We start from the raw sequence: 135,729 nt of genomic DNA on the forward strand, positions 1-135,729 counted from the left end.
CTGACACAGGGAATGTCGTTCCAGCCCAAACCAGCTCCCACTGGAGCACAAACCCACGAGCTCCCCGTGCACGGTGTCTGCCAGACCCGGCCACGGCCTATTTTAGTCCAGCTCTCTATTTCTGGGCTGGTTTTAAAGGTGACACAAACCCAGCAGCCAAAGCTGGATGATCCCCTTGGTTCCTTTCATCCAGGAGCAGCCTGGGCTGTGGAAAGTGTCCCTGTCCCCAGCAGGGTGCAATGAGATGTCTTTCATGTCCTTTCCAACCCCAGCCACTCTGTGCCTCTAGCACTTTGATTTTCAGTCATGCTATTCAACCCAAATTCTCACTTTCATGGACAAAAACATATCTGTTATTTAAATAAGAATCTTGTCTCGCTCTGCCTTTCACATCTCGTCTCTGAATTCATTTTCTGGGCTGCTATGCAATGTAAAACCTGGTTACACACTGAGTCAGGCGCTTCCCAATGCGTGCGTCGTGTTTGAGGGAGGAAAAAGGGGAAAAAAGGGAAAATTCTTGGTGGGAGGTGCTGGAGTCAGCAGGGCTGTGCCCACACTCATGTTTTAGACCATATTTTACCTGGATATTTTGGCCTTTCGTAGAGCTGTGTGTCTCTGTCAGCCAGTAATAGATTACTGAACATAACAGAAATCTTTATATAGATGTTGGAGCCCTTTGCTGAGCTACAGATGTTTCCTTCCAAGAAACATTTTCCTGACACAGAATCAGAGAAGGCTTTGAGTTGGAAGGGACATTTAAACATCCTCTCATCCAAATCCTGTACTATGCTAAAAGCAAAAGCTACTGGAATTTTGTCCTACAATAAATGTGGAAATACCGTTTGAGGGTTTCTTTGTAGGTAACACCATCCTGTTCTTTCTTTTGTGTTTTTTAATCCTTTTCTGGCTGAAGCCAAATGATGGCCATTCCTGCCCAGGGCAGGGGCTTGCAATGAGTTTTTAGGTCCCTTAAAACCCAGAGCAGTTTCTGTGATTCTGTGACTGTAGAAGTGTTACAGGAGCATCCAGGAAAAGAAAACACATTGAGTAAGAGCTTCCTCATCCTTCTTTCCAGAGCTTTCTTTCCTGTCCACCTCATTTTTCAATTTCCTGTTCCCAATGACTCCTTCAGTCACCTCGTCACCCAGCTGTAAAAGAAAAGATGGAATTAATGCTGAACTGGAGTTGAGTTTCCCAAGTGTTCATCTTTTATTTTTTTATACCCAAAGGCTATTTGACTCCCAGACAGGTTTGGGTTGGAAGGGATATTAAGGATCCTCTCATTCCACCCCCTGCCATGGGCAGGAACACTTTCCCCTATCCCAGCTGCTCCAAATCCCATCCAGGCTGGCCTGGAACCCTGCAGGGATGGACACCCCAGGTGAGGACACAGAGCATCCCTCCTCCTGCCCTTCCTGAGCTGCTCCCACGTGTGTCCGCAGGCACTGAGGAGCCAGAGCCAAGTTTCCCACTGGCTGGGGCTGAGCCTGGCAATAAAAGTGCAGCCAGAGCTCTGAGCTGCTCCCAGGGCTCCCACAAAGCTTTCCTGAGGAGCTCGGGGTGGTTCCTGCTCTCCCATCCCGCTCCTGCTCCGGGTTTAACACAGAATCTCTCGCCTCTGGGTTTTCCTCTGCCCCAGACCTCCCTGAGCCATCTCCTTGGCTGGAGTCAATTTAGCGGAGCTAATGGAGTTTCTTCTCCTCAGCTCAGCGATGATTTCACATCCCTGAGTTCCTTGCTTAATTTGCTGAGAAAATTTCTGATTCTGAAGCCATTTCCAGCATTGCCCTGTTTTTCACAGTGCCAGGACCACGCCAGGGGCTCGCTGGGCTGCACCTGGGTTTCCCCACATCCCTGCTCGGGATGCAGCTCCTGCATCCAGCTGCAGTTCCTGAATCCAACTGCAGTTCCTGCATCCAGCTGCAGCAACTGCATCCTGCTGCAGCTCCCACATCCAGCTTCAGTTCCTGCATCCAGCTGCAGCAACTGCATCCTGCTGCAGCTCCCACATCCAGCTTCAGTTCCCGCATCCAGCTGCACCAGGCTGCGTCCCTGCCCTCCCTTGGACAGGAAAGCAGCAGCTCTCAGGAAAGAGTTAATCCCAGCGAGCCTTTGGGATCCTTTGCTGGGGAGAGGGCTGATCTTTTGTTTGTTTTGAAGCTGCTGGCAGGAAAGCGGGGAGGAGAAAATTACCTAAGTGATAGTGAGGTTGCCATGAACTATATAAAACTGGGAAATCAAAGCGGAGAAACTCCACCTCGCAGTCCTGAGCCACAAGCACAACCCCTGAAGTAGAAACCCACCCCACAAGTGAGTGATCTCAAAGGCTTCTTGAACTCCAACCAAGCTGCATGAGCTCAGAGCTGCTGCGGGAGTGAGGAGCCGGCGCTGGCCCGGCCGGACCCGCTGCTCCGGGGCAGGGAAGGTTTTTGGGCTTCTGGCAATCCCCACAGCCATGAAGTGGAGGTTCCTGTGCATCGCCTGCCTGCTGGAGCTGGCTGGTGAGTACTGACGCCCCAAAGCCCGCTCACAGCAGGGACCGGCCCTGGGGCAGCTCCTGGGAGCAGCAGCCGGGGGGAAGATGCTTCTCCTCCAGGAGTTTGGGATTCTGGGCCACCCAAAAACCTCCCTGCTGCTCTGAGCGGGGCAGCAGTGGGGATGGAGACTCCTGCAAACCCCCAGATAACCCAGGGGATGGGAGAGCAGCAGGCAGGGTGCAGCCACAGAGCAGCAGCTGTGTCCCAGCCCGCGCCGGGCTGAACCAGCCACGCTTTTGTTTTGTGGCTGGAACCAAACGGTCGCTGGAAATCAAATGAGTCGCCATAAATATTAAAATCCCCTATCGCAGCTCTTCAAATATTCATCATATGGAGCAATGAATAGCAGCACCGAGATTTCCTCTAGGTGCTGCTTTTTAAAGGGTTATATTTTAGGGGAATATTATCACTTTTGGTCCCAAACTCAACAGCCATGAGGTAATAAAAAAGGACTGAAAAAGTGAAGCAGCACTCTGTGTGTTGCCTGGTGTGCTGGGACAGGAGCCAGGAGCCTGCGGGTGTCTCCTCAAATGTAATTTTTTCTTACTCACAGAAATGTGAGTGAAGAGAGCTATTGCAGCAATTCGCTGGGTTTTGTTCTCCTGTTTCACAGAGCTCCTTTCATGTTCCCCTGGCTGCCCAGGTAAATTGCTCACCTGAGCTGCTGGCTGAGCCTCCAGTCTGTGTTATTTTTAAAGGAACTGAAAAAAATCCCAATTTTATTTGATAAAAATGACATTCAGGGCTGTGTGGAGTGTGCGGAGGGTGTGAGACAAAGGTGTGAGGCAAACCTCGAGCTTCAAACCTCCAATTCCAAACCTCTAGCTCTTTGTGCAGAACAAAAGTGGTGGAAAAGTGACAAAAAGCTCGGATTTTGGACAGACAAAGCACTGGGCAGCCGGGGCTTTAATGCTGGATGCAAAACGTGCTTGCACAGCCCACGGGCATCCCTCCTGCAGGACATCCCTGCCTGCAAGCTGGAGGGGGAAGGTTGGTTCTTCTCAGTGGAGCTGCTGGGAACAATCATCCTCGGGGCTCTGCTGGTTCCTCAGCTGCGTGGGGAGTCCCAGAGGATCCATCAAACCCTCCAGTTGTGCAACTCCCGTGGAAGTCCCAGCTCTGGCTTGGGGCTGAAGTTGCTGCTGGCAGCGCTGCTGAGGGTGGGAGCTCCTCCTGCTCCCAGGACAGCTCCAGCCAAAGGCACGAGTTCCATAGGAAAAATCCCTTTGTGCCACACTGGGACACGGCAGGAGTCCTGCAGATGTGGGGAGGGGCGACTTTGGGTGAGATGGGAAAGAAAATTGCACTTCCCAGCAGCCATCGTGTTCACACACCTAGGTTTTAAAAAGTAAATGACTTCTTAAAGGTATTCTAATAATGGGGCTTAGGAAGGATCTCAGATTGAATAAAGAAAAGGCAGCAATATAAATGTTAAACTTGCCCCAAGACTCATCCCTGAGCACTTTGCCAGGGCCACAGAAAAGCTCTGTGGTGGCAAAGGTTCAGGAGAGAGGAGGGGAGTTTCCACCACTGGATCCCAATCCTGCACCCACAGCAAACAGAATCCCACTGGGAATCTGCGGGCAGGACCTGCTCTCATGAGCTTGGGGTCTGGGCTGCAGAGCCAGGAGCAGCCTGCTCCAACCCCACGGGAGAAAATCCCCCGGGAAACCCAACTCAAATCCCTGGAAATGCTCCTTGGGGCCTCTGCCTGGTTCTTTGGGGCTCTTGCCGAGTTTCAGGGAAGGGTTTGCAGCCAGCCAGAGTGGGCTGCAGTTCCCAGACCCTCCCAAGCCCCTGGGAGGATGCTGTGAGCAGCTTGTGCTGGAAAGCTGGGGATGGAGAAAGCTGGATCAAGCTGGGGATGGAGAAAGCACATGCAGAGCTGTCCTGTGCCTGTCTCAGAGTGAACATGGAAAAGGCAGGATGGATTGTATTTGTATTTGTACCTAATAAAAACACTTTATTTCTTTCACTTCACCTTTCATCTTTGCTTTTTATATGTTTTTCATTCATCTCTGCCGAACTTGATTTTTAGAAAAATCTCTTCTCTTGCCATTTTCACACATTCTTTCTTTCCTCCACTCCTTTTGCAGCACTTATGAAAGTTCTGAATATCAGGAATGGGAAAAGAGACTTTAAAACTTCCAGCTGCTCGGGTTTAACATCCTTTAGAGGCTGCTGCTCCAGCCAGGAGAAATCTCAGCCCCGGGAAGGCGCTGGGCTGCCCAAGAGGCCCCAGTCCCAAAGAAGGCCAGGGAGCAGCAGCTGGCTTTGGTGGGGCAGCTCGGGGGGCTCCCCCAGCCCCCCGGCCCCGGCCCCACACCCACATCCTGTCTGGGCGAAGGAAAAGGGGGAGGGAAGGGATTTTATCAGATATTTCCAGAGGGAAGAGGGCCTCCACCCGCTTGAATTCCTGCCACATGGCTGAGAGCTGTGGAGCTGGAAAGGCGTGAGTAATGCCGGCTGGAGTCCTTGGAGGGGCTGCTGGGGGAGCCGGGGCTGGCTCCGGCCCCAGGGCTCGGCATCCCCCAGCCCAGAGCTCCGGAGCTGCCCTCCTGCATCCCAGAGCTCCAGAGCTGCCCTCCTGCATCCCAGAGCTCCTCTCCTGCATCCCAGAGCTCCAGAGCTCCCCTCCTGCATCCCAGAGCTGCCCTCCTGCATCCCAGAGCTCCCCTCCTGCATCCCAGAGCTCCTCTCCTGCATCCCAGAGCTCCAGAGCTGCCCTCCTGCATCCCAGAGCTCCCCTCCTGCATCCCAGAGCTCCTCTCCTGCATCCCAGAGCTCCAGAGCTGCCCTCCTGCATCCCAGAGCTCCAGAGCTCCTCTCCTGCATCCCAGAGCTCCCCTCCTGCATCCCAGAGCTCCAGAGCTCCTCTCCTGCATCCCAGAGCTCCTCTCCTGCATCCCAGAGCTCCTCTCCTGCATCCCAGAGCTCCTCTCCTGCATCCCAGAGCTCCCCTCCTGCATCCCAGAGCTCCAGAGCTCCTCTCCTGCATCCCAGAGCTCCTCTCCTGCATCCCAGAGCTCCTCTCCTGCATCCCAGAGCTCCTCTCCTGCATCCCAGAGCTCCTCTCCTGCATCCCAGAGCTCCAGAGCTGCCCTCCTGCATCCCAGAGCTCCAGAGCTCCTCTCCTGCATCCCAGAGCTCCCCTCCTGCATCCCAGAGCTCCAGAGCTCCTCTCCTGCATCCCAGAGCTCCTCTCCTGCATCCCAGAGCTCCTCTCCTGCATCCCAGAGCTCCTCTCCTGCATCCCAGAGCTCCCCTCCTGCATCCCAGAGCTCCAGAGCTCCTCTCCTGCATCCCAGAGCTCCTCTCCTGCATCCCAGAGCTCCTCTCCTGCATCCCAGAGCTCCTCTCCTGCATCCCAGAGCTCCTCTCCTGCATCCCAGAGCTCCAGAGCTGCCCTCCTGCATCCCAGAGCTCCAGAGCTCCTCTCCTGCATCCCAGAGCTCCCCTCCTGCATCCCAGAGCTCCTCTCCTGCATCCCAGAGCTCCTCTCCTGCATCCCAGAGCTCCTCTCCTGCATTCCAGAGCTCCCCTCCTGCATCCCAGAGCTCCAGAGCTGCCCTCCTGCATCCCAGAGCTCCTCTCCTGCATCCCAGAGCTCCAGAGCTCCCCTCCTGCATCCCAGAGCTCCTCTCCTGCATCCCAGAGCTCCGGAGCTGCCCTCCTGCATCCCAGAGCTCCTCTCCTGCATCCCAGAGCTCCAGAGCTCCTCTTCTGCATCCCAGAGCTCCAGAGCTCCCCTCCTGCATCCCAGAGCTCCAGAGCTCCTCTGAGCAGGAGCTGTGCCCGGGCTGAGGCAGGAGACTGAGGCAGGAGCAGCCCAGGAGAGCAGGTCCTGCAGATTCCCAGCGGGATTCCCCTCCCCGGGTCCTGTTTGCTGTGGGTGCAGGATTGGGATCCAGTGGTGGAAACTCCCCTCCTCTCTCCTGAACCTTTGCCACCACAGAGCTTTTCTGTGGCCCTGGCAAAGTGCTCAGGGATGAGTCTTGGGGCAAGTTTAACATCTATATTGTTGTCTTTTCTTTATTCAATCTAAGATCCTTCCTAAGCCCCATTATTAGAATACCTTTAAGAAGTCATTTACTTTTTAAAACCTAGGGGTGTGAACACGATGGCTGCTGGGAAGTGCAATTTTCTTTCCCAATTCTGCATGGTTTTGCTCCTGCACATGCTTGCATTGCCAGGTGAAGATTTCTCCCAGGTTAATAAATAGCTTGGCTTAAACTCTAAACCCTCAATCCTAACAAACTGACAAAGTTTAATAAAGCCATTAAAAATGTATGGTGCAATAAATAACCCTCTTTAGCTGAGCACCACGTGGATTATCCAGCCCACATCTGGATCATTATTTATCTCACGAGCCCAGAGACTTTAAAAAAACCCTCATCCATGTTTTGTGGGAAAGCTGCTGCACATGCTCCAAGAAAGGCAAGGAGAAGAAATCCAAAGTGCCAGCTCCTCTCCCAGATCACACTGAGCAACAGCCAGGCCTCCACTCCAAAATTCAGTGCTGAAAAGGCTTTGATCAGGAGCAGCTCGGGTGCTCTGCAAACATCTGGAGGAGCTCAGAGGTGCTGGGTGAGGCACCTGCGGAGGTCAGGGCCAGGCTTTGTTCTGGTGATGTGAAGTGTCCTGCTGGTGGCCACAGAGCTGAGCTCTGCCTAAACCTGGCTCTGCTAAAGCCTGGCTCTGCTAAATCCTGGCTCTGCTAAATCCTGGTTCTGCTAAAGCCTGGTTCTGCTAAAGCCTGGTTCTGCTAAAGCCTGGTTCTGCTAAATCCTGGTTCTGCTAAAGCCTGGCTCTGCTAAATCCTGGCTCTGCTAAATCCTGGCTCTGCTAAATCCTGGTTCTGCTAAATCCTGGTTCTGCTAAAGCCTGGTTCTGCTAAAGCCTGGCTCTGCCTAAATCCTGGTTCTGCTAAATCCTGGTTCTGCTAAAGCCTGGTTCTGCTAAAGCCTGGCTCTGCCTAAATCCTGGTTCTGCTAAATCCTGGTTTTGCTAAATCCTGTCTCTGTTAAATCCTGGTTCTGCCTAAATCCTGGTTTTGCTAAATCTTGGCTCTCCTAAATCCTGGTTCTGCTAAAGCCTGGTTCTGCTAAAGCCTGGCTCTGCTAAATCCTGGCCCTGCCTAAGGCCTGGCTCTGCCTCTGGGCTGCTCCTTACTCTGGGCACACGGTGCTGCCTCCTGCTTTTCATGTGTTAAAAGTCAGCAGGAAAACTCGGGGACTTAACCAGCTGGAACTGAGTTGTCCTGGAGAAGAGGGAACTTCTCCCCCTGAACTCAAAGCTGTGCCAGAACCCAAATTCCAGTTCCAGACACCTGCACCTCAGCAGGGCCCCCAGAGCAGCTGTAGGATGGGGTGGGATGGGATGGGATGGGATGGGATGGGATATGGGATGGATATGGGATGGATAGGATGGACAGGATGGGATGGATCAGGATGGGCAGCCCCCCAGGACCAGTCTGAGCCCCACATTTCCCCTGCAGCCCAGCTCTGCCCCTGCCACCCACGGCCAAAACCAGCCCCGGTGGCCTCGGGCTTTGCTCTTCCCAAACTCTGCAGCCCTGTGGAGCTGACCCAGCCAAGAGCAGCTCCTGCCAGGCCCATGCCCAGTGCCCGGCGCTGTTTCCCTGGCAGCAGATCCTGCTCAGGACCTGCCAGAGCTGCTCCATCTCTCAGGGTGGTTTGGGAGGATGAAGTAACTTTTCTTGGAGCTGGGGTTCCCCTGGGCAGAGCTACAAATGAAACAACACATTCTGTATGATTTTCTCCTTAGTGCCTGGATAAGAATCTTAAACACCAAGAGCCCTGGGGTAGAGACTGGAGCTGTTTGTTAAAAGTGGGAACAGATCTTAGGGAGAGAGGAGTTAAGGAATGGGGGGAAATGCATTTTCATTGACTCGCACAGCTCATTTCAGAAGGAAAAGCTGGAAGTGTGATCTCTGCAAGGCAGCAGGAAGCAATATATAAACTTTAAGTTTGAACAGCAAACCACTCTCCAAACATTCTGCTTTACCTCCAAAGATGTTTTCGCTCATGAGTCAGGGCTGATCCCGAGCCAGTGGGAATGTTTCTATTTACTTTGAGATTGTGCCTGCAACTGTAAATCCAACTTATCTATCCTGAGGCACACAAGTGATCTCTTCCAAGTCCTGATTCTTTCCTCCCAGGATTATAAACCCAAACTGCTCTGAAATCCAGCTTTGTGCAGAGCTTTGTGCATCCACCAGCGAGCTGAGGACGGGGTGGAGTGAGGGCAGAGCCTGTCCTTCTCCTCTGAGCCCTGCAGCCCCTGCAAGGGCTGCACCAGCCTCTGCTGCTCACCCAGGCAAAAAGTTTCACCCCTGAGCCTCTCCCAGATGTGCCCCCTGCCATTTTGGGACCAGAAGAAGCCAATCTGGGAGAGCAGCTCAAGCTTTCCTGCTTTCCCCCAGGGGCTCAGGGCTGGGCTGGGGGTTCAGCAGCCCCTGAGAGTTCCCTGTTCCCTCAGGCTGCACTGCTGGGAGCACCACGGCCACCCCCAGCCCGGCGGGCACGGCCCTGGCAGCGAGGGACAGCAGCACAGGGACAGCCAGCAGTGCCACCGCTGCCAGCACAGCGCCGGGGGACACCAGCAGCACCAGGCCCACCTCTGGTAACCTCTCCCCCTCTTCCCTCTGTCACTCCTGGAGTTTTCCGGGTCCATAATTAGATTTATTAACTGTATGGGCTCCTTAAGGCGTGGTTTGTGCTCTCGAAAATAGAGGCTGAGTATGGTCAAAAGCTTTAATTCCATCCAAAAAAATGCCCAATCCAGGCAGCTCAGCCCCGTCCTGCTCAAAACAAAGAGCTCAGTAATGTTCATCTCTCCACACATGTGGGAAGAGGCACCTGTGAGAGTCCCTTTGGGAGAGAGGATGAGGGGGAATGGATTTAGGCTGGAGGAGGGAGGTTTACATTAGATATTGGGAATTAGGAATTGTTCCCTGGGAGGGTGGGGGGCCCTGGATCCCCAGCAGTGCCCAAGGCCAGGCTGGACAGGGCTGGGAGCACCTGGGACAGTGGGAGGTGTCCCTGCCATGGCAGGGGTGGCACTGGGTGGGATTTTTAAGGTCCCTTCAACCCAAACCAGTGTGGGATTCCATGATGGGAGGCCCAGCTCAGGCTCTGGAGGGCTCTGAAGGGATGGGAGGATGCAGGGAGCCTTTCCCTGCTGCTCTTTGGGGTCAGAGCCTCCTTGGGGCCAAGGAGGAGCTGGTGGCAATGCCAGGGGCGGGGTGGCAATGGCACCTTTGCCCTGGTGGCCCGGAAATGAGCCCGCTGTGCCCCCGACTGTGCAATTAGTGCAATTAGGCAGCAGAACCAGGGCTAACGAGGGTTCCTCAGAGAGCCAATGGCTCCTGCTGCTGGCTGACAGGGCAATGCCCACGCTGAGTTTTCGGGGTTCAGCCTCTCTGTGCCCTTCTCTCTGCGTAGCTGGAGGTGCCGCCAGCCCGACGTCGCCGCGGCTCCTGGGGCAGCTGAGGACGAGCCCCCAGCCCAGCCCGGCCCCCACAGCGCTGCCGGGCCCCTCCCTGGGGCCGCCAGGGAGCTCAGGGGTCCCCGGGAGCCTGAGCCCCCCGACACAGCCCCAGGACGGGGCGGACACCCCCGCTCCCCCCAGCCCTGCGGCCACCCCGGAGCGCCCCACTGTGCCAGCCACCACCGCCCCGCGGGCCACCAGCGCCCAGGTGAGGAGGGGTGCCAGGGGAGGCTGGGCAGCCCCCGGCCCAGCAGGGCACTGACACCCCCGTGTGCTCTCCCTGCCAGCCGCCCGTCCCTGCCATCGACTGCCACCGGCGCCCCGGGCAGGAGGGGGACAGCGGGACCCTCTGCCTGCAGCTCAACGAGTCCAGCACCTGCGTGAGTGTCCTTGAGGAGTGTCCCTGAGTGTCCCCGAGTGTCCCCGTATGTCCCTGCATGTCCCTGAGTGTCCCTGAGTGTCCCTGAGTGTCCCTGAGCATCCCTGCATGTCCCTGAGCATCCCTGCATGTCCCTGAGTGTCCCTGAGTGTCCTCGAGTGTCCCCGTATGTCCCTGCATGTCCCTGAGTGTCCCTGAGTGTCCCTGAGCATCCCTGCATGTCCCTGAGTGTCCCCATATGTCCCTGCATGTCCCTGAGTGTCCCCGAGTGTCCCTGCATGTCCCTGAGTGTCCCCGAGTGTCCCTGAGCATCCCTGCGCATCCCTGCATGTTCCTGATTGTCCCTGCATGTCCCTGAGCATCCCTGCATGTTTCTGAGCGTCCCTGAGTGTCCCTGCATGTCCCTGAGTGTCCCCGAGTGTCCCCGGGGGCTCCTTGGGGTGGGGGGCTCCCAGCAGTTCCCCCTGGGGTTGCTGCAGGAGGGGACAGTGCCAGGAGGATCCCAAAGGGATGAAACCCAAAAGGGTGGATCCCAAAGGGATGGATCCCAAAGGGATGGATCCCAAAGAGATAGATCCCAAAGGAGTTGATCCCGAAGGGATGGATCCCAAAGGGGTGGTTCCCAAAGGGATGGATCCTAACACAATGGATCCCAAAGTTGTGGATCCCAAAGGGATGGATCTCCAAGGGATGGATCCCAAAGAGATGGATCCCAAATGAGTAGATCCCAAAGGATTGGATCACAAAGGGATGGATCCCTAAGGGATGGATCCCAAAGAGATCCCAGCAGTTCCAGGGGAAGTGAGACCTCCTGGCTGCACACATCCTCCTTTTGCCTTTTTCCTCTGGTCAGTTCAGCTTCCAAAGCATCTCCCACCGTGTCCAACAGGAAGCTGCCTTTGTTCTTCTTCTTCCTCTCCCCTGTTAGAAACAAAAGTGCCTTTTTTTTGTCTTGCCAAGTGGCCTAGGAAAGAAAACAGGGCATTGCAAGGAGCTGCTCAGCGTCCCCAGCATCTCCTGAGGGAATCCCAGGCTCTCTGTCACCAGCCTTGGCCTTGTGCACCACGAATGGGGCGTTTGTAGCAGCAGAGGGGGTTCTGCTGGGGAGGGAGCAAGAAACCTCTCTGACCTCCCACTGGAGGCACAGCCTGCCCCAAGGGTGGATGCTGCTGGGTCTTGTGAGCCAGCAATGCCCCGGGTGCGAGATCTATGTAAAATATACGATTTAATGTTGTCGTTGTGCCGTGCTGCTGCACACAAGTGATTAAACTCATTTAGGCTGGCTCCTGCTCACAGGGAGCAGCGACCCAGAGGGAAACCCCTGCTGGTGCCCGTGGTTCCCTCTCAGCTGCCATGCAGTGGGCTCTGCCCCGGCTGGGCACGGGTTGGGTGTGTGAATGGATGCCAGGGCACATCAGAGCATCCCACAGCAGCACAGCCCAGCCCTTCCTCCTTGTGGAACCCCCCAGCACCCCCAGCTCCCTGCGGGGCTTTCTGGAGGCTCCCACCCCACAGCAGAGCCTCCCCTCAGCACCCCGGGGTGGGACCAGGGGCTGCAGCTGATACAGGAACCAGATAAGAGCAGTCCCTCTGTCCCTCTGTCCCTCTGTCCCTCTGTCCCGCTGGCCTTTCCCGAGGCAAATGAGCAATCAGCTGGCACCGGCGCCGCTAATTGCAAAGGGAAACTCTGACACTCCGATGAGTTCTTTCCACAGCACAGAAAGGAAAATACACACTTGGGTCTCTTGTTCCATCCCGGCCTTCCTCCCCCCTGAGCCAAGCTCTATAGAAACAGCTGAAAACGATTTGTTTGTTGTTCTCCCGTGGAGGAGTTTCTGTGTTTTTGCATTTCAGAGGACGGAGGGACCCGAGGATGGTCCTGGGGCAGCTCCGGGCAGAGGGAGGAGGGCACTGAGCCCTTGGCAGGACAGGGGGTGGGATCCAGCCCAGGGCAGGGCTCCGAGGAGCTCTCTGTCTCTGGGGTGGGCACAGGAGGGGTCAGGGAGGCTGAGCAGGGTTGTGGCAAAGCTGGGCTCCGTCTGCGAGCCTGGCTGTGGCTGAGAATAGTCCCGAGGAGAAACCCATCCTGTCTGATCCAGAAACTGGCCCACAAAGGCTGCAGCTCCTCACTCCTCTTCCTCTTCCCCCCCTCCCACCCCCACCAGAGCCAGTCCAGCTCTAAAATGTGAGAAATGTGGTTTTTTACCTAGCCTTTGATCAGCAACCTAGCAAAAACATTGAAGACATTTCCTAAACAGGAAGGCTCAATGCTTCTTTGTTATTTCCCTCCTTTCCCAGCCCCTGCCTGGGACTCTGAAACAATAGGGCTCTTCAGTTGTTCCAGCCCAAAAACTGGGGAGACTTGCCATGCGATTCAGAGCCTAAATTTAGCTCTGTTTCAATGCCATTTTCAGGAGTTGCTAATAACACTTCCATATAATCTATTTTCATTAAGAAATGAGCACCTCCACCTCCAAGGTGCTGGGGGTCTGGGCAGTGCTGGAGTGGGAGGAGAGGGTTTGACACCCAGCTCAGCTTTGCAGGCCACCAAAATCCAAATGGGAAAGCACAACACCTCCACCAGCGTGGCCAAGGCAGAGAATTGCTCCGTTTACTTGGATTAATGGCTTTTCTTTCTGAAAATTTGGCAGGAGCACTTTTTGCAGAGGAAGGGATCGGATTTATGGCAAGCACTATGTGAAAATAGAACCCACACCGTGGAGTCCCCCTGCGAGATCCAGCTCACTCCATCCAGCCTGGACAGGGGCTGTTTGCTCCTCATCCTCAGAGGAGAGGAAGGTCAGTGCAGAGCATCCCCAGACAACGGAGTGGGCAGTGGGACAGGGGTTCTTGTGGGGCAGATCCTGGGAGGAGAAACTCTGCAATTCTGCTGGGGTCCTGCAGGCTCTTTGGTGTGCCCTGAGCTGCAGAGTGTGTGATCCGTGTCTGGAATGTGTAACGTGTGTGCAGAACACATTTCATGTGTGTAACGTGTGTGCAGAACACATTTCGTGTGTGAAGAACACATTTCATGTGTGTAACCTGTGTGCAGAACACATTTTATGTGTCTAACGTGTGTGAATAACACATTTCATGTGTGTAACCTGTGTGCAGAACACATTTCATGTGTGTAACCTCTGTGATGAACACATTTCATGTGTGTAACCTGTGTGATGAACACATTTCATGCGTGTGAAGAACACATTTCACATGTGTAACCTCTGTGCAGAACACATTTCATGTGTGTAACCTCTGTGCAGAACACATTTCATGTGTGTAACCTGTGTGATGTGCTCTCCTGCTTCCAACCTCGCAGATCCTGACAAACTGCTGAACACGCTCCAGAAGTCTCACTGGGAAAAGGTAAATCCCCTAAGCAAATTTGGCTGCAGAAATTGCCTGGCCAGGTGGCTGGAGGGATGAGAGCTTGGGACGGTCAGCTGAGCTGGGGGACACGCTGAGGTGTGGACCTGCCAGTTTGGGGGTGCCTGATGAGTGCAGAGACCCCCAAAGTGTCCAGGGCCAGGCTGGACAGGGCTTGGGGCACTCTGGGGCGGGGGGAGTGTCCCTGCCCATGGCAGGGGCGGCACTGGAGGAATTTTAAGGTCCCATCCAACCCAAAGCAGCCTGGAATTCTGTGATGCAGCACAAGAGAGGCAGAAGGAGAGAAGCAGAACTCTCAGGATGCAATTGGCACTGGGCTTCTCCAAAGGACCAGGCTGGCATGAGGGAATTCCTCCCCCAGCACTCCCCTGAGGCTGCCCCAGCCCCAGCTGTGTCTCGGGGTGCAAACAGCAGAGCTCAGGCAGACCTCAGCCGGGTGCTCTGAACCTTGTGCTCCAGAGGACAAAATTCCCTGTGCCACGGGAGGCTCCAGGCCGGGAAGGAGCCTGTGGGGGCTCCAGGGCTGGGGCAGGGCTGGGGCAGCAGAGCCCAGCTCTGCTGACGTGCGGCTTCCCAAGGAGGTGGCGAGCAGCATTGTTTGAAGCCTGTGCAGCAGATGCAAAAGTTTCCTGTTTGTCCCGCTCCCAGCTCCCTTTGGTGTGGTTTTTTTTTTTTCCAGTTTGGAATAGAATCCCTTAAAAAGGAGGGTGCGAGGAGCCAGCGGGACCCTTCTCAGAAGACCCTGATCGCCCTGGTGACATCTGGGCTGCTGCTGGCGTTCCTGGGGCTGGCTGGATATTTCCTGATGAGGCGGCGCAGCTGGAGCCCCGCGGGACAGAGGCTGGTCAGTGCTTACAGGTGGCAGAGCCGCAGGTAGAGAGGAGCCCGGCAGCCCAGGGGGGACCCCAGGGGCATCCCCACCCCTGTGGCTCTGTACTCACCCCGCTGTGTCCCCAGGCCGGGGGACAGCCCGGGCAGGGCAGGGGCATTGCACAGGGGGAGGGGGAACTCTCTCGTCTCCCAAAATCAGCTCCTGCAGCAGCACCGCCCCCTTCCCTGCCAGGTCTAACAAACACTTCTTTTTGCTCAGCAGTAAGAGCTCATCCAGCAAGACCCCTCCAGAGCCCCTGAAACCTCATGAGTCTCTCATTAAAAGCGGCGCCCTTTAATTCCCATTCCTTGTGTGAGTCCCGTGTCTGTACCCGTGCTGTAATAAAGGCAATTTCTCCCCACCGGCCATGGTAATAAAACATATCAAGAAAGAAAGAGGCAGAAATTTCCTATTTCCATTCTCCCCCTTCCAGGCAGGCTGACCCTGAGGACTCCTCCCCTCCGGTGACTTTTGGGGATGTGCCTCTGTGTAAAGTGAGGCCGGGCCACAATTTCCCCATCCGTGCCCAGCGTGGGCAGCGGTGTCCTGGGAGGCCACGGGGCATTTCCCGGCCAGGAAGGATGTCCCCAGAGCTGGGAAATGCCTGTGGCAGAGGCAGGGACACTGCCTCCGTGCCCCTGGTGCTGGCAGCAGTGGCACCGTGTGCCATGGGAACCCTGGCAGTGCCAGCCCCAGCTGCAGGTGAGGCGTGTCCAGCCCACCCACGGCAGAGACACTGAGTGAAGTCCAGTGCTGGATGCTGCTGAGGAAATTCCAGCTGGGAATTGCCACCTGGGATTGGCAGTTCCAGGGCTGCAGGACACCCGGGGAATTCTCTTGGGGCACCTGCTCCTCACAGCAACAGCAGCGCCCAGCCCTGCAGCGCTGCAGTTCTGCACTTCTGTCACACCTGGCAGCCAGCTCTGCACTTCACCGGGCAAGGGAAGGAAAAAAAGAGACCATTTCCATCATTTCCATTCGATGGTGACTTTTCCTTGGCCGAAGCGGCCGGCAGAGCTTCTGTCCCGAGGCAAGGCCGGCTCCAAAACCTGCTTAGGAGAAAACAACAAAACCTGACGCTTCTCTTGCAGGCGCTGCAGGAAAAGCTGCACTTCCTGGGTGGTTTCTTGTTCTGCATGGCTTCAGGCGCTCTGCTCCCCTCCTTGGCAGCAGTGCCCTGCCCTGTGGCTGTTTGTCGCTCCTGCCTGGGCACGGTGGGCAGCCCCTGCCCCCAGCCCAGCCCCTTCCCCTGCGTGACTCTGTCCCTTGTGTCCCCGCCAGGCTGAAGACCCCTACTACACGGAGAGCGGCAGCCAGGGCAACACCATGCTGATGTCGCCCTCGCAGGAGCCAGCGGAGCTGCAGGAGAAGCCCAGCCCGCCCAGCCCGCCCAGCCTGAACGGGGCCGCGCAGGAGAACGGGACGGGCTCGCAGAGCGGCCGGCCGGGCCGGCAGCGCAGCCCCGCCGACACCGCGATGTGACCGGGCACGGCCGGGCTCTGCACCGCCGGGGAAGTGCTGCCTCCGCTATCGTTATTCTCGTCTCTGTGAAGGACTCCAAAATCAGCCTAAAGCACGTGGAGGGCCAGAGCTGCCAAAGAGCAGCTCCTCCTCCTCCTCCTCCTCCTCCTCCTCCTGCTGACCACACAGGACACTTTTTTTGCAGCTGTTCTCTGCCTTTGTTGTCAGAAGAACATCAGGACAAATGCCCGTGCCCTTCGCCCTCCCCAGCTTTTAGGCAGAGGCAGTTTGACTCCAAGCAGCCCAGATTTCTGGTAGCAATATGTTAGGCTGACTACAGTACTTAAATTGGGATTGCAGTGACAAAAGCCTCTCAGGTTTCAGATAGTTTTGGTTAACAGAGTTGTTTATAATCTCATCTTTACGTTTAAGTGCAGGATTTCTTCCTCTTCTGAGACCATCAGGCATTTAACCCCTTCCTGTCTTTAGGGCTCCTCTACTGTTTCCTACTCCAGCAGAATCTGCTGAAGCTGTGTGTAAAACTTTCCACGTGGAATTGGCTGAAATGTCAACTTCTTTCTCTTTGAATCCTACCAGGACTGTGTCCTGAAGGTTTTTTTGGAGGGAAAAAACCTTCCCCAGCCTCCCCCTGCCAGGGGCTGGGGGCTGTGACAGGCAGAGCCAGCAATTTATCCCTTGAGTGAGATGGAGAAGGCTGGGCAGGGCTGTGGGGCTCTGTGGGTCCCTGGGGCTGGGGCACTCTCCCTCTGGCACCTGGGGCAGGAATTTGGGCAGGAGAGGGGCCAAAGGGCTCCCAGAGGGAGCCGTGGGCCATGGGAAGTTCAGAGTGGGAAGTTCCAAGGCCAGGAGCAGCAACAGGAGCACTCTGAGCTCTCCGTGCTGCTCCTGCTCCCCAGGGAAGCGCTGCTGGGGCCACCTCGAGCTCCTGGCAGCTCGCTGGGCGCCAGGGACCCGGGCCAGGCTTGTTGCCCATCCCAAGCACATTTTTAGGGAGCCAAGCCCCGATTGTGCCAGCCCCGTGCTGCTGGTGCCAGCCCAGGAGGGCTGGTGGCTCACCACGAGCACCAGCAGCGACCTCCACACCCCAAATAAGCCCAAAATTGGCCCTTGAAGCTGATCCACCCTCTCACGAGTGAATTCATCCCAGGCTTCTCTCGGTGCTGAACACTGAGGGGAAGGGGTTTTTTTCTGGTACAGCACTCAAAGCAACGACAGCAGCACCCATCACCACCTGGGGCTGTTTTTTGTGGGTGCAAGACTCGCTTTAACACAATTAAAATATTCCAGGCTGTTTGCTTTGGTGTGAATTGCTTCTCCCAGATCTCACTGTAAATAATCCCGGTTGAAAAAGAAAAATAATTAAGTACTAAAAACCGGTTTCTCAGTTGTGTCCTTGGAACAGCAGCGTGTTCATCCCCGCGGGATGCGTGGCTCTGGCTGCTGCCAGCAGGATGGGAGGACAACGCCTCACGGAGAGGTTCTTTCCCAGCAGAAATCCCATGACTAAAGGCTCTGGCTTGCTCCGAGCACATTCCTCTCCCAAAAAACGTCTGCAGGATGAGTGACGTGCAGCAGGCTGTTACACCTCGTTTGTTTGATTTGGGTTTTGTTTTTTTCTTTTTGATGTTTAAGACACGCAGTTAATTCCTGGAAAAATAAAAGAGTGATGTGCAGGGCTGGGGTTTGACCTGGCAGCAGGGAAGCTGCGCCAGGGGAGGGGCAGGGTGGGCATCAGCAGGAATTTCTCCATGGAAGGGGCTGCCCAGGGGGGTTTGGATGCCCATCCCTGGAGGTGGCACCGGACGTGGCACTCAGCGCTCAGGGCTGGGGACAAGGTGGGGATCCAGATCCTGGGGGGATTTTCCAGCCTCAGAGGTCCTGGGATTCTCTGCGGGCTCCCTCACTCTGCCATAACCAGCAACAATCCCTGCCCCAGAAATTCACTGGGGCACAGGGAAGCTTTTGGCGCCTTCTCTTGTGGAGATGCTCCGCGGCAGGAGCTTTGGGAGCGGGGATCTCCCCTGGTTCCCTTCCCCTCTGCGGTGCCCGACCCTCCCTGCTGCTGCTCCTGGCACGGGGGGCACTGCCCAGCCCCTGGCTCGGGGTTTGGGGCAGCCTGACCTCCGGCAGCGAGGGGAAGAGCTGCGGGAAAAGCAAATGACTGTCCCAGGGAAGGCTTGATGAGCCTGCGAGGTGGGACAGCGAGCTGGGGCCAGCTTTTCTCCTGGCAGCCCTTGATCTCATCAGCACGAGGAGCTGCAGGTGGAATCCGAACTCAGGTGGGCTCCTCACAGCTCAGGGTCTGTCCTGCAGCCAGGCGGGGACAAGGAGGTCACAGCCAAAGGCTCTGGCAAAACAAAGGTTCCTCCAAAGCCAGACTGGGGAAAACGCCGGGAGCAGGGCCGGTGCTGAGCCAGCAGAAAAGGCTGGGAAAAAAAGCTGGAAAAGGCTGGGAAAAGCTGGAAAAGGCTGGGAAAGGCTGGGAAAGGCTGGAAATGACTAGGAACGTCTGGGAAAGGCTGGGAAAATAGAAATAGAAATATAAAAATATAGAAATAGAAATAGAAATAGAAATAGAAATAGAAATAGAAATAGAAATAGAAATAGAAATAGAAATAGAAATAGAAATAGAAATAAATAGAAATAGAAATAGAAATAGAAAAGAAATAGAAATAGAAATAGAAATAGAAATAGAAATAGAAATAGAAATAGAAATAGAAATAGAAATAGAAATAGAAATAGAAATAGAAATAGAAATAGAAATAGAAATAGAAATAGAAATAGAAATGCAGCACTTCCACTGGATGCCATGTCTGTGTCCATTCTCCATCCTGCCCAAGCAGCCCCCAGATCCTTCAAAGATTTTTCCCAGAAGTGAGGGGGCACCTTCCTGTCTGAACTACCTCAAAATTCTACCGCGAGTTGAAGGTGCATTGCTGAAGCCAAGTTCTTGCCGGAAAACAAATTTTAATTCATTTCTCTCAGCCGCACCCCTCGGTTGGACGCTTCATCCTCCCCCAGTCAAAGCAGGTGAGAGCACCGGCACTTCCAGGCCAAGAGCGGCTCCTGCGATGGGGAAAAGCAGAATTGTTGTGTTTGCCGTCGCTGGCGGGAGGTGGGAGCGAGGAGAGGCGCTCGGGATCGCCGCATCCGCGCCGCGGTGCTGCGCTCTGCCGGCCGCGCTCCGCTCCGGCGGCTGCTGCTCCCAAAAACCGCGTCCTGGGCGCTGCGATCCAGCCCCGGGCTCGGCGCACGGAATTCCGGGAGGACGATGCCAACAGCGGGGCTTGGAGCTCGAATTCCAGCAACGGGGAGCATCCCGTGGCCTTTCCAGCGGGGCTTCCTTCCATCCCTTTCCCATCTGCTTGCTCGGTGTCACATCCCGCAGTTCTTTTTCTCTGTGGGAGCTCCCTCAGTTTTGCTGCTCCATCCCCTGCAAGGCCACGCGGGATTTTTGGTCTGACCAGGGAATTCGGGAGGGCTCTGGTGACATCCTGGGCCCCACCTCAGGGGCTGATGCAGAAGAAGCTGGAGAAGCACCGGTGGGGCCAGGACTTCTCTGGAATCCCAGCCGGGGAACCAGCTGGGCTCAGCCATGTGGGACTCAGATTCAGTCCAAGAGAGAAACGAGAGTTTCTACCCAAGCAAAAAGCCTGGGAAAGAATGTAAATAATTCTTTATCTCTCTTGTTTTTCACTTTGTTTATCGTTAAGTTCTATCACTGTGCGTCAAGCACTGTGCACCAATGGAGTGAGTTGTTTTCACTCCAGAACCAATGGATTTGGCCCTTGCGGAGCTCTGTATAAAAGAGCAGTGTATTTTGAATAAACGGAGTTTTTACTCTCACAGCCTGCTGAATCTTCTTCATCCCCGTCCCGCCTTGACAACAACACAGCCCCTCGGAGCAGCAGCTTTGAGCCAGCCCAAACCTCAGCCACCATCAGCTGGCCACAAAGGCTTTTCCCACAGCTGGAAATGGGTGATGATCAAGCTCATCTTGATTTTTTTCCTGCTTTTCCAACCATGGTGGTGGACCTGGCAGTGCTGGATCAGTGCTGGACTTTATCTTAGAGGTCTTTTCCAGCCTTAAAACTTCCATAATCCTGTCTTTGCTTTCCAGGTAAAAGAGCAGCATCTCTGTAGGGCTTTTCAATCATCCTCTTTAAAAAAAAAACAAATTCTATTTACAGCTCTTTGCATCACAGGCACTTCCCGTGTGTTTGGAGCCTTTAATCTTGGCCTTCAGATCCATTTAATTTGCTGCTGGTTTTGATTTGTAGTAACAGACGTAAATGAGATTATCCATCCCTTGAGATCAACTGTGGGAGGCAAATGCTGAGGAATTGGGGTCTGAAAACATTTTAACGTGCGGCCAACCCTGGGATGGGGGCCAGGACTGAGGTCCCAAAGTCCCAGGCTGTGGGAGCAGCACCTCGGGGTGGTGCAGAGCTGTCCCCAGACTCCTCCTCATTCCTGAAGGAGCCACAGGGCAGGAGGAAACACCTTCACAGCGTGCAAAGAGCATCCCAAGTGCTGTGAGGCTGGAAACTTTCTTTTTCAGCTTAAAAAAGGTGAGGATGGATGAGCCAGGGGTGCTGTTTGTGGGTCAGCGTGGAGTCAGATGCAGAAATTCCTTGGAGTTAAATCTTCCTGGTGAAAATTTGTTGTGTTTTTCTTCTGGAGAAGGAAAACGCCACCATTTTTGAATAGTTTTTCTGTTCATTTTCTAATGGCAACTTCTGGTGTTGGGGAAGATGGGTTCCATTTCTGGTTCTACTGCTCTGACTGCAGAAAAACAAAGGTCTGAAATGTCCTGTCTCTTTTTGTCCTGTGTAAGACACAGATGCCCCAAGGGCACATAGGAAATTGGTTCCCAAGTTACTTTTTATTCCTATAAATTAAGAATACGTCACCTTTCTGACTCTTAGTTATTTATTTGCTATTTCTGGTTCTTTTTATTTATTTTCTTCATATTTTTTTTAATCTTCATGTTTGCATCTTCCTTCTTTCCTTATCTCCTGCCTGCCCCAGAGGCTTATTGCTGCTTTGGCAACATGCTAACGTGTTTAGGAATGATAATACCCCTAATTAATAGTTTAATTAGCAGTACAAGGTCTTAATAGCTTATTAAAGGAAATACATTCAGAAAATTCTTTTCCTTTCCTCGCGCTGGTACAATATAATTTACCAGCAAATGATAAAACGGTTTGAAACATTGAGATTTTAGAGAGGGACGTGGGGCTGTGCTGGTGATTTCACGGGGGATTTCGCCCCGCTAATGCCACAGTTTTATTGTTGTTTTTTTTAAACAATTTAAGAGATTAAGCAAAGCGATGGGGAGGGAGCAGGCAGGGCAGGCAGGAGCCTGAGAGAGGAATTAGGAGCCACCGCTGTCCCTGCTCCTGCTTATAAACAAATCCTGGGGAAGGCGAACTTGCTCTTTAAGAGGCTCTGGCTGAAATGTCAAGCGCCGGGGCAGCGCTGCCTCCTCCCGCTCCTTTCCCACTAAATTACTTTAAAATCTTTCTTTCCAACGCAGGCATCCTTGGCTCACAAGCCGCAGCAGAGTCTGGCCCAGCCCGGAGCCCCGTGGCTGCCCCGGCTGTGCGAGCGGGACCGGCGGGGAGCGAGCCCGGGGAGCGCCGAGCGCCGCCTCCACGCCCGCCGGGCTTTTCCTCTGACCCGCACAAAGATTTCTTTCTAAATTTATCGCAGCCCTCATCGGCAGTCCCACTTGGCGCAGATTAGGAGGCTGGGCAGGAATGAGGGCAGGGGAGCCTGGAGAAGCGCGCGGGGAGGGAGGGCGAGGGGCCCCATCCCTGCGCCCCCAATTCCCCGCTCCCCAGAGCCCCTCTCCCCCAATTCCCCGCTCCCCAGACCCCCTCTCCCCCAATTCCCCTCTCCCCAGAGCCTCTCTCCCCCAATTCCCCGCTCCCCAGACCCCCTCTCCCCAAATTTCCCTCTCCCCAGACCCCCTCTCCCCCAATTCCCCGCTCCCCAGAGCCCCTCTCCCCAAATTTCCCGCTCCCCAGACCCCCTCTCCCCCAATTCCCCGCTCCCCAGAGCCCCTCTCCCCCAATTCCCCGCTCCCCAGACCCCCTCTCCCCCAATTCCCCGCTCCCCAGACCCCCTCTCCCCCAATTCCCCGCTCCCCAGAGCCCCTCTCCCCCAATTCCCCGCTCCCCAGACCCCCTCTCCCCCAATTCCCCGCTCCCCAGACCCCCTCTCCCCCCGGTTCCCCACCAGACCCCCTCTCCCCCGGTTCCCCGCTCCCCAGACCCCCTCTCCCCCGGTTCCCCACCAGACCCCCTCTCCCCCAATTCCCCTCTCCCCAGAGCCTCTCTCCCCCAATTCCCCTCTCCCCAGACCCCCTCTCCCCCAATTCCCCTCTCCCCAGACCCCCTCTCCTCCAATTCCCCTCTCCCCAGACCCCCTCTCCCCCGGTTCCCCTCTCCCCAGACCCCCTCTCCCCCCGGTTCCCCACCAGACCCCCTCTCCCCCAATTCCCCTCTCCCCAGACCCCCTCTCCCCCAATTCCCCGCTCCCCAGACCCCCTCTCCCCCAATTCCCCGCTCCCCAGAGCCCCTCTCCCCCAATTCCCCGCTCCCCAGAGCCCCTCTCCCCCAATTCCCCACCAGACCCCCTCTCCCCCAATTCCCCGCTCCCCAGACCCCCTCTCCCCCAATTCCCCTCTCCCCAGAGCCTCTCTCCCCCAATTCCCCTCTCCTCAGAGCCTCTCTCCCCCAATTCCCCTCTCCTCAGAGCCTCTCTCCCCCGGTTCCCCGCTCCCCAGGATCCCTCCGGGGGCCGGGACGCTCCCCGGCTCCAGCGCCCCAGCCCCGGCTGCCTCCAGGGATCTTTTGCCGGCCCCGGCTCCGGCACCGCTGGGGAATTTCCACTGGGCTGCGGAACCCTGCGGGCGCGGAGGTGCAGCGGAGCTCGGGGAATTTGGAGCGGGGGTTTGTGCAGCCGAGCATCCCTCCGCCTCCCCAGACCTCTCGGGTGCCCCCCGGGCTATACCTGCGCGTTGTGCCCGGCTCCGTGCCCGAGGAGCCCCGCGGAGGGGACACAGGCGGGGTTCGAGCCGCGCACTCTGCCCGGGGAGTCTGAGCCGTGTTCGGAATCACGCAGGGAAATTATGCAGTTCCAAGGATGGCATAATTGGGAGAACGCTTGACTAGCGCAATTTTCTTGTGTGCCTGTCAGCAAATCACTTAATGTGTGCTGTGCCAAGTTTCCCGGCCGTTAAATGGGAATGATTATCCCACCACTTCCTGAGAGGGAGTGAGCATCAAACCCACTCATGACCGCGGAGGTCCTGGAAGGTGGTCCCGGAGATGTGCAGTGGCACACGCAGGGGCTGCAGCCCTGCAAGGAACACGCAGCGCTTTAAACTCGACCGGCAGACATTTATTTCTCCTCCTGCTGCTTTTTTTTTTTTTTTTTTAATCCCGAAATAGATCCGCGTCTGCGTGCGCCGGATTCTCAAAAACTGCGCTGTCATTCCTTGGGATGGGACATCCCAGCTCCGGCGGGGAAGGAGAGGAAAATGCTGGCGGAAGGCGGCTCGGAGGGGTCTGGAGCGGACCCCTCACTCCTCCCCCGCTCCCCCCGGGCCTTTTCCCGGGATTTCGCCGCCTCCTGGGAGCTGCGGTCGCTGCGGGGTGACCTTGGTCCCGCGGCCGCCGCCTCTGCGAGGGATCCAGGAGGGCCGGGGGGGCTCCGCCGCCTCCGCCGCCTCCTCCCCGCCCCGGCTCGCCGCGGCCCCCCGGGACCGGGCCGGGGATGCTGCGCCAGGCGAGTACCGCGGGCGCGGGGCGGGGGGATCGGGGCCGGGCACCGCCCGAGCGCAGCCCGCGCACATCCCGCGCACGTCCCGCTCTATCCCCGCGCACACGGCGCGCACGTCGCGCTGGATCTCCGCGCTCATCCCGCGCACGTCGCGCCGCATCCCCGCGCACATCCCGCGCACGTCGCGCCGCATCCCCGCGCACATCCCGCGCACGTCGCGCTGGATCTCCGCGCTCGTCCCGCCGCACCCCCGCGCGCATCCCCCCGCGTCCCCTCCGCATCCGCGCTCACCCCGCTGCATCCCCGCGCACATCCCGCGCACATCCTGCGCACATCCAGCTGCGTCCCTGCGCACATCCTGCGCACATCCCACCGCATCCCCGCGCCTCCTGTGCGCATCCCCTGCCTGCATCCCCCTGCTCATCCCCTGCTCATCCCCTACTCATCCCCTGCGTCCCCCATGAACATCCCCTCCTCACCCCCTGCATCCCCCTACTCACCCCCTGCTCACCCCCTGCATCCCCCTACTCATCCCCTGCTCATCCCCTACTCATCCCCTGCATCCCCCATGAACATCCCCTCCTCACCCCCTGCATCCCCCTACTCATCCCCTGCTCACCCCCTGCATCCCCCTATTCACCCCCTGCTCACCCCCTGCATCCCCCTACTCATCCCCTGCTCATCCCCTACTCATCCCCTGCATCCCCCATGAACATCCCCTACTCACCCCCTGCATCCCCCATGAACATCCCCTGCTCACCCCCTGCATCCCCCTACTCATCCCCTGCTCATCCCCTACTCATCCCCTGCGTCCCCCATGAACATCCCCTCCTCACCCCCTGCATCCCCCTGCTCATCCTCTACTCACCCCCTACTCACCCGCTGCTCGCCCCCACGCCCCCCACTCCCATCCTTCCCCCCCGCTCCTCGCTGGGGCCGGGACCCCCCCACCGCAGCCCCGGGCACGGTCCCCCCTCTCCAGAGTGATGAAGATTATTTAAAATCATGATAACGCTGATAATGATGATGATTTCTCTAATAGCATCAATAGGAATACTAATAAATAGGAATACTAGAAATAATAGTAAAAATAATTAAAATTGTAGTGATGGTAATGGTGATAATGCTAATTATCATCATGCTAATAATGATAATGATAATAATATCATAATTATGTTACATTCAAATAGAAGAAATAATAATAGTAGTAATAATAATAGTAATAATAGTAGTAGTAGTAAAATAATAATAATAATAATAACAATAATAATAATAAGAATAAGAATAACAATAATAATAGTAGTAGTAGTAATAAAAAGTATCCAAGTGGATAAAGTCTTAGGCAATTCTGCCCAGGCTCCCTCCTTCCCAGTGGATAAGTGGGAATGAGAGGCCCAGGCCAAATGGGAACATCAGGTGGAATTTAAGGGGTCTCTCATTCTTCCTGTTTTCACCCAAGGCCAGGGGGGTGGAAGGAGCTGCTTTATAACTTCGTATTTTTCCTTTCTATTTAGGGATAATTGCTCCACACAGCATTGTAACTTCCATGCCATGGGCTGTAATGCTCTTGCTCCTTTTTTCCCTCCCAGAATATACGATGCAGGTTCTGCTTGTGGACTGCTTTAATAGCAAGGTGGCTGAGACAAAGTTTACTCAATAAACTTGCTTTTCCCCTTGAGCAGCTTTAGCTTAGATAAACGGGCTTTAAAGTCCCGGCCTAGCGTGGGACTAGGACTGTTTACCATTCATCATTGTTAGTTAATTGCTGTTTGCTTAAATATTTAGTTTGGATTAAGTTCTTTAATGCCCTTTTCTTCAAAAATAATAAATAAAGGTGTGTTTAGCCATGTGGTAAAAGGCTTTTTAGAAAGTTTTTAAAAGACACCGCAGGGGGGAAGCTCCATGAAGTTATTTTTTTATATTTTGCATTTAAATTTTTTTTATTTTTGGTGTGCTGTGTTGTTATATTTGTAATCAGCCAGGCTGAAGCAGCAAGGACATTCCACTGTTTTCTGCAGAGGCTGCAGACAGTTTTATTCCTTATTTCAAAGAGGAAAAAACCATTGAATCATGGAATGTCCCGAGCTGCAAGGGACCCACGGGACCATCAGCTCCGGCTCCTGGCTCGGCAGGGACAGCCCCAGATGGAATTTTTGGGTGGGTTAAAGCCACCAAATGCAGCTGGGGGCTGCAGGTGCTCCATGGAAGAGGACGGGGAAGGGCACTCTGGAGAAGGGCAGATTTGGGAAGGGCACTCTGGGGAAGGGCAGATTTGGGAAGGGCACTCTGGGGAATGGCAGATTTGGGAAGGACACTCTGGGGAAGGGCAGATTTGGGAAGGGCACTCTGGAGAAGGGCAGATTTGGGAAGGGCACTCTGGAGAAGGGCAGATTTGGGAAGGGCACTCCGGGGAAAGGCAGATTTGGGAAGGACACTCTGAGGAAAGGCAGATTTGGGAAGGGCACTCTGAGGAATGGCAGATTTGGGAAGGGCACTCCGGGGAAAGGCAAATTTGGGAAGGACACTCTGGGGAAGGGCAGCTTTGGGAAGGGCACTGTAGGGAATGGCAGATTTGGGAAGGGCACTCGGAGGAATGGCAGATTTGGGAAGGACACTCCGGGGAAGGGCAGCTTTGGGAAGGGCACTGCGGGGAAGGGCAGCTTTGGGAAGGGCACTCTGAGGAAAGGCAGATTTGGGAAGGGCACTCCGGGGAATGGCAGATTTGGGAAGGGCACTCTGAGGAAAGGCAGATTGGGAAGGGCACTCCGGGGAATGGCAGCTTTGGGAAGGGCACTCGGAGGGATGGCAGCTTTGGGAAGGGCACCAGGAGGACTGGCAGCCCCGGGAGCAGTGCCCGGCTCCAGGTGCCAGGTCCTGCCCCTGCACAGGGCAGGGAGCAGCACAAAGCCGTGGGCACCGGCCTGGCAGAGAGCAGCAGGGCAGTGCCTGCTGGGAAGGGCCTTTTTTGGTTCAAACTCCCGTGTTCCACAGCAGCGGTGACCCGGCCGTTACGTAAACAAGGTTTAATTTTGGAACTTTAATATTTCACGGCTTAGGTTTCCTCCGCTCGCTCTCACACAGGGCCCGGCTGACAGAAGGATTCTCACCCCCGTTCCCAGTCCCTAAAGACATGTCCTGTGCTGGGCTCAAGGTCCATTAATGAATTTTTGCTTTTGGGGTAGTTCTGTGCCCCAGCAGGGCTCTGGAGGCTGGGGCAGGGTTTATAGGGTGCCCTCACCCCGGGTGGCTCCTCTGAGCTCTGCCTGCCCTGCCCAGGGAGGACAAGGAACCCCAAAAGCGGCTGCTCCTTTTCTGCATCCTCACCTGAGGGTACCACAGGTGTCTCCTGCGAGGGGACAGAAGCTCTGCCTGTCCCCTGCTGCCAAAGGCAGAGCTGGTTCCTCTCCTCTGGTCCAGCCCTCCAGCCCTGAGGGCTGTTCCAAACCAGCAGAGAATTCAGGAACAAGGAGTAAACTGCACTGGAAGTGCTTTGAAGGAAGGAGTTTCCATGGAGATGGGGACTGGGTGGGTTTGTCACAGGTTATTAGGAGGCAGCAGGTCCTTCCCAAATGAACCTGTGTGGTCTCCAGCCCAGATTTCTGCCTTTCCTTCCCCTGAGCTGTGCTGGCTCTGGTGGTTCCCCCGCTGCCATCCTCCCCAGTCGTGGAATGACTGCAGCTCCAGCTTGGGAACCTCCCTGGACCATTCCGAGCATCCCCTCCCAACGCCAGCGGGATGGATTTCCCCGGCTTGTGTCTGTGAAAAGGATTTAGGGAAAGGTTTGGGTTGGGGGCCATCAAAGGGACCTTAAAACTCACCTCGATGTGCTGGGATGTGCTGGGATGTACTGGGATGTGCTGGGATGTACTGGGATGTGCTGGGATGCACTGGGATGCACTGGGATGCACTGGGCTGTGCTGGGCTGTGCTGGGATGTACTGGGCTGTACTGGGCTGTGCTGGGATGCACTGGGATGCACTGGGCTGTACTGGGCTGTGCTGGGATGTACTGGGATGCACTGGGCTGTACTGGGCTGTGCTGGCCGTGCAGGTGGAGGATCCCAGGCCGGAGCAGGGTGTCACTACCAGGGGGTGGCAGACACCTCTGCCAGGTAACTGCGGTTGCCACGGCTCCGGGTGGAGAACCGGGCTGTGGGTTACCTCGGGCCGGTGGCACACCCAGCCCAGCACCACTGTGGTGGCACTAATGAGATTAATGAGAATTAGCTAAGCAAGAAAAAAATCAAAAATATCTTGGAAAATGGCAACATCCATTTTTTCTTAGTAAAAAAAAAATTAGAAACATTCATTTTCTAATTGAGTTTTGTTTGCAAAATAATTCCAGGCTGGGAAGAGTAATCAATGCATGCATTAAAATACTGCTTTAGAATTCGTTTTCATTTTATTACTGGTAGCTTGGATTTTAGAAGTTACTGGTGGTTTTCAAATGAGTTTTTCTATGGAAGTACAAAACACCTGTCCTAAATTTGTGAACCCTCTTTTTATGAAAGGCTATGGAGAGAACTGATCAAGAAAACACATTAAAAAAAAAAAAAAAATAATAAATTTTGGCAGTTTGAGGCCAAAACAGCTGTGAAAGAATCCCCATCTTGCCCCCTGTTTTTTCCAAGTATTTTATAAGATAATAGCTTAGAACTCTTTATTTTTAGAAGGCTCAGCTGAGACCCAGAGGCCACTGTGGCTCAGCGCTGCACAAGCGAATTATTGAGGCCAATTTATCCCCGGCCAAAATCATTTCCAGTCCAGTTTCCAGGCTGAGACGAGGCAGGCAGAAACTCCGGCGGCGCTGCCAGCACCAAAGAACAGCAGGAGCAGCAGAAAAAACAGCCCGGCCAGCGCCAGCCGGGCTGGTGGATATGATAATCCCAAATATGATCATTTTCGGTAATAAAAAGCACTTCGGGATTTTTTTCCCCTCCATTTCGGAGCAGGGTAAATCATCGGTGAGCTCTGGCTCCGGGCAGCCGGAGCCGCTCCGTGCGCGTCTGGCGGCTCCGAGCGCCCGTGGGTGCCGAGCCACACTCCGGGATCAATCACGGCGCATTTCCCAATCCCTGCCGCGATTGGGGGAAAAAAAGCAAAAGCAGCGGCTCCGGGCAGAGCACCCACGGGCAGGGATGTGCCCTCCCAGCCAGGCACCAGGAGATGCTCACCCTGCCGAGCTGATCCCGGGAGCGGCGGGCACAGGGGCAGGGATGCTCCTGGCCACGCTGCCAAGCTGAACGGGCACAAGGGCAGGGATGCTCCTGGCCACGCTGCCAAGCTGAATGGGCACAGGGGCAGGGATGCTCCTGGCCACGCTGCCAAGCTGAACGGGCACAGGGGCAGGGATGCTCCTGGCCACGCTGCCAAGCTGAACGAGCTGCTCAAGAATGCCCCGACAGATTTTTTTTATTTTTTTTTTTGCCCCCCACGTTTGTTCATTTCCCAGTGGGAAAATGTCGCTTTGCTACATGACAAGGTTGGCGGAACTTTTAGTGGGAGGTTTTTGTGTACTCAGGGTGCAGTTCCAGGCAGCTGGGAGGTGACAGCAGGAGGGACAGCCAGGACTGTGGGACAGGCAGCAACTCTGCCCTGGCATCAGCTGGGCTCCAGGAGATTGGCTCCGTGGGACTTCTCCTGGGGAAGCAAACAGGGGAATTTCTGCCCAGCAGCCCACTGAGTGCTCTGCACTGAGTCTTTCTCGTTTAATTTAAAAGGAAAAAAAAAAAAAAAGCCAAATCCTGGATCTGCATTTCAGTGCAAAGGGCAATTGAATCCTAAAAGTGTAAATTGAAATATTTCCTGATCACTTCTAAGCAAAAATACTGTTGCTCCTCAGCACATCCAAATCCTTATCCCCACTCAGAGCTGCCTGCCAGCCTGGACACAATCCTGCCTCTCTCAGGGCTGTGTCCTGGCATTCATCATTACTTCAATTTTTGAATAAAATATCCTACCAGGCTCATTCAGACATTTAAATGAAGTCCAGGCTGTTCCCCCTGTAACTGCAGGAGCTGTTTCTCAGGTAAATCCAAGATATTGAAGTTTGATTTCTGCCACAGAAATGAAAAGAAACCCCAGAGCATTCACTCCTGGTTTCTGATTAAACAAAACTAAGTTGTTATAGCTGAAGGAATTCATTATCTGGCTAAATATTTAAATTGGTAATTAATATCCATCCCTTGGCTGGGAAAAGAGTTGTTTTCCAGAGTTTCCCAGACTGGATGGGACAAATAAACTTACCACAGTTTGGAAAACAGAGGCTTCAATCTGTTTATTTCCCACGAAACATTTTGCAACGCTGCTGAGGAGAAGCAGTGGGCTCAGAGCACGAGCCTGGCCCGGGGGAAATCAGAGCAGCTGGGAGTGCTGGCACAGCCCAGCTGAGGGGTTGAGCCAGGGCCTGGCACCGAGGAGGTGCCCAGGGCTCCATCTTTGAGCAGAGAGGCTGCAGGAGCTGCAGAGTTCGGGTCAGCAGCGGGGTTTGGGTCAGCAGCGGGGTTCGGGTCAGCAGCGGGGTTTGGGTCAGCAGCGGGATTTGGGTCAGCAGCGGGATTTGGGTCAGTGGCAGGGTTTGGGTCAGTGACAGGGTTTGGGTCACTATCAGAGCTCAGGTCACTATCAGAGTTCGGGTCAGTGACAGGGTTTGGGTCACTATCAGAGTTTGGGTCAGTGACAGGGTTTGGGTCACTATCAGAGTTTGGGTCAGTGACAGGGTTTGGGTCAGTGACAGGGTTTGGGTCACTATCAGAGTTTGGGTCAGTGACAGGGTTTGGGTCAGTGACAGGGTTTGGGTCACTATCAGAGTTTGGGTCAGTGACAGGGTTTGGGTCACTATCAGAGCTCAGGTCACTATCAGAGTTTGGGTCAGTGACAGGGTTCGGGTCACTATCAGAGTTTGGGTCACTATCAGAGTTTGGGTCAGTGACAGGGTTTGGGTCACTATCAGAGTTTGGGTCAGTGACAGGGTTTGGGTCACTATCAGAGTTTGGGTCAGTGACAGGGTTTGGGTCACTATCAGAGCTCAGGTCACTATCAGAGTTTGGGACAGTGACAGGGTTTGGGTCACTATCAGAGTTCGGGTCAGTGACAGGGTTTGGGTCACTATCAGAGCTCAGGTCACTATCAGAGTTCGGGTCAGTGACAGGGTTTGGGTCATTATCAGAGTTTGGGTCAGTGACAGGGTTTGGGTCACTGTCAGAGCTCAGGTCACTATCAGAGTTCGGGTCAGCAGCAGAGCAGATTTGCAGCAGGGAGCGGAGCTAAGCCGCACTGGGCAGCTGGAGCGGCAGCCAAGGCCAGCAGGAGAGGACACTGCCACTGTCACTGTCACTGTCACTGCCACTGCCACCCTCCCAGCCCCCGGGTTATGCAAGGACAGGCACCGAGTGCCCCCGGCCCCTCTGCGGCCACCCGGGCACCGAGACCCTCTCCACTCACTGCCCGCAGCGTGCACGGGGAACCGGGAACCTGGGGAAAGCAGAAGTGTGGCTGTAATTGGGATTAATCTATTTTTAGCAAGCTGTCTGCTGCCCTGTCCACGCTCCAGCTGAGATGTTTAATTCTGTCCAGCTCGACTCTTTCTGCAGTGGCACCAGCACTGATTTTTCTTTTCTTACAAACCTTGAATTTGTTTGGGTTTTGTTTTGATTTTTTTTTTCCCAATTCATTGTTATTCCTTGTTTTTTCAAAAAATCTTTTTTTCCCCCTATGTACAATAACTGTAAAATCCAACACAGAAGTAATACAAAGGTTGCTGTATTAAGAAAAAAAAAAAAGGAAAAAAAAGTTATACAACATTTACTATCATTATTATTCATTTTACTATGGAGTTTGGAAACCCCGTCATAGATCAGGAATGTGTTGTACCCTGCGCTGCACAAACAGCACAGAAGGAAAATTGCCTCTTTCAAGCTATATTGGATAAAAACACACAGTGATACCAAAATATTTCTGTTAAACAGCACCAGGACAAGCTGCTAAAGCCATCTCCGATCACCTCACCATTCACTGACCCCGCATTTAAATACCTGCCGCGCGTATCTTTAACCTTTTATGAGGTATTTGCAAAGGGAACTTCGAGATTAGCACTTGGGAAAACACCCTGGAACACAGCTGGACCGACATCAAGAGGCCGGGAATGTTTGCCTTTCCCAAATCCTGCTGCCCGTGCCAGAGCGGGACCCGGGGGAGCGGAACCTTCAGCAGAGCCCGCGGCAGCCAGCGCGGCTCTCGGGGCTCTTCCTGCAGCCGGGGAAGATGCTCCGCGGGGAAAACCAGGCTCCCGTGCCGAAAGCTGCCCCGCAAACCCAGCTCGGGGCCGGTTCTGCTCGGTTCGGACCCTGCCCGGTCCGGACCCTGCTCGGGTTGGACCCTGCTCGGTTCAGACTCTGCTCAGTTCGGACCCTGCTCAGTCCAACTCTGCTCAGTTCGGACCCTGCTCGGGTTTAGACCCTGCTCAATTCGGACCCGGTTCAGTTCGGACCCTGCCCGGTTCGGACCCTGCCCGGTCCGGACCCTGCTCGGTTCACACCCAGCCCGGTCCGGACCCTGCTCGGGTTTAGACCCTGCTCAATTCGGACCCGGTTCAGTTCGGACCCTGCTCGGTTCACACCCAGCCCGGTCCGGACCCTGCCCGGTTCGGACCCAGCCCGGTCCGGACCCTGCCCGGTTCGGACCCAGCCCCGTTCACACCCAGCCCGGTCCGGACCCTGCCCGGTTCGGACCCAGCCCGGTCCGGACCCTGCCCGGTTCGGACCCAGCCCCGTTCACACCCAGCCCGGTCCGGACCCTGCCCGGTTCGGACCCAGCCCGGTCCGGACCCTGCTCGGTTCACACCCAGCCCGGTCCGGACCCTGCTCGGTTCGGACCCAGCCCGGTTCGGACCCTGCCCGGTCCGGACCCAGCCCGGTCCGGACCCTGCCCGGTTCGGACCCAGCCCGGTCCGGACCCTGCCCACCGCAGCTGTGCCCCCCGGGCCGGGCTGACTCACTCGGGAGCTGCGGGTGCTGAGCTGGAGCGCGGCTATTTCCGTGCTCCCCCTGCAATCGCTGCTCCTCCGGCTGCGCTGTCAGGCACCTCAGCACCCCCGCCGCCTCTATTCTTAGCAGCTAATAGCTGAAATAATTCCTTTTGTCTCCGCGCTGCTGGCTCCTCGCATCGGGAGCGCAGCGAACGCTGCCCCCACAGCCGCTGCCAGCGCTGCCGGGGGTCCCTGTGCCAACCGGGAATTCGGGGGTGGGCTGAGGATCCCAGATACCCCGACCGACTCCAGCACAGGCCATTGAGCGGTGCTCTGAAGCGGCTGGGATGTTGACGCGGTGCCACCTCTTTGAAAAGGATCCCGGCTCTTCCAGCTGGGTTTCTTAGACTTCACGGGAAAAAATCCAGGTTTTCAGAGGGAAGGCCAGGTTTTCACCTGCGGGCTCCCATTTCAGCGCCTGCTCTGTGCCGTGGGCTGGGTTCCCACCGAGAATGCAAACGCTCCATGCAAATGGGACTCCCCAATGCCAGCACAGCCGTGCCAACACATCCCCGACGGTCCCACACCTCTGGCAGCGCCGGCTTTCGATGCCAGCACCAGCTGCTCCACACAATTCCCCTGAACCACCTCCCGAGGGGCACTGTGAACCCCCACCCGCTCTCTGTGGGACTCTCAGCTGTGCACACCCAAACAGATGCACGGAATCGACTTTGAAACTGTTTGCGAAGGGGTTTGCTGCTCTTTATCTGCCTGCTGCTCTTCCTCCTGCTGCTTGGGACCCCAGGGAGGGCAGCAGAGTGTTCCAAATAGAACAGGGTGCCCAGAGCAGCCGTGCCTGCCCCTGGATCCCCGGAGGTGTCCAAGGCCGGGTTGGATGGGGCTTGGCACACCCTGGGATGGTGGAATGTGTCCCTGCCATGGCAGGGGTGGCACTGGATGAGGTCCCTTCATGAGGACCCTTTAGGGTCCCTTTTAACCCAAACCATTCTGTGATTCTGCTGGGCTGGTGAAAAAAGGACTCATTGGCCATTTCTCTGGAATTCACTAAAGCTCGTCTGGAAAACAATAAACCTTTTGGAAAAAAACGAAACCTCAATGTTTGTTGTGACTCCGCTCCTCACCGAGGCTGTTTTGTAAGGATGAGGTATCACTGACAAATCCAACAAGAGCTAGCCCACATCAGCACTTAACAAACTGACTATTCTGCATTTTAAAGCAGCTTTTAAGCCTCTGGGTTGGTAAAGTGAAGAAACTTTTCCATTGCCCTGTCCACCTTTGCCCGATTCTTTGCTCCTTCCGTTTGTGCCCAGCCACTCCCGAGGGGATGTGCCAAGACTCCCCTTCCGTGGCTGCGAGGTCGAGGGGTTACAGATTTACAGCTGCCCAGACTTGCTCCGGCCCGGGCAGGAATTCGCTTGGCATAAACGAGGCCTTTGGATTATTTATCTCAGCCTTTCAGTTAAACAGGAACATGCCCTGATTTTAACAATCGTGCTTCCTGCGCTGGGCTGGGGGAAGGTGTGGCCGATGGCATTTAAACCTAAACCCGAGCCAAGGCTTCCCCAGCAGGAAGCTGGAAGTGCAGGCATGACCACGAGGGTTTCCTCCAGCACTCAAAACACCAAGGGCCTCCCTCAGGTTATTTTATCACCCCCAGCAGCAATAATGATCTGCATGAGGGTGAGATTTGGGGAGTGTCAGACTCCGTTTGTTGTTGCTATTAAGGTCATTGCAGCGTGACAGCAGAAAATTGCTGGAGACGCTGGAGAACTGAGGATGAACCTTCAGGTACAGCCTGGCAAAGAAGCAGTGCAAGCCCAAACTCCTTCTGGAAGCTGAGGAATCGCTCCCTAATCCTTTCGTGGTGCTGAGGGAATTGTCAATGACAGCCTGGAGGGTCAATCCCCGCCCTCTCTCCTCAAAAAAGTGGCATTTCCCCCAAATACCCAGCCCAAGCCATCCCAGTTGCAAGTCCTGAAATCTTGTCAAAATGTTCAGCACTATAAAAACTCTTAATTCTATTAATCATCACTGCAAGCTCTCAGGGCCCAGCTGTAGTCAGCCATGGGGTCACTCCCAGTTTTGGAAGAGATTCCTACCCTGCCACATTCTTACAGTGACACTGATCTCCACTGTCTCAGACCACAGCCATGGATTATTCCCATTTTCCAAGCCTGCTTTCTAGCCCAGGACTTTGCACCCTCATAGGCAGTTCTTACAAAACCAAAGCTCTGCCTCCTACTTTTAAAGTCTGGAAGGAAAAAAAAAAAAAAAGCTAAAAAAAAACCCAACCCAAACCAGTAGCAACACATGGAAATGGGCTCCAGTTAAACCAGAAAAGCAGCCTAGATTTTTATAGTGGAGTGTCAAAGATGTTTGAACCAGAAAATACCGAATCCTGCCCAAGAGTGTCAGAAAATGACTTTATGTTTTCAGGCCTCATCACTCAGTTGTGAGGGCTGAAGTTTTCCACTGCCCCAAGATTTCTCACACAGTTGATTGTTCCCCAGTGCAGCACAGCTCTGAGTTCTCCTTGGGAGCCTGAGTGCCACCAGCGAGTACCTAGAGCCAGGCAAAGACAGCAACATTCCAGGGCTGGTGGTTTTCAAAGGAAAGAAAACCGTAAAATAAACACTGCATTTCCCCTGAAAGCAACCAGAAAGAGTAATTTGGAATAAATCAAAGTTGGTTTCACCTTCCTACCGCACCACAGGCCTGACAAAAGCAGTGTGAGCCGAAAGCATCAGTGAAGTGCCTCCTTTCTGAGGCTCCCAGCTTTCATCTCGCTCTGCTGTTTCATCTGTCACGTCTGGAGCTCCCTGCATCTCGAGGTGGCCTCTGCCTGCCAGCACAGCGTGCTGCAAACCACCAGGGAGACGTGGGAACCCAGAAAATCCACCCTGGCCCTGCGTGCTGGGGCTCCTGAGAGAACGGGGGGGACTGGAAGCAGCGCAGGCAGCTCCAGGCGCAGCAAAGCCCGGCCTGCCCGGGGGGATGACTCATTTCAGGAGCCTGTGCTCTCTCCCAGTCATTAAGGAAGGAGTTAATCCCTGCAGCTTTGGCCACAAAGTGGATGTGTAAGGCCTGGAGTCCCATGGGCTCGATTGCATAAGAAGCCATGTATTGTGGCATTTAGTTGATCATGCACTACTTCTTCTGGTCACATGGAGGCTTGATTTCCCCTTGCATCAGCTACTACAGACTTTCTACATTTCTCATACTGGTGTCTGTTCAGTTCACTGGGGTCATCCCCTTCTCCCCAGGGCACAGCCCGTGCTGCTCGCCCAGCCCTGACCCACGGGATCTCACCCCATTTTTCGTGGGATCCCATCAGAGGAACCGGGCGCTTGTAATTTTTCTCATTTGTGTCTGTGCGTAACAGGTGTCATTTTCAGTGTAGTACAGACAAATCCCAAAATAGCTCAGGCTCTTCAGACGCTGCGAGGAGAAAAAACCGTGGTTACTTCAGCTTTGGTTGTAGTGAAAAACCCAAGGCTCGCAGCCGGCTCTGAAGTCAGAATTAAAATGGCAGACGGAGGAGTGGAGCAGGGATCTCTCTGCATTCCGTGTTTCCTGACGGACTGCTCCTCACTGCTCTGTGTGTGCACATCAACTCCCTCACAGGCCTGCCTCTCCATCAGCTTCCCTGACTCCCAGGAGCTGCACCTACCACGGATCCTCCTCCACACTTCCCGGTGCTGGCACAGCTCTGCTTCCCCTGCCGGGCGCCGGGGCTGGCCGGAGGCACCAGTTATTCGAGGGATCTGGGGGGCAGAGGCGAGGAGAGAGCGTGCAGCTGCAAAAGGCTCCTTGCCTGGGGATGATGCCTGCTGTGCTGAAATGCAGAGCTGCCTGTGGACTGTCTTTGTCGGGGATTATTGGATTCTGGTGACTCCAGGAGCGCAGTTATTAGTTCCCCTGCCTACGCCGAGCGTTCGGAATCTGTGTGTGTGATAACACTTATTAATGCTGTTCAGATTAAGAAGATCCTATGGCTTTCCAGCACTTTCAGCACCTTATCTCACGCCACGCATCTGCCCAGCAGCAAAACCATGCTCAGATCAGCGTTTTGTGGCCAGCAGAGCAGGGGCTTGTGGGGCCAGCAGTAGCCTCATGCCCACAAGTCCTGCATTTGTTCACAGCAGCAGCTCCTCTTAAACTGCCTTGTGCTTCAGAGGATCTGCTTGCTGAGGATTTATAAGACGTGGGCCTAAAATATTTAATTTCAGGAAGTCAAGAAGTGGTTCCTGTCACTGAAACAGTTAATCAGAAAGCACCAACTCTCTACTGCAACGTGTGTGTGCGTGCACATGTTTTTGTTTTTTAGAGCCAGCAAGATTTGCTTTGGTTTTTTTAAAGCAGAAAACACCAAAAAAGTTGGCTGTGGTTTCAGCTGCTATCGCTCGAGATTTGTACTGCTGACTACCAATCCTAAAAGAGTTAACCTGCTAAGTATGACTCAGAAGCAGAGAAGGAGATGCGAGGCTGAGAGCCGGGGAGGAAGCGAAGAAACAGAGGTGAGGAACAGAATAATTGCCAAAAAAAGGTGCAGAGTCCAGGAGCGACGTTCCCTCCGGTCTGCCTGGCCCTGGCACCGCTGGCACGGGCTCCCTGGAAAGCTGCAGTTCCGCTCTTATAACACAAGGAGCAGGCTGGAGAATTTAGAGCTGCGTCACAGAGCTCAGCGAGAGAGTGAGAGAGCAAGCTCCGTCGATAGGTCTACCAGCAACAGCCCTGCTGCAGCAAGAGGGGAGAGAGGCAGCAAAAGAGGCAGAGAGGGCTCCAGGAAGAGAAGTGGCACCAACACCACGGACTGGGCTCCTGCCACCATCCACTGCCATTTGCACCTCGTACTCGGGCTCGCTTGGCGTAGGAGGCTTCGCCCATTGACGATGCTGGAGACCCGGCGCGCTTAATCCCACGGGGAGGGAGAGTGGGCAGACACCGAAAGGGTTAACGGGAAGGAAATTTCTGGAACCTTCTCTTCTGCGGCGCTCCAGAGCGAGCGGAGGGCTGAGGACTGCGCAGATGGTGCACGGGCACGGCTCCTCGGTCCGGTTCGTCTCCCTCACGTACGTACCCTTTGATCAGGATGGGGCTGGAGCTGCAGCTACGTATTTGGATTATTTGCAGGGCGTCCCTTTCCCCCGGCGTCCCTAAGTTCGGATCCCAAAGTGCCTCTATTATTATTTTGGCTGGGTAGGGTTGCTCTGTTCTGCGTCAGAGCTGTTTTCTCAATGGAGCGACGGCACAGGTTGTACTAATGTCACTCCTGCCGGCATTGCTGTACTGCAGAGGAGGCTAGTAGTCATGGGGGAGAGATGACAACTTTGCAAAGACTGCCGTTTTCCCGGTTTGTCTGGGCTTTTTATCCCCCCCCATGTCCCTGGAGGCTGGCATGTCAGCGAGGGGTTGGTGCAGGGGTTAACAGGCGCCCTGCGATTCGGAGCTCGGAGGTTTGTCACTGCGTAGTTCGCAAAGTGGCAAACGGTGACGCAGTGATCATTGCAGGGCACGTCGTCCAGTTTTTAAAAGCACTGGGGACAGGTAGACGGGTGCCTTCCAGACGCTTCCACACCAGCTGAAAGGGGTTAAAGATGAGTCGAGCCGGGAAGCCAGCATTTAGGGATTAAATGTCATCATTTTGGCGTTGGAAAGTTGTTTACCTTGCTCTCTCGGTGTCTCCATGCTGGCAGGCGGCCAGCTCACATGTGATAGTCTTCCCTGGACTGCTGCATCATTAACGAGAGCCAGCGCCGGCTCCCATTGGCCGGGGCGGGCGCAGCGCCGGGGCCGCGCCGCCATTGGGCGCGCCGGGGCTGGCAGGTGGAGCGGCCGAGCGCATTGGCCGCGCGGGGCCGGCGAGCGGCGACGGGGAGCGGCGAGCGGGGCTGCCTCTGCCCGGTGCCCCGACACTGCCCGCTCCCACTGCCGCTGCCCTGCTCCCTATTCCCTGCCTGCCCGCTGCCCTGCTCCCTATTCCCTGTCTGCCCACTGCCTGCCCGCTGCCCTGCTTCCTATTCCCTGCCCGTGGCTGTCAGCGCTGCACCAGAACGGGGACCGGGGCTGCCTCTGCCCTGTGCCCCGACACTGCCACTGCCACTGCCCTGCTCCGTATTCCCTGCCTGCTCACTGCCTGCCCGCTGCCCTGCTTCCTATTCCCTGCCTGCCCGCTGCCCTGCTCCCTATTCCCTGCCTGCCCACTGCCCTGCTCCCTATTCCCTGCCTGCCCACTGCCTGCGCGCTGCCCTGCTCCCTATTCCCTGCCTGCCCACTGCCTGCCCACTGCCCTGCTCCCTATTCCCTGCCTGCCCACTGCCTGCGCGCTGCCCTGCTCCCTATTCCCTGCCTGCCCACTGCCTGCCCGCTGCCCTGCTCCCTATTCCCTGCCTGCCCGCTGCCCTGCTCCCTATTCCCTGCCTGCCCACTGCCTGCCCGCTGCCCTGCTTCCTATTCCCTGCCCGTGGCTGTCAGCGCCGCACCAGAGCGGGGAGTGGAGCTGCCTCTGCCCTGTGCCCTGACACTGCCGCTGCCACTGCCCTGCTTCCTATTCCCTGCCCACGGCTGTTAGTGCAGTGGCCAGAGCGAGGCTGCCTCTGCCCTGTGCCCTCGGCACTGCCACTGCCACTGCCCTGCTCCATATTCCCTTCCTTGCCCCCTATTCCCTGCCTGTGGCTGTCAGCACAGCGGCCGGAACAGGGCTGCCCCTGCCCTCTGCCACTTCTTCCTATTCCCTGCCTGCTCCCTGCCTGCTCCCTGCCCTGTCCCAGTCCGCAGGTGTCAGAGAAGCAGGCCGGAGCGGGCAGGACCGGGCTGCCTCTTCCCTCTGCCCACTGCAACTGCCACTGCCCGCTGCCCTGCTTCCTATCCCCTGCCTGCTCCCTGCCCTGCTTCCTATTCCCTGCCCACGGGTGTCAGCAGAGTGGGTGAGGAGCGGGGCTGCCTCTGCCCTCTATCACTGCTTGCTGCCCACTGCCCACTCCCTGCTTCTGTTCCCTGCCCGTGGGTGTCAGCGGAGCGGCCGTGCGACTGGCCGTGCCCACTGCCCACTGCCCGCTCCCTCCTTCTGTTCCCTGCCTTGCTCAGTGCCCTGCTCCTGGCCCACGGGTGTCAGCGGAGCAGCCGTACAACCAGGGCTGTCCTCTGCCCACTGCCCGCTGCCCTCTGCCCGCTCCCTATTCCCTGCCTGCTCCCTGCTGTCAGCAGAGCACCGTGTGAGCGCTGGGCTGCCCTCTGCAACCTGAATGTTGATCCCAGTACTCAGCACCAGCAGCTGCCCCTGTCCTACTCCCTGCCTGCTCATTGTCTGTTGCCCGTCTGCTCCTCCTGCTCCCTGCCCTTCTCTGCTTGCTCCCAGCTCCCTGCCCACCACTCCCTGCCCGCTGCTCGCTCCATGCCCACCTCTGATCCCAGGATGCCAGGCGTCCCTCGGGCAGGAGCTGGTCACTGCTGGGTGTGCTGGGCGCAGCCCTTCACCCATGGGTGCTCCCAGGAGGTCTCGTTTCGCCGTCCAGTCGCGACAACGACGTGTCAGAGCTGCAGCCCACGGTGCAGGGGAAAGTACTGGGGTTCAGGGCTTTTCTCCTTGCTTCCTTCTCCCTTGCGAGGTGCTGGAGCAGCACTGTAAACTGCTCGGGGCAGGGATTGCACCTGGAAATTATGTTGTGGGAATAGTTAAAGAAATGAAAACGACTCTTGCCCAAAGTCAGCTTTTGTTTGCACAAGTGTGGGTTTGCCACAGGCTTGGTAACATCACAGAGAGATGGAGACTGCCTTCAGTGATGGGTCTGTAAAGGTTTGCAAAAGAGTAACAGCATTAGAAAGCAAGGACGGAAGGATTGGGAACTGGTTAAGGATGAATGGGAGACTGAGGGCAGAGAGCAGCTCGAAAGAGAGGATAAGGAAGTGAAGGGGAGAACACCTTTCCCTCGTAACCATTTACTATACTATTCTTTCACCTCTCTTCTTAAAGCGCCCAGCAATGAAGATGGCAGCTCTGCCTGGAAGTGCTGAGGACGCAGCCAGCCTTGAGCTTGGTCTTCTGGCCGAGGGAGTCTCCCGATTATGCAGTGGAGTGGTAACTTTGCTTTCTCATACAAGAGGGACCATTATTCCATAGCCTTTCATCATCCTGAGGCTTACCCAAGTTTCAGGATGTGCTAGCAGGAGAGTTTAATCTCTGTTACTCACAGGCTGCCATCTCCAGCATCAGGGTTGGTTGTTTAGCAACAACCACTGGGCTCATGCACTGCATGGCCGCCGTCCCCATCGCCTGGGCTGCAGCCTGGCCTCTGCAGGGTGCTCTGGGAGACAGGGAGAGAGGGAAGGGCTGGATTTACACCCCAAACAGAATTTCGGAGGTTTGGTCGCGAAGGCCGCAGGCGCTGCGGATTTTTCGCGACGCCGTCCTTTGCGCAGGGCCGCCATTTCCAACGGCAGTGCGGCGCAGGGACGGGGAGGGAAGAGCCCAACAGACTGTACGTGCCACTCCCCACTTTCTTTCCCTCCTTCCCATCTCCATCTTTCCTCCTTCCCCTCCTTTCCTGCCAGATTCCGTAGGGAATTTCAGCCTCTTACTGCAGTCATCACAACCCCTCCTGACTCACTGAGCCTTCGCTGGCTGTAGCTGGCTCCCTCCGAGCATCCTTGCCTCCCGCAGCGCCAGATCCGCAGAGCAAGGGAACAACAAGAACAGCAGTCCCTGCAGCCAGACAGACAGGCATAAATACACACACACACATGAGAACACTCCCAGGCAGCTGTGGAGGGGGTTCTGTACAGCCAGGAGCTGGACTAAGGCACGATGCTGGGTTGTGTGGATGATGGGTGGGTTGAGCCTGTTTTCCTGAGACAACTCTGTGGTTTTCCCCATCACGGCTGTGGGGTGGAGAAGCCCTGACTTTGTAAAGCTAGTGCTGTTTCATGGCTTTCAAGGAGGTGTCACTGGCTGCTGAGTGTGTTCAGAGCAGGGATGTATTTGGTTTAATTCCTTTTGCCACCATGTTTTGGCCACAGTGATGGTTTAACTGTGCCTGAAAGCAGGGAGGGTAAGGAGACGGATAAAAGAGGAGTTATTTCAATGTTAAACTCCAGCTGTAAATCTCATTACCCAGGAATTGAGGTTACTGTCAGCAGGTAAATCTGTGGGACTGGCAGGAAACAAGGCTAAGAAGGGGACATGGCACATTTCTGTAGGACAGCAGTGATTGTGTGCACAGGGGTGGCACTGTCACCGTGAGCTGCACCTGGGTAACTGTTCCGTGATCGTTTTCTGCACAGTGCCGCAAAAGGACTGGGGAAAGCTGTGATTTCTCCCTCCCTCTGACACTTGTGTGTGTGGCACTGTATGAGCTGATTCATTTCCCTGTATCTGGGTTTCCCTGCTCTGGGGAGTGGGGTTTGCTCTGCCTCGGCCTTGGTGCAGCATCGTGACGCAGCGTTCGGTACCACGCCGACAAAACACACGCAATTTTCTCGGGCGTTCTGACCGCTCAGCGACCACAGGATTCGGGGAAGGAAGGGCAGGATTTCACATGCCCATGACAGAAATTTAGAAGCATTACCTCTTCTTGTCTGCTAGCACAGGCAGGCTCTGTGAGGGACGAGGCAGCCATGATCTCCTCCTGCTCTTGTTTTGCCGATGGTCATGTTACATCTGTGACGCAGACGAATTTTGCTGCTGGTTCCTGTCGGTGCTTTAGGGAGTGGAGCTGATGGGGGCAGAAGCTTGAATATGGTTAGAAACATTCTTTTCATACTGATGTCAGAGTCTGAGCCACACCCAAAGGGTCGGGGTATCACACCCACCTAGTGACCCCCCAAATGGTGAAGGAATTCGGATGAGCCCCAGCACCCCTGGCCATTTTGCTGCTCACAGAGCAGGCTCGGAGCCTGCAGCTCTGCTGCTGCTGCTGTTCATTTCCATGTTATACAAATACAGCATTGGGCTCTGTGTCAGGAGCTTTCTGATGCTGTGAGAAGCTTAAAGTCTACAAGCAAATGTTTTTCTTTTCTTATTTGGGAACATTCATTAAAATGTCTAAATGCCAAGTGTTCTACCCTCTCTCCTCTGACAAATCTCTCCCAGACCTATCAAGAAAATTCAGTGCTGCTGCGTAGGATTTTTAAAACTTTATCATGGTGTTTTCTTACAGTTTAATATGGTTATGGCTGGGAGGGAAAGATTTAATTTGGTTAAATATCTGTAATGCTGATGTTAATGGACAAGGATGTAGGCAAGAGTTGTCCATGTCCTCTTTATCTCTTTATATAGATAGTCCCAAGCCCAGGCTGTGAGGAAAAAAGGGAATACACTATCCCATTCCCATCCACCCAAACAATTTCTGTGCAAAGGCAGCAGTAGAAAAGGCCAAGCTGGAATGTCACAAAATGGTTCCACCAGCACTCAGAGATGCCAGTGCCGTTTATCCTGGCACGGCTCCGAGAGCGGCACCATGAACCGCCTGCTGCAAGGTCATTCCCCTGACTCATGGTCAGCAACCAGTTGGTTCAGGAACTCCCAATCTACTTCTCTTGCAACTGTGCCCATGCCTGAACCTGGAGGGGAGGCCTGAAAATTAACATTACTGCAGCAGTGGGGGCACTGAGCCCAAAACTGTAGCTCCAAAAAAATCCTATGTCTCTGTAAGATTTTAAAATCCATATCTGTAATTTGTTTCTTGCCAGCTGCAAAAACTTTCCACTAGTTCCCTCATCCCCTTTTCCCCAAAAACTTCCTCTGCACTGCTGGGAACCAGGAGTGACACGTATTTAAGAGCTCACACTCTGTTCTAGGAAGAAAATCTCTGTGTACATTTGCATTTCTGTGGCCATCAGGTGCACTGTGCAGGCTCCCCAGAGCCTGTCAAGCCAGGGGTGTCTCTCAGGTGCTTTCAGTGTCAGATACCTCAGCTCAGGAGCTGTCTTGTCCCCTCCCAGGTTTCCCCATTTTTCCCTGGTCTTCCTGTTTGCCCATCTCACTCATATTTTCAGTTGTCTCAGGACAACACCAGCCATGGATATGCTCAGGGCTGGCTCTGGCTCTCTCAGCCTCCCAGGCAGCAGAGGAGTGGTTAATGCCTCTGAGCAAAAGAACTTATTTAGTGCCCTAAGTTCAACTGGGGGGCAGGTTCTGTGGACAGAGAGGGACAGGGGGAGCAGCCCCCTCCTGCTCCCAGAGCTGCCAGCCCACCTCGCCAAGCGCCCAGCCTGACCCTGCTCATGATGAGCCTTCGCCTTCCCCATGGTTATTCCCTGGTTTCCAAAGGGACAGAACCTGGCTGCCAGTCCTGGTGCCAGTGACGGCTCCTCGCCTACAGGGAGGCAGATGTGATGGCTCGTCTGCTAAAAGCTGAGCCAACACACTGTGATTCAGCCCTCCAGCTTTCCAAGGAAGAGCTATTTCTGAGTGAAGCTCATCTCTCCAGCTCCCCCCACAAACACTCACAGCACTCAGGAGTCCAACAGCAGCCACTGTTGCATTTGGGTATCCACTGACAATGGCTCTTGGACACACGGGGATGTTTCAGGGATGGAATGATGGAAACCCTGGGAACAGGGACACACCAGCAGCTCACGTGCCTGGGGGAGTCAGCCAGGAGTGTTTGGTCAGTGATTTTCTCCTGCTGTTTTGCCAGGTCCTTGTACTGCAGGTACTGTTAAACTAAAGGCTTGATTTCAGATGTCTGGTTTAAAGGCAGGTTATACTTCAGTGAACATCAGGCTGGGTTTGTTTCCTTATGCTCCTCCCTGGCACAGGACATTCTTTTGTCTCTAGAATGATACAAAAGAAAAATATAACTTCCCTTGCCATTACCTGGAGGAGCTGGAGTGGTGGTGTTGGGGGAACACCATGTTCCTGAACTGACTGTACAAATCACAACAATCATCTCCCTGTGAGAGCTTTCAAGCCCTGCAATCAGTACTTTACATTCTAAAGTGATGCTTAGGTACAGGAGTTAGGAATAGAAAATGGCCTTCCTGGTTGCAGGTGCCTAGGTGGATCATTTGTTTGAGTGGAGTGAGTTTTGCAACGTGCTGCTCACTCAGGCTGTGTAGGGCTAAATTTGATGAGTTTTCCTTCCTACTGCCCTCCCCTGACCTCTAGCCATGAAAGTACAGTGTTCTTCCTGAGCTTGCCCAGTTTCACCTCGCTGTTCCCTGTGAAATCTGAAATCCTCCACAGGATCCAGGGTTCAGCAGTTCCTGTGCCCTCCAAACAAGCTGAGGGTTTGCCCAGGAACTCTCCTGAGAGCAAAGCTGGGGGAGAACTGGATGACTCCAGGCAAGTCAAAGCAATTTCAGATGAGCAGAGGGGATCACAAGATGGGGAACTACAGCACTAATATCTAAGCACACCTCTAATGGTCACCATGCTAAAACAGACACCGCGGCGTGCTCTGAGAGATTCCCCTTAACAGGAATTGAAATCAGTGACTCAAACCAAGCAGGCCTGACTGTCCCACTGCTCACAGTCAAAAGGGACACAAAGCTCCACAGGCTTTTACCCCCATCCTGTCCCAGTGTTCAGCCTGCCTTGGGTTTTGGGGGGTTTCAGACACAGAGTGTCTAACTCCATTTGTACTGCAGTTGTAAGGCTGCAAAAGGAGGACTGAAAGAATAGGCTAAGTTCAATTCAGGATTGTAATGTGGAGTTTTTATTGTGGTCTTAATAAAGGAAAAAAGCATCTCCCTTATGCTTTAAACTCATGAAGTACCTGCTTTTGCTGCCCATAACAGCAGTGGCCTCTCCAGAGGCATCTCTAGGCACAAATACCAATTTTCCTAAGCAGTGCAGCCCGCACTCTGCCTTCCCTCAGCCCAGGCCGGTGCTCTGACACACCAAGTGTTCCACACTGAGGACTGGCCCCCAGTGCAAGTCAGAGCACATTTGTCCACAGCTGACCCACGCAGCACCAGACTTGCACAACAAAGAGATGCAGTTACAGGCTCCCCACGCTGAGGAGGCTTTTTTTGAAACCTTAGAAGTTCATTCATTTCCATTCCCCTTACAGGTCACCACTTGTACTGTCACACCCCTTGTCCTGCACCTGGCCTTGGGCTGATTCATTCCTTCACTGGGAGGATGATGCATCAAGCTCAGATTCTCAGCATGTAAAACAGGGATTATTTTCTCCAGGGGAGAGCAGAGCCTGGTGAACCATGAGTTTCACCCTGTGATGTGAAAATGGAGGAAAAAAATTTATGATGCACACTGAGATCTGTTTTGCTTTCTGCAAAAGCCCTGGAACTGCCTTTCTATAGAAGGTGCAGCTTGTGCAAAATCAGGTCTGTGACATCCAGGCTGGCCTTGTTCCTGCAGACTGAAGGTCTCAGGGTAGGAAGTTCCCTTTCACAGGGAAGGCAGGGATTCCCTTTTTGTCTTTGTCTCCTATGGAATGTATAAAGCAGTGTGAAGTCCATTAAAAGCTTTGAATTGTTCCTCTGAAAGAAGCTACAGAACAGCACTGCCACTAAAACATCTGAAAAGGAGCAAAACCCACAGAATGATATTGTACCTTCCCTACTGTTATTTATTGGAATGTCCAGACCACTGTGATAAAGGCAAGCACAGGTGACAGCATTTGCTGCTCTCCACACAGCCAAAGTTTGAGAACAGCACTGCTTCATTTCCTTCCCTGTGACAGTGGGGAGGGGCTGGGATGGAATTCCCAGAGCAGCTGTGGCTGCCCCACCCCTGGGAGTGTCCAAGGCCAGGTTGGAGTAGCCTGGGACAGTGGAAGGTGTCCCTGCCCGTGGCAGATGTGGCACTGGGTGAGCTTTAAGGTCCCTTCCAACCCAAACCATGCTGTGCTCCTGTTTTCCTGCCCATGTGCACATTCCCAGCATCCTGAACTGCTCCTTCCTCCTGCCCAGACACACTGGGAGCCTTGGGAAGGAGAGCACAGACGGATGAACCCTTCCCAAATGTGCACCTGCACCTTGCCAAGAAGGGCTGACACCTTCTGGGGAGCTGGTGAAGGCAACAGGACAAACTCCAGGTATCCTGGAGGAGGGGCAGCAGCATCTTAATTATGCTGAAGTGAAACCTGGTTTTATCAAAACTATAAATAATAAATGAGCCATTGGTCTTCAACTGCTGCATGATATTTCGGGAAAGGTTGGTCTCCTTTGCAGGGGGGGAAGATGTGCAGGGGTGTTCAGTCCTTCTAAGTCTCATACTTGGACACAAGTTCCCCATTTACAGCAGCACAAAGTTAAGTGACATTTTACTCCAGCTATTTTTCAAAACCCTAATGAAGATTTCTTTGCAATGCTTACTACCAAGGCAAGGAAAAACCAAAGCAAAGCTCACTGTAACCCTGTTTCTCAGAGACGCTGCTGTGAGTCTGTGGTCCTGCAGCTGCCTCTCCTCAGCAGCAACTCCTGGTGCAGCTTTTCAGGAGTAAATCTCACCTGATAATAGAGGGTGCCTCCTAAATAACTGTGCCACATGGCAGGCACTGGGGAGGGAACCTGCTTTCCACTCGTCTTTCACCCTGTTGCCCCAGATACTGGATTTAGAAACGTCAGTAAATATCCAGACACAGGAATCTAGTCCAGCTATTTCCCCTTCCTCCACCCCTCTTTCTTGGAAGGACAAGCTCTTGTCTCTGAGCTCTCCCTCTCCTGCCTGGGAGTGTGCATTAGGATGGAGGCGCCGGAGCAGATTTTTGGATGTGGTTACAACAGGAATACACAGAGCTGCCAAAACCCCAGGGCATCAATAAGTGGAACTGCTGCCTCCAGTTGTGCTTTGTTCCATTTCACATTGGCCTCTACTCCAGCACAGGTCAGACACTTATCCAAGGGTTGATAGCTCCTGAATTATGCATGTGTGGAGTTCAGAGGCTTCTCAACACCCCCTCTAGTCCCTCTGCTCTGAGCTGTGGACACTGCAGGTTAAGTGCTCAGCCCTGCTGCAGTTCCAGGAACCATCAGCCACTCATTTTCACACTCTCCTTCCTCGACAACTTCCACTGAACCATTTACAGTTCAATTTGTGAATGCTCCCTTTTTGTTCTGACCCACACTCAAAAGTGCTTTCAATCCAATTTATTTTCATTCTGCCTGCAGAATTTAAAAGTTGTCTCACAAAAGTCTGCAAGTCCTTGCTTATTTAAAGCACAGGGACTGCTGGCAGAGGAAGTTCCATCAGGACACTCACATTTCCTTTCCCTGTCACAAAAAGCACCTGATCTGTCCTGTACTCTCTGATCAGTGAGTGACAGAAAGCCAGAACACTCTCCATCTTGGACAGAATGAGGCTTATAGCCTGGTTTCATCTGCAGTGAAATGGAAAAAGTGTTCCTGTACCACACAAACTTCCCACACTCACCCCATCAGCATCGTGCTCTGCACTAGCAAGAAATAAAACCTTGATCATCACTTGCTGGGAAGAATTTGAGTGCATTCCACCTGGCTAGGGCAGGAAACAACACTCACTGCCAGGCTGGGGGTTTTCCTCACCACATATTTAATTTCTCCTAGACCAGCCTCAACCATCCACAAGATGCCACAAAATAAGTGTATCCATAAAGTAGCTAAGCCCAAGGTAACTGTCTTGGTATTTAATAAAATTAAATAAAATAATTTTTCTCTAGGTACGGTGGAGATGAAGGATTTTCTCCCTCAGCCTGCAGCCATGCACAAGATGTGTCTTCCTCTGGAAGCTGGTTTCACATGGTGGCTTAGATTTTCCCACTTTGTATCTAGCACCATTTGAAATCAGTGTTCTAGGAGCAAGAATTACAGCGTGGGAGGAGACCAAGCACCTGCTCACTTCAACATCCTCTGCTCCTCAAATCAGCCCCTTTTCCAAAGGTTATTTTTTTGCCAGCCATCCATTTTGTAACATCATCTGATTTCTAGACACTTCTCCAACCACTGTATGCACCCTCCCAAGCCAGGGCCACACCAGCACAGCCTCCTGCTCCTGTACTTCTGCTTAATAAACAATGGATATGAGTTCAAGTTGTCCAGAGTAAAGTGATCCGCAAGTTGCATGAAAACCAACGTGGTATCTCTTGTACCTTGACAGGCAGAGTATGTTTGATACCCAAAAACTAAGATCAACCTTTAATTTACTGCCTCAGAGCAAAAGGATTTCCACCCTCTACTTGGGGACCCCATCACCACAGGATTCTCATTCCACAGCTCTGCAAACACAGAAATTCCCCCAACCATTTGACCTCAGCAGTCAGACACAGAAGTGCCTTCAGCAATCCCAGATTGGCTTGGGTTGGAAGGGACCTTAAAGATCATCCTGTTCCAAGCCCCTGCCACGGGCATCATGAGGATGCCACACAGCACACACACAACCCACTCCTTTTTCCAGAATCACTTCTCAGCACACACAGAACCTGCTCCTTTTTCTAGCATAATTTTCCAGTTTGCTGCTGGTACGTCCTAGCAATATTTCACTTCTCCAGCCCTGCATCCCAACCTAGAACGAAGCTGAACTCTTTGTTTGCCCTCCCTGCTGTCCAGCGTGTTCCCAGACATGGAAAAGCTGATCCCTGTATGGATGAAGGTTTGATCAGAGCACTGAGTAGTCATCTCTAAAGAATGCATAGCTGTCATCTACAAGAGGATCCTTCTCTGAGCCAGGAAAACGTCTCTTACACAGGCTGACCGATTTCTCTTGGTGTTCAGAGTCTCAGTTTTTGTCTAGCACCATTTGAAATCGGTTATGATGTAGGGGGAAAAGCAACAGCAATGGGAAACTTCCTTCCCTCACCCCCCAGGCCACAAACAAACACCATCCAGAGCACGACCTGGCCTCCCCAACACCACTGGCTTGCTGTTCTCTGACCTGAAGTTCCCCCACAGGCTGAACATCCTGCACACAAGGAGGACAGTCAGCATCCCCTTCAAGTGAGGATGGGATGCTTCCAGACAGAGAGAAGCATCTCTTCAAACATAACTCAGCTTCTTCAACTCGAGCAAGCCAGGGCCTGGGTGTGACAACACAGCCACCCAGCCTTCTGACCACTTCTACTCCATGTGCTGTTTGTTTGCCTTAACCTGTTCTTTACACAGATATTTTTTTTTCCTTTTAAATAAAATTGTGTGCTCTATGTTCCTGGGCTCTGTCTCAGGTAGAGAGATCACCTGATTCCCTGCTGGACAACATCTAAGTGCTGCAAGTCTCTTCATTTCAGCCCCCAGCTCCACTTTCACCACCCTCGGAAATATTCAGATTCAGAGAATCAGAATGGTTTGGTTCGGAAAGGACCTTAAAATCCTCCAGTTCCAACCCCTGCCATGGGCAGGGTTTAGTTTATACTGATTTTAAGTGTGACACTGAAAACCCACCAAGCACTGTCACTTCACACTATTTAACCCTAAACCACACAACTTTGGATCTGTATTGTTACTCCCACTGCCCCTGTCACCAGTAGATGGCAACAACACATTTTTATTCCATGCAGCCTTTCCCTTAGCACAGAGCTCACGTCTCTAATTATCAGTTCCAGACTCCAAAAGGAAATAATTCATGCAGCACTGAGTTTTAGAAACACACCACAGGACTCAAGACAATTAGGCCAAATTAATTTGTAGTGTTTAAGTCAGATTCACAGAATCACAGAGCAGAATCCCAGAATGGTTTGGGTTGGAGGGAAGATTAAAGATCATCCCATTCCTAGAAACTCTGCTTATCCCCTCAATGCTCACTGCAAACCCAAACTCCACAGTGTGAAGTTGTGCAGCCTGGCTTCATTTCCACACCAACTCACTGTGAGTATCACAACCACAAACTGCAATGAAATACAGCATATGAAGTTATTTTTTCTGAAAGGCTTCGCTCTATCAGGCACCCGACTCCACACATGGAAGCTCAGTACATTTCAAGTGTCAAATTCACACAATTCCTAAATCCACTCTCCTTCACAGGTCACAGGTCACTAGAGCTGTATTCCCTAAGGATTGCATTTGTCACACACTTCTCCATCAACTTTTCACCAATTTTTTCAGGAGTCAACACTGTAAAATTTTGGAGGTTCTGGGAAATTCTCTGCAATTCTAACAGGAAAAGGTGTTCAGCAAATTAAAACCCATCCCCTATACAACCACTGAGTAACTCTCTGCACAACCTGCAAACTTCAATCTCAGCAGTTTCTACCTGATATTTGGGACATGAAAAATCATCTGGATAACAATGGGAGAAGAGCTGCTCAGCACAGTGATGAATGAAAGACAAACACTTACTGCTAAATAATTTAACATTTTTATTTGGAATTTTACAAATAATCTCTAATCTTTACATCCAGAAAGAAGAGCAAAAAACAGCCACTTTTTACAGTGATTTCACTTCCCAATAAAGTACATTCCAGTGTATATCAGCATGTTGCAGATGCCACAAAAAGCAAGCTGAGCTCCTGACCAGCACCACACTCAGTCCCAGTCACACATCCCAGTGTTTACAAACTCTCAAACTGAGGTATCAGCCAGGCCACGAACAGCAAATCCTTCTGCAGAGCCAAAGCCCCTTTCTAATAACCAGAGCCTATTATGAACTCCAACAATATGATTGCTGGGATTGTCCCAAAAAGCCCTATAAAGCCCCAAACAGTTCTGTGCCACGCCGACAATCTGTTGATGACAGGGAGAGCAGTGCCAAGCAGCCACAGACAAGCCAGAGCACTTTCAATGCTGCCTCAAGCATCTGAAGTGAGGTTATTTGGGTTTTTGAGAAAATCAGGAGCTGCCTGTATGCTGATAGTGAGATTCATGGAGCTAAAACCTGTTCTAGTTAAGATTTGGGGTTTGCTGAGGAATTAGAAGTAGCAGTGACTCTAAACTAATGGCAGACACAGTGGCAGGGGCTCCTGAAGTCGGAATTTGGACTAAAACATTTGATGAACAAGCAGCAAACAAGAGACCACCACATCTACCAGTGCTCACACAACTGAACTGGTTTGGTTTTCCTTTAACATGAAAAGTGAGTGACAGGGAAAAGCTTCTGCTTCTAAACAGGAATCTGATCCTAAATCCAGCTTTTCAGAGATTGATTTAACATCCCAGTCTGCAGCCAGAGGTTAGAAATGCGGAGTATGTGACTTCAAGTAAAAAAGCAAGGAAGGTGGATCACACAGCACCCATTTCCACCCTTGAAAGCAACAGAAGATCTCCAGAACTGCCATCAAAGCTCACTAAAATCGAGAACTCTAAGGAACTTCCACTGTGCTCACAACAGGACACAGCCACAACTGAGCTCTCAGCAGTTCCTTTAATTAGGGACCTCCTGTCAACAGGCAGGGGATGCCTTTGCTACAGAATCCCTCAGTTTTCAGCTCCAACAAATCCACTGCAGTCTTTGGGAGATTATAGCAAAGAATCAGAAGTATATATGGCTTTTTTCCTTTTTAAAAGCAAAGGAAAAGCCATAAAACTCTGATTTCAAGGCACAGTTTAATTCAATATATATACAGCAACCAACTTTGGCAGACAAAGAGGTAGAGTATATAAGATCTTAACTGTGATAGCTTCCAAAAGACATCACCTTCAGCGGCACCAGACTCTTCAGGGAATGAGCAAGAAGACATTTCAGAGTACAAAGGAAACAACAGAACCATTTACACCACCTCTACTGCAAAAAGGGATGGGAAGGTTTGAGCGAGCAGAGCTCTGCAGGAGAGAGGGGAATATTGGACATCTTCTGCAAGCAAAGAGGTGGCACTGAAGGCAGCAGGCAGCAGCAGCTGGCAGGGGGACAGGGACACTGCAGCACCCCAGACTCTGGCATGCTACAGGCACTGCCTTTCCCCCAGCTCACATGCACAGAGGGACGAGCAGGGGCCCAGAAGGCAAAGCAGCATCTGTGTTATCTATATGCACACACACTCTTTATCCTATCAAGCATCTCCTCCTCCAGTTCATCAGCAGACAAGACACAGCACAGGGCCCTCATGGACAGGGCAATCAGTCTTTGTGCAGCTCTGACAGGGGTACCCCACTGCAAGGTCCCCCCCACCCCCCAAAAAGGGCAGTCATGCTTTACACATCTTATATTCGGCAGAACTGGGAGTGCCGTCACGTTTCCTACAAACAAAAAAACAAGTCAAATCAGAGGTTTTACATTGCAAGAGGTTTTACATTTACACTGAAAGCACATCCTTAGTTTTGTCATTAAAGCTGCAGGTAAAGTCACAAACTGGGTCATTCTTTAGCCTCTCTCAACTGCTGGACTGAGGAGATTTTAGCTTCATTCAGCTACTGAACTGTCAGGAATGACCCAAGGAGCAGCAGAGCCTTTGATCCAAAGGGATCATTTCAAGTGATGACTGGTATTACCAAAAACTAACCAAGATTCCCATCATTCCACCAGGTGCACCCTGGAATTCATTTTAATTACAATGTGTTGTTTAGCATATATTTTCTGACCAAAAATGAAATATTAAGTTAGTGTGGGTTTTGATTCTGCAGTCCACAAACAGCAACCTTACAATACCTAAACATTCAAGAATTAAAATTCACAATGACATTCTTATATATGTTCTTGAATTATTTCTGTTTTAACAAAAAACCTCAGTGCTATTACTCCAAGTCTCTAAGGAGTTCCACATTCCATAAGAAAACCTCCAGAATTACCAGCATTTTGACACACCAGAACAGTAATTTCTCTTATCATGTGTAAAAATTAAGATTGGAATGAAGAATTCTATTCTAATCTGCTGATTCATTTTTTGTCTCCAAAAATAAGCAAAATTAACCCAGAAAACAGATCCTATCTTAATTAGAAACATCTTTCTTTAGAGTGAAGATGATATTTCTCAATCTATACATTATTTTGGAATAAACTCCAAGCTTAATGTTCATATAAAAGCTCATAAAAAATATTGAAAATTCACCTGTCCTTCACAAGTCAATAAAATCAAGATTATGCACATGAAAAGACCTTTGCATTAAGCTGGAATAAGAGAACCCATCACCTCCTCAGAATTTGTGCAATGGAGAAAAGCAACAACAACAAAAAAAAGAAGATAAGATGCCGATTTAAAAAAATATTTGTAGTTCCAGCTCTGTTGAGATAGGAACAACAAAACACTGGCAAGGAAGAGTGAAACTGAGCTGCAAGGTGTTCTGTTCAAACAAGGTTTGAACAGCCAGACTTTGGAAGAGCTTATTTAACCCTACAAAAGTGCAGGAGGAACCCCAACATTCACCACATGAGTCTCACTGGAGTGAGAATTAGGTTAAAATACAGGCGAGGACATCAGCTTCAAAGCAAGTTTATCTTCATTCTTTTCAGGGCTACAGAACTCTGAATTTGAAAAAGAAATCACCTTTTCATAAGAAGGTTTCAAAAGATCCTTGTTAGACCCTTCATTTATTCTCTTCTAGAAAGCAAAAATGCAGATGAATCAGTAATTGTGAGAAATGTCATCTGGTTTTCTCTGAAGGGATGCAAAACTACCTTTAGAGTTTTAGTGCCCAAAGGTGGTTCCAGCTTCTAATTACAGGGAATTAAACTATTTGCCAAGAAAAGTAACTCACCACGGGGATGGGTGCAGACATTCTTCTGAGTATTGTAGGCAATATGCTACTCATTCTTCGAACACAACACCAAGAAATGTGATTTACAATCACTGGAAGCTCTTACTGACACTGCTCAATGATAATTCTCTATATATTATATCCTGTTCTCCTAAAATGAATGAAAAGTTAAGATATTCTTTCTTACAGGAAGCCAAAGCTCCCAGCTAAATGGATTCCACACTCCTAAAATTCTAAGTAAACCACAGTAAAAAAGACACTTAAGCTGCATTGCAAGAAGTCCAAACGAAGAGGAAAGTTATACCTTTTCATTAATTCATTTGTGCAGTTCCTTCCATCTCAGCTGGGACATTAGTTTTTAAAATACAAATGTCCTTGCAACTCTCATCAACTGTGTAGGAGCTGAACAGCAGAAAGGGAGAAAGGTCTAATTGAATGTCCCATCCAAGTGCATTTTACACAGACAAGAAAGAGAGGCCAAGGAAAGATCTGCTGGCATTGGGAGGCTACAAACCAGCAAGGATCAGGGGCTGGAAGCACAACAGCTCACAAAGGCTCAGCTGCATCAGGAACTCAGAACACTAAACAGGGAGATGGAGGCTTTCATGAAAGGAGATGAGATCAGGGTTTTCAGACAAGAAAGAGCTTTGACAGTCAGATGTTCACAGAGAGGAAAATGAAGGGAAGCACTAGACACAATAAGGCTTTTCATGCTGTTAGATATTCAGGAATGTCACAGTCTTTAATTTTTGATGATGCTGCTTTAGATCCCTCCTGCTTTCTACGCCCTGAGAAGTCTCTCCACAAGCAAAGGCAGCAAGCGCTGCCCTGAACTGCCAAGAGCTCTTCCCAGGCTCATCCAGGCTGCAGAATATCCAAGCACTGAATAAATGCAGTGGCTCAAAAGCACCAAATTGCTCAGCAGCCCACCCTGGCCCTTGGACTGATACTGCATTGCCTATTTAAAAGCCACTAAGGCTAAAACCTCACTGGATATAAACCACCTCCAGGGCTCTGCCAAGTCCTATGTGTGGACTTAATTACAAATACAAGCCACAGGAATAGCCTGGTTTGCTTCATTTAAAGCATCCCTTCCTTTGTTTCATGTACTCCAGATAAATCCCAACAGATTCTGGAAGAAGACAACACTGCTCTGATGAGATGCTCATCGTGACACTGTGTGTGTACCACCTAACCTGCTCTGGACTGTCAGTGTTTTGCATTTTACAAAATATTTCTCTAACAAAAAGGTTTTTTTCCAGAAGATAAAACGAGACATCACAGCAAAAAGCAGTGCACAAAGAGGAATTTAAATCTCCTGCCCCTCCATCAAAAACCACACATAAACCTCAGCTGGTTTGAAGGTAAAGTTTAAAACACCCTACATGTCTCATTAAAAACAGAAGACTAATTGCTTATGCACAAATCTAGTATTTTACAGTTGATTTTGCAAGTCTTTAACATAGGGACACCAACATTGGGGCTGCAGGAAGAGAAGAAAAACCTGAAAACCTTCTGGCAGCACAAGCCCACACAACCAAGACTCCCCCTGGCTTTAGGACATAAACTGAAACGTTTGAAGCAGATGGACAAAATACTTTCCTTGGCAAGTGGACACTGCCAAACACAAGCTTGAGAACAGGGTTTTTCCTTCCTTGAAATTAGTGCAAGTGTTAATTAGCAGCTTAGCTGAACAACAGATCCAAAACCAAAGTGAAATTCATGGTTAAGCTTTAGCTTCCATCAGCTGCTGAGAGGAGCTCACACAAAATCAGACATTTGAAAAAGAAAGGGCACACAAAGCTCAAGAAACTTAAACATCAGCACAGCTTTGGCTCAGTCATTTGGGAATTTGCAGTATTAATAAAAAGAAAGCTTACTCACCCATTCTGTGAGAAGAATTTCTTGTAGATCCAGAAGGCTGCCAGGAGCACCACAACTACCACAATCACTTTAGGAAGAATTAAAGTGGAAAAAAAAGGAACTTAGAGTGATAAAGATCATCTCAGCTCACAAAAAAGCAACAAAAAATTTGCAGAAATAGCCTTGTTTTCATCCACTGCTCTATCCCACCTCTACCTCCCAAAAAATCCCCATAACCCAACTTATTTATGGAATGAGCCATGTAAATTAAATATTTGATTCTTCAGGATAGAAGAACCAGTGACCACCAAGATGGCAAGACGCCACCAGCTCAGAAACTAAAACAGGAATGACAAGGCCCCAGCGTTACTTTTTACAAGTTTATACAAATGTGGAAAACAAAAGCAAGGACAGAGGATGGGCTGAACACTTCTGTTCACTGGCAGTTATTTACTCACACCCCCAGTAAACCCAAGCTCTGAAATTTATCCAAGTGGCCAAGTTGTTGCAAACTGCTTTTGAAATGTGACCTCACCACGTGAGAAAATACACATTTCACACTAAATTAAACTATAATAGCTAAGCAATCTGTTTTGAATCATGCAGCTTTATCCAGAACTCCAAAATCACCCTGCTGCAGTCACAGGTGATTGGAATAAAAAACGGGTTTTCACATTAAAAAATATTATTTGTATTGTATTTTTTTAAGGTTTTAGAAAATACTTACCACAGATGATGGCTATAATATATCCACCTAAAAACAAAAGGAATCAGTATCACAAGAGGAACATAGGTGCTTCTTAATCAAACATTGTTATAAAAATATTCACAGAGCTATTTCAAATCAAGTACTTCTATCTTTGAAGCGGACTAATTTAAATAACAATATTTAACTTAGAATACGAATATTTTAATTAATTTTAACAAACCCTATTTTTCACATCAAATAAAGATGGGAGCTGCAATAAATTATTTCTCCTGAATATAAAAGGACTGTTCTCTCAGGTGTATTTTCATGCCAGTGGAGTTTTTGCAGCCCATACTTACTGAGCTGGCAGGTTGGCACTGCAGGCACCCACTGGTTGTTTCCAATGTACTGGATGCGAGCCTCCCCATCCAAGGTGTACCCCGTGTAGCACTCAATGGTAATGAAATCCCCCACATGGTAGGAAGGTTTTTGTCCATGTGTCACTGTCCCATAACTTATGACTGGAGTGGAACCAGAACCTTCAGACTCACCTGGAAAGAAAAAGGGGAGGAAAAAAAATTAAAAATGTATTACTACATCAGATATTTAAAACTCGTCAGTCTGCTCCTGCTTTTAGCAATTTTACTCACAGGCACAGTGCTGTAAAGCACCCCAGGAGCTCTGTTCTTGACAGGTCACTGTCACCTCTGCAGAGCCATCAGGGAAGGAGCAGCCAGCATTGCACCTGATCTGGACAGACTCTCCTTTTCCATAGGCAGGTTTGCTTGGAATCAGGACCCCATTGGGGATCTTCGGGGCAGGACACACATCTGCAGTAACTAATGCAGGAATTTCAAACAAGTTTAGTGAGAATAAGGTTTATTTCCTAACACAGTAACTCATTCCACAAACACAAGCTGCCTTCATGTAAGAAAAATAGCTCAGCACATGTCAGAAGTTTAACTTTACCCCAATTTTAAGCACAAATATTCCCTTTAGAAAACTTAAACATCATTGTAGGTATTCATTAAGGTCATACAATCCTATGATGTGGCAGCTCAGAAATCCTTACTGGTTCATTATTCCTCTGAGCTCTACAATAATTTGTAGAAAGTAGGAGCTGAAGAGCTGCATAAAAATACACACAGAAAGAATTCAACTGCTCTAGAAGGATACCACAGCTTTCCTCACTGTGCATACTCCTAATTCTCTGTATCAAGTATTTTTTCCTGTATTCCACATCTTTTCTCCTGCCTTCACCCATGAAATCACTAGAACACCAGGATGCTCTGCTTTAACCAAAACACTTTCAACACGCAAGAGAAAAGGGAATTTCACAGAAAAAGTCTTACTTTTCTCACAAGTTGGTTTTGGAGGAACCCAGGTGTTGTTTTCTTCACAGGTAATCACCATTTCTCCAACCATGAAATAGCCTTGATTGCACTCAAACACAACCGAGTCCTTGTATCTGTAGGGAAGTCCAAATCCAGATATTTTTCTCCCATTTTCAACTCGAGGTTCTTCACATTTGACCACTGAAAGAGGCGAACCATTTGTTAGCACAAACATTTGTTAGCACATGAAAAAAAAGCTCGGAAACATCTGTTAACACAAACATTGCACCAAACACAACATCCTTTTCCCTACGTGCCAATTTCCCCAAGATGTTTTGGAGAGACTTTGTAAAAACATTGATTCCTGCACTTCCATAGTGGCTGTGTTTTTAGGAACAGGATTCTTCCTTAGTTTTTTACAAGTCCTACTCCAGCCCCCACATCCTTGCCCTTGACACAATTTTTCTGCAGGATTTGTGGTCTCCCAGTTCCTTCACTTTGGCCTTGTCACTTCTGCCAACAAAACACGTATTTTTCAAGCTTTAACTTAAATTTTAGTTATAATCTATGTTCTAATCCATCAATATCCACCATGCTGATGTAATCTCCACTGGAACTGTGCCAGAGCATTCCTGAGGCAAAGTCCATTCTCCCCGCCCCGCTTCCAAGGAAAGGGACAGCGAATAAAGAATGATAATAGATAAAGAATGAAAAATATAATAAAGAATATAAAGAATGAAATAATAATAACAGAATCATAAAATTATTCTAAATAATATATAATAATAAATATAAATAAAGAAATAAATATATAATAAATAATATAAATAATAAATAAATAATAAAATTATTATTAATAATAATAATAATAATAAAGAATGAAAAATCCCAACAACCTCGACATTGTGGAGGTGGCCCACTCCAGACTCCATTTGAGTGTGCATCAGCTGTGCAGTGAATCGTGTCTGGGCCGATGAGGGAGAAGGGATCACTGCCCCTGGGCACATCCCGACACCTGTAGGTCACTGAGCTCTGGTACACGTAGCTGGAGCTTTCCTCATAGTCCCCGTTGGCTATTTTGGGAGGTGGCTCACAAGGAATTTCTGTAAATAAAGCACAAAAATTGGTCAAATTGGTTTTGTCGTGTTAGCTGGCTCACTTCAAAGAGCAAGCCTTGATTTTCCAGTTGTTTCATTGAAAATCTGACGCAGCCACTCGAAGCCACGCTACAGAACCTCAGCTTCAACAAGAGGCTGATTTTAATACGAGATAATTACCACAAAACGGACATTTTTCAGTGGTCATTCCTCAGGCACATCCCAAGTAGCTAGGATAAAAATAATCGCTGTTTTCCCATCATTTTTTGTACTGGAAAATTGGTGGCACAGCTCTTTGTAAATGAACTACCCCCCCGAACAGAAAATCAAACACAGCAATAATTTACTTACTTTCACAGTAAGGCAGAGCTCCACTCCAGCCAACACGTCCATTCATGATATCACAGGAAATCTTTTCCTTACCCTGTATTCTGTACCTAGACAGGTAAAAATTTTGAAGAAGTGAAACCTAAATTTCTCTTTTTTGCAACACGCACCAAAAAATCAGCTCTTATCAATAATTCTGTTCTGTGGTTACAGAGGCATAACACAGCAAGGTTTTGTTGTAGTGAGAACAGAATCTTGTTTATTTGGCTGACAGTCTCACTTTGAAAACAAAACAAATAAAGAGACATCACTAAGGAACTGTGAAAATATTACCATTTTCAGAAATACCCTCTAATATTAAAATTACTAATTAAATTTTAAAAATACCCTCTAATAATCCTAAAATTACTAATACTCAAGGAAAAGGAAAAAAGCCCTCCTTAGTGTTGTTAACTTAATTATTCAATAATGAAGGATGATCAATTTATATCTACTTCTTCTGCCACAGGAGCATTAAAAGAAGTCACCAGTTCTGCAGAATCTCACAAAAAAGCTTAGGGTTGATGCAAAGAGTAATTAAACCAGGGAATCAAATTAAATTTAGCTGTAATTTCATTTGCTATAGGTAGAATTCAGATTTCAGATCAGAACTGGAATAGAAAATTTGGGTTTGGTTCAAACCTGGTGTAAACATTAAAAAAATAAAAAAGGAATCATTAACTTCACCAAAACACTTACCCTTCATTACAATAAAATGTCAAAACTGAGCCAAATGTAAGATCTGTTGCATCAAAATGACCATTTTCCAACTCTCCTGGGTACTCACATTTTCTCGCTGGGGGAAGGGGGGAAAAAAAAGAAAAGAAAAAAAAAAATCTACATCTTTATAGTTACATACAAAGACTAAAATCTTTGACACTTATTGCTCTTACCCACACCAGTATTTCCCAAGCTTCATTTAAAATATGGCAAAACCCTAATTCAAAACTCTAGTTTCAGTTGCAAGCCAACTGAAACTGCTAAAAGTAAGTGGGGAAAAAAGGGGTACAAAAAATTACCTATACAGAACACGCCTTTGGGTGACCACTGCAAGTCATCACCACATGTCCAGGTCAGTGACATCCCTTGAACCCTCACGTATCCAGGCCGGCAGGTGAAGGAGATTTTGCTCTGAGGTGGAAAATTCTGCATTTCCCTGAAGGGCTCATTGAGCTCTGCGTACTCCAGCCGCTCTGGCTTGGGACACGTACCTGGGAGAGGAAGGAAAAAGCAACAGAGCACCTTAGCAACAAGAAGAGAAACACACTTGTTTCAGCACAGGAGGCAGAGTAATTGAACAGCTTTTTAAGGATATATTTAAGTCGTTCCCAATTTTTTAATTTAGGTTTTAACTGCGTCCAGCTCTACACTAGTATAGGGCAAATTACACATTGTTTCCTCAAGTTCTTTAGTCATTTTACCCAAGACAATGCACTTCCTTCCAGATCCTATTTTCAGATTTTTGCCTGTTTGCCTTTTTTTGGGTTTTTTTGGGGTTTTTCTGTAGTTAAACACACGACTTCACTCACTGTACACCCATTTCGTTTGCTGCATGAAAAACAAAGAAGCCAGCCCCACTCACAGAGCTCATTGTCCTTCCTTAAGGGAAAAGGAAAGCGGGTCTAAGGGACAGAAAGCGGGGTTTAAAGCCAGCTGGACAGAGGCTCCGCGGCAGGTGTCCCTGCCCAGGGCGGGGTGGGACGGATGCGATTTGAAGCGGCTTCCCACCCAAAGAGCGCCTCAGTTGTGAGATCCGAACCCGCCCAAACCCCCGTGCTCGCACCGCCGCCCTGGAGCCATTTCCTTCCTGCCGCCCGAGCCCCGAGCCTCCCTCAGCACCGCGGGGACCGGAGCGGCAGCGGGGCGCGACCCCGACCCCGATCCCGACCCCAATCCCGACCTTAATTCCCGACCCCGATCCCGACCGCTCCTCCCAGGCGCGGTCCCCCGAGGGCTCCGCGCCGCGCCCGCCGCTCCGCGCGCCCCTTCCCCACCGGCACCGCCCGCTCGGGGCAGCACGGAGCGCGCGCCCGCCGCTCTCACCCTGATCCTGGGCCCCGCCGAGCTGCCACAGCAGCAGCACGGGCAGGAGCAGCGGCGGCACCGAGAGCCGCCCCATCCCCGCCGCGGGGCCGCGGCCGCGGCCGCTCCGCTCGCTCCCGGCGCCGCCGGAGACGCAGCGCGGGGCCGGCTGCGCGTGCGCGGCCCGTGAGGGCGGGGCCCGCCCGCCCTCAGCGCGGCCCGCCCGCCCTCAGCGCGCCCCGCCCGCCCTCAGCGCGCCCCGCCCGCCCTCAGCGCGGCCCGCCCGCCCTCAGCGCGCCCCGCCCGCCCTCAGCGCGCCCCGCCCGCCCTCAGCGCGGCCCGCCCGCCCTCAGCGCGGCCCGCCCGCCCTCAGCGCGCCCCGCCCGCCCTCAGCGCGCCCCGCCCGCCCTCAGCGCGGCCCGCCCGCCCTCAGCGCGCCGCCGCCATGGCCGCGCCCGCCCGCCGGGCTCCCTCAGCGGCGCGGCGGCCTGGGGGCCCCTCGGGGTGTTCTGCACCGGGAATCCCCGGGCGGAGCTGCCCGTGCCGGTGTGGCACACAGCGCCGCAGCGCTGGGCCGGTTTCCGGGCGCAGCCGCTCTGTTGGGATGAGTTAATTCCCACACGGATGACGCAGTCACGGCTCAGTTCAACGCATGCTGAGGGAAGGCGCTGTTTGACCCCAAAGTGGGGTTTTTAGCAGGATAATAATCTTTGTTCAGCTGAAGAATACATGGGCCTCGAGTATTTTGCCAAATACATACATCAGCACCTTGATTTCTTTCCTCCTTAAAGCGAGATCATTCGGGATGCCCTTGACTAAGGGGTGCTCCTGCCTGCTCCTTTTTTATGGGTTAGGATTGAAAGTATACAAAGATCTTCCACCAAAGGACACCCTGACTTAAAGAAATCTTGGCATATGTGGATATATTCCACATTTTACAACACCCTCAGCGCATTACGTCCCTGGCTGCAAGGAGATCGAATCCTTCCATGGGCAGCTCAAGGAAAGATGAAAAAAATCTTAAGTGTATTTAGGTGTCACACTTGGAACATCAAAGACGAAAAAAATCTAAGGGTATTTAGGTGCCACACTTGGAACATCAACAGGGATTAATTAAAAATAACAGCCAGCTCAGGATGGGCACCCCTGTGCAGGGACGCTCGCCTTGGAAGTTAAATCCTGTGTTTGGCGGAGCAGCATTAAAATAGAACAGCCAAAAAATTTAAATCCAACAAAACAGAAAACACTTAAAGTTCTGGGTAGGACTAAGTGAAGACACAGGATTGCTATAAACAGCTTTTATTAGGTTAAGCATTGGTAGAGGAACACTGCATGTAAGCGTTGCTGGAAGGAAATAAAGATGTAAATACAGCTGTAATTAAGATATTAATTAACATATGGTTACTCCCACCCTTGTGCAGGTATGTTTTGGTGAGCATAGGGAGACAGGGAATGGGGGTTATGGCCAGTGCATTATTCATTTTTTCTCCCTACCAAGGCTTGGGGTTATCCACTTGGTCATCCAGTTTTTTGGGGATAAAGAAAATATTCTTCATCAGGAGCAGCACACAGAATTCCCTCCGAGGCAACACCCACACTGCGTGCAGTCTGAGCCTCCTTAGATCCTTTCAGTAACTACTGAGAGCAGAAGAGCATTGAAGATTTACAGTAAAATGTCCCTTTTTTTTTGCCACAGAATTCCAGTCTCCACGTGAGCAGCACTTCCTCACTGCAGGGAACGAGCCCGGTGCCTGGTTAGCAGCAGCAGGGATCCCAGCCTAGGAAAGAGATGATATCCTGGTGTTGAAATCAGAGTTTCCTGCTTTTGTACTGATGTGTAGAGATTCCATCGCCACCCGGAATGGGAGGAGAGAATTTCTGGGAAATGCTTTGCTTCAAAGAAATCACCCAAAACTGATATTTTTACATGTCCCACTTTGGAGGGGAGGTGCTGCTAACAGTGAAAATTCACTGCTGGCTACAATAGATCCACCACAGGAAATAGATTCACTTGTAAGTAAAAATACCTTTGTAGCAAGTTTGAAAGCAATAAAAAAACCCAGGAACCAAGTTCAGTCCTTTTCTGACTCTACTACGGATGAGGTAGTTTTTCAGCTTTCTCATAATCTGTACAGATTAAAAGCAGCTTTAAGTCAGAAGAAAGGACTGGTCTGGAAGTCTGACCTGTGCACACCAACCATCCAGATTGTGGAAAATTAAAGAAATACTTTGAGGGCGAAGTCAGAAATAAAAATAGGATGGTTTAAAACCCCAATATGTTTAAAATATCTTCTTTTCAGCAAAAGAAAATATCCTATCAGAAGACAAAAGGGAAAGAGGTTTCTGCTTGAATGATTGTGTTAGGAAAATACTCAGTCAAGGAGACAATACAGTCAGCAATATAAACAAATGACAGTATAGTTATTGCAGCTCTAATTGGTATTTTGTGCTGAGGAATATAAATCCATACCTCCTATGGCAGACACGAGCCTCTGTGTTCAGAGTCTGGGTTCAGGGGGGTTCTGTAATTATAGTTTTCATACGTATGATAATAGCTATGTGAAAAAGAAGAAAACAATGAACTGCCTTGTAAAAGAACACTCGGTTTGGTTTCTTTTCAGAAAGAACGGTTTGAAATAAAATGACATAACCACACCATGAGTTGCAGGTTGTATCATTTGCAAGCCTGAGCTGAAGGTACAGAGTTACAAGGCCCAGACACACTGAGGCAAATATTTCAGATGTATCAAGCATACAAAGCTTGGGACTTGGCACCAAGCGACAGGAACAAACAGCCAGAGCTGCCTTACCCTTCCTTCTGCTTGGAAATTATTTTCCAGACAACACCTGCCCCCAGGAGCAGCAGAACTGCTGCAGCTACCACTCCTGAGGGAGAAGGATATGGGTTATTCTCACTATGTGTGTAAAGCACACTGAATTTACGACAGGGTGTATCTGCCGTGTAAGCAGAGGGAGGCTGTGCCACTGAGGCTACTGAGCTGGGGACAAAAATGTTTGCAAGCTGCTTACCTAGGCCTACTGACCCGGACTTGGGGGATGCTGGAGGGAAGGGGAAAAAAGGAAAATCAGCAAACTACAGCCTCTCTCCACTGTCTTTAATCAGTACCAATAAACCCTTTAGAATCACAGGATGGTTTGGGTTGAGTGGATCTTAAAGCTCATCCAGTTCCACCCCTCTGCCATGGCAGGGACACCTCCCAGTGTCCCAGGCTGCTCCAAATCCCATCCAACCTGTCCTTGGGCACTGCCAGGGACCCAGGGGCAGCCACAGCTTCCCCATGCCAATGTCTCACTGCTAAGACCCACAACACCAGATTTCGTCAAACCACACCCTTGTATACTTCCTTTTAAAAAAAAATACCGACAGAAATTTGCATGTTTAGAATGCCTTTGTATGCTTCTGTTTGATCTTTGCTTTGTTTATATTCCACTCACTCAGTTTGCAGGCTGGCACCGGAGGGTCCCAGCTGAAATCCTCTTGGCACTGGGTGTGACTGATGCCTGCCAGCATGTAACCATCGTCACATTCAAGAGTGATGTTAGTGCCAGAGCGATAAGTATTTCCTTTAATGGCTTTTTTAACACCTTGGACATCCGGGAATTCACATCTGATCTCTGAATTGGAAGCAGTAAAAAGAGGGGACACAAAATATGAGAAACACAGCTGTGGGTTATTTAGGACATTGCTCTTGAATTCCTTCTGAGTGTTGCCATGAATTAATTCTCCTTCTGCAGAACTGGGAAGGTGCCTCAGTCCCGCATGGAATTCCAAAGAGCAAAGGAGCACAGACACACCTTGGCACCGCGGCAGGGGCTGGCTCCAGGATCCCGAGGCCGTGCAGGTGATGGAAGCGTTCCCAAGCAGGGAGTAACCAGGATCGCAGCTGTAGGATACAACGGCTCCGGAGGGAAAGGCGGCAGAGCTGTCGCCTTTCAGCCTCCCATTGGTGATGTTTGGAGGCTGCAGACACTTCCCAGCTGGAAAGTCAGGGAGGGACAATCAACGGGGTGCTGGAGGGTGGCCAGGGAGTGACTGAGGCATTGTCCATCTGCAGCCTCAGCTGCTCCCTTCCAATTTCTGCCCTCGACAGCCTGGACCCCCATAACTCCAGCAGGCTGTGGAAAGGCCAAAAACTCGAGCTTGCTCTTACCACACATTCTGTACTCAGATTTAGACTTTCTACAGACCATCCCCCAAGGCAAGACTTGTTAAATGTCCTTTATTCTCTCTCTGCAGCCAAAACACACCTTGACAGACTGGAGGGGGATGGCTCCAGGCTCCAGAGGCTGTGCAATAAATGGATGCTGTCCCCAGGAGGGAGAAGCCAGGCTCACAGATGTAGTTTACAGATGTTCCCACAGTAAAAACTGCTTTTGCTGGGCCACGGAAAGACCCGTGGGTGATATCTGCAGGCTTGGAGCAGTGCAGCACTGAAAACAGACGTGCAGATCAAAACAGAGCTCAGAGAGACAAGAGGGAAAACTTCTGAGCAGCTGGGGAAGGCTGAACGCTCCCTCCCACAGCACTGACCCCAACAGCCCTGCCCAAGCCTCTGCAAAGTTCCCTCAAAAAAGCAGGACAGGCTGGGAGGAGGAGTTAGTGATTAGTAAATCAAATTTTGCCTCTTCTGGTAAGAGACCTACCTGGCTTTCTTGTGGTATCAGGGTGGTGATAATGTTCTGACACTCCATCTAAATGCAGCATTAAGAGTTTAAAAACATGGTTGAGCAAATAAAATGTACACATTTACCTTCATTTCCCATCATCCTGGTGTTACATTTCCAGGAAAAAATTCACAGCTCTCTGATAGTCAGTGTCCTGCAGCTACCAAATTCCTCATTTCCAGGGAATTAAGAGAATGCAGATCACAGATTACAACAAGCAGTGTGAGAAAGTGCAAATCATGCCAGTACTTACAGCATTACCCAAGCCCTGGCTCATCTCCTGTGTGTGAAGAGAGGCATAAATGAAAGGAAAAATTTCTGGGTTCTCCTTAAAGTGGTTGGAATAACCAGGAAAAATAAAAGCAACTTTGGCTTCGCTGAGTGGGCAGGAGACACCAGGAGGAGTGTGCAATCCCGACACGGCCAAGAGCTGATTCTTACCCTGCTCACAGACAGGTACGGGTGGGTGCCACCTCCTGTCACCTCGGCACCGGGACGTGGGGTGGCCTCGCAGGGTGAAGCCTCTGTGGCACTTAAAGGTGACAGAGTCCCTGTAGGTGTAGCGGGGCTTGGGGACAGCCACCCTCCCGTTCTGGATCTGTGGGGCTGGGCACAGCACCCCTGAAAGAGAAACTCCTATTGAGGCATGCAAAGCCGTGTGGGTGCTGTAATGAACACATCATAAAGCGTGCTCAGAGGAGTTTCACAGGCAGGACTTAGAGATTCAGATAAGAATAATTCCAAGAACTGAGGGGTTTAAGTTCTTCTAGGTACCTTAAGGGTACCAAAGTATTTTATATATAAACATAGTTCTATGCCTATAAACAGAATAGTGTGAATATATTCTAAGAAATGCATGAAATGGGGTAGAAATTCAATCTCATGAATGTTTTACAATCCCAGCCTCGTGCCTTCCAAAGCAAGTCCATCTAAAGAAAAGACTAATTACAATGATCAACCCCTGCAAAACACCCTTGTGCTTCAGATAACAGTACAGTGTTTGGAAAATTCCATTTCAGTGGTACTCAAAATATCACTCTTCTATTACAAAACACATTTTTAACTTGGTTTCTTACTTATTGTTGTGAAACAAAAGGGACAAGTCCCTGCAGGCATCTCACAACCTTCAGTCTGCATTGCTATGACAGATCAAAAGCCTACATCTGGAGGATTTTTAGAAGAAACCAAACATACAAGCATAAAAAAAATACCCCAAACTATCCCAGAGGAATATCATGCTTTAATAGTCTTATTCATTTAATTCTATTAATTTAAAGAAAATGCTTTTTAATTTTAAGGACTTAATATGTCAATTCTGGCCCCAATGTAGTGGTGACCTACTTTGACAGATGGGAAGCAGACCAGTCCAGGCAACACCTCGTCCCAAAATCTCACATCTCCTGTGGGACTGTCCAACCAGTCTGTACCTGGAGGTACAGAGCAGAAATACCAGTTCATACCAAGCCCTTCAGCTCGTGTTTTTCCCTCCCCAGAGGTTTCCTTCTGCAGCCTCCTGATTCCAGCTGATCACCAAGGTCTCTCTGCTGGTTCGACATGTGGGAATGAAGGACACCAAGTTCCTTCTTCCCAGATCCAAGAGGAGCAGCACTGACCCCATAACTCTGGCTTAGATTGGCCAGGTGATAAATCAGGACCCAAATGATTTCCAAAGGGCTGGAGCCTCCTTGCAGCACGGCCTTGCTCCCACTCTCAGCTCCTGCTCGAGGCCATCTGAGAAGGAAAACTGAAACTGGTTTGCAAATTAATTGCTGAGCACAGGAGGGAAAAATGAGACAATTCTCCCTTTCTGGACCAGGCAACTACGGCATAATTGGAACCAAAATTCCAATTCAGGTCTTCTGTGGGAGAACAGCTGTGCAGAGGAGTGAGCTCTGATCCTTTACCCAACACCAAATTTGGACACGGAGTCAGGAAAGGCAGTGTGGGACTCACCCTTCATCACACGTGTGGTTCACGGTTGACCCAAAAAGGAGATCTGTCAGAACAACAACTCTGCCATTCCTGGGAGATTCTGGGTGTCTACATTGCTTCCCTGGGAAAGAACAAGGCTGAGTTTAAACTCCTCTCTTGAGGTTGTGTAACACACTATGAGAAGGTACCTTAAAGCTCTGTCCAAGATCTGCCACCAATAAAGATGTGATTTCAAAATGGCCCAAAGCGGCCCAGACCATGTGACTAGTAAAGCCATGTACGAATCTTTCCTTCAAAAACCCACAAAACAGACAATTTCCAATAACCAACACCAAATGGATGGAGCTATTCACTTTTACAGAACTCTAGGGCTTCAGACCACGTGTGGTTTTGGAGGCAAGTCAGAGTTTGGGGCACTCCGTGGCGTCTCGAGTGTCCCGGCCGGCAGCTGTAGTGCACAGTGTCCCCAACAGCAAATTCCAGCTGATTTTTGTATTCCCTGGTTAGCTCTGCAAATGTGAGTTTTGGAGGAGCACCACAGCCACCTGTCAGGGGAGAAACAGAGATGTCAACTACAAAAATAGTTTTCAAATATATTTTGATTACGTACAGCTTAAAATCGCTGTGCAAAATGGGTAAAAAAAGGGGAGGGTAAAGGATTTGGAATTTTGGGAAGGGTGAGGATGAGTCCTACAGGCAGAAACTCCCAAGCTATCCATAACTCCAAGCTTAGAACCACAGTGTACCTGCACACTGAGGGAGAGGGAGGCTCCAGTTGCCAGAGTTGGTGCAGTAGATGGATGCCTCTCCCTGGAGGCTGTAGCCAGGGTCACAGCTGTAGTTCACAACCATCCCAGTGGGAAAAACCTCCAGGTCCTGGCTGTCGTGCTTTCCTTTGTCAATATTTGGAGGTGAAGGGCATTGCAGCACTAAGGAGAGAGGACAAAGCAAAACTGAGAAAAGGGCAGGGCCATGATGCTGGGACAGGCTGGGGACGTTGGGGCTGTTCAGCCTGAAGAAAAGGCTCCAGGGAGACCTTAGAGCCTCTTCCAGTGCCTAAAGGGGCTCAAGAGAGCTGGAGAGGGACTTGGGACAAGGCATGGAGTGGCAGGAATGGCTTCCCACTGCCAGAGGACAGGGATGGATGGGATATTGGGAAGGAACTCCTGCCTCTCAGGCTGGGCAGGCCCTGGCACAGGGTGCCCAGAGCAGCTGTGGCTGCCCCATCCCTGGAAATGTCCAAAGCCAGGCTGGACAGCACTTGGAGCAAGCTGGGATACTGGAAGGTGTCCCTGCCCATGGGAGGGAGCTGATTTTAAGAATCACTATCTTCAGGAGTCTGCCCAAACCCTCCAAAGGAGGGAGTGGTGAAGGGGAAATTACAAGGCTTCAGTGCACAACAATTTAAACCAATTAGAAGCAGCTACAAAACTTACTTTTGCAAAACTCCTGGGCTTCAGACCACGTTAGATTTTCAAGACATGTGATAGTTGGTGATATCTGTGGCTGTTCCACATATCCAGGCCGACAAGTGTAGTTCACAGTCATCCCAACAGGAAACTCAGTCTGATTTTCATATTCCTGGCTTAGCTCAGCAAATAGCAACGGTGTTGGTGTGCCACAACCAGCTGCCAAGAAACAAAACGGGCATGAGAAATACATCCTTGGCTGCGAAATGCAGCTAGAGAGAAACAGGTGCATTGATAGGCACTGTTAAACCCCAAGTTATTAATGCATCTTCTATGTAGTCTGACATTTGTCTGCATCAAATAACACTCAGCCTGTAAGGACACAGGCACCGAATTTATGTGGCCTTACAAAAACAGGATAAAACAATGCCCAAAATGTAGTTTGGTCAGTGTGGTGCCTTCACATGACTCTAGGCTGTAAAGTACAGAAATCTTTAATTTCAATATTTAAAACACCCAAGCCCATCTCCTTTTGGGAAACTTGAGCAATGCCACCAGCTTATTCCCAGTGCCACCAAAGTGAGCACAGCTCCTGCTGTGGTTCTCCCTGTACCATGCAATCCTGCAGGTTGGCAGGTTTGCCTGAGCCAGGGTGAGCCTGGCACGGGATAGATGCTGAGCCTGGCATGGGATGGATGCCGAAGCTGGCACGGGATGGATGCTGAGCATGGTACAGATTGGATGCTGAGCCTGGCACAGGACAGATGCCGAGCCCAGCACGGGATGGATGCTGAGGCAGCCCCACCTGCACAGCGTGGGTAGGGATGGCTCCAGTTGCCCCAGGCCGTGCACAGCACGGAGGGGTCCCCGAGCAGGGAGAAGCCGGGCTGGCAGCTGTAGCTCACGGAGGTGCCACTGGTGAAGTTCATCCCCGGCTCGGCGCTGAGCGTGGCGTGGGCGATGACGGGGGGCGGAGGGCAGAGCCGCACTGCCAGGGCACGAGCAGAGAGCAGAGCTTTAGGGGTTTCACCCAGAGGAGGAGCGCTGGTACCACGGCAAAGCCCGTCACAGCTGGCTCACCTGGCTGGCAGGTGGGCACAGCAGGCACCCAGTGGCTGTCGGGCTGGCACTCGGCCCCACGGCTGCCCCTCAGCACGAAGCCTGGGTGGCACTGGAAGGTGACGTTGTCCCCAGGGTGGTACACAGCCCTCCGGCCCTCAGCCACCTCTCCGTCCTTGATGCTGGGGCTGCTGCAGGTGATGGCTGGAAGGGAAAAGCAGCAGAGCTCAGGCTGGGGCTTGGCTGCCAGAGCTGAGGGGTCCTCCTCTGGTTTTGGGAGGCTGTGTGGGTACAGTGCCCTCCCTTTGCACTGAGGGTAACAGCATCTGCAGCTCACCTTCACACCAGGGGTAAGGGATGCTCCAGACTCCCGATGGCAAACAGGAAACCGTGGTTTTCCCGGTGAGGACGTAGCCCGGGTCACAGTGGTACTTCACTGCCATGCCAGGGATGAACTCTGTCACACCCTTGCTGTCGTGCTGGCCATTTCTGATAGTTGGAGGGGAAGGACACGAAGGCACTGCAAGGAGGGGAAAACATCCCAGCTAGCCAAGAGCTGGTACCACAAACCCCCCCATAGGGTGAGGCAGCCTTTTAACTTTGTTCTTTCACATTAACTTCTGCCCAACAGCAATGACGGCTGTTACTGAATGATATTTCCATCCCAACCTCTCTTACCTTCCAGCCTTCATGTTTTCTGAGCTTATTGACATAAAAATGATAGTTTCTCACTGTTTAGGCAACTACAGTGGTTAGTTTCTATCCATAGCCCTAATAACTTCCTTTGGAGTCTCTGTGGTTGTGAATGATACCAGGCACCAGCCTGGATTCTGTGGACTCATTTGAAGAGCCCTGCATTTACCAAGGGTCCGAATCACAGAAACATTTAGGTTTGAAAAGCCCACCACTAGCCCATGTCCCCAAGTGCCACATCCACGTGTCTTTGAAATCCCTCCAGGGATGGTGCCAGATGATGCCCACGCCTCCCCAGGCAGCCTGTTCAGGGGTTTGGATGGGGATTAGGAGGATGGCAGGATGTACACGTGCATGTTTTTCCTTTCCAGCCCTTGAGAGCAGCCCCTCTGCCTGCACACAGAGGATCAGAAAGCAGCTGCCACGCTGCCCCTCATTCGCACTTACGCTTCTCACAGGTGGGGACAGGAGGGTGCCACTTGCCCCCAAACTGGCACTGAGACTCTTGCGAGCCCTTCAAGGCATAACCAAAGTTGCACTCGAAGATGACAGTGTCCTCCAGGCTGTAGGTGGTCTCTGAGCCTGTCACTTTTCCATTCTCCATCTCTGGCCTGGTGCAGCCAATTGCTGGAAGGGAGGAGCACGAGGATATGAAGAGCTGGGGAAGTGAAACCCCTCCTGGCTGTGGAGGGGCACTGGGCAGGGACAGCACCTGCTGCTGGGCCTTGCCATCACTGCCATGGGCATTTCAACATTACTGACTCTTGTTCTTACACAAATACCATTATTCTGCTGTTCCTGAACCTGTGTACACAGCAGGAACAGAAAGGGAAACCCACAGGGGCACATGGGGCTCCTCCTGCCCCTGGCACCTCTGCTCTCTGCCTCTCCCTGGGGGTTTGGTTGCAGTGACTAAACCAGGAGCCAAGGAGGAGGAAGGAGGCGAGGGACAGGCAGAGGAAGGCACGAGAACACACGAACACACCTCGGCAGCGGGGCTGGGGCCGGCTCCAGGTGCCCTTGGCAGTGCAGCGGATGGAGGCGTTCCCCAGCAGGGAGTAGCCCTCGGCGCAGGTGTAGAGCACCAGCGAGCCCGGGCTGTGCCTGGCACCGGGGCTGGCACCGTGCTGCCCGTTGGCAATGCTCGGCGGGGCAGGGCACGTCACCTCTGCCGGGAACGAGGAAAGGCAGCTGAGAAATAGGGCAGGGCAAGATAACCACCAAAAGCCCCAACCTTCTGAAAGCAGGGGAGGGAGATTGCACAAGTGCAATCAGTCCTATGTAGGTCATATCAAGGTCATATGTAACTTTTCCAGGAGCTTAGCTCTTTTCTCCCTCAGAGACCAACATCCTGGTTTTTAGAGCTTTTACAGAAGTAAGACATCAAATTAAGTTGTGATCAAAACTAAAGCAGCATCAAAAAGAAAAAGCTGTTATAGTAAAGCACTACCAAATAAGTATTTGATGCATAGAAAAATGTTGAAAAAAGTGTAAATTCTCCGAGTTGTTTTGAACACTGACATTAACTGCTGTGAATTAATAAAATCAGTCGTGTGAGCTGTCTCCCCATGGGTGCAGGCCCTGCCACAGCCGTGGCCGTCCCTTGTGCCAGGACAGCCAGAGCTGGCTGTGGGCACAGCCGAGCCCTACCTTGGCACCGTGGCACTGCCCCGCTCCAGGTGCCATGCTCCCCGTCCACAGAGGTGCAGGACAGGGAGGCTCCTCCAGCCAGGACCAGCCCCGGGGCACAGGTGTAGGTGACCACGTCCCCGAGGGAGAAGGTGTCCCTGGAGCCCCCGCTGTGTGTCCCGTTGGGGACGGCCGGAGGGGCGGCACAGGTCAGACCTGTGGGCAGGACGAGGGGACGGTCAGCACTGCCCACACTGCCCAGGAAGGGCACTGCTGGAGGGGAAACCACCTCAGCAGCGACGCAATGACACAATTCTCTAGGAATGAACTTTGTATGGAACAAAATCACACATGGGAAAGAATATCTGTCCCCTCCTGTGAGTCACTTCCTTGCTGACTATGCCTGGAGGTGCTGGGATAATTCTTACCTCCCTTTCCATAACCACTGGTGCACAGAGAGACTGGCCAGTGAGAAGTACTTACCCACTAACAGGCAGTTTAAAATATTAATGTTTCTTCCTGGTTTGGACCAGAATAAATAAAATATCTTTGAAACCATTTTCAGAAGCATATCCAAAACAAAAGGAAAAGAAAAAGGAAAATATTGTACACATTCAGTGACTTGAGAAATCTTTTGCAATAAAACCTTTGGCTTGAAAGAAGTTCCACTTTATCTCGTAAACCATCTCCAAGGGCCTGTTGTGGTGGCCTACTTACGCTGGCAGACTGGAGGATCCCCACTCCATGCCACATGTGTACCAGAGACCTCACAAATTCTCTGGGAGCCTCCCACCAGCTTGTACCTGGACCACACAGAAGGATTAATTATTATAACAGTGAGATTTTTCAACTTGCGATTTCTTTACAAGCCTTGCGAGTGGCAGCCAAGAGTTCAGACTTGGGAACTGGGTTGTGTAAAGCTGAAAATCCACTTCACTCTCACCGGGGCAAGACTCACCCTTTGTCACACGTGTAATTAATTTTGGATCCGAAGAGGAGATCTGTCAGGACAACAGCTCTGCCGTTCGCTGGGTTCCCCGGGCTGGGGCACTGCATCCCTGGAAGGGAATGCCAGCCTCCCTCAGCCCTCAGCTGTGCTGACACCCCAGCCAGGGCTGCCACCACAGAGAGCAGGAGAGATGCCCACAAGGCTGGAGGGGCACGGAAAAGCAGCCAAGCCTCACACTCGAGGCTCTCAGCACTCGTAGGACGTACTTTTACAGAAATCCAGCGCTGCAGACCACGTCTGGTTCCTGAGGCAGGTGATGGCTGCTGACACCCCCGGGAGCTGGCTGTAGCCAGGCTGGCACACGAATTCCACCCTGCTCCCCTCGGGAAACACCGTCCGGTTCCTGTAGGGCTCCTTCAGCTCGGCAAAGCCCAGCCTGGCCGGGGCTCTGCAGCCAGCTGCCAGGACAGGGACAACCCTGTGTTAAAGAGCCACAAAAGGAGGATTTGGGGAGCAGGGGAAGGTGAAGCCCTGCTGGGACACTTGCCCTGCTCGCAGACGGGCACAGGCGGCTCCCAGGTGTTGTTTGGCTGGCACTGGATCTCTCTGTGGCCACGGATGGCATAGCCTGGCTCACATTCAAAGGTCACGGTGTCCCTGTGTGCGTAGGCAGACCTGGCAGCCACGATCCTCCCGTGCTGGATCTGTGGGACAGGGCAGCTCGCCTCTGGAACAGAAAGAGGTGCAGGTGCTCAGAGCAGGCCCTCAGGCAGGGCTGGGCGGCTGTGAAGCCACCAAGGGTTGCAATTTTAAGACAAAAGCCTGGAAACCATTCTCCCTAGAGATGATGTTGTGCCTGCATCCTGCAATATCAAACATCTCCAAGGGCGAAGGGGATCCTGGGGCAGCGGGGTGACCCTCCAGCCTCCCCTGCTCTGCCTGGCCCCAACCCTTCTTGCTGGGCCAAGAATTCCAGCTGGCTGGACCTTCCCAGTGTCCCCCAACGCGGAGCAGCGGTGCTGGGAGGATTTCGGGGGGTCCCTGTCGCTCGGGCAGCCCAGCCCACCTCCACAGGCGGGCAGGGGCTCGCTCCAGACGCCGCTGTGCCCGTCGCGGGTGGTGCAGTGGACAGAGGGGTGCCCGTGCAGGGGGAAGCCGGGCTGGCAGCTGTAGGTCACGGCCGTGCCGTAGTGGAACTCGCTCAGCAGCCGGCCCGAGTGCTGCCCGCGGGGGATGTCCGGAGGCGGCTCGCAGGGGATGCCTGCAGAGGAGCACGGATGTTCTGTCTATTCGAGCCAGGTCTTGCCAGCTCTCATAGACAAGCATTGTATGACAGCTCAGCCACCTCAGGTGGCATAAAAGTAGCAGGATGGCTCCTGCGGCAGTGTTGGAAACAAAAAAGTTTTAATAAAAAAGCTCTTTACAGAGAAAAACCGACCCAGGGCAAGAGGTTTTTGCTCCTGCTAAAAGCACTTCATAAAAGTGATTTACTTCTTTTGTTCTCTTCTTTTCTAGGGAATTGCCTAAGCAGGACTTTTTGGCTTCTGTCCAATTGACTGTCCTTAAATTTGAGGTGAAGTCTCTAAGTCTCTATGAGGCATCTTTTAACCAAATTGAGGAGAGAAACTTCTGGGCTTTTCTCCTTTTTAACAAGACAAAGGGTAACTTGTTTACTCCATCAACAGGGGCACATTCCTACAGTGCAGAACCTCAACTCGGCACCAAAGCACCTGCAATGCCTCAGTCTGCGGGGCACAAACACTTGTTCTAAAGATGGGATGAAGTGACCTCCCAGGTGAGAGATTGTTGGGAGCAGGATCCCACCCCCCAGCAGCTAGAAAACAGAGTAGTAATCAAAACTCTGTGGAGGAAACACCTGCATCATTTGCATTTTCTACTTTTTAAGAAATAAGAAATCAAATACTTATTTTGCATCACTTGTATAAAACCCTGGTGCCAGGTTGTGCAACAGGCACAGTCTGTGTGCCACCAGTGGTTCACACCTTCCTGGAGAATCTGGGAAGCGCTTTAAAACCCCAGAATGTACCAGTAAATATTTATTTCTTCATATGAAACGGCCCTGATCAGCCACTGTGCTTGGTCAGCAGAGAAACGCCCAGGTGGGATTGCTGAGGAGCAGCACAGCAGCTCTTGGGCACTCACCAGTGGTGGAGAGAGGAAGCAAAGCCACGGTCTGGGATTTTGGGATTCACTGCTGGCCCTGGCTCTCCTCAGACTGACCCTTGGTCTCTCTGGGTCTGACAAAACAACCCCTAAGCTGAGCATGTTTTCCCTTCCTCTCCTGCCATGGGCTCCTGGTGTCAGTCAGGACCCATTTCCTGCCCACAGAGGGGGGAAATTGCCTGTGAAACTTTGGAAAGATGTGGCAGCCTCTGCTGGAAAACATTTCCCAGATCCATGCAAACCCCCAGAGCCATGAGCTACTTACGCTGACAGAGGGGAACGTGGCCAGTCCATGCAACACCTCCCCCCGAGATCTCACAGCGCCTGCTGGCCTGTCCAATTAACCTGTGCCTGGTGGGAAAAGCACTGGTCATCCACCCCAAGCCATTTCAGCTGGAGTGACTGTTCCTCCCGACCTCCTGGGATGTGGCAGCAGCCCTGCTGGCAGCAGAGCTGTGGCCCTGAAGGGGAAATTCCTTCCTTGCTCTGCCTGACCCATTTCCCAGCATTTATAGCATGTATATATATATATATAGTGAATATATGTATACACACTATAGTGTATAGGCACAATAGTACAGAACCCTGTACAGGGGCTCCTGTACAGAATCCATTTACTGGGAGTGAATGAGCACTTTAAAAGGATGACACTTACCTAATCCACCTCCAAACCAGGACTTACCCTTCTTCACATCTGTAAACCACTGTAGACCCAAACTGGAGGTTTGTCAGGGAGATGATCTTGCCGTTCACAGGCTCACCAGGGTGCCCACACTGTTTCCCTGGGGAAGGAGAGCACCCTTATTCTGGGCTCCTGTCTCTCTACATCACAGTACAAAATATGCAATTATTCCTCCAGTCCCCTGCCCGCATCCCCAGTTCCCCCCAACACGCGTTTCCAGTTTCAAGGAGTTACATGGCTTTACTAGTCACATATTCAGAATAACATCAATGTTTTGGCAGCATGGACAGAACCTGAGACCTGTTCCTCCTGCAACAACAGACACCAAATCAAGGAGCTATTCACTTTTACAGAACTCTAGTGCTTCTGACCACACTCCACTCTCAAGGCATGTCATAGTAGGTGACATTCCTGGGACTTTAGCATATCCAGGGAGGCAAGTGTATTGCACAGTCTTCCCAACAGAAAACTCAATGGCATTTCTATGCTCCTCATTTAGCTCAGCAAACTGCAGCCTTGTGGGAGCACCACAAGCACCTAGTGAGAGAGAAAAGAGATGTGAGAAGCAGGCAGGACAGGCACATCAGGGGCAAGCACACAAAGAGCACTGTTAGGACGAAAGGGGTTTAGTTTGCCTTGCAAAAATGTTCATTTTTATTAATATAGCCATTAATACACAAACACATTTTCCCAAAGGGTCGCAGAGGATTAGGTTCTTTTCCCAGGATAGGCTCAAATCTTCCCCTCAAAGGATTTAACAACATTTTTTAAACAGGATTAGGGGACATAAGATAGCAGTGTACCCTGAGGGTTATGTCAGGTACCTGGAGACGTGGTGAAGGAGCTGTGGTGAGGCAGTGCTCTGCCACACACAGGAGCGGGGGGCTGCCAGCTGCCATCCTCCTGGCAGGACACGCTGGCACTGCCCTGCAGGCTGTAACCATCGTGGCACCGAAATGTCACCGTTTGCCCGGGTGCAGAGAGAAAACCGTGGCCACCAACTTGCCTTCCATTGTCTACGACTGGATTGATGCAGACAGTCTCTGGAAATGAGGGTGTGCAGGAGGAGTCGCAGCAAAAGAAAACACAAAACCACAGGCTGTTAATGTGGGAGCCACAAAATCAGCGTGAAGTCCACACAAACCTCCCCAGCCGTAGGAAGGCTTGGCATTAACTGATTCCATGAGACACTAAACGTGGAATGAACCCTCTGGGAGGATCTCAGAGCCACACTGAGTGTGTCCCCTGCTGGGACAGAGCCCAGACTCACCTTCACAGCGGGGACGGGGCTGGCTCCAATTCCCCGATGCTCTGCAGGACACAGCGGCGTTTCCAACCAGGTAATAGCCAGGATCGCAGCTGTACCTTACAGACATTCCAGCTGTAAAAAACGCTTTGTCCTGGCCGTTGTGTTTTCCATTGGCCACCTCCGGGGGCATCGGGCACGGCCGGACTGCGGGAGGGAAATGGAAATTCAGCTCAGAGGAAGAACGGGGAGCGAGGGGAAGGCAGGCAGAGTGATGCTGCACGGATGGGCTCAATCCCTGCCTGCACCCCCGTTCCTGAGCAGCAGCCGCACTCACCCCTCTGGCACACGAGCACCGGCGGGTCCCAGGTGCCCCCGGGCTGGCACCGAGCCTCGTCAGAGCCCTCGGCTGCATAACCGGGGTGGCAGTCGAAGTGCAGGGTCTCTCCAGCTCTGTAGGTGCTCTGCGCGTTGTGCACCTTCCCATTCTGCACCTCGGGTGCCTGACAGCCGATCGCTGCGGGAGCAGTGAGAGCATCCTTTAAACTTCACTGCATCAGCCGGACCCTGCACACCCAGAGCCCTTCCGTGCCGTGCCCTCAGTGCCCTAACCCCCCTGCTCTGCTCCTCCAGGACACCCGGCACCCTTCCTGCCCCCCGGCCCAGGAGGGGCACCCACCCACCTTGGCAGCGGGGCAGGGGCCGGCTCCAGAGCCCGGAGTCGGCGCAGGTGATGGACGCATTGCCGAGCAGCTCAAAGCCCTGCCGGCAGCTGTAGGACACGGTCACGCCCCGGGAGAAGCTGCCCGAGGAGTGCTCGGTGTGCAGCCCGTTGGCGATGCTCGGTGGCCGAGGACATGTCACCTCTGCAGAGGGAGGGGGAAACCTCATGAGAGTTTGGGAGAGGTGATTTTGGGGAGCCAGCTCTGCCCCGCCCTCCCCCATGTCACACTTAGGGAGGACAGAGGGGTCGAACCCCAGGCACTGCCAGCTGCATCCTGCCAGCAGCCTTAGGATCTCCTGTCTCTCCTCGGATTTTTCTGGACAAAGAGTATTGAAATGATTCGTTTCAAATCAGCTGTTCTCCACCTAAAAGCTGTGTCCCTCCCATGTCTATGCCAGGTCTCAGCATTGTCACCATCCATGGATGTACTGGAGCCAGGCTGTGACTGGAGCACAGGGAGGAGAGTGCTGGCTCTGGATCGTGGATTTTAGCTTGTTCTTTACATATTATAAACCCGTATATTTCATTAAAATGGAGTTTAGTCTCTCACTGAAGGTCTCAGTGGATTTGATGAGGTATTTGATGTCCCCTGTGCTCAGAGCCACACTGAGTGTGTCCCCTGCTGGGACAGAGCCCAGACTCACCTTCACAGCGGGGACGGGGCTGGCTCCAATTCCCCGATGCTCTGCAGGACACAGCGGCATTTCCAACCAGGTAATAGCCAGGATCGCAGCTGTACCTTACAGACATTCCAGCGGTAAAAAACGCTTTGTCCTGGCCGTTGTGTTTTCCATTGGCCACCTCCGGGGGCATCGGGCACGGCCGGACTGCGGGAGGGAAATGGAAATTCAGCTCAGAGGAAGAACGGGGAGCGAGGGGAAGGCAGGCAGAGTGATGCTGCACGGATGGGCTCAATCCCTGCCTGCACCCCCGTTCCTGAGCAGCAGCTGCACTCACCCCTCTGGCACACGAGCACCGGCGGGTCCCAGGTGCCCCCGGGCTGGCACCGAGCCTCGTCAGAGCCCTCGGCTGCATAACCGGGGTGGCAGTCGAAGTGCAGGGTCTCTCCAGCTCTGTAGGTGCTCTGCGCGTTGTGCACCTTCCCATTCTGCACCTCGGGTGCCTGACAGCCGATCGCTGCGGGAGCGGTGAGAGCATCCTTTAAACTTCGCTGCATCAGCCGGACCCTGCACACCCAGAGCCCTTCCCTGCCGTGCCCTCAGTGCCCTAACCCCCCTGCTCTGCTCCTCCAGGACACCCGGCACCCTTCCTGCCCCCCGGCCCAGGAGGGGCACCCACCCACCTCGGCAGCGGGGCAGGGGCCGGCTCCAGAGCCCGGAGTCGGCGCAGGTGATGGACGCATTGCCGAGCAGCTCAAAGCCCTGCCGGCAGCTGTAGGACACGGTCACGCCCCGGGAGAAGCTGCCCGAGGAGTGCCCGCTGTGCAGCCCGTTGGCGATGCTCGGTGGCCGAGGACATGTCACCTCTGCAGAGGGAGGGAAAGAAAGCGTCCTGTGGCTGTGCTCTGTGCTGGTTTGCGTGCTGCTGGCACAGCTCGGGGAACAGCAGGGTGATCTCTGAATTCTGCTCTGCCTTCCGTTTGCTGGGTCAAGGCTTTAGTTCTCTCAAGGTGCAGCTGCACCTGAAAGAAATTACTGCCAGTAATGAGAGTCCCGACAGGACTGCGGGCACATCACGGGATTTGGGAAGGATCCACACTGACGTGGAAGCAGCGAGCAGTTGTGATTACTTTCCATTCCACAACGGAGGTGAAATTGCCCCACACCTGCCCAGGAGCAGTGTCAGAAATCCCCCGGGATCCAGCTCCTGCCATCCCACGGGGTTCTCTTCTCCCCATCCCTCTCGGAGCCCCAGGCAGGGCACAGCCTCCCCATGTCCCACCCAGCGTGTCCCACGTTTCTCTGCCAGCCAAGCTTGGGAAGCGCAGCCAGGACAGATCCATCCCGGCTCTGCCTTTGCAGTGAATGTGAGAGGAAGCAGGAGGGAGGTTCCCCGCGGCCGGCGCTGCTCCCGGCGCTGGGACACTCACCCTTCTTGCACTGCGGCAGAGGGGGGTCCCACCTGGAGGCAGCCCCGCAGGTGCTGCTGCGGGGGCCCCGCAGGGTGTAGCCCGGGCTGCAGGTGACGCTCACGGTGTCCCTCGTCCGGTAGTAATAGCGGCGAGGGGACACGGTCCCGTACCACACCCGTGGGAACGGGCACAGGGCAGCTGGGCAGGGAGAAGGGAAATGCTGCCCTGCACTGCTGCAGCGTGTCTGTGCAGCCCGGTGCCCACGAGCAGGGGGGGCTGCAGCTGGGGTGGGGGTCCCTGGGGAGCAGGACCCTCCCTGTGCTCCTCAGGGACCCCGCTGCCCCCTCAGCTGCCAAAATCTGCGTGTCCAGGGTTTCACGTCAAACAGCCAGCCTTTCCTGGCCTTTCTGCAGGCTCTGAAGCCCCTCCTAAGGGCCCGACCCCACCCGGGAAAACACGGACAGGGCAGCCCAGGACTGACCCAAAGGCACCCCAGGGATCTGTGCTGTGCCAGGGGGCTGGGGAAGGTGCCCAGCCTGGGCTGGGGGTGCCAGCTGTGGCTCTGATGATGTGCCAGCTGTGGCTCTGATGACCCCAGAGGGTCTCTGCCATCCACAGAGGAGCTCGGGGGCTCTGTGATGCCGAGGGCTCCGTGATCCCTCTGCTCTGGGACCAGGGCAGGGCTCCCGTTTGCCTCCGCAGGGAAGAGCCCGGGGATCAGCGAGGAGAGCCCAGCGATGAGGAGCAGGAGGCTGTGGGAGGAAGGCCCCAGGGGAGCAGAGCTGCTGCTCTGCCTTACCTTGAGCCCCGGGCGCGGTGCTGAGGAGCAGAGCGGAGCTGCCCAGCAGGCAGAGGCTGAGGATGGGCACCATCCCTGGCAGTGGCAGCTCCCGGGGGCACGGGGCAGATATGGGCACCCCAGTTCCCCCCACTGCCCCCGTGGGAGGAAGAGACGCTGCTGGGGGACTTCCCAGGCCTGTGGGACAGGAACCAGAGGATTCCCCAGGATGTGCAGGCACAAGCAGCACCCCGGGGAGGCTGCAGGTGCCCCAGGCTGCTGCTGCTGCTGGTGGTTTTGGCAGGGGAGGGTGTGCAAAGAGGGGTTAAGAAGGGCTGGGTGCAGGCAGAGGTGCTGTAGGTGCAGAGAGCCCCAGGGGACGGTGGTGGCACCTGAGGGACACGGCACAATTCACCTGCCCAGGGATGGGATGGAGTTCCCTCCTCTCGTAAAAAAGGGACCAGCTGGGGACACAAATCCTCCTGACCTGACCTGGGCTCATCCCTCCCCACTGGCAGGAGGAATAAACCCCCAGCCAGGACTTTTGGATGGAGGAGCAGCCCCAGCAGCTCCAGATCCCCAGCTGACATAGGTGACACTTCCTGGGCCTAAAGCAGGCAGCAAGACATGAACTGCTCGAGTCCTTTAATCTCATTTATTGACAGAGATCTTCCAATACTTACAAATCCAACATTCACTCTTCACAATTGCACTTGGTCATTTGTACGCAGATTACAAAGAAGAATGATGTACAGTTGATTACAAAGACAGTAAATAAACTCTCCATAATGGTAAATTTTGGTGACCACACCTGTAAACAATATTTCAGCATTCACAATTCCTTTCATTTGGTAGTGAGGGGGGTAATTCCAATCTGATCCCCAAATCACATGTTAAATAATTTGAAAAGAAATCACTTTGGGCTATGCAGTAGGATTAAATGTGCTAGGATTAAAAGAGCAAAACCAAACACAACCCAGAGCTGCGAGGTTTTAGGTTTTATTTTGTCCATTTAGTCACTCACACGGCTTATGTGAGAGAGAAATAAAAATAGCCAGCAATGTGCGAGTGCTTGTTCTGCAAGGCTGAAAAAACAGGATCTGCAGTGCCCCTGTGGCAGCTGAGCGGGACAGTGCTCTGCTGGGAAGGGAGAACTTGGGGGTCTGTCTGGAACAGGGCTGATGTGTGCATGGAAATGGTTATTTGTGGGTTTCCTTCTTATCAGAGGCGTGTTCCTGCTAGCAGGGGAGAATGGAGAAACCAAAGGTCTGTCGTAGACATATTTTGGATGGTTCCTGTTCCCAGCGTGAATCTTGAGAAGCTCCCAGATGAGTGATTTACCTCTGCAGCAGACAAAACCCCAAACCTCAGCATTTTGCTTTACCAGCAGCTGAAACTCTGAATGCCTCAGGTTTAGGCAATCAAAATTCCACCACAGTGGTGTTTCCCTTCTAAACAAGAAATCTTCCAGTGTTAACTCCATTTTATGACACCTCTTCAGCTTGCCCAGTGATCTTTAGCCAGCTGAGTTACAGCCAGGCAAGGACAGCAATGCCTCAGTGGCCTTTCCATCAGCCAGAGAAATCCAGGGCATTTTGCCACATGGTCCCTCCCTCGCCTCTCTCCACACTCACACACATCCTCAGCACAGCCACGAGTGGGTCAGGGCAGGCAGGATGAAAACAAAGTGCCCAAAAGCTGTGGGGCTGTGTCCTGCTCCCCACAGAGGATTTGGCTCCGTGTCCATCTGCACCTACCTGGGATGAGAGCAAGAGCTGTCCCCAGCCCTGCCACGGGCAGGGCAAGAGCCCCAAATCCTGCAGGACAAGGTCAGGGGCTGCACTCCGTGGTCCTGGGGGTCTCTCCCAGCCCTGAGCACGGGGTGGTTTCCAGTGCTGTCAGTTCTCAGAGGTAACTCACACATCCCCCTGGGATCAAAGCTCGCTCTCAGGAGGACATTCCCTGCTCATCCTCTCAGCAGGGGCTGCATTTCCCACCTCAGGACCCTTCAGAGCCCCCTGAACCCAACCCCAACCAGGCTCAGGGTTCCCTCAGTGGTGCTGAAGAACCCAAAACACGGGGGACCCCAAGCACAGGAATTTCTCCAGCTTCCTCTCTGGCAGCAGGAAAGTCTTTGGCATCTCCGTGGCTTCACTCAGGGAGAGCTGCCCTGAGTTCTGAGCAGCATTCCAGAAGTTCTGAGCAGAATTCCAGAAGTTCTGAGCAGAATTCCAGGTGGCTCCCAAACCACTCCAGTCCCACACAGCAGTGCCAGGGTTTTTTTCCTGGCAGTCACTGCTTCAAGGCCACTTTCTCAGGAGGGAAAAGCAGAGCACTGCCCCATCTCCCTCATCACAATTCCCAGGAAAGCTCAGGCACTGGACACCAGTGCAACAGCAGCAATTAAATGAGCAGAAGCAGTTAATGAACTTGATTACATGTGGTAAAGAATGAGAGTGCAAAATCATTTAAGCCACTCTATGTGCAAGCAGATGACCATGTCAAACCATGTTTATCTGTTTTTTCACATGAATTTGCCTCTGTCAATGGTGACTCTGTTAAGGAAGACTTGATTAGTATGAAATAATATGAAATAATAATATGAAATAATAATATTAAATAATAATAGTAAATAATAATATTAAATAAAAGATGAAATAATAATATGAAATAAACCCCAGACCAATATTCTTTATTTTATATTCCTTTTATTTACAAAACAGTTTTATTATAAATACTGTAAATTTTGTACTTTTGTCTGCACGCTAGGAAAATAACCTCGTTAAAAAGAAGTCATTTAAGAAATACAAATAAATCTTGTAAGATTGTGCAAAGAGGAAATTCTTTTCCTTGAGCAAAGAAACATTTAGTGACGTTTTAAAGTCTCGCTTTAAGAGCTGCAAAAATACTTTGTTCATACAAAAATAAACAAAAAAAAGTGGTCATTAAACCAACACAGAGGTGGGTTTGACGAATGTTTGTTTTTTCTGCCTCCTTGCCAGCTCAGGTGAAGTCGCTTTATTGCACTCAGAGCTGAATCCCTGCCGGGCTCCCCTTCCCTCCTCAGCTCCCGGATTTTTCCTGCACCGGGAATCCAGCGGGAATCAGGGGGAGCCCCTGGGCCGGGGGATGGATTGAGGAGCCCCCTGCCCCTGCCCAGGGACCCCGGGTGTTTGGGGGGCAGCTCCTACCGTGGGTGCCAGGCGCTGGGGCTGGCACAGGTGAGCGTGGCTGGGCACCGAGCACACGGGGCACAGGTGGCAGCCGGGGCTGTGCAGAGGGACCAGGTGGGCCGGGGTGCCCTCCCCGGCCAGGGGACACACGGGGCTGCTGGCCGTGTCCCCCTGGACAAGGAACAGGAGCTGCCTGTCCGTGCAGGGCGGGCAGACGGGGCCCTGGGGGCTGTGGGGACAGAGGTGAGGCTGAGTCCCTGTGACAGGACCTGTCACCCTCCAAACCACCCTGCACAGGCTCCAGCACCCACAGAAGCTGCTTTCCGTCACCATTTCCCTTTGTGAGCTCCAACAGGATGCAGAGCTGGACCAGCTCCCCCACGACTGGGGCTCACAGCCAGCGGGACAGGCACTCACAGGAATAAATGGAAAAACCCCGAAGCAAATGCAGCAACAAGGAGTTCACACTTCCCAAAGCCAAAGCAAGCAGATGCACATGTCAAACCATGTTTATCTGGTTTTTCATACGAATTTGCCTCTGTCAATGGTGACTCTGTTAAGGAGTCAAGCTGAGAATGCACCAGATTCACAGAAGATAAATAAATAAACTGAGCAAACAGCTTTACCTTACCACTGCTCTGGCCCCAAACCTTACCTTGCCACAAGCAAATGAACCACACCCACAGGTGGGAAAAGCACTGGGCAGTGGGTGCGAAGAGGTTCTGTAGGGTCTCACCTGGGCTCTTTGCTGCTCAGCCAAAACCAGAGCTCCAAAGAGCACGAGGTGAGCACAGCTGAGGAGCACAGGCTGCTCCAGAGACACCCAGGGAAACCTCACAAGCATCATCTGAATAAAGCCCACCCAGTTCCACATCTCTGCTTCAGCAGGCACCACACTTCCACCCTGGCACAGGGGGAGTAGCCAACATCCACACGCTGCACCTACTTTTATTCTAAGCTGGGCAGCGACCTCTCAGCTTGGAGGGCACTGGGCACACGCTGCAGTGCTGACAGGAGCTGGACAGGAGCTGCCTGCACTCACCCCTCATCCTGCCACTCCCCCGGTGTCACAGCACTGCTGCCACCCTGGCCAGTGTGGGCACGGAGCCAGCTCTCACAGATGGGGCAGACGTGGTCACTGTGGAGAAGAACGTTGAGGATGTGCACTGAGAGTGTGGCTGTGCCTTCCAGGCCGTGGTTCTGGGGCTGGGAACAAGCTGGGACAGTGGGAGGTGTCCCTGCCCATGGCAGGGGGTGGGATGGGGTGAGCTTTAAGGTCCCTTCCAACCCAAACCATTCTGGGGTTCTCTGATAAGCACAGTTCTACTCCATTCTGAAATTTGCTGATTTTGTCCATGCCCGCTGTGGCACCTGGGTATTTTTAGGTGGAAGGCTGACCTTTTGTGGTCCATGGGCTGCTCTGCCTCACTCCACCACGGAGCAACTTCTGCTGTGCCATCTGCCCTCAGCACATCCACAGCTTTGGCAGGAGAGCTGAACACAGAGAGTGAGAGAGAGAAAGAACACAGCCTGGGTGTGTGGCCTTCCAAAAACACCGACTGCCCAACAGTTCCCTAACATCAAATCCTTGCTCCTGCTAAAACAGGAACCACACAAATTCCAGCTGCAAAACTCACTTTATCCACATAAAAATGCTTCCTCCCCCTTTGCCCTTGTTTTCCTCCCCTCAGCAGGGCAGCAGGACCGTACCTGGTGCCCGCCGCGCTCTGGCTGTCCCCGTCACCGACGCTGGGCACCGAGTAGGTGCGGGGTTTTTGGGGCTGGGAGCTCAGCCAGTGCTGGCAGGTGGCACAGCCGTGGTGGCGTGGGGGCTCTGAGAGAGGGGCCAGGTCACCGTGGAGCTGCTCCTCACAGCTGGGACACGCGTGGCAGTTCCCTGTGTGGCTGTGGGTGAGAGAGACGGGGCAAATCCGCCCAGATTGCAGCCAGCAAACCCCAAACCCTCCTGTGCAGCACCCTTTGGGCAGCAGGGTGCTCATCGTGGCATTTCAAAGTCAAAAAGTGCTCAAAGATCTTTGGCACAGGTGAGCTCAGCAGCAGTGAGACCCCTGGCTATAGTCAGAAGTCTGGCACAAGTTTTTGGGCAGGTGAACAAGCAAACCTACCAAAAATAGGAATTCCAGGGCTTGGGCTGCTTCTTGTCATCTGTAACCTCTGGGTGCATGGCTGCATCCCTTCCCTTCTTCTCCTGCTTTTGTAAATTCACATTATAAGAGCTGGAGAGACAGAAAAGGGGAAATTTGTAGAATAAAAAGAAACTTCACAACACGGAAAAATCATGCTAACCATGCAAATATACTGAAGGCATAAGGTTTGAAAGGAAAAATGCCCAGGGAAAGTTATGATTTTCAAGGGGCAGCTTACTGCTTTTCACTCTCTTTCCGTCTCATGATGATACCAGCTACAAATCCAAGGGCTATTGGGGGAGCTAACAAAGAAGGGAGAGTGAAATCAACCATTGACTCCAGGTATTTAACAGCAAACAGCTTTGGGGTAGGAAAATACATTTTAAATTTTAAGCTTCTTACCAATGCAACTCGGAATGAGGATGCTTGCTGGGGAGGAAAATAATGAAAAGGATGTTAAAAATACGAAGGCCAAAATGTGGTGCAATTAACAGGACTTCTAAGAAATGGAGTTCTTACCCAGCCAGTAAGGATTGTCTTCTGAGGGCTTGGTTTGGTTTGCCTCTGCTGTGGTTTTAACTAGGGAGAGACAAAGGAAAACCACTCAAAATATGATTTTATATGGTGTTCAACTTGCACATAATATATAAAATAATTCAGAGAGGAGTAGACATCACACAGGCAGGTGACTTGTGCATCTCAGGCTGTGGCAGGGACCTGTTGTGCCACTCCAGGCCTTAAGGACAGAGGGGATTCTGCTGTTCCACTTGGCTTTGTTGCCTGGGTGTTGCTGGACACGAGACATAAATAAACCCTTTCTCAGTTCCCTCCAGCAGCTTTGCAGTCACTGATAATTTCACACATTTTTCATTACAGTTCTGCCCGTTCCTCTTGAAAATGTAAAACCGTGTCTGGTTGTGCTGCTGGTGCTCCTCAGCAGAGCCTGGCACCTTGTGCTGCTGCCCTGGAAACCAACCCTGCAGAACGCCCGTGCAGACAGGATGGGGCCAGGAGAGATACCAGCCCAGCAGGGGATGGTGCTGGGGAAGGGGATGGTGGAGCAGGGGATGGTGGAGCAGGAGATGGTGAGAGGGGATGGTGGAGCAGGGGATGGTGAGAGGGGATGGTGGAGCAGGGGATGGTGGAGCAGGGGATGGTGAGAGGGGATAGTGGAGCAGGGGATGGTGGAGCAGGGGATGGTGAGAGGGGATGGTGAGAGGGGATGGTGAGAGGGGATGGTGAGAGGGGATGGTGAGAGGGGATAGTGGAGCAGGGGATGGTGGAGCAGGGGATGGTGAGAGGGGATGGTGAGAGGGCATGGTGAGAGGGGATGGTGGAGCAGGGGATGGTGAGAGGGGATGGTGAGAGGGGATGGTGAGAGGGGATGGTGAGAGGGGATAGTGGAGCAGGGGATGGTGGAGCAGGGGATGGTGAGAGGGGATGGTGGAGCAGGGGATGGTGAGAGGGGATGGTGGAGCAGGGGATGGTGAGAGGGGATGGTGAGAGGGGATGGTGGAGCAGGGGATGGTGAGAGGGGATGGTGAGAGGGCATGGTGAGAGGGGATGGTGGAGCAGGGGATGGTGAGAGGGGATGGTGAGAGGGGATGGTGAGAGGGGATGGTGAGAGGGGATAGTGGAGCAGGGGATGGTGGAGCAGGGGATGGTGAGAGGGGATGGTGGAGCAGGGGATGGTGAGAGGGGATGGTGGAGCAGGGGATGGTGAGAGGGGATGGTGAGAGGGGATGGTGGAGCAGGGGATGGTGGAGCAGGGGATGGTGAGAGGGGATGGTGAGAGGGGATGGTGGAGCAGGGGATGGTGGAGCAGGGGATGGTGCTCACCCCGGCAGGCGGGCGGGGCCCCGCTCCAGGTGCCGCTGTCGCCGCTGTCGCCGCCCGCGGTGCAGCGCAGCGTGTCCTGCCCCACCAGCTCCAGCCCCGGCTCGCACCTGTAGGTTGTGACGGAGCCCAGCACAAAATCCTCCGAGCTGTTCCCGCTGTGCTGCCCGTGGGGGATGGCTGGAGGAGGGGGACAGGAAATAACTGCGGGAGAAAGAGGAAAGAACTCAGGGGGTGAGCCCTGGGAAGCTCTTCGCAGCAGGCACTGCTTCTGTCAGGCTTTCACAGGCAGCAGGAACCTGTGATGCTCCTGGGGACTCCCTGCTGGTGACAGCAGCTGTCCCCTTGCAGAGATGCTGACCTGACTTCACTTAGTGAAGTAAACCAAAAATTTGGAATTTTTAAGTTGGAATATTTGGTTTTTCTAGCCAAGCACTGGACAACTTACTCACCCTGACAAACTGGAAGAGGACTCCAGACAGCTTTGTCTCCTTCTAGGAGACACATGATGGAAGGTGATGCTCCCTTTAATCTGTACCTGTGGGGGCAAAAGGCACATCCCAAAATCAGCTGTTGCCACCAACCGAGGATGTGTCACCACAGAGGTGCTGAGGACTCCGCGTGGGCAGAGCCCCACGTCCCAGCTCACACCCCAGTGACTCTGGCCAGGCAACTGGGAGGCAGTGGGCAGGGGCTTCACACTCACCCCCGGTCACAAACCACACTGGCTGTTGCACCCAGCTGATGATCTTCTAGGATAACTTGGCCATGTTCTGGACTGGCTGGAACGCCACAAGATTTAACTATAAAAGAATGAGATTATCCTTAGGACACTATTGAAGCTGGGAAAAACCCCACAGGCTTAGTTTCTATGGCAATATGGCAATTAATGGTATTTCAAGCTAAATGTCATTAGAGAAGAGCGATTTTAAAGTACAGGTGTGGCACTTGGAACACCGCGTTGGAGAGAATGAAATAACATGGAGACACTCACTCTGACACAGTTTAGGGACTTCTGTCCACGTTAAGTTGTCCAGGCAGGTGCTGGTGGGGGGCTGGGCCGTGGTGTTTTCATAACCTTGGAGACAAATGTACCTCACCGTGGTGTTAACGGCGTAAAAATTCTGCATTTTATCTTCTGGTGATATCGCAGCAAATGACACAGATCTGGGTCTGGGACAGCTGCCTGGCCACCACAGAGACACCCAAAATGGATGGTTACAGAGAGAACATAACAATGGTTTGCTTTCAGCTGCAAACATAAATCCGAGTGGGCAGGAGCCTCACTGAGCACGCGGATACCCCGGGCAGTGCCCTTCTCCTCCCTGGCCACTTCCACCAGGGAATTGTCTGAGGTGGGAAAGTGCAGCCAGTTCTCACTGGAGAAGCTTCCAAATCCCCAAAACCAAACCTCCCTGCCTGGTTAACCCTTTGGTCACCCAGCGCTCTGCCCCTGCACTCCTTCCCCTTTTCCATGCTCTTCCCAAGCTGTTCCTGTTTTCATTGACGCACAAGTGCCACAAGGGCCTCGGTGGAGCGCAGGAAAAAGGGGCAGCAAGCGAAGTGGCCAAACCACTTCATCCTGTGTGACGAGGAGGCCCCTGAGGCGGCGATTGCCAAAGCTGTGGGTGTTTCCACAGGCAGCCCGCACCCTCCTTGTGTCAGGACGGGAAACTCACGGCCGCAGAACTCCGGCAGGCTGGACCAGAGCGAGTTCGACAGGCACCGGATGGTGTCAGGGAGAAGAGGGAGCTTGGTGTAACCCGGGAGGCAGCTGAAGGTCACTGTGGAGCCCACACTGAAGCTCTGCTGCTGTTTGGTGTCCCCTCGGGGCTCGGCGTGGCTGATATTTGGCAGCGGCCCGCAGTCCCCTGTGGGAAAATAAACGGGGATTTAGCGGGGCTCCTGCTGCTGCTTTTGTACCCTGGGCAGGGCACACACGGAGCCGGTGGGAAAGGGCGGCACAGGGAGCACAGACAGGGGCAGGGATATGGGGCACACATGGGGATTTGGGGCACACGGAGCACACTCAGAGCACACTCAGAGCACACACACAGAGCACACACTCAGAGCACACACACAGAGCACACTCAGCGACAAAAGGAGCACACAGAGCACACAGGGAGCACTCAAGGAGCACAAACACACATGGAGCACATGCACATGGATAACACACACTGCCATGGATAACCCACGCTCTCATAGATAACCCACACTCCCATGGATAATCCGTATTCCCATGGATAACTCACATTCCCATGATAGCACACGGCTCACACACTCCCATTAATAACCCACACTGCCATGGATAAGCCATGCTCCCATGGATAACACACGGATCCCACACTCCCATGAATAATCCACAGTGCCATGGATAACCCACATTCCCACGGATAACCCACATTCCAATGGATAACACACAGATCACACACTGCCATGGATAATCCACACTGCCATGGATAACCCATGCTCCCACAGATAACCCACGGTCCCACGGATAGCACACGGATCACACAGATTCCCACGGATAACCCACACTCCCAGGGATAACCCACGCTCACACGGATAACCCACACTCCCATGGATAACCTACGCTCACACGGATAACCCACACTCCCATGGATAACCCACGCTCCTATGGATAACCCACACTCCCATGGGTAACCCACACTCACACAGATAACCCACGCTCCCATGGATAACCCACGCTTCCACGGATAACCCACGCTCCTATGGATAACCCACGCTCCCAGGGATAACCCACACTCCCATGGATAGCACATGGATCCCATGCTCCCATGGATAACCCACGCTCCTGTGGATAACCCACACTCCCAGGGATAACCCACACTCCCATGGATAGCACATGGATCCCATGCTCCCGTGGATAACCCACGCTCCCAGGGATAACCCACACTCCCATGGATAGCACATGGATCCCATGCTCCCACGGATAACCCACGCTCCCGTGGATAACCCACGCTCCTGTGGATAGCACACGGATCCCATGCTCCCGTGGATAACCCACGCTCCCGTGGATAACCCACGCTCCCGTGGATAGCACACGGATCCCACACTCGCGCACCCCACCCGCGGCACGCACGGAGCGCCCAGCCCGGGGCTCCCCGCAGCCCCCACCCCTCCGCAGGGGCTCACCCCACGCCGCGGGCAGCAGCAGGAGCAGCGGCAGGAGCAGCGGCAGCAGCAGCGGCAGCAGCGAGCGGCGGCGGCCGGAGCCCATCGCGGCTGCCCCGGGACTGCGCGGGCAGCGCGGCCACTCCCGCGGGGCCGCTCCGAGCTCCGCGGGGCCCCCGCCCGCCGCTCCCGGCCAGCCCGGCTCAGCGGAGCTCAGCCCGGCTCCGGGAAGGCTCTGACGAAAGCCGTGAGCCCGGCGGGGAGCGGGGCTGGGTGTGGGACGCGCGGTGCCAGCCACGCCTGGCATCCCCTGGAGCGGCTGGCCGGGAACCGCTGCCTCAGCCTCTCCTTCCCTGCCTCCCCCGGCACCTTCCAGGAAAGACTCCCCTCCCTCCAAAGCTGCCAAGTCACAAAGGAAAAGAAAATACCCAAACCAAAGAGGGCAGGAAGGGCAATGTGTCCGAGGGCAGCCGGCAGCAGCCGACCTGCACCTTCCTGTTTCCCCTTGTTATCCAGGAAACAGCGATGTTTCCACTGAGCAGCACACTTTTACTTTAGTATTTTTTTTTTTTATCTCCACTTTATTTTCCTTTCCAATTTCCACTTTATTTTCCTTTCCAATTTAAGCTCCAATCAGACGTAACAAAGGCATTTGCAATGAGACGCAGAGGTGTTTTCCTAAGGAAGGAATCCAGCACCTTGGATAACATATTCCTTGTAAATGCTTCCTTGTAAACACGACGACAAATCCCACGGAGATGCCTCGGCTGCATTTTTACAGCTCACCGGCCTGAGTGGGGATGGTGGCTGCATAAGGCAAAAGGAATCTGTTAACAGGCAGAAAAAACAAACCACCTTTAAATTCTGGGGAATTCTGCATTAGCTTAGGGCAGTGACCTTGGCACGGGGCAGGAAGATGCTGAAAAGTATTTGGCAAAGATGCGCGATGCTGAGCCCCCGCAGGGAGTGGCTGCGCTCACAGAACCACGAGCTGCAGCTTCAGCTCGGTGAAACGCCCTTGCTCACAGGCTGAACCTTTGAGCCGGGCTGTTTCTGCTTGAGGAGGGAACAGGAGAGGTCTGTGCCCCCTGCCCGGGCACCGGGCTCAGCCCTGCCCCTCTGCACCCGCATCTGCTGCCCCGTTTGCCGCAGGAGCTGGAGGAGCCGCGGCTCCTCCCGGGCGGCAGCTGAGCCCGCGATAGCAGCTCCGGGCCTGCCTGGCCACCGAGGGCCACCGGCTTTATCTGCCCGGCCACCTGCCACCCTCCCGCAGCGCAGGAATCGGCCCCAGGGAGGGGGCCGGCAAAACCTGCCAGCAAAAACTGCGCTGGAGCTTTCGGCATTTCCACAGGAACTCAGCCTCAGCTCCCAAAACCTCCTGGGACCGAGCCGTGGGTCTGCCTGGGCTGAGCCTGAACTCCCAAAACCTCCTGGGACCGAGCCCTAGGTCTGCCTGGGCTGAGCCTGAACTCCCAAAACCTCCTGGGACCGAGCCCTGGGTCTGCCTGGGCTGAGCCTGAACTCACAAAACCTCCTGGGATGGAGCCCTGGGTCTGCCTGGGCTGAGCCTGAACTCACAAAACCTCCTGGGATGGAGCCCTGGGTCTGCCTGGGCTGAGCCTGAACTCCCAAAACCTCCTGGGACCGAGCCCTAGGTCTGTCTGGGCTGAGCCTGAACTCCCAAAACCTCCTGGGACCGAGCCATGGGTCTGCCTGGGCTGAGCCTCAGCTCCCAAAACCTCCTGGGATGGAGCCCTGGGTCTGCCTGGGCTGAGCCTGAACTCCCAAAACCTCCTGGGACCGAGCCCTAGGTCTGCCTGGGCTGAGCCTGAACTCCCAAAACCTCCTGGGACCGAGCCCTGGGTCTGCCTGGGCTGAGCCTCAGCTCCCAAAACCTCCTGGGATGGAGCCCTGGGTCTGCCTGGGCTGAGCCTGAACTCCCAAAACCTCCTGGGATGGAGCCATGGGTCTGCCTGGGCTGAGCCTCAGCTCCCAAAACCTCCTGGGACCGAGCCGTGGGTCTGCCTGGGCTGAGCCTGAACTCCCAAAACCTCCTGGGACCGAGCCCTGGGTCTGCCTGGGCTGAGCCTCAGCTCCCAAAACCTCCTGGGATGGAGCCCTGGGTCTGCCTGGGATGAGCCTCAGCTCAGGGGCTGCAGGGCTCAGTCTCGGGGTGGCTGAACAGGATTAGGGGAGGTTTAACTTCAGCTGCCTTTCCAGACCACTTCCCACACATTCCTGCTTTCCTCCGTTACTACTTTTTAAAAATATGTAGCCAAGTTTAAATTGCTGTGGATGGCATTTAGAAAATAAATGTTCAGTGATAAAGAACTGACAGAACACTGAATCTGAGCTCTGCCAGGATATACCTTAAACCTTCTTGAAAAAGAGAATAAAATGTGATGAGAAAACAGCAGGAGAGTTGAATTCACAGAGTGCCCTTTATAAACAATTACCATTTATTACTAAATAGAAATAAAAGCCCAGAAAGTCTTTGGGAGTTTTAGGTGTTTACAGGATAAAATTGGGGTAGGCAGCCGAAAGAGCACACATGACTTTTCCAGTCCCTCTGTGGCAGGGTGACAACGCTGGGGAGGATATTTAGGAGTTGTGTTTCTGGGTCTGTGCGTGGTTGACGTGCTCACTGAGCTGCCTCCCTCCCTCTGGAAAGCAGAAGTGGCTCCTTGGCGTTACGAGATCAGAGCTGCCCGGCCCACACTGGCTTTATCTTCCTGTGGTAGAAATAAAAACTGCAAGGAACTCCGGGCTGATACAAGAAGAAGCTTTTGCTAAAGAAAAGGCTTAAACCACTCAAGATATAAAGATTAAACAGTGTAATATCCCAAGTACCGTGGTTTCCTAAAAGAAATGAGCTAAACTCGGCAGGACAGGGAAGTCCTTGCTTTGCTTTTCCCTGCTGGCAGCTGGACCCACAGCTGGATCCCGCAGCCAGGAATTGCAGGGAAGTTAAGGGAGCAGCTCAGCCCCGCGGGGAGGCTGGGGCTGTGTTTAGGGTTTGTTGTGGTGTTGCCAGCGAGGAGAAAACCTGGAAACACAGCGTCAGGCTGGGCGGGACAGCCGGGGAATCCTGCAGCAGCTCCGGCGCTTTCTGGGACAGCACAGCCTCCCAAACCCTGGTGGGATCGGCAGGAATCACAGCTGGCTCGGGATGCTGGGAGGCAATCCCTGAGAGGAAAGCTCAAACGGGAGGAGCAAATGTGGAAATCAGCTAATGCTTTTAGGAAAAATTTTCCATCGATTTCCTGGAATGTTAAAACATCATCTTTAAAAGATTGCATCTTATAGGTGGGACAGACCTGATTTAGCTCATCCTTTACCTTAAAGCAAGGTGAAAGAGTCCTAATAAGTGTGACCACTTCTGGAACAGATCAGGAATGGTAAAAGATTTTCTGGTTTTGACCCAAAAGACAAAACTCAGGGATGGGAAAACTCAGTTTAACCCTGACACCAGAGAAACACTTTTCACCATCCCCTAATTGGATTTTGAGACCCTCTGGTGGGTGTTGTGTCTTCCTCACTTACAGTGACACAACTGCAGCTCCCAGCACTTCCCACAAAGCCACCACTCACCCTTTTCATGGATGAAATGAAATTATCCTCTGCAGCGGGTGGGGAATTTGGAGGGCCAGAACTTCCACCACGTCCAGCTCCTCCTGGCTGTGCATGAGCTCCCTGTGGGGAGCAAGGTTGGCATCAGCACCTCGGAGCCCTGGCACTCTCAGGGCTACGTGGTACAAAGTCCTCTCTTGCTTTTCAGAATGCCCAAATAATGAGTTTAAAAAAATAAATCTGTGTTAACATGAAGGCAAGGAGATAATTGATAAATTAAAATGCATTTCAGACAAAGCAAAGCTTTTTATGAGAATAGGAGGTCGGTGCAGTCAAAGCTGAGCTGTGAAGCAGATGCCCAACCAGCAAAAAATATAAATTATACAGAGAAAACTTACAGAAGAAAAGAACATGAAAAGAAACCCCACTCACTTCCACAAAATGATGGAAATTTGGGCCATTTTAACTTCTGAAAGCAGCCAGGTGGGGGAAGGACCCCCATGTACTTTGGAGGACACATGGATCCTTTGCTGAACACAGAATGGGATTTTGGGGATTTGTACAAAGGTAGCACGAATCTGAACTCTGAGACAGCCCAGTTCTTGCTCACTGAAGAGAAATATGGAGGGAAAAAATGAAAATTCCAGGTTTTGGGGATGGGAATAACCAGGAAGCGCCGCTGATGCTGTTGTCCCTCCAGGACTGACCTGGTTTCCTGAGGAAAGAGGATTGGGAGGGGGAGATGGTGTTTTGGAGAGCCTTTTTGTGGAGGCTGAGCTTCCTCTCCCACGTGAGAACCTTTTTAGAGGGCTGCCTTCCATTGCCCTGGCGACCTGAGGAAACAGAATTCCCGGGGTGACATCCACAGGGCGGCCTTTCCTAGAAATATAGGATAAAGGAGCAAAAGCAGGGGGATGTGGTTCAGTGCGGAGCCACTCGAACTCACTTTTGGGAGGAGCTCTCCCCTCCGCGGCTTTTGCTCCGAGTCCGGGAGCTGAGCTTTTCTCTGGGCACAAAGAGGGAGAATTGCTCGGGCCACTCCTCCTTCCCCCAGCCCGCCCAGCCCCTGCCCAGCTCTGCCTTTTTCCCTTCAAAATGTCCTTGCGACTGACATTTGACCCCTCCTGCACTTCCTACCCGCAATATTTTAAGCTGGTTCACCCTGAATACCAAACTAATACTAAATACTAAGTAGGAAATAATGAGTAATTAATGCTAAGGAATAAATATTAAGCAATAAGCGCTAAGTAATAAAGAGTAAACAGTAAATGGTAAGCAGTAAACAATAAACATTAAATAATAAATAGTACATAATACATAAACTTAATTAATACATGCTAAAAATAAATACTAAAATAAATAAAAAATTAAATTAAAAATTAAAATTAAATTTAAAAATAAAATAAAAAATAAAAAATAAAAAATAAAAAATAAAAAATAATAAATAAAAATAAAAAATAAAAATAATAAATAATAAATAATAAATAATAAATAATAAATAATAAATAATAAACAATAAACAATAAATAACAAATAACAAATAACAAATAACGAATAATAAATACTATCTGCCACTGAACTGGGATGAAACCACCTTTGCACTCAGGCGTGGCTCCGCTCCAGACCCCGCTGGTTTTGTCCCTGCTCCCACACTGGATGCTCCCATTCCCAACCAGCTGGAATTTGGGATCACAGCTGTAGGTCACCGTGGAGTTATAAGGAAAAATCTCAACGCCTTCCCCATCGTGTCTCCCGTGGCTGATTGGAGGGGGTGGAGAGCAGGTAATTACTGCAGGAGGGAAGGACAATGTGTTTGCTAAAATCTTGGGTTTTAATAAAAAATACAAAATGTTTGAGTCTGCCTAAGGTTCTTGAGGATTAGCACTGGACAGTGCAGGTGGCTAAAGCACTGCTGCCTGCCCCAGTTCTCTCTGGTTTGTTCCCCAAGTGTTTCTCTTCTCACACTTTTCTCCCTCTCTTTATTTGCCACAACAAATAACCAGCAGCTTGCCACGCTCAGGATTCCTGGAAATCTCACCCCATCCCCTTCCGTCATGACAAAAATGTTGATTTTGAGGGAACAAAGCTGCTGAAATAGCAGCAGAATGGGCATTTCTCAGCTGTGCCCTTGGGGACAGATCAGCCACAGAGTAGCAACAAAAACAATCCAAAGAGAGGTTTGGACTGGACATCGGGATGCAGGATCTGCTGGGGTGAAGTAAAAAGGTTTAACCTCACAATTTAAGATGAATCTCACATTCACAAGTTGGAAGTTTGCTCCATTCAACATCGTTTCCTTTCAGCTGGCACCAGATGATATTATTCCCAACTAATTTGTACCTAAAATAAATGAGAGAAAATCGGGAATGTTTCCCACCCACCTCCAGTAGGAGCATGACCAGGAGTGCAGGAAAGGCAGCTTCAAACAAGCAGTGATGCTGACACTGCTGCTTAACAGAACTGCTGTCAGGATCTGTGTTCATCTATTTTGGGTGTTCTCTGCTCTGACGCTGCATTTCCCAGGGCAGGGAAGGGAGAATTCGGAGCTGAGGCTGGCAGAATTCTCTGGGAATGCCAGACAGGGCTGAGCTGAGGGATGGATTCCCACAGGGATTTGCTGGCTCAGGGCTCCATCCCTGCCTGCTCCTGGCCCACAGCAGGGCTGGGATTGCCCCGTCCCCATCCAGGACCTTTCCCTCGCTGCTGTCACCTCGGGGTGAGGTGACACGGGAGGAGCCACTGCGACAGTGGGAGGTGTCCCTGGATGAGTTTTAAGGTCTCTTCCAACCCAATCCAGTCTGGGATTCTGGGATTCAGATGGATCCTCCATGTACTCCAGGAGCAGCAAGGGGCAGCAGGGATGAATCCATATTTAATTAAAGTGGCTTCTGCATGGTTTTTGTGTTCTGACAGCTGACACCTTCTCCATTCTGAATCACCCTCCTGTGCAGAAACCCTCAGCATCTGGCCAGGATGGATAATATCTGATCTAACTTACATGAGCAACAGAATCCTCCACCCTGAAGTGGGTTTCCAAGGTTTAGCTCAGCCCCAGCAGGGTGGGACACGCTCTTGTTTCCTCCAATTACATCCCAGGGGAGAGACAAAACCCCTCTGCTGCATTTGGAGCTGGGCAGCACCAGCCAGATGATGCCAGCTGCTTCCTGCTGGGAGGGAGGAACTCTGGCTGCAGTGGCAAGAGATTAAAATGTCAGGGCTGTTCACTGCATTTGGGCCCTGATTGAAAGCAGGCAGCAGCCATGAGTCAGCTCCTGACTGTGGAAATTGTGCTTCACTGCACTTTTCCAGCTGAACTTTAATGGATTTTAGAAATCCCAATGTAACCCCTTTTTTTTTTTTTCCAATATATCTCAACTATCTTAAGCTGAAATATTTTGCATAACTTGTATTGAAGTCTAGAGTTATCAGCTGAGAGTACAACCAGCTGCTCCTGTTGGGATGGACACTCAGAGCTCCTCTGGGTGGCACTGGGAGGAAAATGTGACCCTGAATCCTGAGCCTGGTGGCCTCCCTCCAGCTGTGTGCCCCTCTGGAGCCGTGTGCCAGCACTCACCCACGCTCACAGAACACTTCCACTCGTGCTCCCAGCTGCAGGTCCAGGAGGGGCCCCATCCTCCCCCCGGGCAGCGCTCCCGGGGTGCCACAGGACCTCCCTGGGGGCACAAAAAAGGCTGAATGGGACACGAGACACAGGCTTGGAGGGGTATTCCCAAAGATTCCGGAGAATTTTACTCCGTGGGCATCACAGCCAGGCTGGCAGGAGCCAGACTCAGCTGTAGGGCAAGGTAGGGATCCCACAGTGCTCCACACCTACAGAAGGGTTTCCATCTCAGTGGATTGGAAACTCGACTGTGAAAAAATATTCCTGTCACATCACCAGTCTCAATATTCCATGGTGAGAATTCTTTGCCTTCATGTTGAGGTTCAGTGCTAGAACAGCAAATGGGGATTTGTCCCCTGCCTGTGCCATGTCCCACTGAAAACATCTTTAGGACCTCAAAAAGGTTGGAAAAGACCTCGAAGATCACCGAGCCCAACCAAACATTCCCTAGCATGAAAATCAAACCAGACCCATTAATACCAGCAGAAAAAACAGAAAGAACATCACTGATCTTCTGCTGTTCAACCTGAAATAGGAATGACAAGGATTATCCACCCAATTTCGTGTTAATGGAGCTGTTGGGATGATAATGACCAGGGCTGCATTTTGGGATGCAGGTTGGGAGCAGCCAGAGCTGCTTTTTTGGGGTGTGGGGGCAGCAGAAATACTCACTCCTGCACAGCTCAGCAGGTTGTGACCACGTCAGGTTCTCGAGGCAAGTGCTGGAGGGGGAACTCGCCGAGGTGTTCTCGTAGCCGGGCCGGCAGACGTAGCTCACGTTGGTGCCAACAGAGAAGAAATTCCTCCTCTCATCCTCCTTGGACAGGGCAGCAAACCTCAGCCTGGTTGGGACAGAGCAGCTCCCTGGCAGCCAAGGAAAGGACAGAGCTGCCCACCAGGAGCTGCCCAAATACTCCCCAGGACCACAGGGATGTCTGGAGAGCTCCTGGTGCCCGTGGCAGGTGAATTCGGGTTCCTTGCCAGGCTGCCAACCTGCAGCAGGCACCAGAGCGGGGATGGAGGGGCACTTGGAGCCTGGGGAGGGGTCAGCAGGACATGGGGAGCACATGCAACGGGCTGGGGGGCACAGGAGTCCCCAGCCCCGACTGAGCCCTCTGCCAGCCCTGAGGCCACCAGCAGCTGCCAGGGGACAGAGATAGCGCCAGTGCAGCGGGTTTGTGCCCTGGACAGGGACAGGGACAGGGACAGCGCAGCGGGTTTGTCCCCTGGGCAGGGACAGGGACAGTGCCAGCGCAGGGCAGCCAGCAGGAGGGACAGGGATGCCACCCCGGGCCGTGTTTCGGGTACAAAGGAGGGTATTTACGGCCGCAGGGATCGGGCAGCCGGGACCAGATGTCGCCAGGCAGGCACTCCATGGTGTCCGGCAGCCCCGGGATCCTGCGGGCACCCTCGGCGCAGGTGAACACCACCCTGGATCCCACCGGGAAGCTGCTGGAGCTGCTGGAGGGCCTGGAGTGGGTCATGGCAGGAGGGGGCCCGCAGTCACCTGCGGCAGGAGAACATCTCCTCAGGTGAGGAGCCCCTTCTCCATCCCCTTCCCTGCCCCAGGAGTGTGGCTGGGATGGCCCAGCCAGGACAGGCACCAGCCAGGGCTGGATCTGGGACAGCACTGACCCCAGGCTTGGGGGTAGCATCCCCAGGTGTCCCTGGTCCTTCCCACACCCCGTACTCACCACAAGCCTCAGGAATGCTGAGGAGCCCCAGCACAGCCAGGAGCAGCACAGGGTGGCCAGAGGCTGCCCCACAGCCCGGGGGGCCGGGGGGTCCCCCCCATCCTGGTGCTCCAGCCTTCATTGCAGCGAGTGCTCTGCTCCTTGTCCCCGCTGCCTGCCAGGGCTGGGAGGGGATGCGCCGCAGGCTCCACCAAGCCTCTGCAGCCGGGGACACCCACGGAGCTGAAATCTCCGTCAGGAACACGGCGAGCAGCCAGGGTGGGGAGAACTGTCACTCACAGGCTCGGGGAGAGCCTCCTGGTCCTCCTGCCCCAAGCTCCTTATTTGTACTGAGGCTGGCAGTGAGCAATGAGCAGCAGAGTTTTTCCAAAACTACGATCCCAGAGAAGAAAAATCCCCGTTCAGCCCCAAGCTGCATCCAGGGTAGGAAACACCTCCTTAGTTATTTGCTGGCAGGTAACGCACCACAGATGTGCTGTCAGCACAGTCCGTCAAGCAAAGAAAAGCATTTTCCTTCTCGTTTGCTGTATTTCCCTTTAATTGCCTGACTCCTGGTAATGAGGAACGGCTGTGAGCAGCCACATCTGCATCTCCATTAATGCTGTGACATGTCCCGAGTGACATCAGCCAGGGCAGCGGGTTTGTCCCCGGGCAGGGACGGTGCCAGCGCAGTACCAGCACCACGGGCACCGGCCCCAAACCTGTGTCCCCCCGAGCCCGTGTCCCCCTGCCTGGCCCCTGTGCTGGTGTCCCCTGGGAAGAGCCATCGGTGCCAGGGGTGGGTGGGACATGGCAGGTTGGTCACTGCCCCCAGTCGGGGCTGCCCGGCCACTTGCTGGCCTTTGGGGCTGCTTGCACAAGGGATGGATGGATGGATGGATGATGGATGGATGGATGATGGATGGATGGATGGATGGATGGATGGATGGATGGATGGATGGATGGATGGATGGATGGATGGATGATGGATGGATGGATGGATGGATGGATGGATGGATGGATGGATGGATGATGGATGGATGGATGGATGGATGATGGATGGATGATGGATGGATGATGGATGGATGATGGATGGATGGATGGATGGATGGATGGATGGATGGATGGATGATGGATGGATGGATGGATGGATGGATGATGGATAATGAATGGATGGATGGATGGACAGATAGATGGACAGATCCACGGATGGATGGATGGATGGACAGATAGATGGACAGATCCACAGATGGATGGATGGATGGACACTGCAGCTCTGTGCCAGGGATGCAGCCGAGCCGGGCACTAGCCGGGGGCTCCTGGGGCCGATGGGAGCCGGGGCCGCGATGCTGCGGTGCAGCGAGTGTGCCACCTAGTGCTGCTGCATCCCAAATCTGCATCCCGGATCCACATCCCAAATCTGCATCCCAAATCTGCTTCCCAAATCTGCATCCCGGATCCGCATCCCGGATCCACATCCCAAATCTGCATCCCAAATCTGCTTCCCAAATCTGCATCCCGGATCCGCATCCCGCACCATCGACACCCCCAAACTCCTCTCCCACCCCCCTTAACAGACCAAGTGACCAGATGAATAGAGTACAGAAAATTAACCCTTTTTATTGATGCATTGCAATTGTTCTACATTTTTACCATATTATGTAGAAAATACTTAAAATACAAGCTACTTTGTAAAACCAAAGACAAACATTGAATCCAAAGATAAACTATGTTTTCACAATGGACCCTTCTCCCATATAGTTAGTATTAAATTTTTAAATATCTATTTCTTTTGTTAAAATGATTTTTACATACCCCCTAAGTACATCAGCAATACAAACATAGATCAGTAATTGTCAGAAACTACCTGTATCTAGCGGCTTGTAAAAAGGAAGAGCACAACCATAAAAGAAAGTTAAATTTTACACAGTAACTAGCATATCAAATACATTTAATAAAGTAGGAATTCCATTGCAATATCAAGGATTCAAGCAGAAATACTAACATTACATATAATGTACTGCTACATGTAGTGAGATAGATATAGTTCAAGCTGAATCTGAAATCACACATTATATAAAGTTTAGCAACAAACAACCATGTGGACATGCGGCACCATTCAGAAGTTTAAATAAAATTTAAAAAAAGAAAGCAGGGCTGTGCCAATCCTGTCATTTAGAAGCAATTTAGTTTCATGTACTAAAAGAAATTGCTGAGTCAGAGGTAAATTACTGCATCCCATCAATTAGGTGCTAAGCAGGAAAGCCTCAGGAGTTGCCTCTGTAGGGGCTAACACAGCTGCAAATACAGGTCAGGTAAGAGAAAACTGATTGAACAGCTCAAGAATCACACAGACAAACCTAGCTGGGACCACCGGCTGGCTATCAAATATTCCAAAGGTGAATCCCAAACTAGTTGTGAAGAAAATTAAAGGATGCCAATTCCTATCCAGAGATAGCAGACTTCTCTCCAAAAATGTGGAGCAGGCTCTGACAATGAGGAGAGTCAATTCTTGAACCCAATTTGAGGCTGGGTATGCAAGGGAAGAAGGGATGTGTCTCCTTAGAGCAGAACACAATACATCTAAATTTGGCATCATATACTGGGGCCAGACTGAGAGGCCCTGGCCCTGCTGGGGTGGGGTTTGCTGTGTATCACAGAGGAATTCTGGAGTATTATTTGACAGCTTGTTCCAAATGGAGCACGTTTGATTTTACCTACATCATTTCCATCTCATCCTCCCCGTTCCAACCCTTCTGGGAACTCGGGCAGCGGAGGAGATTACACCGTGCTTTGGGAATACATTTGATTTGGATTAATTGTGTTACGAGGTCCTCAAAATGGACATTTCAAGCTGCTTTTTTTAAGGGAAAGAGGGCAAGTTCTCAAAATTATTAGCAGATTTTGCTAGAGGTCTTTTTTCTTTTTCCTCTTTGTGTTTTCCATGAAGTCCTATTTGTGAAACAGGGAGTTGGAGCTTGGTTTGCCTTTTGGTGGAAAGGCACAACTCTGTACCCAAGAGGTATCTCAAGGCAAGTACTGAACACAAGCAATGTCAAAAAAAGCAACAAAGTGCCTACAGCAACAAACAGCATCGTTTGCAGCAACGACGTGGCACAGCAAGGTTGGTTCTCCGCACGCTCACGGAAGTGCTCCGACTACAAACACACTGAACATCAACGGGGGCTAATGCTACCGCCCAGCTCCACAGCCCTGCAGCCCTCCCTCGTCCTGCACCTCAGGCCAGCCCAGGCTTCCTGCGAGCAGGAACGTGGGCTTGCAGAAATGGCTCGGGCGTTTCTGGCCACGGCCAGCTCAGGACTGGCCTCCTTCCCGCTGGGACGGAACATAAACTGGGGTTCAAGGTTACCAAACCTCTTATTGCTGCAGTAACACGACTGCTCAAACCAGTTTATATCATCCTTTTGGATAAGATACTTTATGTGTTACGTGAGGAATAATTCCTAGTACAAGGGACCCAAGAAAACAAAGCGTAGTCCAAAACCTGCACTGATTATCCAAAGTGAGTATTTCCTCTGAACGCTAACTAGGGCTACAGCTGACAGACCTTCCCAACAACTCCACATTAGCAGTAGCATTATAAAACTTTTTAATGGTATTATGTGCTTTACAGCAGGCTCTCTTTGGTATAAATATTCTATCACCAAGCTAGCAATATTTTACACGACACATCTGCTATTCCTGTGGGGGAAGGTAACGCTACACTAAACCTAATAAAAGTGATTGCACGTATTTAATCACTTCTGCAATATTAGACTAAACATTCCAATGCATTCCCAGCACTACCTTATCCGAAATGCACTGACAGACACTAACAGTACATGTGCCATTTCAGGGGAAAGCTTCAAGGGGACTTTGCTTCACTGGGAACAAGAACGGAGCTGGGATGAGGCGGTGACAGGGAGAGGGCTCTGCACCATCCTGCTGCTCTGGCTGGGGGAGCTGGGTGGGTGAATTGCTTCAATTCGACGGGGGCTTGCTGGTCCCTCGTAAGGCAAGCTCACTGTAAACTCTAGTCACACTACATCATCATTTAAGGCACTACAATAAGGGGACACACCAAACAACTCTTCATCACACATACCTGTGCAAAACAAATCCAAGGTATCCTTTCCTCTCGTGAAGCTCTACTCCTCTCTCAGTGCTACAGTGATGAGCTCTAACCATTGCATTATATCACATACATTCCAACATGAATCAATTCATTTTGGTTTAAATACAAAGGATACAACACTTCCATCCCCAGGAACGTTTAAGAATTAGACAAACACTAAGTACAGAGTTCAAGTATAATCACTACACATTTTGATTACAAAGACAGAACATTTGGGGTTAGCAGGAAGTTTTGCTTGTTATATTTTTCTAATCAATATGTACATATTTCATTTTCTGTAAAATATTAAAACACCACCAATACAAAACTTCTAAAATAGTTTTAAATTCAGTAATAAACTTTAAAATCTGGATTTTTTTTTCTTTTTTTTCTTTTTCTTTCTCTTTTTTTGTCTTGTTTTTTTCTTGTTTTTTTTTTTCCTTGCAATTCCTACATGCACGTACTGTTTACAAGTCTTATTAAGAGCGCTTTAGAGTAGCTGCTGACATATCCAGGAGGATACGCTCACAGGAGTATAAAAAGCTGTACACATCAATACAGTGATGTTTCATTGTATTTCAAATTCATCTCCCTCCTAAATTAATCACGTGAGGCAAAAATATTAAGGAAAACAGAACAAAGCAAAGCCCTGTGCTTCTGTGAAGGAATCCAGCTCCATTATAGGGCCAGCATCTATTAAGCTGCAGAAACCAAATTTTAGAGCAATGCTGCATTATTCACTCTCAACTGGAGACAACAACACCCTGACAGAGCTGCTGAGCTCTGTCACACAGTGAGATCCTGAATACAGTTTGAACCACTTAGAAGAATTCTGCAATGAACACAACAAAAATTCAGCTGGGTTATGGAGAATTTTCAAGAAAACAAAGCAGACTCCAGGGTTTACAGGACTCCTGAATGTATCGTGCTGCTGGCATAAGGCAGCTGCCTCTACCAGTCCTTAAACAAAGCAGAGGAGTAAACAAAACACCTTGGACAGAAACATATATGGAGATGTAATGGCTTTTCAGAACCAGCAATTTGTTAAAGACAAAGTGAATTAGAGATGTTAAAATATTAAATCTGATTTTAAAACTGCCCCAGCAACGTAATGAGATAAACATGCACTAAATTTTTAGTGGCAACATGGATTTGTGCAAGCTGCTAAAATAGAATCTGCAAATTTTTTTAAGTTACACAAGTTAAAAAAGACATCAGGATCTGTCTGTTGAGACACTGATTTGACACCCCTTTTGATTAGCACAACAGAATGATTTTAAATAAATGTGACCATGAATTTTTTAAAAGCATCTATAAAAAGTAAGTAAAATTTTAAAAACTTAATTAGTGACCCTCGTACTGGTAACAAAGCATGCTGCTCAGTTAGTGACTGAACTCACCAGAGATATTTGGGAACAACATACAACCAGATCAGGGAGAAACACAAACCAGGCAGTCACTCCCAGGCAAAGGTTCACCTGAAATCCTCTCCAACCTCTCAGGCCCCTCGCAGGACAGCGCTTCACTGGGAACTACAAGTAGGAGTACTGGTTGATCTTGGTGGGGCTCAGCGGGTATCCAGTGTAAATAGCAGATCCTCTGGAAGCACCAATATAGGACTGGGGAGCGAACTGGTGTTGGTACTGGGCGGGGGGGACGTTGGCAGACGTCAGCAGGCTGGGCCCCACGCTGACAGGGACCTGGTGCACCAGGGTGCTGGGGTGGGCAGCGTAGGTGGTGTGGCGCGACGAGCCCTGAGGGGAGAACAGGTGGGCGATGGACGTGGTGGAGCCCAGCGTGGCAGCGGTGCTGGGGGCATAAGTGTACATGTGGGGCTGGCTGGGCAGGTGGGCACTGGCCGTGGCTGCTGCCAGGTGGGGATGCACCGGGCTGCCGTGCTGGAACGTGTAGGGAGCCTGAGAAATCGTTGACGTGAGGGGCGCCACGTAAGCTTGCTGCCGGCGTGGGACAGCATTGCCGTTTCTCTCCTGGGAGGCCAGCACTGTGGTTTGCTGGTTCTGCCAAGGGGAGGGAGGAAATGAGGTTAGTGGTCGTGCTCAGGTGAGCAAGGGGCAGCCAGAGCCCCCTGATGGACACCTCCATCCCCCCTGACACACCTGCAGATCTCAGAAGGTGACTGCACTTCCGCAGGGACAGAGGTGACACTTTTCCTCCACAGTGGGGACAAAGTGCCACTTTGGAGGTACCACAGCCGGGCAAGTCCTAGATCTGACCCAGCCCCAGAACTCATCACACACCAACTCCTCTGCACACTGGGAGGCTGGCAGCAGGGCTGCCCTGTTTTAGCACCACAAAACCAGTCTGGTGCCCATGCCAGAAGTGAACTGCAGGGGTAACAACTCCCTCTCCTCTGAGAGGCTGCTGCAGTGTGACTCAGAGATCAAAAGTCCTGCCACAAAATGAAGTGAAACCAATCTTCTAATTGAAACATTCAAAGATCTCAGGTGTCAATTGTTAGTTTGAGAGAGAAAGTCCAGTCTTAACCTATTGGTTGGTTGGAACTCTGTGAGGTCTAGAGAAAGGTAAAGAATTAAAAAATTTCCTCATACTGTGCTTTCAAAGTTACTCTGGACCTTGGTGTCACCCTCCTGAGTGGCGGGAAGGAGCTGCTGTAAGTCAGGTGTGACAAGGAGCACCAAGAGAGACTATGGAGACAACCACACTTCCTTCTCCTGCCCTCTGCTACGGGAACAAATCCTTTGCCTTGAGAAACCCCCCTGTACTCCCCACCAGCCCAGGACAGAACCAGCTCCAAAGTTGCTCTTTCAACTCCTGATCCTCTTGCAAGCCAGCCTTCCTGCCTGCCTCAGACGTTCCTAAAGCAGCTCTGCAGCATCCCCAGGCCAGCAGAGGCAGGTGGGCTCACCTGGCTGAGGTTGAGGGGCTGCACGCCGTTGGTGACCACGCGGTGGGAGCGGTACCCCGTGGGTGTGATGCAGCATCCTGACGACTGCCCGCTCACCGAGGCCACTGGCTTGCTCTTACTGCTGCTGCTCAGGATGCCTGCAAGATGCCACAAGCTCAGTCCACTCCTCCCCTTCCCACGCTGCTGGTAACCAGCTCTGGGCACCAAGCTGACTGTTTCTGTCACACAGACTGTGCTTTAGTTACTAAGAAACCATCAGGAATGGTTACAGATCTTCCTAAATGCAGCCACATATAAATGAAAGATAAATCTATCAATGACTATGAAAACAGACCAAGGCTTTCAGAACAGCAGCTGTGAAACCTAAAGCTGAGAAAGACCCACTGTGGCAAGTCCAAAAGTGCCAGGATGACTGTGTCACAGGGACAGGAGAGCACCTGAGCCTTGGCAAAGCACACTGAGATACCCACCTGAAGCCTGGGTGGCTACGATGCAGTCATTGAGCTGCATTTTGAGGGGTGGCACGATGATGGTGCGGGAGCTGGAGCTGTCAGCAGCAGCTCTGCTGGGCAGCTCCAGGGCCCCCCCAGTGCTCCTGAGTGAGGACAGGGGGTCTGGGGCATAGGGGCTGCTCAGGGACGAGTCTGAGTCAGGGGAGTCGTTGACAGTGACGTAGCTGATGACGTTGGATCTCTGCTTCATACCCAAACTGCAGGGGGACAAAAGACAAAATACAAATGATAAACGTTCTAGCTTTGCCCACCAGATTACAGTTCTCTCTCTGGCATCTCACACCCTCCCTCCTTGTCAGATAAAACTCGGATTAACTCCAGGCACAACAGCAGCGAGATGTGATGGGGAATATTCTGTCTTATGCAGCTCTTCTGAGCGTGCCCAGGGCTCTCACACTGTGTTCCCCTCTCTCCCTGATGCATGAGCTGAGCCCAGCACAGCCCAAACGAACACCCCACCTGGCAGGTTTGTATTTGCTGTCCTCCTCCTCATCGGTGTCGCTGCGGATGGTGATGACACTGACAGGGGGGCTCGGCGTGTCGGGGATGACGATGGGCTGGTGCTGCTCCTGCACGGGGACGAGCACGTTGGAGGAGGAGGAGGTGGAGCGCAGGGGGCTGCTCCCGATCAGAGAGTACACTTGGGTGGGCACAGGCTCTAGAGAGGAGCTGGGCCTGCAGGGAAAGCACAGCAGGGTTCAGCTCCAGCTCACAGGCTCGGACAAACAGCATCAGCAGCATGCAAGCATGAACACAAATACGTGAACAGAACCTCAGTGCACACACTCACACAGCAAAGTGTCACAGACACAGCCAAAGGCACCCGGGGATGCTCTGAATGGCACTGATCCACCTGGACACTGCCAGAAACTGCCACCCCTCCTTCAGCACTTCTGTCACTGGCACTGCTATGGCACCAACACCCCAGGAGTGTAAAACCCCTCTGATCAGGACAGCAAAGCACTTGGTCAACCATGTCCTTGCACTCACTGAAATTAATGTAATTTAAATCAGCCACAACAGCAGAAAGGCTTTTTCCAAGACATCTTTAAATTCAATTGTAGCACAATAAAGTTTCACCCTCAATGCCTCTGTGATCAGAAGATGCCTTTTTCACACCGAAAGGGAACCTCCACAAACAAGCTCATGGCTTTTCTAGGACTGGGAAAGGAAGCAATGGAATCCTTACTTGGCTGTGCTCGGTGCTGGCTGCTTGTTCTTCTTTGCTGGCACATTGCTGCTCTGCTGCTGCCTCACAACATGAGCAACCCCAACATTCAGAGGCTGTGCTGTGGCCAATGTCACGTGGTTGGTCAGCAGAGATGGCTGTTGCATGAGAGTGCTGTACTGATTTCCATGGGAATGTGCATTCCTGGAGCAGAGAAGAAACAAGAGACCCAAATCCCATGACTACACTGCAGGAACCACGAGCTGCAGCGAGCCCGAGGGGAAGGGAGCCGCTGTGGGCTCTGTGATGGATGCATTCCCACTTGGCAGGAGGCTGGAGCTCCTGCCATCCCTACCTCCAGTCAGCCAGCTGCTGGCTGCTGCCGATGGTCTCTGGGATCACGGCCGCTGGCTGGACCGAGTTGTGCAAAGCAACCCCTGGGAGCTGCTGCCAGGTGGAAGGGAGCAGGATCTGCTGGGTTCCCCCCGGCCAGGCCTGCTGCAAAACAACAAACACAGACACGAGGATCACTAGGTTTCAGCTCCTGCAAGGGGCAGGCAGAGATTTCTCCAAGCAATAAATGCACTGGGGTGGATTGTTAGCTTGCAGAGATACAGGTCATCCTTGCATGTTTTCCCAAGGACAAGAAAACCAGAGGAATGAGCTTCCCCAATATTTTGCTGATCTCTTTTATCACTGCTGTCACCTGGAGAAAACAGTGTTTATATTGTGCTGCACATGAAGCCGGGTATTGCACTGTCAGGTGCTTGGGACTCTTTCTCAACATAAATTACACACTGTTCTGCTGAAAGGTCCCAAAATATGAAACCAGTTTGGTCCTTTCTGCTTTTCTGCCTTGCAGGGCTCACATTGAGAGAGCCAAGATGGTGTCATTATTGTGGAAATTCACCCACTTCAGCTGAAGCATTTAAGAGAAGCCACACTGAGAGATAATTTAGTTACATGAAGGCAGGTTCATTTCATTAATATTATCAAATTTATCCAAATAAATTTGACAGCGTAATATTTCCATGATTTTGATAATATATGGCTTTCTCTGATGCAACTTAAACTGCAAAACTTGTTTTTTCAAATTCAGTATTTCTGCAAGCAACAGATCCACTTAGTACAAATAAATACCAGATCCGAACAAGAAGCCTTCAAAGCAGAGAGCTGCTAAAACCTCTGCCAACGTAAGCGGAATAATAATAATAACAATAACATTGAAACAATAAAAAATAAAAAGAGAAATATGTTAAAAGTCACACCATGCGTCTTTCCAAAAGCCAACACCTGCACAAGACAAAGCAGAGAGTTTAATACAGCAAGATATAAATTCCCAATGAGAGGCAGAAATCGGGCCTTCCAAGCGACGAACTGTTTTGACAGAGGAAGGACAAAAATATGCAAAGCTTAGCAAATGGCTAATGCAAACTCAGGGGAAGCAGCAAGGGAGAAGTGTTGGAAGCACTAAAGGTGAGCAAATTCACGCCAAAGGCTCCCAGAATCCAAACAGAACTAGTCAAGTCCTCCAGAGAAACTCAGAATGCAGGCTCAGAGTCTGGAGACAGCTGGCTCTGACCTCCACTGCTGTACAGGGGAGTTGAACCTCAAGTCCACTGCACACACACAGCAGAACAGAATTTGCCTGTTGAATCAAAGCCCAAATACACTTTGGAAAACATCACTACCAACTCACTTGTGTCCCAAGCTCTGCTATAGTCACCCCTTGCTGTTTTTGGAGCCCAGATTGCAGCCTTTCAGCAATCAAAATTCAACAGGAGGAAAGAAGAAGCACCTCTGGGTCTGTTTAGTTCAGAGCTGTGACCAGGAGAATCCCACTCTCCTGCCTTCCCATCCCCAGAACCAGGGAGCAGCTCACTTGGTTCACAAGAACTCAAATGAGTGGGTTTAAATTTCAGCATAGGTATGACTCGAGCAAATTCCACTTCAGCAGAGCTCTCCCTCTCAGAAGAAAATGACATTCAAACTACCACTTTAAAGCCACAAGAAACAACATGGTTCACACAATGGAATGTGCTTTGAAGGACATGTGAGGATACCAGCACTTCAGTGCACTGCAATGTTTTCATAAGCTTCACTGATCTGATTCTGGAGTTTTACAATGACTTCTTTGTGGCACTTGCAAAGTTGTTCTGATGCAGGTGCCCGAATACAGAAGAGGATAATTTTGCAAACGTACATTTCTTAAAGGTGTGTTCATTCCCTTCCCCCATCCTTTTTTAAAATTGTTCCAAATGACCTAAAAGCTAGCTATAGCCATTTTGGATACTAGAGCTCACCTTTAATTTCAACCAAGAAATACATATCAACTGAAAGTATCTGTGAGGAACAGAATCTTTATCTGGATGAAGCAAGCTATGTGCGATTTGCTATAAATAACAAAAGGCCAGAAAATTATTGTCAATGTTCAAGAGAGGTTAAGAGAAATCAACTGCTAGAGCAATACATTAAAGGATTTGCTGTCATTAGAGATTTTAGCCTGTGCTTAATGATCTGAAACATTTCTCCATACAAAGCAGCTTTACACGTGTTGCAAACAAAATATGGAGCTAACTTGCCAAGTAGGTCAAATTCTGGCCATCCAGGTACCTGTAGCAGAGTCAAGCTAAAGACTGATTCCTTTGTATTCCACAATCAAAAGGCAAAGATAGGAGAGTACGTGAAGAACAAGAATGATTACAACTCTTCTAGGGTCTAGTTTAGAAGAGCTTTCAATATTAGGCTAGCAAAGGTATAGTCAATGGATCTGGATTCTTTACAGAGCCACACTAAACGTCAGAGTCAGACAGTGCTTCAGCAATGTTGGGGAGGAAAACAACAAGACATTAAGATGTAGCAAGAACACAGCCACAAGATGGCACATGCTTCCATGCCCTCTGCAAGTCTAAGTTAAAACAAAAACTCAGTTAGTGAACACAATCAAGGGAGGCAATTACCAGTACTGCAGCCGTCTGTTCGACCAGCGCCGGCCGGCCGGCTGCGCAGTTCAGGGTAAAGGGCACCGCATACTGCGGCGTGATGGTGGCTACTTGAGGATGAAGAGTTGCTACCATTAGTGGTGTACAGCTTCCCTGAAATGTAGATCAGGCAGTGAGTGAAACACACGAGCTGAGGCAGGTACGTGCAGGTCGGTGCGCTGGGCAAGGGCCGGGCGAGGGGCACCGTGCCGGAAGGGACGCACCGGCACCGGCACCCAGACCCTGCACGGCTCCACAGGCACCCTCACGGCCCTGAGGAGAGCACGAGGAGCTGGGAATCTCCAGTGACACAGTTCAAAAGCCAAAACAAGTTGGGGAAAAATTTGGGGACAGGACCTCTGCGATGACACAGTTCAAAAGTCAAAACGAGCTGGGGAAAACTTTGGGGACGGATGTCTCTCTGATGACACATTTCTAAAGTCAGAGTGAGTTCAGCTGCTGGCACTTTACTGGCACTTCACTGGGTCCCAGAGGGCAAGTGAAAGCCATGCTGCACTAGCCATGGCACAGACTGCACTCCGGGCAGCTCCCTGCACTTCAAATCCACACGCGGAACTCTTGAGAAAATGTAAAACTATGGGATTTCATAGAAGGCACAGCAGGTCTTTGGTGTCATGAAAGAGCAAAGTTATCAGTGATGAAACCACCCAGACATGTATTAGTTCCATCAAACGTCTAATTTAAATTAGATTCTTGGGGTACAATTTGCACTCTTGGATTCAGGTGGGCCTTCAAGTGGATTCTGCTTTTTGGATACTGTGACCTGTATCATTAATGCAAAAGAAACCAGCAATCATAGAATGCCACCTAAATATTTGGACTGAACAAACTAAAAATTACTCCTCTACAAGGTCAGTATGTGCAACATACTGCCTGAAGAGTAAAACTAACAGAGTTTGTGTAAACGCCAGTAGAAACTAAAACTATGCAAATAAATAAAAAAGCACTTAATTATAAAGGCAACTATAAGTTTTCAGTGAATAAAACTTGTGAATCACCACTTATTGTACATTAAAGGATTACTTTCTGGAAATTTAAATGGCTTTAATTTATGACACATTACTAATATTTAAAATACCATTTTTAGAATGATTTGTGAATTTTGGTACTGCATGTTGCTTAAACTGCAAACTGCAGAAAGAGGTATGTCATTGCTACATAATAATTTACACTAAGAATGTAACTAACTGAGAAAGATTGAGAAATAATTTTGTTGATTTAAAGATGAAATTTTAGCATGAGTAATCTGTGTTGTCACCTCTGTTTACCGGGCTCTCACTTCTCACAGCAATGATTTCTCCTGCCACGTTTCTAAAGTGTAGGCAAAAATGACCAGCACTGCCTTACAGGCAGTGTCCATGCCTGAAAAATACAGCCTGTTTTTAGCAGCTGAAAAACACATATTTATTCCCATTATTAAATCAAACTCCTAAAACCAGGGAGGCACATGACATCAAATAGTTCAGACTTTAAATATTCCAGAAAAACAAAACAAAACAAGAAAATACTGTCTGAGAAGTGAGCTGCATTTAACCTTTCAGTGTGTCCTGAGAACCCCCTGCATTCAGGCAGGTTCTCCTGGATGGTGGAATTGCAGTTGAGCCTATGAGGGGTTTGGGGTGTTTTTTTTTACCTGTGTGAGAACTCCAGACTGGATCTGCAGTGGCTGTGCTGCAGGTGCTTGTGGCACAATTGGGACAGCATTTTCCATCCTGACTGGGAACCCAGAATGCTTTGTAGTTGCCTGAAGTCCAGCTGTGGAGGACAAGACACGTCACTAAGCTGCTGCACTAGTCTGTCATTTGTTTCCAAAAATCAAATTCCTGCTAGGTAAGGGCAGAGGATAGGGTCGGATTGAGGGATAGAAAAGCTTTGACAAAATCCCAGTAAAACACCAGCTGAAGTAAATACTTCTGCACACTGGGATCCAGCCCTCACCAGCTCAGCTCTGTGGAGCCTGGTTTGCAGAAACAGTTACACACTCTCAATTCCAACCTGCTTGAGACAAGCTGAAAGTTCAAGCCTTACACCATCAGCTCCCATGTCACAAAATCCTCCAGACTACAACAATCCAGGTATCAGCATACCTACAGAACCCTGATGCAGAGGCATGAACAGAGCTGCCCATGCCAAGCTCACTGACCCACAACCTGTGACAATCTGCTGGTAGCAAAAACCTGCACCAAGGTTGTGAACTGAGGCTCAAACACAAGATATTTACTCCTGAGATAACAAACACAGCCAAGACACACTGATTTTCAGGCAGGTCTGGCTCCTCTGTTCCCTGCTTTCTGTGGAATGCTGCTGTGTTCAGTTTGGGGGGAAAAACTGGTTGAGCAACCAGCTGGAGCCTGCAACCAAGGCAGGCAAGATCCTGTCACCTGTTCCAGCACGACCTGGAAGAGAATCAAGCTGCCTGCACATGTCTGACCTGGTTCTGCACCTCCACCTGATGCAAGAGCCCCGTGTGACACCCACAGAGAGCTCTGCTCGAGTCAGGCTTTTCTCAGTTTGGTGCAAATCACAGCTTCTCCTGCCTTAACTGGCTGAAACCTCAGCATCACACAAAGGGTTCTTGGCTTACTTTGAAAAGCAGGGGGACAAACAATGAAGGTTTGCTGGAAGGGGTCTGTCTGTGTGCAGATCTGGGTGGTTCCAGGCTGCAGGGAAACACTCTGTTGAGCCACTCCTGCCACTGGGGCTGCAGAGGATGGGTACAGGGCAGACTGGTAGTTGAGCAGAGAGACGTCTGAGTTGGCCAGGGAAAGAGTAGCAGCAGCAGTGGAATTGGAAGCCAACACACTGGCCTAGAAAAAAGAAAAAATCACTTATCGCCTGTAATTTTATCTCTTTTTGTTATAAAACAAACAACAGAAACCATCAATATTAAACTAGGAGGAAAGTACCTGGAAAATGTTTGAGGTAAAAGGATTAAACAACACAGAACAAAAAACATGAATTGCACCCAACTAACTTATGTTGCTGAACTGACAAATTTTCAATACATGAAGAGGCTCCTTGGCCTGAGTTTTGGAAAATTAGACTTTGAGACAAGACTATGAATTTTGGAGAGTGGCTTAAAATTTGGCCTGAAGGCACCAAATCAGCCTACCCCCTGCCTTTGATTAGGATAAAATAGGTGCAAGATGCTGTACCTGGTTGTGTACTGTGTTGAGCTGGTTGTTAAAGCTCATTGTCAGGTTTGTGCTTGTGTTAGGAGCAACGTGAGTGGTGAAAGGGCTCTTGATCTGATTCACTGTATCATACATGTTCACTCTTCTCTTGCAGATCTCCATGTTCTGAAAGCAAGATTTCACACTGGAACAGAATGACAGAAGGAAAACATCAGATTTGTAAAAACAGGACACAGATATGACAGATTCCCAACTTTATGCACCTGCTTTAGGTTTAGGTTCTTTTAAACCAACAAAGAATGTCCTAAAACATGAAAAGGAAGCTTATGAACATTCCATTCCTTACACATGCCATTGCTATTTTCAGATCAGCCAGGAACTGCAGAAAATAGCACTGACAGAAAGCTGGGGAGTGCTGCTCAGTGATTCCACAAATCCTGAAACAGAACAACCCATCCAAGGCAGCTTACTGGTTACTGTGGGGGAAATCCAGCAGATGTGCCATTGTAACAAACGAATGGTTCAAAGTCTTCAGTGGAGTAATTCTCTTATCTGCATCAATTGTCAACATTTTCTTCAACAAATCAATGTATTCCCTTCGGTCAGCCTTCTCTGCCAACATGTCAGTCCCTTCTAAGTCTGTAGACATATTCACCTGGAAAATCAAATGGGAGCAGTTCACACAAGCATCAAATTAACAGCTGCCTAACAATTCAATAACCTCACATCACACAGAAATATTTATCAAGCATTTCTGTCTCTTAGCCAGACCCATTCCAGCTATGACAGTGCTAACACTCTGCCTTTCCTTTGCTCATTCTAGGAGAGAAAGTCAAGCTTGTATGTGGAATTCTCATCTCAACATGGAGTTGGGTTTATTCAGTGGGACCAACCAGGCTTTGTTCTCCACTCACTGGCAAAATGCCCTCATGTTTTAGGGGAATCTATAAGGGGCTGCAAGCCAGGATGATTCTACTTTCTCTGCACAGAATGTAACCTCAGGGTAACAGCTATAAAATGACAGAAAATTGATATTTAAGATTTAAGGCCTCATGATATTAAAACCACTCAGATATTCCTTCATTTTATCTCTAAAGAGAGAATGAATATAAGAATGATCTGCAGTTTGTGTCACTACTTCCAAAGTCTAATAAGAGGTTTAATCCTACAAACACATTTGAAGGTGCTCAGCTCTACTACTGCTCTACTATACTGAGAGCAGACTGGGCACACTCCTGCTAACACACATAAGAAAACAAAACATTTTAAACAGGTTCATAATTAATATTTTGTCTGTTTTTAATCCACTGATTTCTGATGCAAATTGGCACCACTGTAAAGCTCCATTAGTGCTTTGAACTGGCAATGGAAAAAGACGGGCTGCTCCAGCACAGGAGCCTCATTTTTAGAGATCCTCCAAAAAATGGAAGTTAGGAAATTATATGTGGAAAATTAATGAGTTTTCTGTGTCCCAAGATCCCCACACACCTGCGCCATATCATCCAAACAGTTGAATATATATTTCCGAGCTTCTTTTGATTTTATTCCTGTTTCCAACTCATGTTCTTCTGGGGTCTATAAAAGAAAACATTAGTACAAACTGAGATATTGAGTATTGATAAGGAAAAAGCAGCAAGAAATTGCTGAGGCAGATAATCAATTGCTGCTTTCAGACGCACCACACACCAGCAGCTCAAACCCAAAGAGCCCTGGGATCCCATTCCCCCAGCTGGAAAGATCACTCATTGCAAAGCTGAATTAACAACAGGATGACTTCATTTCAAGGCTTCCTTGGGTAGTGCATTAGCCAAAAGAACTGAAGGTTTTTGACTGAGGAAGAGAAAAGGCTTTAAATATTTTAAATCCCTCTTCTACAAGGAAGAAAGGCAAAATTCCCTTCTTTTTGCTGCTCAAAGGCAAATCAGGCCTAAATCCCATTCTTTCCTGTCCTCTGCCAACCCAAAACCAGATTCCTGTTAAACTCGCAAACCCACCACAAAATACTCCATATTTTACTGGTTGGATTGTCAGGAGATGACAACAGGATGACACACTTCCCTGGGAATGAGCAGCCCATAATAAGCAGCCATTATCTCACGATGGAACACCCACCCTTTGCTGGTGCTACCATCACTGCTGCTTTTGGCAGAGCAGCAGCAGGAGCTCTGCAGAGACCCCCAGGCAGCCACGTTTCAAACCCAATCCTCACTCACAAGGTTTTCACAGCACGCCAAAACTGGCTGGGAATTTCTATCAAATCCTCAAGGAACAAAAGAGAATTGGGCATGGAAGAGACAGACAAACCTTGAGCCTCCACAGTGGGTATCCCAAATTTGGATCTCTGTTAAAAAACCTGCTTGTTTTCGTTCCTGCACTGAGAAGATACTCCGCTGGAAGGCCTTGAGTTTGTGAAATATAACGAATCTAGGAAAGAAAATTACAAGAGTGAGGACTCCACACCATGAAGAATTCACAACTAATGGGGTAATTAACAGCCAGGTTTGTTCAAAGCTAATAGGAAATTACCTGTAAAGAAAGACTGCCCAGATATGCAAAATTAAAGGGACCATCTCAAGTATTTGTAAAGCCACTTTTGCAATCACTTTTGCAAAAATTTTAGGTTTTAAATGCATCTTCCTTATCTTATGGGAATATTTTATGCTAATGTATATGCAAGCAGACTGTACGTTTTTAAGACAGTAAACAGCGTAAGAAATACATGTTTTGAGGGGGAAAATACCACAGAATTTATCATGTATGTATAAATAATTAAAGGCATGATTATCCAAGCAGTGCCTGTTTACACAATACTCTAGGCACACAGTTTCAGAATAACATCATGGCAAAGCTCCCACTGACCGAGAAACCAAAACCAAATATCCTCAAACACATTTAATATACTTATTTTTACATGTTAAAAAATTGGCTCAGAATTTTGGTATTGAATGGTATTGATATGACACTGGTAAAGAGATAACAAATAAAAAGGTAAGCTGAAAAGGAAAGAAAATAGCAAATTTATTAATAACTCCACAGTGTTAAGGTAACTATGATGGTAACAGACCATCAAGTACAGATCCTTTACATGTCCTTAGCATTTCTTATTTGCCAAACTCCTGCTATGTCATTGTGCCAAAACAGGGCACTGTCACAGCTTGTGATCACGTGAATTTATGGGCTCACTTTTCAATTACGCCAAGGTGGATCCAAGTGTCTGCATGTGAATATTTCTTGTATCTACACCATAGTTCAGGCAGCAGTTCTATTTTTACAGGACGTAACTTTTGCTTTACGGCCAAAAGATGTTTAAAAAAATAGCTGTAAATCCCACCCCAGCCCATGAACTCATTCTTGGAGAGGTCCTCTCACAAGTTCCACCTCAACTTTCACTTGCTGCTGCAGAATCTCAAAAAACATGCAAGCCAAGTCATCCTCAGTCTTCAAGGGAAATTCAGACATCAAAATGAACCCCATGAAGTCACACCTCATGCTGCCTCACAGAGGGCTGCAAAATCCTGTCATTAAGCAATGGAAAAAGCAGCTCCTCCCCAGCCACCTACAGCAGCAGATAAGGTTCTCAGAATTACACAAAACTCAGAACACAAGGAAACCACCAGGCCCTGCCTCAGCTACTTTCTAACTCATTCTGCTCATTAAGGTACTGCTGCGTTTCCTTCGGAAATTTGCAGTGCTGGGAAGACACATGTAAGACACTTAGTAAGTTTTCATGTATTTTATCACATAAGGAAAACCATACCAAGCACTGCAACAAGATCCCACCACAAAAGCCCCAGTGGAAAAGCTACTCTGGAAAAAACCCCTCTCACAGACTTTTTGTCCTTTTATAGGCACTGACTAGGCCAGGTAATAATGCCAAGTATCCACAGAAAGGACTAATTAGTTCAAGATGCCTCTCAGAGTCTTGCCCTTGGATTTCAAAGACAGCTTGAGGCTCACACTTTGCATAAAAACTCAAGGTTGCTGTAGGTATTAACAGGGCAGGAATGATAGGCTTGCTCTGTCCCCACATGGAAAAACTGCCCTCATGGTGAAATTACAGAGGGTGTTTCACACCAGGACACACACACACCTCGCTTCTGCTTTGGCAGGAAGGTGTTTCAACAGTTTATGGGTTTGGAAACCAGAGGTTAACTGCAAACTGGCCCTTTTTTTTTGGACAGGATACACTCAGCTCAAGTGAAAACACACAGAACTCCGTGCTCCCTGCCCAGAGACAATGGGAGTATCATGGAGAGAAAATGAGCTCAGACAGCAGCAATGTGCACTGATGAAAGCTGATGCAGGACACAGGGGTCCAGGAGGGTTTGAACACAGAAAATCATGGTTTCATGTGAAGATGCCACATCCCCCACGTGCTCTCACCTGGTCGTACTCAGATGCTCCTGGATACAGAGGCCAGCCCAGAAACAGCTCAGCAATGACACAGCCCAGTGACCACATGTCAATGGCTTCACAGAACGGCAAACCCAGGATGATCTCAGGAGCTCTGGTAAGTGAAAAGGAAAGAAAAGACCAAAGTCAAATCTTCTACTCTGAAAGCTGCATTTCCTCCCAGTAAACCACTCTGGGTAAAGCCCCTCTACACACAAGTAAATCTGTGTGGATATAAATGATTCACTTTAAAGCAGAAGTTGTTTCCTTGGGTGGCCTAATGGATCCCAACATTTTTTTTCACTTAGGTGGATTCTTTTATTGCCACGGTGCCCCCCAGCTCCTAGGAGGCCTTTATATCACAGTTGCATAAAGCTTCTCCTTGAGTAATCAGTTTAATTGCACTTGACAGCATGTGAGACGTCCCTGAGACAGCACACAGCACCACAGAATTATGGAGAGACCTTCAAGATCATCTACTCCAGCTTATCCTAAAAGAACTGGAAAGAAAAGCTCTGGCAAACAGAGACTTTTCTAGGAGAAGGTCTTGAGACCCCAGGTAAGCAGCTGCAGGAAGCTGCTTGCTTCATGTAGGAAAGAAGAGCACCTGCAGAGCCAGGAAAAGGAGCTCCTCAGAGAGCAGCTGGGTTTCTATCAGCAGGTTTTCATGCAGGGTTTGCTCACAGAGTTTCGAGTCTAAAATGGATGCAGAGAGCCCAGCTGGAGGTTGTGTTTCAGGTTTCTGTGCACCCAACCACACCTAATGCAAAAGGCACCTGTCTGGCCCAGCCTTCAAGGGGAGGTGATAAAAAAACCTCACACTCCAAGCAGGGTTTGCTTCTCTAACAGGTTGGAATTTCAGGGAGATTTCTGTCTGGAGCTGACTCATAACACAGAAGGATGTTTTAGTACAGCTCTTCACCTACACAGAGTTCTGAAACAAACTGAGGCTGTTCCGGCAGGAGAAATTCTGGTCCTACATTTGCATAGAGCACAAAACCCCAGGTGCTGCAAACCCCAGGTGAGCTGCTGTGGGAATTTACCCTGGAAAGTACAGGAAATACAAAAGCCTTGACCTTCATCATGAATAACTAACACGAGAGCAAAGGAAGACAGAAAAGCCCTAAACTCCAGGCTACCCATTTCCTCGTCATGCCCCAGGGCTTGTGTGGCATTTCTGGTGTTACACTATGGATACTTCAGTTGTTAAAAAAGGCTCTGAAACCAGCTCTGGTCCCTCTACTGAATTCTAAAAACCAGGGTTTGCATAATGTACAGATGTCAGTAAATTTGACACCGCCCTCCTCGACTCCTCAGCCTCCCAACTGTTCGCAAGAAGTGACTCCCCAATTAATCACCCTTTGTTGTGCCACGGTGACACAGATACACCTTTTATTTTAGGTGTCTACACAGGTCTCTCCAAAACAAAGGCACTCAGCCCAGCTGCTCAGGCACAGGGCACCTGAGAAAGCACAAGATCAGAAAAGGACAGGCTGGATGGAGCTTGGAGCAACCTGGGATAGTGGAAGGTGTCCCTGCCCATGGCAGGGGTGGGATGAGATCAGCTTCAAGCTCCCTTCCAATCCAAACCAGTCTGGGATTCTATAAAAAAGATAAACAGCTGAACCAGCTGCCTGTTGCAGTGAGGTCACATTTATTCTTTATTATTCAGATTCTATTATGTCTGAGCCCCCAAAACCAGAGGCATGATACACCTCCAGTAATGAGAGTAATAGATCATTCAAGCTAAGACATAATGTTCAAGCTAAGACATAATGACACTCTCCACTCAACACTGATCTGCTTCTAGATCAGTGGTGTTCTTGTTTGGCTGATCCTGGCAGTTGTTGGCTTTGGAAAGGTTTCTCACATGTGAAAATATAAAATGATTGTACAAGTACAAGCAGTAGCTGATATCTGAATGCTGACTGTCCTGCTAACATTTACATTTTAAGGAAATATGCTAGAATGGGTACAATTTTCTACAGGCTAAGAGGTGCAAACCAGAGGAATCTCTTTCTTCACAAGGAGAAAAAGTATAATTCATACATTTACACAGGAGCCCTCCTTGCCATTACTTTATGAGACATCATCAGCAAACTGCACTGCCCCTTTTGATTATCCTGATGTAGGAAGTTCCAATTCAGAAAGGACCCAGACCTGTCATATAAGGCATGCTGCATTTGCACTGGCAAACAAACTAAAATATAGATGGCTTGTGGAATATGCAGAGCATGCTAATCCTTCTCTAGTGTGCTAAAAAACCCCTAGCAATTCCAGTGGAAACAGAGATTGGTAGCAGCTTGTTGGTCTTTCACTCCAGGATGGAAAAGACTCACATATTCCTAAATCTCAATACCATGATGATAGCAAGTTGAAATCTAGTATTTTATTCCCTGTAACTAAATAAATGAACTTCTCATGAGCCACCCGATTTCATTCTGACTGCAGGACAGGGCTGGGAAATCAGAATTTCTCTCATCTCCTTTTACACCACTGCAATGAGCAGCCTTATGAGATGTGAGCTGAACCAGGACAGCAGGCAGAGGCCACTTCCAGAGCTGCTCTGCCAGAGATTAAAGTGATTTTACCATCTTAAGCTCTCTGAAATACAATCAACAACACTCTTTGCACAGATGCTTGCCAAGCACTGCCTCCCAAAGCTAACAAATACACTCAGGCACTCTCAGAAGAGAAAGGACTCACAGCAGCCCCCAGAAAACTGCAGGACTCCCTCCCAGCATTTCCAAACACCCCATGTTTGCACCTGTGCTTCGGGAGGGTGGGAACACAGGGCCTGGGCAAGTGCAGCAATGCAGGGAGCAGCAGGGCCAGCAGGGAGCTGGATTAGCAGAGTCAGACTTGGCACAGGCACTGCTGCTCCCCAGGCCAGCATGGCTGGCACAGAAGTAGGTCATGGAGCCCAAAGCAGAGGTGAGAAATGGATATTCCTGCACTCTGCAGCTCCCCCAGCGCTCAGGGCCACCTTCTCATGGCCCAAACTGTCCAGTCCTACAGTCTGTGCTCCACACTGGCCCACAGGCAGCACCAGAATCTAATCCTAGATTATGGATTTTAGTAATCATCACCATTAAACTAATTACATATCACTAAATACTACATTTCCACATCACAGCATTCTTCACTCCAGCCAAGCAGACAGTCCAACGTCACCTAATCCCAGGTTATTTGCCTTTCTGGCAGAGTCAGTCACCCCAGGGAGCTGAAGGGGCTGGAGTCCAGTGCCCCACACAAAGATGGAGCAGGAATTTCCCTCCCTGCAGCCCCTGGAAGATTCTTATCAACCCCCCCTGCTTTTCCTCAGCTAAATCTGTTTTCTGAGATACCAGAAAATGGAGAGCACCATGGGCCTCCCCAAACTGCTTTGCTAACACATGTGGCAAGTCAGATAGAGGAGATTCTTGACCAGTGGTCACCTTTCTGTGCAATAACAACAAAACTGATGATGTATTTTAGAGAGAGTGAGTGTTTTTTACAGAGCTGTGGGGCACGGGGGACAACTGCACTACAAAAAAAATCCCATAGCAATCAATAGTTTAGAATTGGAAAGATTGGTGCCAACAAGCTGAGCAAAGATGAGCAATGGATTAAGAAAAGTCTGTATCACATGAAAGGAATGTCATGGAAAGCTGTTAGTTAAAAAGAAAAACAACACAAAAACAAAGGGAGCAAGTACACAGGGAGCATGAGGGATGAGCAGAGCAAACCTACAATAAGCCAGGCTTTAAAACTGAAGTGAGCAGCCAGGGAAGACATCAAACAGGGCAGAAACACAGGGTGGGGTGGAGTGTCTCAGTCCTGTCTGGTCCCAGCTGGAAGGACTAGATACTAGTTCTGAGTTTTGCGTCAAGTGAGCTCACATTCCACCCAAAGCAACCCTGACAACACAGCACAGACTCTTCACTGCCCTTTGAAGCCAGAAGTTCTTTCTGCATCCATTTATTGAAGTCTGCTGGTACTTAAATTCAAATACAGACTTAACAGAGCCAAGCTGGTGGAATAATTGAAAGAAACGTCACAGCTTGTTTAACGCACAGTTTCCGAGTTTTAACATTTCTGGCCATAATTTATTTTTAATTCTTGGGCAGGAGTAGGGTAGAAGACATCTCCACATATTGCCAAGGGAAGCAGAGATATTTCTCATCACTGCACTAAGGGACCTGCAGGTCTCATGAAAGCATGACTTAGCCAGGGTTGACACAGGAAGTCATGTGCTCCTGAAGAGGGTTAGACAAAGATGAAGAATCAGAAGCAACAAAAGTGAATAGAAATTGGCATCCCTTTGATTTCTCTCCCTTCTAAATGTCCAAGGTTAATGGACAAGTTTCAGATCCTAGCGGACAACCTCAAATGCACTACTTAACACTTCTCCAGTTTGCCACTTCATACAGTGTTCAGGGTAAAATCAACTTAGTGCACTGACCCGGGGAGGAAAGGAAGGTGCTGGGCTGCAGATTAGGCCACCCTAAGACAGATATTCTATTTATTTACATCCAACTTTCAGAAGAAATCTCCAGGAAACATGCAGAGCTGATGATTTCCTGCTGCCCCTCAGCTGGGGTTAGACAGGAAAGCTCAGTGTCTGTAGAAGGAAGCCCCAGCAGGATCAGCCTGACCTGGTTCAGTGAGCAAGGGCAGTGCTTACCTGTAATACCGTGACTGCAGGTACGTGGAGCACACGGCCTTGGACACGTGGCTGGCTGACCCAAAGTCTATCACCTTCACTCTGTAGGGCTGGCGTGCAGGATCCACCAACATGATGTTCTCTGGCTTCAAATCAGCGTGGATCAGACCCAAGCTCTTCAGCTTCATCAAGGCAGTAGCCACTTGCTGCAGGATGGGCCGGATGTATTTCAAGGGCAACGGACTGAACTTGTTTTGCTTTAAGAAATCGTATAAGTTCTGTTCCAGCATCTCAAAGACAAGGCATGTATGATTCTTGTGTTGAAAGCACTCGTAGGAGCGGACAAAGTTGTACTCGTCGGCATTCTCACTGCTCAGGCGAGACAGGATGCTCACCTCGATCTGGCCCTGCCGGGCGTAGGAAGGGTGGTTCTTCAGGATTTTGATGGCTACAATCTCCTTCGTGCTACGTTTCCAACATTTCGCCACCTGCCCGAACGTCCCTCGTCCCAGGAATTCCAAGACCTCATAGCTGTTGGTCATAGAGCACAGGATCTCATGCTGGACCAGCTGATAATCTCCCTCCCCACTGGAGCTGCTGCTTTTCGTGGTGACCGTGGTGGTCGTGGCCGCAGCACCCACCGCAGGTCTGTTTTGCAGCATGAGAGGTGGATGTTCCTCAATGATCTGCACACTACCGTTGCTGTCAACCTCTTCACTTTTCCTTTTTAATCCACATTTTTGGTATGGTTCCAGCAAAGAAACGTTGCTCCTGTGGGTGATGCTCTGGCTGCTCTGGAAGGACGCTGTGGCGCTGCTGCCGGTGCTGTCGGCCGCGGTGACCACGATGTGCTCGACGGAGGGAGCGGGGAGAAGGAGGTTCTGGTCGTAGGCAGGGATGCTGAAATTGGCTACCTGATGAGAGGAGCTGGCTTGCCCTTGAGCTGCTGGGAGGTTTTTGCTGTGGGTATAATACTTGTCACTACTGCTCTGTCCTGAAACATCCCAGACAGACGGCTCCACTTTCAGTTTCTTGGCACTGCAGAAGGCACTCGAGGATACTGACGGAGGGGAGAACACCTGCAGCTGTGAGGCCATACCTGGAAAGGAAGAGGAGAACTCATAATGGGCAGCAGGTTGGGATGGACAAGATCCTCTATCTGCATAAAACCCAGAATGACAAAAACCCAGTGTTGTTCTGAACACCATGTGGTGCCCACCACTGAGGAAGGGAACCTCTGTAACCGCTGCCTCCAAAGGCACCACTGAGCGAGGCGGTACAGTGGGATTACTGCATTTGAGAAGCACACAGCTCTTTATCCAGATCTCGAAGGGTTAAAGGAGTCCCAGGACACGACAGGAATCACAGAGCCAATTCACTTGGAAAGACCTCTGAGATCATCGAGTCCAACCTGGTGACCAAATACCACTCTGCCACTCAGACCAGAGCGCCCAGTGCCACGTCCAGTTCCTCAAACACCTACAGGGACGGTGACTGCACCACCTCCCTGGGCAGCCCGTTCCAGCGTCTAACCAGTGAAGAAATTCTTCCTATTGTCCAACCTAAACCTCTCCTGGCGCAGCTAAACACTCTGTGCTCTTGTCCTGCCGTTCGTTACCCGGGAGAGGAGCCCGACCCCCACCTGGCTACACCCTCCTTTCAGGGAGTTGCAGAGAGTGATAAGGTCACTCCTTTTCTCCAAGCTAAAAAAACCCCCAAGCACTGGAGCAAACAATACGGAGGATGGGGGAGCGCAGGAAGTGGGAAGACCCTGCGAGAATTACGCTGCCGTCCCCAGGCCTGTTTCCTAGGCACTGTAAAAACAGAGTCGGTGGGAAACCCAAGCCCGGCAGGCCCAGCCTGCCCCCGGGGCAGCGCCCGCCGGGCCGGGCCGTTACCGGGGCTCGGGCCCGGCCCCGCCGCCGCCGCCGCCCCGGCCCGGCGCAGCCCCAGCGCGGGGGAAGGGCCGGGCCCGGGCCCGCCCGCCCCGCCGGGCCCCGCCGCCCGCACTCACCGCCGGTGGGGGGTTCTCAGCCGCGGGCCGGACCTGCCTGGGGGACACGCGGGGGTGCGGAGCCCCGCAGCGGGCTCATCATAGCCCCGCCACGGCCGCCGGCCCGGCCCGCTCGGCCCGCGCTCGCCGGGGGGAGCCCCCAGGCCGCTCCGCCGCCGCCGCCAGGCTCCGCCGCGCCCTCACGGCCCGGCCGGGCTCCCCCCGCCCCGTCCCGCCGCCGCCGCCGCCCCGGGCCCGAGCGCCGCCGGCCCCGCCGCGCTCCCGCCGCCGCTCCGGGCCCCGAGCGCCCGCACAGGCCGAGCCAGCCGAGCCCCGAGCGCGCGAGCGCGCACGTGACCGCGGGGCGGGGCCGCGGGAAGCGCCGGGGCGGGCCGGGACCCGCGGGGCGGGGCGGGACGGGACAGGACGGGGAACGGGGCGGGACCGGGCCGGGGAACGGAGCGGGACCGGGCCGGGGAACGGAGCGGGACCGGGCCGGGGCGTCCGATGGGACCGGGCCGGGGAACGGAACGGGACAGCACGGCAACGGAACGGGACCGGGCCGGGGAACGGAGCGGGACCGGGCCGGGGAACGGGACCGGGCCGGGGCGTCCGATGGGACCGGGCCGGGGAACGGAGCGGGACAGCACGGCAACGGAACGGGACCGGGCCGGGGAACGGAGCGGGACCGGGCCGGGGCGTCCAATGGGACCGGGCCGGGGAACCCAACGGGACAGAACCGGCACCGGAGCGGGACTGAGCCGGGCATCCAACGGGACAGCACCGGCAACCGAGCGGGACCGGGCCGGGGCGTCCAATGGGACCGGGCCGGGGAACCCAACGGGACAGAACCGGCACCGGAGCGGGACTGAGCCGGGCATCCAACGGGACCGGGCCGGGGAACCCAACGAGACAGCACCGGCACCGGAGCAGGACCAAGCTGGGGAACGGGACAGCACCGGCAACGGAACGGGACCGGGCCGGGGCATCCAATGGGACCGGGCCGGGGAACGGAACGGGACCGGGCCAGGGAACCCAACAGGACAGCACCGGCACCCGAGCAGGACCGGGCCGGGCACGGGAAGCTCAGCCGGGCCGCGCTCCGGGTGTCAGAGCAAGGCCCAGGCTCTGCTCCGGGACCCAGCGATGGCACCAGAGGAACGGGCAGGAACTGATGCTCAGAAGTTCCACCAGAACGTGAGGAAGGATTTCTTTCCTGTGAGGGTGCGGAGTCTCCCTAACTGGAGACATTCCAGACCCATCTGGACACAATCCTGTGCCGTGTGACCTGCGATGGCCCTGCCAGCGCAGGGAGGTGGCACCAGGCCAGATGATTCCAAGAAGAGATTTAGTCCGATCAGGTCACCATCACCCACTCAAGAACTCCACAGCATTTCCATTCACCTTTTCCAAAGTTAGTGTCACAGAGACGTTTATTGGCTTTCGTACAAAACTTGACAACATTTAAAAATAACAATTACAAATACTCTTAACAAAATTCCTACTGAGAGTAGGTTTAGATTAGATATTGGGAAAAAATTCTTTATTCAGAGGGTAGTAAGGTCTCAGCACAGATTCACAGAGAAGCCATGGCTGCCCCATTCCTGGAAGTGTCCAAGACCAGGTTGGGCATAGCTTGGAGCAACCTGGTGTAGTAGAAGCTGTCCCTGCCCACAGCAGGGTTTGGAACTTTATGATCTTTTAAGGCCCCTTCCAACCTAACCCATTCTGTGATTCTATAAAACCTCTCCCAGCTTCCTGCTTACATGAACAGTGTGAACCCCCTCCAGCAGAACACTGTCCAGGAGCTGTGCACCCTCTGAGGCAGGCAGGTCACAGTCCTGCACGGAGGACTCAGTCCTCTTGGCACGATTCTCTGCAGGCTCACATGGAACACGATCCTCACCTCCCCCAGCATCTGCTCAGCAAGTCCCAGCCAAGAAGCTCCTGGTCAAGGTCTGTCCCAAAGGTTTTATTGCACAACCCATGGCTGCTTGTGCCTCAGGCTGGGGCTTGGCCAAAGGCAAAGCCACGGTGAGAACTTCAGCACGGCAGTGGCCATGGCAAAAGAGCCCAAATTCAGCAGAAAGAATCACAAACACACACAGAACATCCACAGGAGCTCACTTGAAGGCAGTAGCTCACACAATGATCGAGGTGACTCAACCTTTTCAACATGTTCTAGACCTTTACAGAAGACTCCATAAAAAAGCACAATGATTTTAGGCTTTAGCATAAGTCCAAAGTGACAACACACTGTGTTGTTAATTATGTAAACTCATTCATTTTCTGGTGAAGGAAAGCTTTCACCACTGCAGATTTTTAATCTAGGAAAGAAGCCCCTGTGCTGCAGAACAGAGAGCAGCTCTGCAGCAGGGAAGGGAGAAGTTGTTGGAAGTGCTTTGGCCTTGTCATTGGGGAAACAGTCAGAAACCCAACCCAGCAGTGCTCTGGGTGTTCCCTGCAAGGTGACATTACACACTTGTCTCTGTGGAGCACAGGAGCAAGGCAAGCTTTAGCTCTGCCTCTCGACAACAACCTAGAGAGCATTTTCTCCTCTCCACAGCATAAACAGGGCTCTCCTTCTGCTCTCCTACTGTTTTGAGAAGTTAGAGCCACCTGAGCTGTTCATAGTGCAGTGACTGACCCTCCCCAGGCAGCTCTGCTCCAGAACCTGCCCTCACAACATGCCAGAATTTGATCACAGCTTGGTAAAACAGCACTGAAAACTTGCCAAAGGGAACTCAGCTTGTTCCTTGTTCCTCTGCAAGGCCTTGGCCTAGCTGCTTCCCCCCACTGGGGCTTGGTTCCTAACTGTGGAGCAGAGATAAGACCTGGAGCATGCTCTGTGTGTAGAGATTTGGGAGGACTTTGCTCAGAGCACATTCTGTTCCCTAGCAGGATAACAGAAGTTTCCAAGCGTGCAGCCCTCAGATCCCTCAACTGCTGGGCTGCAGCTTCTCCTTCCCACTGTTGTGAGCAAGGCACACGTGTGGGCAGCAGTGCAGGTGAGCTGGGAGCAGCAGGCTCAGAGCCTGCTTCCATGACACTCCAGCTGCTCCCCTGTGAGCCAGACTGGGGGGCAGGAAAGGAGGGAAATCATGGAGACAAGTGTGAGGGAGAACAAGGCCTGTAAGAGCCAAATATTTACTGCCAGGAGACTTCATGAAATCTTTTAGGTTGGAAAATTCATTTAATATCATTTAACCCAGCATTGCCAGGTCCATCACCAAACCCATCTTCAGGGGAAGCTGAAGGATGTCCAGAAGCCCCAACAGTCAGCAATTCCAATTTTCCCCACAAGGACACATTTTATTTTTCAGCATTTTAGGATAGCACACAAAAGTAGCATTTAAACACCTAACAGGGAAGAAATGTTTGGCACTAAAATGCCTTGTGCACCTGCTGTGCTGAGGCAAAGGTCTCCAACAAACTGTTGGTCAAGTCTTTCCTGCATCTATTGCCTTTTAAAGCCAAAGAGAAATGTTAGGTTGCCCTGATTCGGCATGATGGATAATTCCCTCTTTAAGTGACAGGAATTACATTTTCAGCTCTAGAAAGTGAAGCCAGCATTTTATTCTGCAGCTTTAACTGAGCACACAGAAATGGGATGCAGATCCCCAGACTCTGAAGTCTGCAATGTTCACTTGTTTGTGCATGATTAAAGCTCAGATTTACCTCTGTAAAGAATTACCATTTACAACTCCTTTTTGCCCAGAGGCTGACCAGGAGGTTCTCCACTTCATTGACTTTAATAAATAGATGATAAGAATAAAAGAGGAAAGGCTGGATGCCACAAAACATCAGATCTCCCAGGTTATTTGCAACATGCCCAAGTGGAGCAGTGACTCAGAAGGTGAGCATTCCTCCCCAGCAGTGCAGAGCCTGCTCAGAGCAGGACCTGGAATTTGGGAGTTCAGGCAGTGCTTCACTCCCTGCCTGTCAAATGAGTCACTTGAATTTCAACAATATTTAAATAACAGCCTGCATCTCCCAGGCAGCAGCAGCCAGCACACTACAAGCACAGCACTGTCATTTCCATGTTACAAAACGTGCAGGTGTCTCTACTCACACCCACCTGACAGAGCTCTGCAGTTGAGTTTGATAAGGAAATCATCCACACAGAAAACTCCAAGCAGCAGGACACAGCAGGGCCCACAGCAAGAGGCTCAAGCTGCCCTGTGTGCCGCTCACAGGACACTGATCTGTCACTTCCAACGTCCCCGTGGCAGCTGGCAGGCAGAGCCACAGCAGTTCCAGGGACAGGCACTCCTCATGTAACAGGGACAAAGATTGCCGTGCCTGGGAAAGCACAGGGCTGGGAGTCAGGATTCATGTTTGCCAAACAAACAGCTTTCCAAACGTCCCCGCTCCGGCTGTGGACACTGACTGTTCCAGACAGCGCTGTTTGGGACTGCTGCATCCAGGGGCACCTTGGCTTTGCACAAGGCCTGGCTCTCCTCCAAGAGCAAACTTCCTTTTCTGTCCCAATTCAGGGAACTCAACCCATCTAGCTGCCGCTTGGAAAGGCCCTGTAGGACACTGTGTTCAGAAAATTCTGAAACACTTTGCCTAGACAGCACCAAAAGGCGGCTCAAGAGAGCTGAGGAACAAACTGGTTTGTTGTTCCAGGACAGTGTCCAGTGACCATTTCCACTCCAGCTGCCCTGACCATATGAGGGGCCAATTTGAAATGCTGGCAGTGCTGCTTGGCACAGTCAGCTGCAGTGGGTACCCAATGGTTTGTCACACTACAGACACTTCCCAGCTGTGCCAGCCAGGGCTCTGCAGCTGATCCAGAGTGGGAAAGTGCCCAGCCTCTAACAGAGCCACTTCTGCTGTTCAGTCACAATCTTTGCAAACAATGCTGCTCAGACTGATCACTTCACACCACCATGCTAATGTTTTATTTTTATCTCCCATTCAATTTGCCACAGCAGGACAAGAGCAGGCAGAATGGGAAGGCAGAACACTGGTAGTTACCAGGAGTGCTTTACAATCAAACAGAATTCAGAGGTGCAAGAGACTGCAGAGAATTTAGTGACCCACTCTGCAAAGCCCACAACTCAATAACCCAGAAAATTCCTACTTCTCCTAGCCACAAACCTAAAAAAACACTTATAATTAGCAGTGAGATGGCACTTTCAGGAGAGCAGGACAACATCCAGCTGCAGTTGGCTGGCTGGATGCAAAAGCTGGAAGTATTTGTACATTAACAGATATCAGATTTCAAGGCACTTCATTTTCTAGATTTCTTTAAGCATTATTTTTAAAATGCACCTTAATACAGGACATGCATAATTCACTTTGGAATGAACTGCTCATTATCAGTGAAGTATCATAAACTTAACAAAAAGGAGAATCTTTGTGGCTCTCAGATTCCCCCCTTGCTCCTTTAATCACATTCCAGCTATCAATTTCTCAGCTGCAGATAGCTCACACTCTCTGCAGCTCTGCTTGAATCAACCTCTCAGTGACTTTTCTAACAGGGGACAGGCAAGTCACTGCAAAAGGTGAACACAAGGCACACAGAGAGTGGGACCACAGTGCCCAGCATAGTGTGGGGACACAGCAGATACAGAGACAAAAAAAATAATTAAGTTTTTAAGAAGTACCATCTACAAACTGGCTCTAGTTTCCTCTTTGTCCTCTATAAAGAGGTAAAGAAAGTAGAGCCCCAAGCTGAGCTCCATTCTCCTAATGGGAAACCTGAGCACGGAGCAGAATGAAACACTGCTACCTGCTGCACTAGCACCAGCAGTGCTACATGATTTTTCAGGGCGCGTCCTCCTTCCGAAGAAAGTCTTCTACCAGCTGATCAAACTTCTGTGCAGAAAACTCCTTTACAACATTCAAGGGACTGAGTAAATACTGCTCTGCAAATCCAGTTGCAAGGTGCTCACTGGAAACAGGTGCTGCTCCTGCTCTTCCCAGCTGTTCCCTCTCACCTCTGTGACAAGTGCAGCCTTCTTTTGAGCAGAGACCTGGCTCACAGTCGTGCTGAGGAACCTTAACACCTGTAAATGCTTCAGGTTTCTCCTTATTTTTCTCTGGGGACTCATAAACAACCCCTCGAGGCACAGAACTCCCCAGGGATCTTTTCCGGACATTTGTGGGTTTCTGCCCCCTCCTTTGGCTTTGCTGCTGTCCAGACTCATGCATGGGCTTTGGGACTCTGAAGTCAGGAAGCACCTGGGGAGCAGAGCTTTCAGGTACTTTCAGGTATTCCTGAAAGTAATCCTGGCACATGTCACCCTTCACAATGGGAATGATGGAGCAAGGTCTCAGCCACTTCACGAACTCGCGCAGCTCCTCGAAGGACGAGTGATCCGAGTAAGGGATGAGGTGCATGTTGGGGTGGGTGACCTTCACGGGCATGCCCGTGGGGATGATGGCAATGGTGGGGTGCTGTGCATTCCAGGTGACGAGCGTGTCCCAGCAGATCTCGGTGACATTCACGGCACGGATCCAGCCCGTGCCCTCCTCGGCGGTGAACACATCCGGCAGCTCCAGCAGCCGCATCTGCTCCAGGCGCCAGGGGCTCACCACCACCCACGTGCTGAACTCCAGAGCCAGGTCCACCAGCAGCGTCTCCTTGCCCAGGCTGTACACACCTGCCGGGGGAGCAGCAGCTCAGGGACAGCGCAGGGGGACACAAGCCGTGCTGGCAGAAGGGAGGGCAGCACTCACCGATGACCACGTTGTGCCCTGGGTGGGCACGGATGAGGTGGGCAGCCTGGCGGGTGGCCACCGCCCGCGAGGGCAGCGCCCGCTGGGGCTGGCAGTGCGTGTTGTCCAGGTACAGGCGGTCGATGTGGCGGCCCCTCAGCGCCGGCTCGTCCTGCATGGCGCTCGTGTAGCGGAAATCTCCTGCAAGGACAGGGATGGCAGGGCCCAGAGAGGGTGTGGAGTTTCCCTCACTGAGGATATTTCAGAACCAGCTGGTCACAATTCTGTGCCATGTGCTGTGGGACAACCCTGCTTGAGCAAGGCATTGGGACTGATAGTAAAAGGGTTTTTAAATCATGGGGATTTAGGGTTAGAAGGAAAATTAAGCTTAGTAGGCCCTGAAAAAAATACCTTGGGATAGTGTAGGCCTTGTAGCTTGCTAGAACTGCACCTGTGTAACTAGTACATGATAAATTATATCATTAATAGATGTGATGATTATTTAGTAATTAAATATAATTACTGTTTAATTGTAAGAGTAATCATGAGAAATGGTAGTCAGAGGCTTGAGAAAGATCACAAGAAACTGATGCTTCAATAAAGTCAATGTATACAATAAAACAATGTAAGTTTAATAATTAATATGTAAGTTATATAATGATAGAATATAAAATACTTTCGGCTCAAAAGTCATGTCGGATTCAGATTTGGATCTGTACCCGTTTCCCAGAGCTCTTTCAATAAAAGCACCTGCATATAATTATATCCCCTGATTATGTGTGCTCCTGAACGCTAACAGGATCAGGTGACCCACTGCAGTCCCTTCCAAACTGACTCATTTTGTGATTCTGTAATTGCGGGAACCTGCCCTGTACCTGTGTAGAGGATGGTGCCAAAGGTGCCCTCAAAGAGGAACATAACGGAGCCAGGGCAGTGGTTGGAGTCGATCAGTGTCACCGTCACCTCACCCACGACATGGCTCTGCCCCACCTCGAGCGGCCGGATCCAGCACGTCGGCACCTGCAGGGGCGAGGTATGAGGGCTGGGCAGGCCAGATGACAGGGGACAGGCGAGTGGGGATGAGGCGGTGGGGATGAGGCGGGTGGGGATGCCCAGGCGGGCCACACCTACCTGCAGGCGGTGGTGCAGGAGGCGGGCAGTGATGGGGGAGCAGTACAGCGGGCGATGCCAGGTACTGGACAGCCCCACCGTGTGGTCCGAGTGCATGTGGGATAGGAAGAAGAGGCGGGCGCCGGCCGCCCTCCGCAGGCTCCAGAAGTCCACGGCGATGGGGGTCCCGGCCAGCACCGACCCACTCATGGCGGCGGACGGGGAGCCCGCTCCCCTCACGCGCCTTTTGGCGGGAAGCGCCGCGCACGCGCGGGCGGCGCGGGGCGGGGCCGGGCCGCGCGCCAGGGGAGGGGCGGGGTTGCGCGCGCGGGGGTCACGCGGGCGGGGCGGGAACGGGATCGGGATCGGGATCGCGATCGCATCTGCATCCTGGGGTCTGGGACCGGGATCGGGACTGCGACTGGGATTAGGGCTGGGATCGGGACCCGGGATCGGGACTGCGACTGGCAGCGGGTCCCGGGACTCGGAGCGGGAGCGGCGCTAGGAGCGGGACCGGCGCGGGGCCATGCCGTACCTGGGCGGCGAGGAGGCGCTGCGGGAGCTCCGGCGGGCGCTGTCGAACCCGCACGTGCAGGCGGACCCGGCGCGGTACCGCGGCGCCGTGCTGCGCGTGATCCGGTACGGCGGCCGGGCCGGGCCGGGCCGGGCGGGGGGCGCGGGGCCGCGGCCGGGCCGCGCTGAGCCCCGTGCCCGCCGCAGGCTGATGGCGCAGGGCGCCGACGTGTCGGGGCTGTTCCCGGAGATGGTGAAGGCGGGCGCGGTGGCGGACGTGCTGCAGAAGAAGCTGGTGTCGTTCTACGTGCGCGCCCAGGCGCCGCGGCAGCCGCAGCTGGCGCTGCTCGCCGTCAACTCGCTGCGCAAGGACTGCGCGCACCCCAGCCCGGCCGTGCGGGGGCTCGCCCTGCGCACCATGTGCGGACTCAGGTGCGGCGAAACGGGGCCGGCCCGGGGCGTGTCCCTGGCCGCCGTGCCCCGCTGACGGCCGGCTGGCCTCCCGCAGGATGCCCGGGATCCAGGAGTACCTGCAGCAGCCGCTGGTGAACGGGCTGCGGGACAAGGCATCCTACGTGCGCAGGGTGGCCGTGCTGGGCTGTGCCAAGATGGTGAAGCTGCAG

General features: G+C 51.6%; 9 protein-coding genes across 31 annotated transcripts in view; 3 read left to right on the plus strand and 6 right to left on the minus strand.

Annotated features, from left to right (window-relative positions):
- The first annotated feature begins 2,136 nt into the window (after positions 1–2,136).
- Positions 2,137–16,737, plus strand: CD34 (CD34 molecule). Of its 4 annotated transcripts, none has more exons than XM_085561089.1 (8): positions 2,137–2,501; positions 9,039–9,182; positions 10,004–10,257; positions 10,337–10,429; positions 13,080–13,227; positions 13,745–13,791; positions 14,492–14,656; positions 14,906–15,078. In XM_085561089.1, exons 1-8 carry the CDS (start codon positions 2,456–2,458, stop codon positions 14,906–14,908), a joined length of 900 nt encoding a protein of 299 aa, XP_085417215.1. In that variant the 5' UTR covers positions 2,137–2,455; the 3' UTR covers positions 14,909–15,078. The 4 variants fall into 4 exon arrangements, 3 of the variants coding, with proteins under 3 accessions (XP_085417215.1, XP_021391656.2, XP_085417214.1); XM_021535981.3 differs by lacking the exon at positions 14,906–15,078 and adding an exon at positions 15,965–16,737 and having other exon boundaries at positions 2,138–2,501; XM_085561088.1 differs by having other exon boundaries at positions 2,138–2,501; positions 14,903–15,078.
- On the minus strand, positions 16,533–24,479 carry LOC146765242 (uncharacterized). 3 transcript variants are annotated; one of them, XM_085561100.1, is made up of 3 exons: positions 23,467–24,479; positions 23,186–23,364; positions 16,533–21,917 (listed from the first exon to the last, which is right to left on the minus strand). In XM_085561100.1, exon 1 carries the CDS (start codon positions 24,378–24,380, stop codon positions 23,757–23,759), a length of 624 nt encoding a protein of 207 aa, XP_085417226.1. In that variant the 5' UTR covers positions 24,381–24,479; the 3' UTR covers positions 16,533–21,917; positions 23,186–23,364; positions 23,467–23,756. The 3 variants fall into 3 exon arrangements, with proteins under 3 accessions (XP_085417226.1, XP_085417225.1, XP_085417224.1); XM_085561099.1 differs by having other exon boundaries at positions 16,533–20,950; positions 23,186–24,479; XM_085561098.1 differs by having other exon boundaries at positions 23,186–24,479.
- A 6,715-nt stretch (positions 24,480–31,194) lies between these two features.
- LOC144247680 (uncharacterized) lies at positions 31,195–64,463 on the plus strand. Of its 7 annotated transcripts, none has more exons than XM_085561095.1 (3): positions 32,098–38,012; positions 40,913–41,017; positions 63,505–64,463. In XM_085561095.1, the coding sequence occupies exon 1, from the start codon at positions 32,098–32,100 to the stop codon at positions 33,076–33,078; it is 981 nt and encodes a 326-aa protein (XP_085417221.1). In that variant the 3' UTR covers positions 33,079–38,012; positions 40,913–41,017; positions 63,505–64,463. The 7 variants fall into 7 exon arrangements, with proteins under 7 accessions (XP_085417223.1, XP_085417221.1, XP_085417219.1 ...); XM_085561093.1 differs by lacking the exon at positions 63,505–64,463 and adding an exon at positions 48,543–48,906; XM_085561097.1 differs by lacking the exon at positions 40,913–41,017 and having other exon boundaries at positions 31,195–38,012.
- CD46 (CD46 molecule) lies at positions 39,375–61,962 on the minus strand. Of its 9 annotated transcripts, XR_014950133.1 has the most exons (13): positions 61,830–61,962; positions 60,806–60,997; positions 60,486–60,582; positions 59,772–59,857; positions 59,220–59,426; positions 58,342–58,524; positions 57,640–57,828; positions 57,349–57,540; positions 57,029–57,055; positions 56,323–56,389; positions 54,743–54,840; positions 54,228–54,281; positions 51,151–52,983 (listed from the first exon to the last, which is right to left on the minus strand). XR_014950133.1 is itself a non-coding variant. In XM_085561087.1 (12 exons), the coding sequence occupies exons 1-11, from the start codon at positions 61,903–61,905 to the stop codon at positions 54,272–54,274; spliced, it is 1,326 nt and encodes a 441-aa protein (XP_085417213.1). In that variant the 5' UTR covers positions 61,906–61,962; the 3' UTR covers positions 51,151–52,983; positions 54,228–54,271. The 9 variants fall into 9 exon arrangements, 5 of the variants coding, with proteins under 5 accessions (XP_085417212.1, XP_085417210.1, XP_085417213.1 ...); XR_014950136.1 differs by lacking the exons at positions 51,151–52,983; positions 54,228–54,281; positions 54,743–54,840 and adding exons at positions 39,375–40,590; positions 42,504–42,650; XR_014950134.1 differs by lacking the exons at positions 51,151–52,983; positions 54,228–54,281; positions 54,743–54,840 and adding exons at positions 39,375–41,641; positions 42,504–42,650.
- LOC110473441 (complement receptor type 1) lies at positions 63,092–92,404 on the minus strand. Its single transcript, XM_085561032.1, has 52 exons — positions 92,124–92,404; positions 90,647–90,838; positions 89,962–90,153; positions 89,674–89,770; positions 89,420–89,505; positions 88,971–89,171; positions 87,651–87,710; positions 87,534–87,560; positions 87,370–87,433; positions 87,111–87,221; positions 86,695–86,889; positions 86,383–86,478; positions 86,027–86,122; positions 85,003–85,213; positions 82,836–82,839; positions 81,833–82,009; positions 81,052–81,330; positions 80,305–80,487; positions 79,959–80,138; positions 79,646–79,828; positions 78,961–79,143; positions 78,615–78,794; positions 78,302–78,484; positions 77,856–78,074; positions 77,377–77,568; positions 77,032–77,131; positions 76,615–76,700; positions 75,232–75,426; positions 74,713–74,892; positions 74,432–74,623; positions 74,175–74,274; positions 73,934–74,019; positions 73,238–73,432; positions 72,573–72,755; positions 72,035–72,214; positions 71,232–71,414; positions 70,916–71,098; positions 70,641–70,823; positions 69,863–70,054; positions 69,173–69,355; positions 68,780–68,971; positions 68,448–68,547; positions 67,836–67,921; positions 66,936–67,115; positions 66,474–66,521; positions 66,078–66,260; positions 65,625–65,807; positions 65,265–65,444; positions 64,839–64,868; positions 64,619–64,694; positions 64,279–64,363; positions 63,092–63,586 (listed from the first exon to the last, which is right to left on the minus strand). Exons 1-51 carry the CDS (start codon positions 92,206–92,208, stop codon positions 64,282–64,284), a joined length of 7,437 nt encoding a protein of 2,478 aa, XP_085417158.1. The 5' UTR covers positions 92,209–92,404; the 3' UTR covers positions 63,092–63,586; positions 64,279–64,281.
- Positions 92,405–95,814: 3,410 nt separating this feature from the next.
- CD55 (CD55 molecule (Cromer blood group)) lies at positions 95,815–102,412 on the minus strand. The gene is made up of 9 exons (XM_085561090.1): positions 100,989–102,412; positions 100,619–100,801; positions 99,967–100,158; positions 99,247–99,346; positions 97,930–98,012; positions 97,267–97,461; positions 96,619–96,678; positions 96,380–96,505; positions 95,815–96,281 (listed from the first exon to the last, which is right to left on the minus strand). The coding sequence occupies exons 1-9, from the start codon at positions 101,107–101,109 to the stop codon at positions 96,067–96,069; spliced, it is 1,275 nt and encodes a 424-aa protein (XP_085417216.1). The 5' UTR covers positions 101,110–102,412; the 3' UTR covers positions 95,815–96,066.
- A 150-nt stretch (positions 102,413–102,562) lies between these two features.
- HIPK1 (homeodomain interacting protein kinase 1) lies at positions 102,563–127,002 on the minus strand. Of its 3 annotated transcripts, none has more exons than XM_021536030.3 (16): positions 126,836–127,001; positions 124,843–125,920; positions 120,168–120,291; positions 118,089–118,208; positions 117,273–117,359; positions 116,255–116,439; positions 115,806–115,968; positions 115,235–115,457; positions 114,284–114,405; positions 112,609–112,743; positions 110,004–110,143; positions 109,670–109,852; positions 108,940–109,155; positions 108,439–108,677; positions 107,969–108,105; positions 102,563–107,099 (listed from the first exon to the last, which is right to left on the minus strand). In XM_021536030.3, exons 2-16 carry the CDS (start codon positions 125,916–125,918, stop codon positions 106,614–106,616), a joined length of 3,636 nt encoding a protein of 1,211 aa, XP_021391705.1. In that variant the 5' UTR covers positions 125,919–125,920; positions 126,836–127,001; the 3' UTR covers positions 102,563–106,613. The 3 variants fall into 3 exon arrangements, with proteins under 3 accessions (XP_021391705.1, XP_021391703.1, XP_085417208.1); XM_021536028.3 differs by having other exon boundaries at positions 110,004–110,146; positions 126,836–127,000; XM_085561082.1 differs by lacking the exon at positions 112,609–112,743 and having other exon boundaries at positions 110,004–110,146; positions 126,836–127,002.
- A 1,217-nt stretch (positions 127,003–128,219) lies between these two features.
- Positions 128,220–134,803, minus strand: DCLRE1B (DNA cross-link repair 1B). The gene is made up of 4 exons (XM_021535978.4): positions 134,615–134,803; positions 134,359–134,503; positions 133,505–133,684; positions 128,220–133,428 (listed from the first exon to the last, which is right to left on the minus strand). Exons 1-4 carry the CDS (start codon positions 134,801–134,803, stop codon positions 132,590–132,592), a joined length of 1,353 nt encoding a protein of 450 aa, XP_021391653.2. The 3' UTR covers positions 128,220–132,589.
- Positions 134,804–134,930: 127 nt separating this feature from the next.
- The window catches only part of AP4B1 (adaptor related protein complex 4 subunit beta 1), a 6,506-nt gene continuing 5,707 nt past the window's right edge, over positions 134,931–135,729 (plus strand). Inside the window, exons 1-3 of one of the 2 annotated variants that reach the window (XM_021536027.3) lie at positions 134,931–135,232; positions 135,314–135,538; positions 135,615–135,729. The exon at positions 135,615–135,729 is cut by the window's right edge and continues 16 nt beyond it. In XM_021536027.3, the coding sequence (XP_021391702.2) occupies positions 135,120–135,232; positions 135,314–135,538; positions 135,615–135,729 (453 nt within the window). In that variant the 5' untranslated portion in view covers positions 134,931–135,119. The remainder of the gene's footprint in view (positions 135,233–135,313; positions 135,539–135,614) is intronic. The other variant, XM_085561112.1, reaches the window with a different exon arrangement.

This window comes from Lonchura striata, chromosome 26 (assembly GCF_050655825.1).
Source record: "Lonchura striata isolate lonStrDom1 chromosome 26, ASM5065582v1, whole genome shotgun sequence".
Classification (NCBI taxonomy): Eukaryota; Metazoa; Chordata; class Aves; order Passeriformes; family Estrildidae; genus Lonchura; species Lonchura striata.

Bases quoted from the DNA above. Each gene is read 5' to 3' on its own strand.
- DCLRE1B (XM_021535978.4), bottom strand. From the start codon at position 134,803: ATGAGTGGGTCGGTGCTGGCCGGGACCCCCATCGCCGTGGACTTCTGG. The intron at 133,685-134,358 runs GTACAGGGCAGG...CTGTCCTTGCAG, and splicing joins TGGCACCATCCTCTACACAG to GAGATTTCCGCTACACGAGC. The intron at 133,429-133,504 runs GTGAGTGCTGCC...CTCCCCCGGCAG, and splicing joins AGGGCACAACGTGGTCATCG to GTGTGTACAGCCTGGGCAAG.
- CD55 (XM_085561090.1), bottom strand. From the start codon at position 101,109: ATGAAGGCTGGAGCACCAGGATGGGGGGGACCCCCCGGCCCCCCGGGC. The intron at 100,802-100,988 runs GTGAGTACGGGG...CTCCTGCCGCAG, and splicing joins CAGCATTCCTGAGGCTTGTG to GTGACTGCGGGCCCCCTCCT. The intron at 96,282-96,379 runs GTCAGTCCTGGA...ATTTCTCTTCAG, and splicing joins CTCTTTCCTCAGGAAACCAG to TGAGCAAGAACTGGGCTGTC.
- HIPK1 (XM_021536028.3), bottom strand. From the start codon at position 125,918: ATGGCCTCACAGCTGCAGGTGTTCTCCCCTCCGTCAGTATCCTCGAGT. The intron at 120,292-124,842 runs GTAAGCACTGCC...TTCACTTACCAG, and splicing joins CTGCAGTCACGGTATTACAG to AGCTCCTGAGATCATCCTGG. The intron at 114,406-115,234 runs GTAAGCCAAGAA...TGTCCTCCACAG, and splicing joins TTGTCCCCCTGCTTTTCAAA to CTGGACTTCAGGCAACTACA.
- LOC144247680 (XM_085561097.1), top strand. From the start codon at position 32,098: ATGTTTGCCTTTCCCAAATCCTGCTGCCCGTGCCAGAGCGGGACCCGG.
- CD34 (XM_021535981.3), top strand. From the start codon at position 2,456: ATGAAGTGGAGGTTCCTGTGCATCGCCTGCCTGCTGGAGCTGGCTG. The intron at 9,183-10,003 runs GTAACCTCTCCC...CTCTCTGCGTAG, and splicing joins CAGCACCAGGCCCACCTCTG to CTGGAGGTGCCGCCAGCCCG. The intron at 10,430-13,079 runs GTGAGTGTCCTT...AAAATTTGGCAG, and splicing joins TCAACGAGTCCAGCACCTGC to GAGCACTTTTTGCAGAGGAA.
- LOC110473441 (XM_085561032.1), bottom strand. From the start codon at position 92,208: ATGGGCTCCGGCCGCCGCCGCTCGCTGCTGCCGCTGCTGCTGCCGCTG. The intron at 64,695-64,838 runs GTAAGCAGCTTG...CTTCTCCCTCAG, and splicing joins GTCCGGGTCAGTAGGCCTAG to GAGTGGTAGCTGCAGCAGTT. The intron at 64,364-64,618 runs GTAAGGCAGCTC...TTTTTCACATAG, and splicing joins ATTTCCAAGCAGAAGGAAGG to CTATTATCATACGTATGAAA.
- LOC146765242 (XM_085561100.1), bottom strand. From the start codon at position 24,380: ATGAGCAGGGGGATGCAGGCAGGGGATGCGCACAGGAGGCGCGGGGAT.
- CD46 (XM_085561083.1), bottom strand. From the start codon at position 61,905: ATGGGGCGGCTCTCGGTGCCGCCGCTGCTCCTGCCCGTGCTGCTGCTG. The intron at 60,998-61,829 runs GTGAGAGCGGCG...TTCCTCTCCCAG, and splicing joins CGGCGGGGCCCAGGATCAGG to GTACGTGTCCCAAGCCAGAG. The intron at 58,525-59,219 runs GTTGTTGGGATT...CGCCTCTTTCAG, and splicing joins GCCACCTCCACAATGTCGAG to TGGTCAAATGTGAAGAACCT.